The sequence below is a fragment of the Dipteris shenzhenensis genome, chromosome 14 (assembly GCF_047967505.1).
Source record: "Dipteris shenzhenensis isolate YYH24624 ecotype China chromosome 14, Dip_SZ_1.0, whole genome shotgun sequence".
In the NCBI taxonomy this organism is placed as follows: Eukaryota; Viridiplantae; Streptophyta; class Polypodiopsida; order Gleicheniales; family Dipteridaceae; genus Dipteris; species Dipteris shenzhenensis.
The window spans coordinates 19,603,504-19,747,682 of NC_141609.1; the positions used below are offsets into that span (position 1 = coordinate 19,603,504).

The 144,179-nt window shown below is 43.0% G+C and overlaps 2 protein-coding genes across 9 annotated transcripts; one reads left to right on the forward strand and one right to left on the reverse strand.

Annotated features, from left to right (window-relative positions):
* Positions 1-282: 282 nt before the first annotated feature.
* Positions 283-57,476, reverse strand: LOC147894309 (thiamine pyrophosphokinase 1-like). 8 transcript variants are annotated; one of them, XM_087384553.1, is made up of 7 exons: positions 57,122-57,476; positions 51,591-51,763; positions 51,135-51,231; positions 42,654-42,726; positions 33,820-33,921; positions 8,074-8,323; positions 283-750 (listed from the first exon to the last, which is right to left on the reverse strand). In XM_087384553.1, exons 2-7 carry the CDS (start codon positions 51,730-51,732, stop codon positions 563-565), a joined length of 852 nt encoding a protein of 283 aa, XP_087240679.1. In that variant the 5' UTR covers positions 51,733-51,763; positions 57,122-57,476; the 3' UTR covers positions 283-562. The 8 variants fall into 8 exon arrangements, with proteins under 8 accessions (XP_087240679.1, XP_087240674.1, XP_087240676.1 ...); XM_087384548.1 differs by having other exon boundaries at positions 51,591-51,772; XM_087384550.1 differs by having other exon boundaries at positions 51,591-51,772; positions 56,993-57,123.
* A 65,868-nt stretch (positions 57,477-123,344) lies between these two features.
* LOC147894310 (uncharacterized) lies at positions 123,345-125,556 on the forward strand. Its single transcript, XM_087385176.1, has one exon. The coding sequence runs from the start codon at positions 123,512-123,514 to the stop codon at positions 125,108-125,110; it is 1,599 nt and encodes a 532-aa protein (XP_087241302.1). The 5' UTR covers positions 123,345-123,511; the 3' UTR covers positions 125,111-125,556.
* The last annotated feature ends 18,623 nt before the right edge of the window (positions 125,557-144,179 follow it).

Here is a 144,179-nt window from a genome sequence, read left to right on the forward strand (position 1 = left end):
GGAAGTTTCATTTTTGTAGTTGCACCTTTGGTATATATATTAGAAATTACTTTGACACCACGACCTGCCTTGCCAAGTAACAGTGCTACGCAACATCTTGAAAAGTCAAAAGAGAAAAGGACAACAAGCAATCAGCTGAGCCCAGTAAAAGGTCAAACGGTGCACTATCTCCCATTTCACCTCCTCTTAAATCAATTGACATCCTCAACACAAGATCTAGAAAACTCAAGAGGAAAGGACAAGAACGAATGAAGGTGAGTACAATAAAAAGTAAAAGGGCACACTATCTCCAATTTCACCTCCTCTTTTCCAGCATCTTAGATAATCAATATCCTTGACTCAAAATTATTCAGAAATAACATTACAATATCATATATCTCACTAATATCCTTGAATCTTTCTTTCCCTCCATAAATCCTGTAAACTTATACAGCAACAATATTGCAGTAAATAAATAATTTCAAATTTTACCACTGAGATCACTCAATAGAGTCTCTGGTAGACATCAAATATTCATAGCACTTCATACAATTTCAAGATGCCCTTGTAAGAGAAATTATCTCTATACGTGGTCTGTTAATTCCCCATGACCTTGAGATTTCATAACAGCAACACGTTCTTGCAAATGTTCATTCAGCTTCTGGATTGAGATTGTCCAAACCAAGCTAGCATCTGAAGACACTGTCACTATATCATTCTCATATATGTTTGATGTACTGATAAGGCCACCAAACTGCATAGCAGTTTTATCTGCAAAGTAAGGATCACCATTATTGTGGGACAAACACCAAAACTAGTTTCCTTAATCAGCACAACAGAATTTAAGACAATGCCATTCCATGAGAAAGAACATTAAAACAAGAGTTTCACAAGAACTAAGCTGTGGACTTTTTTTCCTGTGAAATCCAAACACAATTGGAAAGAGAATAAGATTATAGCATAATGCTCTACGCCCGTGCCCCCTGCACTGTCCTGCCAACAACTCGAACAATCATGGCTAGTTTCTTTCAAGGATTTGATGTCTTTTCCTGTTCCTCCAAAGAGAAACTCTAAGCTGATGTACAGTTACAAACCCAGCATGCATCCAATAGTGGGCAATGACACACAAACTTTCCGTAACAGCCACATAAGATACATAACATAGTGACCAGTTATAGTACAATGATGATATGCTAGTGTTATAAGGTGGACTAGATTCCAATGTCTCAAGCAAGGGCTTTCAAAGGACTGCCTGAGAGTTATATATGAATGTCAAGTCAACTTCTAATGAGGATTTTGTAATAAAGTCAAGATTAAAGGTGTTGTGGAGTCTATGATTGTAGATCAATCTAAAAACACAATAGCTAATTCAGAGAGAAGGGTTTCCTACTCCATTTTACAAGGACATAAATATCTTCAGGATGGAAAGTTCCCTGGACTGCTAGTAGCTAGCCCTAGTATTAGAGGAGACCTTAGAGAATAGGCTTATTAGGCTAGGAAGAGAACTATCTAGAAAGAAGCTACAAGGTCAAAAGAATTCAAGCTATATTTAGCCATGGTCTAAGGCTATATGTTGGCATGAGGACTTGGGCCAGGGGCGTTCACTGATCAGTACCTGGATTAAGGGTCTTGTTCATACACATGCAAGCTGGCCACCTAGTACGATGCCTCTCTTGTGGGGCTTTGGCACGTAGGAGAAATCTATGGGGGCATGGAATCTCAACTTCTTCAAGATGTGGGCGATTAGCAACTTGAGTAACTTGTCACCAGCACCATTTGCGGTGGGCTAGAGCAACAGGTGGGTCGCTGCACTAACTCATGGCATTGTCACATACACGTCTACGTGCAGTGTGGAAATGCTGCCTACCTATTTGCACGTGTATAGTAGTCTAGGAAAGCATTATGGCAAGTGTTGTAAGATCTGTGTTATCCACAATGGAAGAGGCCTTGGCCTACAGCAAGTATAATACTATAACAGCTTTGACATCAAGGACGGCTATCAAGGTTACATTCCATTGAAGTGCATCTGTGGTTCTCACAGTCCCACCATACCAATCAGCATGTGGATAGCATACTAGGGCAAGGAGATTTTTTTATACTAATCTTATCAGGAGTCGTCCTACTCAAAACCCCTACATATGAAACATAGGACCCCATGCTGATGCTACTCTGTGTGTCACATATCTCAGCCCATTAGGTACCACTCCTAGAGGGCTTGGGGTTTATATAAAATTCCCTCTACCCCCCTCATTCATAGTTTGGTTGGCCACTCAGCTTAGCTTAGTAAAGAAAGGAGGCCCTAGCACATAGCTGCAGCAAGTTCCTTTGTCCTGCAGCTCTTGGGCTTCAGTGCATGCATTTTCAGCTTTGTGCTTTAGCAATACATAAATAATCTCTTTAAAGGGACAATTTTTTTTTTTAAAGGGGGGGGGGGCAACCCAATACTTGTTAATGTGCTATCTTTCTGTCCCCTGTTGCCAATGTTCTTTCTTTCAGCATATGCTTCTGCTTTGTTTATGCAACCCATCTATTGGCAACCATGGAACTGGGCTCCACACTTGTTAGACATAGAGATTTTGCAAACAAAAAGGGAAATGTGGATCCCCTTCTCTTTCCTTATTTTCTATGCATGCCCCTGGCAGAGTTGGTGAAGTATTCACACACCATGTGGATTATTTCATCAAGTGAAACCCCAATGAGAGGAAGGTGAAACACTTCATGAATTGTTATGGATCATGATACGGGCCATTTGGCCCTGATAAAGAGAGTGTTTTCCCATTTTACAAGGGGTGAAAGGTGATTAAACCAACACCTATGTGAAACATTCGGCTCCTAAATAGTACTACATATCATCCACCAATTAACGAATCAAGAAACCATGGTATCGTGTCCAGCATTTCACCCCTGATATGTTTTGTCCACAGAAATGCTACCTAACCATGTTATTGTGTCCAACATTTCACCCCTGATATGTTTTGTCCACAGAAATGCTACCTAGGATTCGCCACACTTATTTTACATAGCCACAAGTCTTCAACAAAATCATGACCATTTCACCCCTGCTATGCTCCACATAAACGCTCCCAAGGGTTTGCCACACTTATTCTGTATGGACACAAGTCTTCAAGAAAATTATGACCATATAGTTTTGATGCCAGCCCTTCTATTTTTATTAGTATAAAATGCACTGAAGAGAAAGAACCACTAAACAAACAAGACCAAGAAGGAAAGAAGCATGAGCATATTATGAACAGACCAAAATTTAGAGACATACGATAACTTGAAGGAGAATGAATTCTCACACTCATGACTCTTGTTAGAATTACAGAGAGTGAAAAAAAAATCATGGGGTGCCAAGGTGGTTGAGACTCCTCAACACTCGGTGCTCTTACATGCATGATTAAACGCGGTTATTTGAGGTGGCAGAATTGTGGTGGCTTTTCCTTTCTTCTGGATCTTTTGGCCATGAGAGTCGGAAGCTAGCAGGCAGTTCTTGGCTCATTGAGGTCTTCACCGATTGGTCTCTACTGCTAGTGACATCTCAGGATTGGCTGGAAGACAACATGCACTGCTGGTGTCGTCTACAACTTTCTAGCGGGCATATACCTAGATGAGTCCAAGAACATGCCCAAACTCACCCTCTAAAAAGACAACATAGTGCAGTTTCAATCTCATGATAGTCACTCATAAGGTTGAAAACCATAAACTCCATCACACATAGCATGGATTAGCTACTATGACATCCCCACTAATGTCATCAGCGCCCAACAGTGGGTGTAGACCATAGTATAAACATATGCTCTCACACATAGAAATCCACACACCCACACATACTTGAGCATCCATTTTCTGTCGGCCCTTTGGAGGTGAAGGGCAGACTCAGCCATGACGAAGGCTAGCACTAAAGGAGAAGGCTAATCATAAGGTAGTCCAAAATCTCTTCATTCAAGATGCAACTACTTGTGAAGACTAAATGATTTCATTTTAGTCTCTCCCAGACGAGCATCTAAATCTAGCTGATAGGGCAACGCATCACTCAAGATAGAAAGAATTATCGCAAAACTAGCAGGCCGCAACATGTACGAAGGTGAAATTTGCATGTCCGCTAATACGGCAGAGCATCTCTATCTAGCCCTATGCAACATGTGTCGCATCCACTTCCTGGAGTCTCTGTGACTTACCATGATAGTGCTCAGCCTGTGTGGCTCTTCTCTACAAGCTCTACATAATGCTAGTCTGTACCCGACTGTGTGTCGGTTCTTTATCATTTTAGGTTGCATACTCTGGGAGTCACAAGTCGACTGTGTGTTGAGTTTTTTGGTTGTCTTCAATAGTCGTTTATTGGTTGTTAGTAGCTTTTGTGGCTTTATCTTGTAAACCCCCACTACAGGCCCCGTAGGGATGCGTGGGGGTATATAAGTATGGCTCAATATATTGCATATTTTGGGTTGTCCGTGCAACTTCCTTTGATATTTTATGTGAGCATTTCTTCTAAGTTGGGACCTGAACAAATATTAAGGTCTCTGAATTTCAACAATTGGTATTAGAGCAGGTCATACTACTTGGGGTTGAGTTCGTATGCTGAGAAAGGCCATACGAAGAAAATCACTCTTGAGTCTTGGAATTGTAGACCCAAAGAAACCGAGGAGTCTTATTCGAAGAAGGATCAAGCTCCCTCTTGATACATTGGTTGAAGTCTGCTATCAAGCTCTCCTATCTTAGAGTCATGGACGCCTGGTCTAAGAGTTCAAAGTCTTGTCTACCTGAAACATCCATTGTCAAGTTTGGTTGGAGGAATTTCCAATCCTAGAAACTCTTTCTACGCTTACTTTTCATGGAAAAGGGCCTGCGGGGGGTTTGTTTCCTACTGCGAGAAGAAGACCGCCAACAACCAAGGCCCTGAGAAAATGCAAGCGTGGGACCTAAAGAACGAGAAGGCCCTGGGATTACTTGGTAGAGCTTTGGGCATAGAGTTTTTTGGATGTCTCAAACTCGGAGGCGCAAAACTGGAGTACGCTTGAGACATTGTTCGGGTCGAGGGTAAAAAATCTGGGGCTATTCGAACTCCAGATGGATGAAGGAGATTCTCTAGCAGTGCACCTCAACGAGATGCACTTGATCATGAAACAACTCCATGCCCTTGGAACTCGGGTTGATGACAACGACACCAAAGCCATCTTGCTCACAAGTCTTCCTACAAGGTACATTGGAATTAGCTCATTCTTGAGGTTGAATTCCAACACACTAACCTTCCATGATGTGGTCGCAATACTCCTAAGTGAGGAAAGGCGAGCTGAGATGAATACCTCTGCAAATAGTGAGCCCGCGTTTCTAGCCAAAGACAAAGACAAAAGAAAGGTTCGAGATGATGGGAAGAAGATTATGCCAGCTTGCAGCTATTGTGGACGTGAAGGGCATGAGGAGAAGAACTGCTACAAGAAAGCCTACGACAGTAAGAGTAAAGAAGCTAGTAGTTCAAAGGTTTGCTTGGTAAATGAAGAACTGGAAGATCAGTACGCAGACTTAGCTCAAGAGACACCTCCTGTGATCGACGTAGACGAAGATTATGCTTTTTGAAGTGTTACATTAGTTGCGATATTTTCTAGGTCAGATGACTGTAGAATTTTTTGTTTGTGAGTGTTGCATCTCCCTCAGTTTAAGGAAGGGTGTTAGAATTATAGGGTTTGAATATACATTCGTGGGATGCTAAGGTGGTTGAGACTCCTCGAGAATTGGCGTTTTGCATGCATGATTAAACGTGGTTATTTGAGGTGGTAGAATTGCGGTGGCTTTTCCTTTCCTCCGGATCTTTTGGCCATGAGAGTCGGAAGCTAGAAAGTGGTTCTTGGCTCATTGAGGTCATCACTGATTAGTCTATATTGCTGGTAACATCTCAACATTGGCTAGAAGATTCCATGCACTGATGGCGTCATCTGCAACGTTTTGGATGGCATCTCTATATAGCTCTATGCAGCATGTGTCGTATCAACTTCCTAAAGTCTTTGTGACTTATCGTGATAGTGCTTGGCCTATGTGGCTCTTCTCTACAAGCTCTATATACTGCCAGTCTTTGTGTGAGATCAATGCCCGACTATGTTTCTCTTTCATTTTATGTTGCATACTCTGGGAGTCACACGTCGATTGTGTGTCGAGTTTTTTGGTCGTCTTCAATAGTCGTTTTTTGGTTGTTAGTAGCCTTCGTGGCTTTACCTTGTAAACCCCCACTACAAGCCTCGTAGGGATGAGTGGGGATATAAAAGTTTGGCTCAATATATTGCGTGTTTTGGGTTGTTCATGAAAGCATCCTTTGATATTTTATGTGAGCATGTCTTCTAAGTTGTGAGCTCAACAAATATTGATGTCTCTAAATTCCAACTCTATCATTATTAATGTCATTAACTTTGTTTAAAAGAATATTCTACATATTTCAGACTATGCGCAATCATCATCAAGAACTATCAACTGATGCATTCCACACAGCATGGCACCAAACTAGGAAAAATACTGGTTGGGGACAGGAATCAAATGTCTTGAGGGAGGGGAGACTTTCACAAAATGACATGATAACAATTAGGGCATGCGACCCAATTGATCTATCTTGTGGAAAATACCAAAAAGTGAAATGATTTTTTTACCACGAGCCCATGAAACCCATAAATCTTTCAAGAAAGATAGTATATGCAGCAAGCCCCAACATAAAGAATGAAGATATAGTTAGCATAACCATGATGTCCACAGCTCTCTCTCTCTCTCTCTCTCTCTCTCTCATATTTTGCTACTCTACTATTTTGTTCACTAGCTTAGCACTTTAGCTTTCAGCAAGGGCCTTAGTGAGCCCTTTGCTTCAGCCCTTAGTGGCTTGTATGAGTTACCTTTCGGTTTTGCATTTGTCTCATAGGCCCGCGAGGCCTCGACGTTAATGCATCTCTCTCTCTCTCTCTCTCTCTCTCTCTCTCTCTCTCTCTCTCTCGCTTGTTAGACGTAGAGCTATGACCAGGAGACGTCACGGGAACGCACCCTCGAGTGGCCGACAGCACTCTATCACCGATTTCCTGCCTCCAATACCTCATCCACCTCTGATGTCCTAATGAGGATGGTGATGATGATATGACTGATTTGTAGTTCGATCATCGACATGACTATGTTGTACTTAGTACTTAGAACTATCATTCTGCATTATTTTTACATTGTGCATTGGTGTGGATGCTCGTTTAGTAGCTCCACCCTCACAGCTTGATTGTACCAGGGTTTCACAGTCTCATAGACCCATCGGTCTTCCGAAGACTTTAACAAACTCTCTCTCTCTCTCTCTCTCTCTATCTATCTCTCTCCCCCCCCAGTCAGCATTCCATGCTTCCGCACTCCATAGTTAGGATGGGCACAGTTAGTGAAAGAGTGTTTAGGGCCCCTTGCCTAAATAAATTTCCACAAAATGCAAGGGCTACGACCAAAGAAAGTATTTGTAGCCTTTGCCAGATGACTCAAAAAATAGTCTCAAAGCAGGTAAAGGGCATACTCTCCTTCACAAGGAACCTTTACATACAGCTAGATGCAAATCCTGCAATCTTCATCTAGCAAGGTATAGATGCTAGCTAGACTTTTCTTTTTCATGTGGTGTGCCATAGCACGAAACTTGCCAAGTGGAACCTTAGCAGATACAAGAGCTACAGTAAAAGCACAAGTTTGCATGTGACTTTTATAGTCTGTTTTTGGGTCTTGGGTAAATTTTGTCAGCTTTGATGTTGAAGTTGCATTTGTCTTGGCGGACAAAAAGGCCTCACATCTATTAATCCTTGCTACATAGCAAATTTGTCTCTGTAAATAATATTTGCTGATTCGGAATTCTTTATATATGGCCGATGAAATCTACTCTACCTCATTCGCTCTTGTTCTTGTGGGGTTCTTTTGCAATAAATTTGCAACCATGTCACTAGATGATATGTGATTTAAATCTTCATAATACGAATTGATGGAGACAAATTGTGCCACCCTTCTTGAAAGTCTTCTTTATGGTTTCCAATCTTCAATTCCTACTCAAACTTATCAACCCAAAAAAAAAAATTTGTTGCTAACCATACAAAAAGCTTGACATACCCAGATTCCACTTGAGACCAGTTGTAGTAGTGCTGAATGAAGGGCCTCCCAATGGCACCAGGCCACAATGTGGACCTTCAGTAGAAGGATTGATATGAATTTCATGAGTGAAGTCCCTTGAAAGAAGAAATGTCATACTTTCATCGCTCAAGAGAATGATCCGAATGTTTGGAAAAGAATAGAGGACATTCAAGTTTGCGAATTCATGATCAAGCCTTCCTCCCAAAGCACCAACCACAAGAACCTTTACCTGTATTGAATACAATTGGCAATTAGCATATCAACTCAACTATTTCAATGACCAAAATTTATGTATTTATGTGAAATGCCAAACTTAAGGGGAGTATAAAAACTCAAATCTTAACAAGCACTAGAATGATTTGGAACTCTCTTGTGCTCAGAATTCTGTATTTGTACCCTTGGAACTGCTTCCTGTAATATAAGGCTATATGGATTTCACCTAAAAGAGTGTGTGTGAAACTATCCTATGTAAATACATTGGAGTATAGAATACATTGTTAAACTATCCAATGCATAGTACGTACAATATAGTATTATAGTGATAAGATAGTTGAACCAGAATATAGAAATATAGCTCTCCACTGCATGCAGACCAGTCTCTAGTAACATAGCTGTCCACGCTTTGTGCCTCAATGGGCTGCTGACAGCTGTCCAGACTTAATGCTCTGCACACAGCACTGCTCATTGCAGCCGGCTCACATGTAGCCTAACGCTGCAGACGGCTCACTTATACAGGCTTGCACTGTCAATGTTTGCATGCATTGGAATTTCCAGGGCTGCAAGGACTTTCCAAGGCACAAGAGGGTTTTGTGGGCTGTGGTATGGCAGACACAGGCCGCCAACAAAAGCAAACAGGGTACAAAGGACAGGAGTAGACAATGACAGCAGGAGCAGATCCTTAGAACAGGCGCCATATGACGATTCCAGCCCCCCCCCCCTCCAGCCCCGAAAATAAAAAAATGCACCTATAGTATTAGACGTACCTAAAGACTAATCTTTAGGTACCTGACCCAAACCAACCATGTCCCCCCCCCCCCCCAACCCACACACACACTTTCTTTGATTTAGTCAAACCACTGATTTAATTAATTGAATGTGCAGAAATGCCGCCGACATGATCGGCACCATATATGGATGTATGCAAGGAATGCTTGAAAAATTTTCCTTCAAACCCATTGGGTTCCTTGTAATAGATAGCCAAGTCTTTCTTGACACTCACGGCTTGCATCTCAATTTTCTTGCACTTGTTAGATTTTACTAAAGCCTATGCTCTTCTGCCATACGCTCTCTTAGCCTCTCTTCATAAATTTCTTCAAAAGGATGGCAATAATATCAACATCTTTCTCCTCCTTTTTCAATCATGTGCTTTCATGAATTGGAACAGGGAGCAAGGAGGGCAACCCTTGGCAAAAAGCTCTACCCTGCCCAAAGTGGGGTCACGGGCAGTAGACCCTGCTCCATTACAAGTACAAAGCAGCTAATGGATCAGCTTGGCTCAGTGCCTAGCATGAAGGCAGGCCTGGGAGGGGTGGGGACTTCCTCCTTTTCCCCAATGGTTGTCTTGGACCTTTTGCCGGAGAGCCCAATGGCTTCATAGGACCCACCCTTCTTCCTTCTTCAATTTTGCTCATTTCTCAAGTTATCATTCACCCCCATCTCTTGACCCTTGGTTTGGTTTCAGCACTAGCTTCCTTTGTCATCCGTATCACGATGTCCTCACTTCCCCCTCCCCCCCCAGAGCCTCTACACCTAACAAAGTCTCTCACCCTCCCCTTCCCCTCCCCCATAGTGTCTCTTGGCTCCTCCCTCTCCTGTAGGCCGGCACTCGGGAACCTCCTTCCCTTCGACCCTCCTTCCTCTCCTCTAGCAACTGCAACAGGTTTGTTAGGTCCGCACATAATGCCATCTCAATAGACCAACAGGCATCTCCGGCATTAGGGAGTGCGCATCAAAAGCTGCGCTATTGGAGCTTATAGCCAAGTTTCCTTGGCAAGGAAAGCTTTTGAAACGAACACCTAAGGCGAGGGGTAGCTAAGCCAAGCCTAGGTGTAATCCTAGCCTATCGCCTGCAAAACCACCAAGGCTTAGTAAGACTGATTTGGAGGAGCTCGCAAGCTTATTGCTTGGCTGTGGATCAAGTATAAAGGATCGGCCTACAAGCCTGAGGTTAGGCAATAATCCCCAAGCATGTGTCATGATGGATTTAGCTGTTGAACCCCTACAAGTATTGATTCTCGAAGACGCGCGAGGTGGTAGATTTGTGCAGAAAATATTCTACAAAAATATTCCTAGCTCCTGCTTCATCTGCGGAGCGGGTGGTCATTTTATCCGGGATTGCCCCCAAAAGACATGAAAAGCCCCCCTCCTTTGTGAACCACAAAGAGAATGAAGATGAGGTCCCGCCCCCTACTCAACAAGATGCTGATGTACCTAAGGAAGTAGGAGGAATGAATAGGAAGCTCCGAAACTGACTGTGCACACCAAATCCTTGAACCAATTCTGGAAAAGCCTCCTGTCAGTCCCCTCAAGTCTTCTCCCAACTCTTGTGATGCTCTTACTAGGAAAGAAGATGTCAACTCTAACACTAATTTTGGTGACATAGTTTGTTAAACCCAAAGGTTTGAAGATGAGTTGTACAAAGATGACAAGGAGTTGACACTAGATAAGGAAGGAGTAATTCCCTCTGAACCTGAAGGTAGGGAGAACCTCGAAAAGGAAGGAAGAACCCTTTTGCAGGAGCTGTCTAATAATCGTGAGAAGAAGAAAGTTTGGAAAGGGTAATGGCTTAGCCCCCAAGGGGGCTGCCCCCTTCAAGAAGAAGACCAAAAATTTTAAGTAATGGATTTTACTGCTTTTTCATTTCTCAGTATCAATGTTCAAGGAATGTCTAATGATTTTAGACCACCCCTTTTAAGAAGATAGCTCAAAGAGGAGCAGTTAGAACCTGATTTTTTGGGTATTCAGGAGGTGAAGATTGGTGGCTCTCAACTTCACTGTGGCAGCTCAGCAATGTGGATAGAGAAAGGATTTGATTTATAAGTAATCACGCTGCAGGTAAGGGCCAGTTTGCCCTGGGTATAAAGAAGAAATTTGCAAAGTGGATAGGCATTGTTAACAACTCTTTTGGTTGTCACGGTGTGGGAGTAAACTTTGATCACTCCAATCTGAATTGTACGGCTTCTTCGATTTATGCACCTGATGTTATTGGAGAGAGAAATTTTTTATGGGATAGTTGCATTCTCTCTAAAGAATCTATCCTGATGGGGGATTTTAACATGGTAGAAAGTAGGCTTGATAGATGGAAGGGGCTGGGTAGGTCATAAGTGGCAGTGAATCAAGGGCAAGGATTGGTCTTAACGATCAGGTAGGCCTTATTCATGTCTCAGAGTTACCTGGCTTCACCTGGTGTGATAATCAGGTCGGTCTAAACCACAGGAAAGCCAGACTGGACAGATTCTATGTGAAGGATCAGTGATGATTCTCTTAATTTGTCTTGCAAGTCTTCCAAGTCTCTACCCTTTTCAAATCATAGCCCTATGGTTTTATTATTAGACAGAGGTGAGGCCAAGTTTAGGAGATCCTAGTTTAAAGCAAATCCCTTTTTTTTCAACTACCTTATGTTCAACAGAAGGTCAAGAGAATCTGGCACTGTGCCTTTGCATGCACAGATTCTTACTCATAAAAATGGGTAAGAGCCACTCTCAGAACTCAATACTTGCTCAAAAGTGTAAAAAGAAGAGCAGCAGCGGTCCGAGCTAAGAGGAGGGCTGATTTAGAAAATACTCTTGCCGAACTAGAAGGTGACAATTCAGAGGAGGTCCAAAAGAAGCTGATGGAAGTTAAAAGACTGCTAAGAGAGGAAGAACTATGCAAAAGTAAACATCAGCTCATCTATCAAAGGGATTGGTGGGCAGGCAAGGCTGACACACCAACAGAAGATAGTTTTAGGAGTTTGAGGAAGAAAGCAGCCCAAGAGAACATTCAAAAACTGGTTTGGCCAGACAGAGATGTTACCCAAGACAAAGACAGTGTAAAGAGATACATGGCCATTTTAGCAAAGTGTTGGGGGAGAACGAGACCGTAACTACAGAAAAAGGAATAGATTTTTGGACAAACCCCTCTCATTAGTGGAGCTCAAAGAAGCTTGGCTCTCAGAAAAACGCCGGGTGAAGATGGTTCACCAGTTGAGTTTTATTTAACTTTCTAGGACACAATTGGGCCCAAACTCTTGATGCTATGGGAAGAATCTCTTTCCCAAGGAATCCTAGATAAGAGAATCAGCTTAGGGATGATTAAGTTAATTCCCAAAGGAGGTCAGAAAGACCAGATCTCAAACTAGCGCCCCCTTACTGTGGTTAATACCAGCTACAAGATTATAGCAAAAGCCCTAGCTCTGAGATGGAAAAATAAGATGCAATTCTGGATTCAAGAAGAACAAAAGCGATTCATAAAAGGAAGAAACATTTTAGAGGACATCATAACTCTTTGGGAAGGTTTGGAACTCGCTGAGGAAGAGGGTCAAAACATCGGCTTCCTGAAAGTACATTTTGATAAGGCTTATGACTGTATGAAATGGGGGTTCATTATACAATCTTTGGAAGACATGGGTGCAGGTCCTAATTTCAGAGGCTTTATCAATACTCTCTGATCTAATTCGATGGCCAAAGTCAAAGTAAATGGCCTCACCTCTGACCCTTTGCTTTGAAGGTCTCCATCAGGCAAGGTTGTCCTCTTTCTCCTCTCCTATTTGTCATTGCTGCTGATGCCCTGGGTTGGCTCATCCAAGACAAAGTAGATAAGGAGGAGATCATTGGTATCCATTTTCCAGGTGAAAGACAGATAGTTTGCCAACAATTTGCTGACTAAGTGAATATCACTTCAGCTAATGATGAGTGGTCTGTGAAGGGGGTCTTGGACTGCCTTGACACTTTTTGTTTGGCATCAGGCTCAAAGATCAATCACAGCGAAACAGGAGTGTATGGAATGGGGGGGGGGGGGGCGGTATCCCAAATGCTGAAAAATCAGGGATTAAGGAAATTCCAGAAGTAGTCCGGTTTAGACTCCTTTTTATCCCCATGGGCTTCCATTGTTCCATGAAGGCACATTGGGAATGGGTGTTGGAAAAAAACAGAAAGAAGCTAACTAAATGCAAGGTCTCCAGCCTTCCCTCCCCCCAAGGAATCTTGTGTTGAACCACTTTTTGTACCCTTCAGTGATTTACTCCATTTCTTGCTGGGCACTCTTAAAATCCTGCCTCCTCAAATTCAGTTCTTTATTCAGGACTTTCTTGTGGGGAGGTGATGATAATTGCATAAAGATAGCCAAGATTGGATAGGACATTTGTACTCTTCCAGAGTCGTAGGGAGGTTTGTAAGAGGTTTAGGAGTGATTGATTTGAACTGGTCAGCAGTTGGTTTATTTTTTATTTTTTTCAAGGAAATTACTTCATTAAGTATGAACGAAAACCGCGAGAGCAAGCTCAAATGAGGGAATACATCATGCTATGCATGAGGGAAAAAACAGCTCAAAAGGAGCTAATAACAAACCAAGGCGGAGGCTGAAAATGCCACCTCAACCCTGAGGGAGACTCAAAGTGTAAAGTACTATTTCTACTTCCCCTCTTGAAGATCATGGGAGTAGCACCATTAATCACCTCCCAGCCAAATCTCACTTAGGCTAACAAGCAGACAGAGATCTACATTGCAAATTTTTCACATGAATCATCTTCTTCTCTTCTCTCACTAGCCTCAGCAAGCCCCCGATTCCCTAGATAGATCTAGATGCCACATGTCATCACTATAGGGCCTTCCTAATGCAACATTTCACCCCTCTCTTGGGATGCATTAAATTCCTTGCCCCTAGGCACATCTTTGCACTAGGCCCTTGGTCTTAGATCTACCTAGTCTGGTGCTATCAGCCCTCACCTAGGACCTTGACATTAAATCCCTCCCGATCATTTACATGAAGCGCAAACACATATATTACAGAGATAGATCCTTTAAGGAAAATGTCAACTGATTCTTCCGAGGTCATGCTACCTTGGCTAGAGCATAACATTCCTTCCCTCTTCAGACATCAGCGTCCTCGATGATAAAATCTGGGAACACTCTCCGCAACTGATATACAGATTCCCTGTAGCTTCAGATAGAGGCTGACCATGCCATGCAACCAACACCGTGTATTTGCATTGTTCCTCGGTCCAGGACTCTTGTTGGTTTGCGCCTTGCAATATCCTCTATCTCCTGAAACAAAACCACACCTACGATTAGTGAGTCACCTGTATGTAAAAATTTCTTTAAGCGCGAAACATGAAAAACTTGGTGCACTTTACACCCCTGTGGCAATTCTAATTTATAGGCTACACTACCTATTCTCTTTAGAATTAACCACGGCCCACAGTATCGAGGTGATAACTTAGCACACTCTCCTGAAGTCAACGACTTCGCGTGCGAAGGAACTCTGAGAAAACTTTTTCTCCTTCCTTAAATACTCTTATAGACCGATTTTCATCCGCATACACCTTGGCTCTATCCATAGCCTAGCGGATATTAGCTCTCGCAAGTGCTAGCATCTCCCGCATCTGAACTACAAAGTTTGCGGCACTAGGCACTTTCTGAGGTACTCCAACTATAGTTGGATTGGCTGGTCTATAACCATAGTTCAGTTCAAACGGACTGAACCCGGTAGATGAATGTTTCCTATCATTGTAGGCAAACTCCAACAATGGCAACCACTTGTCCCATGTATGTTGCCTCAATGACACATATGCTCTCAGCATGTCCTCTAAAGTCTAGTTGACTCTCTCCGTCTGACCATCCGTCTCAGGATGATCCCCACTACTCATTCCCAACTCAGTCCTTAGTGTCTCAAATACCGCTGTCCAAAAATGACCGGTAAATCTGACATCTCTGTCTGACACTATGGATCTAGGCAATCCATGTAGACGAAATATATGTCTAATGAACAGATCCGCCACTTGCGGGGCACTAACAGACTCTCTAGTCGGAATGAAGTGAGCCATCTTGGTTAGACGATCAACCACCACAAGGATAGAATCATACCCTCCTTGCGTCGTAGGCAGTCCTATAATAAAGTCCATGGAAATGCTCTCCCACTTACTTAGTGGTATTTCCAAGGGCTGTAAAAGTCCCGGTGGCTTCACCCGCTCGGCCTTGCTTACCTGACACGAGAAACACCGTGTCACATATTCATGAATATGCTTTTTCATCTTTGGCCAAAAGAAATCTCGCTTCACGAGATCATATGTCTTCTCGACACCTGGATGTCCCGCACACGGGCCATCATGGCACTGTCGAATGACTCTCTCTGCCTGAGATCATTCTGACCAGGTACTACAACCTTGCCATTTCTAACTAGCATACCATCCCTTATGGTATATCTTGCATAAGTTTGGCCTTTTCTAGATGCCAGGTCATCCTTTTCATTTTCCCCGGGTTTTAACACATGAGCTTTAGGCCACAAGCTCTGGACAAACTCGTCCACTTTTTGAGTTTCTCTTATCTCGGTCATTAGAGCACTCTCTAATACCGTGAAACTCAGGTTGTGCATAATGCGAGACAACGCATCAACAACCTTATTGTCTTTTCCTCTTCGGTACCGAATCGTTAGATTAAACTCCTGCATGAGCTCTGCCCACCTAGCTTGGCGGCCCCTCAAGTCAGGCTGTTTACAAAAATGTTTCAGAGTATCATGATCCACATCCACATAAAACTCTGAACCATACAAATAATGCCTCCATGTTTTCAAAGCATGGATAACAGCATACAACTCCAATTCATGAGTTGGCCAATTCCTTTGAGAGGGAGAAAGCTTCTTGCTTTCAAAGGCTACTGGCCTTCCCTCTTGAAGGAGGACTGCTCCTACCGCAATGCCACTTGCATCGGTTTCTAGGAACAACGGTTTCTGGGGATCAACTATTTTTAACACCGGTCCTGTGACCACAGCTTGCTTTATGGTGTTAAAACTTTCTTATTGATTCTGTCCCCAAATAAAAGGTACTTTATCTGAGGTCAGATCAGTCAATGGCGATACTATTCCGGAATATCCTTTAATATGTCTTCTATAAAACTAGACAAATCCCAAGAATGATCGCAACGCGGTCAGACTCTAAGGGATTGGCCAAGTTAGTATCGCAGCCACTTTCTTCGGATCCATTTCTACCCCCTGTGGAGTAATTATGAACCCTAAATATTCAAGCCTAACCATACATAGTATAGTTTTCTTCTTATTCACATAAAGACTGGCTTTCCTCAAAGTACTGAACACTATTCTTAAGTGTTCACGATGCTCAGTAACACTTTTACTGAATATCAAGATATCGTCAATAAAATGTACTACGAACTTTCCGATATACGGACGTAGTAAATCGTTCATAAGCATGACAAAAGTCGCTGGAGCATTGGTAAGTCCAAAGGGCATTACCAAAAACTCATAATGACCAAACCTACTCCTGAAAGCGGTTTTATGCACATCCTCGGCTCTAATCCGGATTTGATGGTAGCCGCACTTAAGATCTATCTTGCTGAAAATCACAGCTCCATGTAATGCATCTAGCAAATCATCAATCCGAGCCATCGGATACCTGTGCTTAACAGTGATATTATTCAATGCTCTGTAATCTATACAGAGGCAAAACGTATCATCCTTTTTCTTCTTTAATATCACTGGCGAAGCAAAAGGTGAGAAACTTGGTTGAATCTGCCCCAACTTGAGGTATTCTTTCAGTTGTCTACGCACCTCCGCTTCTTCAGCAAAACTCATTCTATAGGGAGGTCTATTTACAGGTTCTGCCCCCGGGATCAGTTCAATCTTATGCTGAACTTTCCGCTCTGGAGGTAACCCATAAGGTAGTTCATCCCTAAAACATTCAGAGAACTCCTCTGTTATAAGATTAGCCAGCTTGGCCATCTCACCACTTTGCGTAACATCAGTGCTAGCCGAAGAATCATCCATCGGCTCTACCGATGCTGTGCAAAGGAATAAAAACTCTACTTGAGCTTTTCTGATTTCCATCACGGAAGCCAACGGTCCCTGAGGTATATCTTTTTCACCTCGCAAGACATAAAGCACATCATTCATCTTGAATTGATATACGTGCTTTTTCTAATCAATGGTTGGATTCTTCCTAGAATGCCACGCCATACCCACGGCTATATCTGCATGAGCAAGCTTAGTCATTTCAAAATCAAGCTTCTCAGCATAGTCCTGAATCCGAAGCTCCAACTGGGTAACCCTTTGGTCCCATACTTCAGTTGAACTTCCATCTGCCATTCTGACTGTATACGCATAGTCAGATGGGCTTGTCTTTAATTTCAGCCTCTTCACGAGCTTGGAGTTAATCACATTGTGAGTTGACGCCGAGTCAAACAACACAATGACGTCATGACTGGCCACTTGCCCTTTCATTTTAATTAACTCCGTATCATTAAAGGCCGCATACCCCATTGCTGCGGGCTTAGATAGGATGTTATCAGGTGCACTCGTCACTAACTTAGCAACAGATACACATAACAGACAAGGTACTAACCTCTGAGAAGGTCCCGCCAGTTGCATCTGCATATGTTCCGCATTGGGACTCTTCTGCATTTCCACGTCGCATTCAGATATTATCATATTAGCCGTGCGACGGTCTTTATTCAGTGGACAATCCTTCCACTGATGTCGCTGAAGGTAGCCGAAGCACAATCCTTCTTTTCTAGCTTTCTCTTTTTGTTCAGGGGTCAACGAGGACTTTGACCAAGCCCAGGCTGCCATTGGAGTTATTTTTCTTTTCAGCCCAACGGTGGTACTTGTTTTTACTAGTCCCTCAACCGGCTTCACCTGCTTGGTTTGGCCACTTGGCTGCGAGACACTTGTCTTTGAAACCCATTTCCTTTGAAATCCCCCTTTTTTCGGGTACTCATACTGAGTCCCTGCCTGCACAAATCCACCAGATCTACCCCTGGCATCCTCATAGTTCAGGGCTACTGCAATAGATTCATATAATGTAGTCACATATTTAGCCCGAACTTCCATTTTGATTTTGTCGTTCAGTCCATAGATATAGTCTTTTAACTGAACCGACATAGGGAGAGGGCCTGTTATTTTCATGACACATTCCCTGAATTTGTCGGTGTACTCTGCCACCGACAGACTCCTCTGACGAAGATTTCTATAAGCATCCCAAGCTCGGGACTCTTCATCGGGTGGGAGAAAGTGTTTCTTAAATTCAGCTTTAAACCCTTCCCAGGTGGTAGGAGCAACTTGATCCTTCTGTTGCTTTATCCACCATCTATCCGCTGCCTCAATAAACAGGTGTGTGGCCTCACGGATTTTCTTTAGATCAGATCTAATTTCACAAATGGCGAAGGCTTCTTCCCACTTGTGTAACCAAACATCGATCACATCAGAGCTGCGCTCGGTCATCCGACTAGCGTACTTCTCCGGTCTATAATTAGCGATATTAGGCACTTTGACCCTTGCGCGCTCTAATGAATGGATACTGGGCTCTGGCTCTGCTGGAGCTTTGCTGCTGGTTCATAATCTGCTGTAAAGCATCTTCTAATATCGAAATCCTACCGATCAAAGTAGGTGCTACATGATGTGACATTTGTTGTGTAGACTGTACTCTAGACTCACTAGGATTCACCCTCGAATTCTGCCCTTCTGTCTCCATAGGTTCACAATGGAAAATGGTTTTTTTTTTTTCAGTCTTTTCTAGAACCCAAATAAAAGATATATATATATACTCTTCTTTTCTGTTCTGCTTTCCTGGTTTGTTTTCTTCTTTCTCCTGCACACTAAACTCCCAAAATATACAATACTTTGAACGTTCCTTTTCACAGTGTAGGAATAACAAGACTATATATATAAAACTGTATCGAAAAAAGGTGCTTCCTGATTTCTCCTCGTTAAAGATACCAAACGCCCGATGTAGCTCCGATGCAAACAGAGCGCTAGCTAGCGGGATCTGTATTAATCTGACGCAATCACGAGCTACTAAATGATAGGCATCCTTCTCTTATTTCGTCGGGTATTTCGGACCACATGGTCTCCCGCCCCCAAACTGTTGCTGTCCGTCGTCACGGCAACCCTCTAGTTCCAGCCACAATTCAGAAGCCCCCGTCTGGTTTTCTTCCCCGTCGACTGTCGAACCACCACGCTATCCCAGGCCCAACAGTTCGTTAATTTAAGTCCTTCGTAGACCACGGGTAGTCAACCTGCACTGCGTCACCTCTGACACCGTGACGAATTCCCGCTCTATCATTCTAGCTACGCTCCAGGCTCATTATCAATCACATAATTGATCGAATGCCTCGCCTTACGGGAGCGCCATCGATCACGGCATCGTCAGCCACTTTGGATCTCCCTCGACGCTGGTCTGTAATTGCGCAGCCTTTAGACTCGTCTACCCTTTTCAAGGCCCTACGCTCCTCTTGGCGTAGGCCAATTATCCGTCAGCGCCTCACGGGCTTCCTATCGATCTGGTCAACCACCAAGTACCGCTGTCGAAGGATCATCCAGGAACCTTCCGCTCCAACCCAGCTTCACCGCCTGCGCGCCCCGCTCTTGTGCTCTACGACCTGCTGGTGTAGGCCCGCGCCAATCAGTTTGACGCTCACGTCCCTTGATCTCTCCACAAGCTGTCCGTCACAACCCAACGAGCCCTACCCTTACCTTACGCTCTGATACCAAATGTAAAGTACTATTTCTACTTCCCCTCTTGAAGATCACGGGAGTAGCACCATTAATCACCTCCCAGCCAAATCTCACTTAGGCTAACAAGCAGACAGAGATCTACATTGCAAATTTTTCACATGAATCATCTTCTTCTCTTCTCTCACTAGCCTCAGCAAGCCCCCAATTCCCTAGATAGATCTAGATGCCACATGTCATCACTATAGGGCCTTCCTAATGCAACATTTCACCCCTCTCTTGGGATGCATTAAATTCCTTGCCCCTAGGCACATCTTTGCACTAGGCCCTTGGTCTTAGATCTACCTAGTCTGGTGCTATCAGCCCTCACCTAGGACCTTGACATTAAATCCCTCCCGATCATTTACATGAAGCGCAAACACATATATTACAGACTTAGATCCTTTAAGGGAAATGTCAACTGATTCTTCCGAGGTCATGCTACCTCGGCTAGAGCATAACACAAAGAAGAAAGGAGATCCTCTCTAAACTCTGAAAAACGTAACTCTCCTAGCAGTGGCTGCTCTGGAGGATCCCTGCATGCTTGCCTAGATGGCCATCAGAGTGTGTACAGTGTCGGTCTAAATACTGGCCATAGCCTGGCAAGGGTGAACCTGGGTACCCTCAATCGCCTCAGTACACCTGGCTCTCCAAATATGCCAAGCTGCAATGCTAGGCAAAATCTCCCACGATGTGTCTACTAGGTCTGAAAGGAGTGAAGGGAACATCCTGGAGGGAACAAGACTCCACTAAGTGTCATGTCCCTTGAAGAACACCTGAGGGCCAGTAAGAGATAACCATGCTACTAAACCCCAAGTCATATAGAAAGGTGCTGTATGAAAGATACTAAAAATCCTAGCAACATCTTTCAAGATCCTCCTCGCCTGTCTGCACTCCCAAAGGCAATGCTGTACTAACTCAACTGCACTGTGGCAACGAGGACAAGTAGAGTCAGCCCCGAACCTGGATCTCCACATGTTCACTGCAATCCCTCCATGAATAGAAAGCCAAAAGAAAAGAGTGATCTTTCTATTCCTGAGGGATTTCCAGAGCCTACGCCACAAGTTTTTCTGCACAACTGCGGAAGTCTGAAAACTATCGCAATGAGGGGCTCTGGAGGGCCTCCAACCTCTACTACTGAGCTAAAATCTCCGGGCATTTCTGACTGTATAACAAAAGAAGGGGATGCTCTTCTCTCGGTGCCCTCATCAATCCATTCCCACTCCCATGGGTCCAACTACAAGATCCTAATAGGGGAACCACCATATAACCAGAGTCTCCAAGACCCTAGCGCAAGGAGAACCGGATCAAGGTCAAGATGCCACTGTGAATCCTTGCCTCACTCCATAAAACCTGCAATCCTGACAGGCTGAAAGTCAACCTCCAAAAGAATATCATCGGAAGATCTGGTAAGTCTGCCTCCCGATTGAACATCAAAGACTAGGGTATCCTCATGTGCATCCTGTAGGGCAATAATCTGTAAAGGAATGCCCTTCCTTGAGAACACTCCCCACCAACTGGATTCTGTGATCGACATGTCATCTGTGTCTATCCACTTTGCCGGAATGGCTGCCTCTATCTACTATATCTTGACTGCACTCCCTCTGAGGTGGCCAACTGCTAAAAGTCTATGATCTTCTGGAAGTCTCCTAAAGACCTGCCATGCGCCTACTGTAGAAGCAAATCCCCTATCCCATCTAGACCACTACGTATAGTGTGACACTCCAAGTGGCCTGCCATGGTCATCCAATATCGAGTCATTCCACATGACTGGCTCCCTGTGAATTTCTTCACAAGAGGTGGGTGGAACTCTGCGAAGAGTTTTTTTGAAGCTGCCCCAAGCTTTCGGAATAGCAGCCATGAGAGGGAAAGGGGGAGATTTAAGATGGGCTGAAGTAAATATCTATCTGATACTACCCATCCAATCTCCCCCATGAGATGGAGTACAAGATTGAATGCTGCGTGAGAAGAAATCTTTCCAGGGCTCCTGTCCAGGCATCAATCCACGTACTACGAACTTACAGAGCAAGACTAGGGTATCCTCATGTGCATCTTGCAGTGCAATAATCTATAACGGAATGCCCGTCCTTGAAAACGCTCCCCACAAGGTGGACTCTGTGATCGGCATGTCATCTGTGTCAATCCAAACTGGTAGAATGGATGCCTGTATCTGCTGTATCCTGAGTGCACTCCCTCTGAGGTGGCCAACTGCTAGAAGTCTCTGATCCTCTGGAAGTCTCATAAAGGCCTGCCGAGCGCCTACTGTAGAAGCAGGTCCCCTCTCCCATCTAGACCATTGCATATAATGTGACACTCCGAGTGGCCTGCCATGGTCATCCAAAATCGAGTCATTCCACATAGCTGGCTGCCAAGGTGGTGGAACTCTGCGAAGTGTGTTTCTGAAGCAGCCCCAAGCTTTCAGAATAGCAGCCATGAGAGGAGAAGGGGGATATTTGAGATGGCCTGAAGTAAAGATCAATCTGCTGCTGTCCAACCAATCTCCCCCATGAGAAAGGATATAAGACTAAATGTTGCGTGAGAAAAAATCTTTCCAGGGCTCCTATCCAGGCATCAATCCACGTACTACGAACTTGCAGAGCAAGGCCATACACTGCAAGTTCGGGTCAATAATACTGAGACCTCCTTCTCATGTGGGGAGAATGAGGGTCTCCCAAGCCACCCTGGCTACAGCATCTGAGGTGCCATCTAAACCGCTCCATAGGAGGTTCCTGATAGGTCTCAGGAGCTGAGCAACCTCGAGACCTACACCAACAAGAGTAAACGAACCATGCAGTGGCCAATAATACCTGGTTCACAACCACAACTCTGGATGCAAGGTCAAGTCTCGAAGAACTCTAAAAGATGAGTTTCCTCATGAAACTCTCCAACACTGGAGCAAACTGTTGTGCTGGAGAGATGCCCACCCCAACCTGGAATCCTAGATATCTGAAGGAAACACCCCTCTGAATCCAAGTGAACCCTATGTCATTCCCCCAGTCTGAAGTGTCCTCATCACTGACCCAAAAGCTCTTGCTCTGCGTCTTTTTAAAGCTGTTGCAACTCGTCTTTTGAAAAAATCATTGTTTTCGCGGTGGCCGGTGGGAGTGGATGGAGATTGGCTGAAGGCCAAGCCATCGCCAATCGAGGTGGGTAAGGCCGACTCAAACACTTGGAAAAGTTCCTTCTGCACTAAGCTGCCCAGGAAAGGAGGAGGAGGATGAGAGGGAAGGCTGCCAAGGAGGAGGAGGCAGCCGGGGCACGAAACAAAGAGGAGGGAGAAGGTGGCAGAGGGGCTGCCAGGGAGGAGAAGGTAGCCGGGAGGAGGAGACCGAGAAAGAGGAGGGAGGAGGCGGAAAAGGTGGAGAGGGTGGAGGGGGAGAGGAGGTGAGAGGAGGGAGACGGGAGGGGAGGAGACGGGGAGGGAGGAGGTGGGTAGAGGGGGAGAGGAGGGAGGAGGTGGAGAGGATAGACGGGGAGAGGAGGCCGGGAGGGGGAGGCGGGGAAGGGGGAGGCGGGGAGGGGAAAGGAAGGAGGCGGGTAGAAGGGGAAAGGAGGCGAGCGGGAGACAGGGAAGGGGGAGGCAGGTAGAGAGGGAGAGGAGGCGGGAGTAGAGAGGGGGAGGCGGGGAGGGGGGAGGTGGGGAGGGAGAGGCTGGGAGGGGGAGTGGGGGAGGGGGAGGCGGGGAGGGAGAGGCAGGGAGGGGGAGGCGGGGGAGGGAGGGAAGGGAGGCAGTGAGGGGGGCTGAGGGGGAGGGCTGAAGGGGAGGGGCTGTACATTCTGATTGGGCCTTGACCTGATCTTTAGAAGCAAGTGCCACTACCCATATACTGTCAGCAGCTTGGTTTATGGGAAAATGGATCATTAAATCTCTTCCTTGTAAACAGGAAAGTTGGGCCATCCTTCTAAGAAGACATATGGAACAAACAAGGCAGGGAAAAAATCAGAGGTTTTAGTAGATGGAGAGTCTTTTCTAGTAAAACATGTACTTTTACTACCAAAAACTCGATTTGATTCTCGGTCATCTGGAAAAATAACAGTCTTCATGACGGGCAATTGAAGCATGTGCTCAGACTAAATAAAAAGGGCATTAGACTATGGAAAGACGTTTGGAATAGGGAGGATCAATGCTGGTTATCAGAAGGTGAGCTTAAAACAGAAATTCAGAATCAATCATTTTGACTGTGCTCTCATCAAATCTGGCATGCAGATATGGGATAGAGATTCCCTTGCCTGGATGGGTGGTAAGCAAAGTGGAGGCCCTGCAGGAGTTTCATTGGGGAGGTCAAAAAAACCTTGTGCATGTACCTATCTTCCACAATCAGGTGGGAGTTGTTGCAATGCTTAATGTCAAGTGGTTTAGGAGTATCTTCCACAATCAGGTGGGAGTTGCTGCAATGCTTAATGTCAAGCGGTTTAGGAGAGACAGTATCTCAGATTGGAAGGACAAATCTGGGACAAAGTGATTCCAGAGAAACGGGCCTGCCTCCTCTGGCTGATCATGGCTAAGGCAGCTTGGACGGGTTGTAGATCAGCTGCAATTGGTAAAGCTTTTAAAAAGAGCCTTCGACCGCACAGAGCCCCCAAAGACGTGCCTCACCTTTTTCTAAATTGCTCCTTTTCTGCTTGCATCTGGGACAAATAGTGGTTGTTCACCCTTGTCCTATCAGATAGTGTTATTGGGAGATAAACCATTTAGATGGAAGTCAAGGAAATGGTCAGCTACAAGAAGTCAATATTGGTTCATCTGGCTCGAGCGGAATGCTATGGTCCTACTAATGTTTTCTCGATGTCATTCCTCTGATACTGTCATGGGAGATGACTACAGGAACGTCAGAAGATTATCAAGGATTTTGATGATTGTATAGGTAAAACCATTGAGAAACTCAAGCTTGACGTTGCATTGGCAGGGCTCATATCTTGGTTACCAAAGATACATGGAATCACGGTACCTTCCAGAAGCAGCAAAAGCACCTGCAGACGACCCTCCAGTCCCTCCTGAATCAGGAGGGTTAAGATGTGTCCTGTTTGCTTGTATATTGGATTGTGGATGGACCTTCAGCCCAGGTGGCTTATTGCAGTTCTTCTTGTCACTGGTTTACTAGGTCTTCTCTTCTCGATTGGTGTTCTGGGTACTGTGTACTGTCTTTTGGTAATAGCCTTTAATGGGCTTTTGATGATCTTATGTATTGAGATCTTTTGCGGATTTTTAGGAATGAGAGCCTATGTACTGACCTTCGGGTCTTGTTCATAAATTATAAATAAAAATACCCTCTTTCCAAAAAACAAAAAAAGTCATTGGCCAACTAATTATCCTCTCTCTAGCCCTATTTATTTTTCTTAAGTTGTATGACTTATGTGTATACCAAGCAAAGGCATCAGAGAGAGAAAGAAAGAAATATTAACATCCTTTGGAGGCCTCACGGGCCTATGGGACAACTAGAGAGAGAGAGAGAGAGAGAGAGAGATTAACGTCCGCAGGAGGCCTCACGGGCCTATGAGACAAAGTGCGGAATACACCAGAAGGGAAAAACTCATACAAGCCACAAAGGGCTGGAGCAAAGGGCACGCTAACGCCCCTACTGAGTACTATGATGAAATAAAGAGCTCAACAGCTCAAGCAAAAATCAAATACAAATCATGTCATATCATATCATATCATGAACAATCTGAAGTAGGGTGAGAGCTGGAACTCAAACTCGAACTCAGAATCCAAAACCTGGCACTGTGGTGGCTCGTCTATGAACGGCAAAAATGTCTCGGATCTGTATTGTCTAGCTGTATCCTACTATGGTGGCGGAGGGGGATGTGTTCGATCTCTAAACCTGCTTAGCTATGTTCAGAGTGACCCCCTCGTCTCGGGCGGTCTCCTCTGAGGAAAGCTATGATAGGTCAGACCTCAATCAAGTGTGCTCTCCTCGCTCTCCGTGTCACGGGTGGCCTTCACGATCCTCTCTCGGCAATCCATACTCCCCCCGATCCCGTAGTAGGCTGGCAGGTGCAGAGAAAGTGCTCCTCTATCTCAGTCACTCCTAGTGTGCATAGCATGCAGATTCATTGCTCTCTGGCTATACATGCTACTCTCCCTATCTCAATCCTCGACCGATGGGATGAAACCCGCATCTGCCCAATGGTGATCCTCAGTGCGTGTGAGACTGCTCTGTCCCCGAGTTACTAGGCTCTGATGATGAATCCCTCATCCAAAACTCTCAGGAAGTGGTCGCGGTAGAGCTAGGTCTTGGTGTGGAGCTCCTGATCTCCCCCCAAATCGAAGATGTGTGGAGCTGGAGGAGGTCTAACCGTATGATACGGTTAATCTCATCTTGCGGGATTGACTCAGGGGGTGCATCCGTACTATACTGAATCCCGTGTCTGGCAAACCATGTGGATATACGTGCATACCATGTGTCTGCCCCGCTCTCAGCTAGTCGTCTGGATGACTCCAAAGCCAGCCTCGGTAGTCTCCACGGGGGTAAGTCCCAGACCCTGAATGAATGTCACTATCTTTAAGATGGCATCAATCTGTAGTGGTGTCATGACGAACTCTGCCTATGCTGTCTTATGCGGGACTAAGGGCTTGCTCCGAATCATCCTAGATCACATAGTCACATGTAACTGCTCAAATCTCCTCCACTCTACTATCGGTAGGTCACACCCCAAAAAGGGTGCTGCATACATGGCAGTCGGTCACAATCAAAGAGCTAGCACTTCGTCGGTGGGTTGTAAAAGTGTCCTTGGAAGCACTATCTCTCCAATGGTGCCAAAGCACCCCATCCCTGTGTGAGTCATATATGGGCTGCATGTGTCATAGTGAAAAGGGGTCCTATGAAGACTGCTCCCAAATATGTGTAGGACTGCGCTATCTCCACTGGCTCATCTTGATAAGTGAAGTTGAGTCGACGAAGCATTGCATGTGAGGTGTTAAAGACCAGAACCTTGCTCTTCCCAAGGTTGATTGTTAGGTCTCTCTCTTTGCAAAACACCCCTAGGGGCTGCAGAGACTCCAGATGTCTCTGCAGCCCCTCCACTGAGGATGATATAATGACTATGTCATCAGCGTATAGTAATACATGTATCATGAGATCGGGCAGTAGTGATCCTTCGCCTCCTAGGCTGTCTATGAAGGAACTAGGAGAAAGGGTGGGAGGGCCCTAAGCAGGCGCGGAAGCCCAGAACAGGCCGACGGGGGTAGAGGCTCCCCTGAGTAGACGGGGTGGTGCAGGAGCCCTACGCAGGGCTAGAGGAGTGGCAAGGGCGGGGGGGGGGGGGGGGGGGGGCGAGGGGTGGCGAGGGTGGAAAGAGAGAGAGAGAGAGAGAGAGAGAGAGAGAGAGAGAGAGCTAGGGGTCCCATGGACATTCTAATGATTCAAGAACACAAATTGGATGTCAGGGATTGTGCCAAGCCAAGTAAGCTTCTTTCACGCCATACTTTTTGGTCACCCGCCTTGGGCACCAGGGGAGGTACTTGCATCTCTGTTTCTTCTTCTATACTCCCCTTGGTGATTGGACATGGGATCAAAGTCCCTTCCAGAGCTCAGTGGATTATACTTTTAATTGGTGGGCATAAGGTTGGTCTTTTAAACCTCTATGCACCCAATTCTAGAGGGGATCGTGTTCTTTTTTGGAAGGAACTGTTCTCTTGGTCACATATTGCAGATGCTTGGATTATAGGGGGTGATTTCAACATAGTTAATGCCCTCAGACAAAAGGGGTGGTAGGGAAGGAGGCATTCACTCCCTAGAGAGAGCAGCGTGGGATGCCTTCCTGTTTCAGTACAATGATAGGGATACTTGGCACGATGATGCTATTCACACTCAACCACATTCTCTCTTGTTTTCTTGGTCAAATAGGAGATTGCAGATGCCTATACATGCACGGATTGACAAAATTTATGTGGATGATTAGGCTCTTGACAAAGGTGGTACTGTTTGCATTGCAGCTGGGGTGTCCACTTCGGATCATTTTCCCGTGGTTCTGATGGTCTCAGATCCTCATGTGAGGGGCCGCTCTGCCAGTGTTAGGATTCTAGATTCCTTTTATGTAGAGGAGGGCCTTACAGAGACAGTGTTGAGGACCTGGGTATCTCATTTGCAGGACGGGCAGCTTTCTCCTTCAGACTTAGCTGCAGCCCTCTCTGATATTAGCGACTTTTATCTTTCAATTGCTCGTATCAAGAGGGGTGAGATCCTCAAGCATGAGATAGGTATCCGCCAGCAGTGAGCTAACCTCAAGAGGGAGGAGGAGAAGAGGCCTACAGATGCTTGGATTCAAGAGCACCTTGCTGCAGCAACAAGGGCTCAGCAACAATCACTTTTAGATCAAAGAGCAGAGTATACCTTTCATGCCAGAGAGTCATTTTGGACTCAGACGGGAGGTAGGGTCAACAAGTAGTTCTTCTCTACTCTTGGCCCCAGACATAGTAGGGAGAGCATCTCACAGCTTGTTGATTCAGGCGGAGTTCTTCAAACACATCCAGATGCCATCTTGCAGGTTGCCACCGATTTCTATGCCTCCCTTCTTACAACAAATCCTCACACTTACGCCACAGATGATGCTAGAGTGGTTATTTGGCGACACTTACCTGGATTGGTGGCAAGGGATATGATTGTCTCACTAGATGCCCCCTTCACCAACGTAGAGTTCAAGACTGCTCTCTCTGCCCTTCACAAGGGCAAGTGTCCTGGTTCAGATGGACTTAACCCCTTATTTTTTATTACTTTTTGGAAGGATCAAATTGGGGATCACATTACCTCAGCCCTACAGGGTGTATGGGACTCGGGTGAAATGCCAAACTCAATTACAGAGGGCCTCATCCATTTGATCCCGAAAGGGGGTTGCAGGAATTTAGTGTCTCAGTGGAGACCAATTATCTTGCTGGATACTTTGTATAAAATCCTAGCTAAAGCTATCAGCCTTCGTCGGCAGCCCTTTCTCCCAGATCTTATCCATGATACACAGACGGGTTTTGTGCATGGCAGGAGCATCTATGATAACATCTTCTCATTTTGGGAGGCTTCGGATTAGGCCATGCATAATGGCCACAGCTGGCCATTCTACTCTTAGACTTTGAGAAAGCTTATGACAGGGTAGACTAGGGCTTTCTGGAGGGCACACTTACTCGCTTTGGTTTCTTAGATGCATGGATCAGAGGGGTGTCAGCCCTCTACAGATCAGCCCACAGCCAGGTTCTTATTGGTGGAGTCAGGGGGGACAGGTTTGAGATTCTCAGATCACTCCGTCAGGGATGCCCCTTAGTCCCCTTTTTATTCCTTTTTGTGGCTGAAGCTATGAGCTATTACATTAGAGCTCAAGCTGGGATTGTAGGGCTCAGGCTTCCTCTGAGGCAGCAAGATGAGCTCTTAGACAGTGAGTTGGCAGATGATACGGCTGTTTTTTTGGATGCCACTCCACAAACACTGACTTCATTCAGGACGGCATTGGATATGTTTTGCATTACGGCAGGTACACACATTAATTGGAACAAATCCAATGGCTTTTGGATCAATGATAAGGACACTCCAGTCTGGGGGAATGACATAGGGTTCACTTGGATTCAGAGCAGAGTCTCCGTCAGGTCTCTGGGATGCCAGGTTGGGATGGGCATCTCTCCAGCACAGTAGTTCGCTCCCGTGTTGGAGAGTATCAGGAGGAAGCTCATCTTTTGGAGTTCATTCAGACTTGACCTTGCATCCAGAGTTGTGGTTGTGAACCAAGTACTATTGGCCACTGCCTGGTTTGTGTTGGTGCACATATAGAGCTTGCATCGCTCAGCTCACAACACCTATCAGGAACTTCCTTTGGAGCGGTTTAGATGGCACCTCAGATGTTATAGCCAGGGTGGCTTGGGAGACCCTCATTCTCCCCACAAGAGAAGGAGGTCTCAATATTATTGACCCGAACTTGCAATGTATGTATGGCCTTGCTCTGCAAGTTCGAGGTTGTATCACTCAGCTCACGACACCTATCAGGAACTTCCTTTGGAGCGGTTTAGATGACACCTCAGATGTTATAGCCAGGGTGGCTTGGGAGACCCGCATTCTCCCCATGGGGAGGTCTCAATATTATTGACCCGAACTTGCAGTGTATGGCCTTGCTATGGCCTTGCACTGCAAGTTCGTAGTACATGGATTGATGCCTGAACAAGAGCCCTGGAAAGATTTTCTCTCACGCAGCATTCAGTCTTGTACCCCTTCTCATGGGGGAGATTGGTTGGACAGCAGCAGATGGTTACTTCAGCCCATCTCAAATATCCCCCTTCCCCTCTCATGGCTGCTAGCCTGAAAGCTTGGGTCTGCCTCAGAAACACACTTCGCAGAGTTCCACCCACCTCTCGTGAAGAAATTCACAGGCAGCCAGCCATGTGGAATGACTCGATTTTGGATGACCATGGCAGGCCACTTGGAGTGTCACATTATATGCAGTGGTCTAGATGGGAGAGGGGACCTGCTTCTACACTAGGCGCTTGGCAGGCCTTTCTGAGACTTCCAGAGGATCAAAGACTTTTAGCAATTGGCCACCTCAGAGGGAGTGCACTCAGGATATAGCAAATACTGGCATCCATTCCGCCAAAGTGGATTGACACAGATGTGGATTGACACAGATGACATGCCGATCACAGAGTCCACTTGGTGGGGAGCGTTTTCAGGGACGGGCATTCCGTTACAGATTATTGCACTGCAAGATGCACAGGAGGATACCCCAGTCTTTGATGTTCAGTCGGAAGGCTGACTTGTCAGGTCTTCGGATGATATTATTTTGGAGGTTGCATCTCAGCCTATCGGGATTGCAGGTTTCATGGAGTGGGGTAGGGACTCACAGTGGTATCTTGACCTTGATCCTATTCTCCTTGCGCTAGGGTCTTGGAGACTCTAGCTGTATAGTGGTTCCCCTATTAGGTTCTTGCAGTGGCACCCAGGGGCGTGGGAATGGATTGATGAGGGATACTGAGAGAAGAGCTTCCCCTTCTTTCGCTACACAGTTAGAAATGCCCGGAGGTTTCAACTCCACAGTAGAGGTTGGAAGTCCTCCAGAGCGCCCCATTGGGATAGTTTTCAGATTTTCGCAATTGTGCGGAAAAACTTCTGGCACAGTTTCTAGAAATCCTTTAGGAATAGAAAGATCACTCTTTTCTTTTGGCTTTCTATTCATGGAGGGATTGCAGTGAACCTATGAAGATCCAAGTTCAAGGCGGACCCTACTTGTCCTCGTTGTCACATTGCAGTTGAATCAGTACAGCATTGCCTTTGGGAGTGCAGACAGGCAAGGACGATCTTGGAAAGGTGTTGCTAGGATTTTCAGCATCTTTCATACAGCACCTTTCTATATGACCTGGGGTTCAGTGGCTTGGTTATCTCTTACTGGCCCTCATGTGTTTTTCGAGGGACATGATCCATATCCAGCTCTCATTGTACGGCAACACTCAGTGGAGTCTTGTTCCCTCCAGGATGTTCCCTTCACTCCTTTCAGAGCTGCTCATGCCTGAGTAGACACGTCTTGGGAGATTTTGGCTAGCATTGTAGCTTGGCATATTTGGAGAGCCAGGTGTACAAAGGCGATGGAGGGTATCCAGGTTCATCCTTCCCAGGTTATGGCCAGTATTTGGGCTAACACAGTACACACTCTGATGGCCATATGGGTGAGCATGCAGGGATCCTCCAAAGCAGCCACTCCCAGGAGAGTTACTTTTTTCAAAGTTTGGAGAGGATCTTCTTTCTCTCCCTCAGGGTTGAGATGGCATTTTTAGCCTCCGCCTTGGTTTTTTATTAGCTCATTTTTAGCTGTTTTTTTTCCTCATGCATTGCATGATGTACTCCTACATTTGAGCTTGCTCTCGCGGTTTTCATTCATACTTAATGAAGTATTTTTTTTGAAAAAAAAAAAGAATATGTCCAATCATACAAATTTAGATTTTTTTTTTTAAATAATTATATGCAATCATAAAACTCTCATCGAGCAATCATAATAATTATATGCAATCATAATACTCTCATCGAGCAGCTCAAGGCTGCACTTTGCACACTTAATTTGGAGTTTGCAATATTTCGCAGGCATAGAAGTATGGCAGCAGAAGGATGGTATCATTGTGAGAACAGTCTTTATAGGCAGCTAGTGGGGCAGCCTAATTTATTTCATGACCAGTTGGCCAATATTTCTTATCCTGTCAATCGTGTCTGTCGATACATGGAAAATCCGATAGCCATCAATTGGAAGGCAGCAAAAAGGATGCAAGGCATTTTTTATGGCAGATCCAAAACCCTACAGCTGCCAGGGTTTTGGGCAGGTAACAAGGATAGGAAGCCCACAACTGGATACACTTTTTCACTTGGAAATGGTAGTCTATCATGGGTGAGCAAAAAGGAGAACACTATTGCTCCCTACCAGCAGTGTAAAGAAATCTGGCTTCAAAGGTTGCTTGGTCTTTCTTCCGTAGAAACTGGATATATGGTCCACTACCAGCAGAATGTGAGGAATAAACCTTCATAAGACTAGAATAAATCCAATCTTACAAATTAAATTTTTTTATAGAACAAGCAGTTAAAGTAGCTGCTGGGGCAAACGCACCCTCAAAAGATAAATCATTGAAGCACAAAAATTCTTATAGAACTTGCACGTCTGCTAAGGTGACAGAAAAATATACCTTCATAAGACAAGAATATATCCAATCTTACAAATTAATTCTTTTATAGAACAAGCAGATAAAGGTTGCTTGATGATCTTGGCATAGCAGAGCAAGATTCAGTTACCATTGGTTGTAATAATCAGTATTGCGTTGCTTTGGCCAAGGATCCTGTGGATCATGCTAGAACCAAACACATTGACATCACTTTATCAAAGAGAAGCTGCAGGTTGGAAAGGTTCAGATGACATATTGTCCTACAAAGGACACTTCGGCAGATATCTTCACCAAGCTGCTACTAAAGGAGTTGTTCTTTGTTTGTAGACACCTCCTTGGTATCTATGACAACTTAGTCTTAAAAGGGGGATTGATGATACATATGATGCCAAGAAGAAATAAGTAGTTTCAGTCTAGCTGCCATGACAACCATTTTGCAATATGAGGCCAAGCGTTGAGAAATACCCTCATTGGTATAATCACTTTCATTATAATTGGTTCTCGAACACTATGTTACGTTGGTCACTATGACTGAAAGTTGTGTAACCAGTGTTCACAGTCTTGTAGCTCTAGATAAAGGTGCAGACCTTTTAAGAAATGGACTTCTATTAAGTATGAAACATCCTCACTGAGAAAACTCAAGGGAGAAAAGCATCATGCAGTACATGAAATACAACCTAGAGAGACAAAAAATAAACTCCTAAAAGGAGCAATGAAACAATCAGATTTAGAATTTGACATCAGTTACGCTGAGAGATCTAGGTCTTCTAGTCTATGGATCAACAAAATTTTAGGACCATACATGTGGCACAAAGCATGTCACGCTAGGGTTTCATCTTGGTTAGAGTTTACGGTTTCTTACAAAACCCTAACTTTCTTTGTCTTTTCAAATGTGTGCATTCAGTTCAACTTTGCTCTTTAACCGTGTGCTCTCTCCTCTCAATGTCTCTTAGAAACTTACATAATTTTACCTTTTTTTCATGAAAAAGACTTCTATTAAGTATGAATAAAACCCGCAAGAGCAAGCTCACACCGGAAATACAACATGCAGAGTATAAAATAAAATGTCAAAAAAACTCCCCCTCAAATGAGGCAGGAAAAATCCAAGGCTGAGGCTGAAAATGCCACCAAACCCTGTAGAGGACTCCGAGAAGGAAGGGAGCCTCTACATTCCCTAAGGAACGAAGCCCTCCTAGCGAAGGTCGCAAAACTTACATAATTAATCTAAGCTTAGAAATTTAGTATGCAAGTTTCCTCTAAAAACACTAAATCTTAACACTTTTAATTCACACCCATGATATTACCTGTTTTTCCTAAACTGTTACGGTACATCATCTTACAACATGCAAGACTCTTGTTGTAAACAAAGTATATAATGATATGTTCCTTCGAACCGCAAGACGTTTGCATAGAAATCTTACATTGCCATTTTTCATATTTGACATCTTATCCGTGATATAAGCTATACACTTATGAAGATCAGTGGTATCTTGATCATGCGACTCATCCAGTATTGTTGTGCCCTGGCTCAAAAAAAAGCTTTGCCATTAGTAATGCCAATCAACCTGTTAACATCATGTTGCAGTAAGATATATTCTACAGTAATTTCAGATACACCTTGTTCATTCGTGCATTTACTTTCCGATGTCTAGCCAAGTGTTGTAAACATATATACCTAGATGAGTCCAGGAACATGCCCAAACTCATCCTCTAAAAACACAACATAGTGCAGTTTCAATCTCATGATAGTCACTCATAAGATTGAAAACCATAAACTCCATCACGCATGACATCCCCACTGACGTCATCAGCGCCCCCAACAGTGGGTGTAGACCATAGTATAAACATATGCTCTCACACATACAAATCCACACACACCCACATACTTGAGCATCCATTTATACAAAGTCTTCGTACTGAGTTTCTGTCGGCACTCTGGAGGTGAAGGGAAAACTCAGCCATGACGAAGGCTAGCACTAAAGGAGAAGGCTAATCAAAAGGTAGTCCAAAATCTCTTCATTCGAGCTACAACTGCTTGTGAAGACTAAATGATTTCATTTTAGTCTCTCCCAGACAAGCATCTAAATCTAGCTGATAGGGCAACGCACCACTTAAGATTAGAAAGAATTATCGCAACACCAGCAGGCCACAACATGAGATAATATATTTTCACCAAAACATTCCTCCAACCACATGAGATACCGATGTACAATAATATTCATGCCTCGTTTCTCCAAAATCCAAACATGTTCTCACAACATCATTTGATTCAATTTCCAAATCCCTCTTGCTCCACTCCCACCTGCTCACCTTCCCAACTCCTGATCGTTGTCTCCTTCCCTTTTCTTTCAGCCTTGTGTGCATGCTGTGGTAGATCTCTCTTTTTCTCCCAGCTGCATGTGCATGCAACTATAGGGACAGCCATATGAATCTCCATATGCACGTCAAACTATGCAAACCAGAGACAGACCCAAAAATCAAGAGTGCAATCTCAGCATGCACCTCGACGCCGCACAGTTTCCAGCAAATATGTGTGCACATTTCTGTTAGAAATCAGACAATCGTAACTCTCAGTTTTGCCCCGACTTGGGCGGTTGACACATTCCATGTGGTGATTCACCGTAACCTCCTGTAGCAAGCACCATCATAATACTACTCTAACTTTACTGTATTTTGAAATTCCATCGTCATTCATATTTACCAAATACTTCAATATCTGCTTCTATTCCTGCTGTTTAAATTCTATCATTTATTACTTGATGCGTTGGAAGTGGAGAGTAAATTGTCTGTAGGTACACCTTTCATCCAGACACCATGTCAAAAGATATGAATGACGCTTCTATCGTGGCCAATAAAGATAACTAATCACCATCTACAGCACATCGGAGTAAATCTTTGTGGGCACTGATTCCTGTGTCATCGTGTGAAGCAAAAGGAAGACCCACCACTCAAGATTAAGAGTAAACACAACTGAAAACCAAGTTATTAACCGGGCTCTCTCATTCACCTCACTCTCTATGAAGAGGAGTCTCATTCCCCATATTGGATGTTCCAAGCCAGCAACTCAGGCTTGGTGAGTCCTTGTCAAACCCTTTCAGGTCAACTATCAAAGATTGAAACCCTACCTACAAAATCAGCTTCTCTCAAGATGGAGAAGTTCAGCATACCTGAGCATGTAATCAAGAATGAAGACTCGAAGAAGCTTACAGACATCAGGGAGGATGTCAAGGACAAGGAATATGCATTAATGACATTCAACAGCTTGCCCAGGTCTTACTAGTATTCTATAAGCATCTTCATCAAGGGGTGATATAGCAATTCCAGAGCTGACTGATTATTGATTCTCAAGGAGCAATGAGGCAAGAATTTGGCTAGAGACTTACCCCCTTTCCCTTGAGGTATCAGTTACCATTCTTCGGCCGCTGAAAGGCCTCACCATAGGGGCAACTAGGACCCCAACCTGTCCCTTTTGGCTGCTAGGATACTGGCTTGGCGAGCAAGGCGGAGTTATGGATCGCACATGGAAAGAGGGTAGTTTATCACATCGCCTTCCCCAAGAACAAACCAAGGCTCAGGAGTTTAGTGGCAATCATTCGACTAGAGGTGGATGTCACTCAAAGACTCTTCACCACATCACTGAACCTGTGTTCTAGCACATTGGAACGATGGCTTTGCTTTTGTAATCTCGGTCCACAAGGTGGGTTTGGAGCTAGTGATACTTTAGCATTGTCCCACTGACATGGACTTTTCACCCTCTGAACTCCTATCAAAATCCATCATTCTGAAGTTTCACATAGAGTTCCAGTCACGGAAATGCCTTATTCACCAAACCCACATCTTCCCATGACCTGAAACAGTGTGTGCTGGAATGTGTATGCTATTCGTGACCAGGCCAGGCAACGACCACCACACTTGATTCTTCAATAGTAGTTACAAAGGTCCCTAGGTAGGAGATCGGTGAATATTCTCATGGGAGCATATGTTCTCTCAGACAGACATTCATAAATGAATGTGCCTTCTTCCTAGGAGAGACCCAGGAATGTGGTCCTTGGCTGTGGGCCGGGTGGGGGCATTTGAATCTCACTTAGCACAACCTTGGCACGAGACATATTTGACCAGGGTGAGCTTAATGGGGGCTGAGCAGTTCAGATGGAGCTGACCATAGGGATCTTAGTATGCCCCACCAAGCAGATGACAAAAAGGCCCTTTTTGGCATCAGCTGCTTGCAGCACATGACTCTTGGGTGGTTGAAGGAGACATCAACAACCTAGAGTTTAAAGAGGAGAAGCTAGGAGATGCTTCTCTCTCAGAGATCCCAGGGAAGAGCATGGTTCCTAGGAGTAGTTTATCTTCCCAATCAAAGGCCGAGACCCGTGGCGGAAGCAAAGTTCACCAAACTACATGGAAGTCTCAGATATTTCTTTGATCAGTGCTGTCGTGATGGATTGCTCAGGTAGTGAGCCACTTTTATGTCAGTGTCTAGATCATGCAGACCAAAGGCATCACAGGCCTTATGCACAATCGGCCTGTCACTCGCACACCCCCTCACTTGACATATTCATGAATGTGCATCTCCACTGCTGATCCATATACCTTGGCAATCAGGTGGCCTACCATGACAGTACGATAGTTACCCCTATCCATGGGGTCTCTTGATTTGTGGATTGGGATGATGAAACTAATAGTCTTTATGGATTGGGATGATGAAACTAATAGTCCAAGACACAAGAAAGCCTTTGCAAAAGACTTCAATCCATTGGCAAGGATTAGGATCTAGAGTCCAAAGCACCTGCAGAGGGTGAGCAACTGCTTTCCCATGACAGTGGCTTCTCTTGCATCTCCTCATATTCGTTTCCAGCCTCTTCTTTCTTCACTATCCTCTTCCATTTTCTCCATCCACAAAGGGTCTTCTGTTTCTACTATTATAATGGCCTGCCTTGATCCTGTTCACTGAAACAAACAATCTGTGGTCATCTTAAGAATCTCTTAGGGGTCCGAGTACACATCACTTCCGCATCTCTCAGTCTCTGCAGTTGTGTCCCCGCTGATCTAGGTCCCGTGGCCTGAAAGAACTGTATGGTCATCCTATCACCTTGTTGTACCGACTGGGCTTTGGATGCATGGTAGGAGACCGTGTCCTAGAGGTCAATCCGCACGCACTTGTGTCTGTCTACAAGCCACAGCAAACCTGGGTCCTGCTCCCTGAGACACTCAATGCAGGCCAGGTCCCGTCTCAAAGCTCTCTCACACGCCAGAAGGAGGTGGAGGTGGTGTAGATCCTGGGACTACAGCTCCTAACTACTCCTCTGGATCGCAGTTGCTGCCCACAGGGCCCAACCCCCCTTTGGGCGGCTGACACTATATCTTATGATCACCTCCTATACCTCTTGATCCTGTAAGCAGGGAATCCGAAATGTGTATCCCCCTCTAGGGAAGCCCACAACAGGGCTGTTGTAGGTGCAGAATGATCGGGAAATGGTCGAGGATCATCGTGCCGAGCCCCCTGTGCATCACCCAATCCCCAACATAAAACCTGTCCAACCTGTCGGCGCTGTCCAAAAGAGAAACAGAGGCTGTTTGGAAGTCTGGAAAACTCCGCCTCGCGCCAAGGATCACTGCCACAAATCGTGAAGATAAACCACTCCCACGTGCTCCTCTGAGCTGCCGGCATCTCCGAGAAAGACACTCCACCCTGCTTGTCCTCCCCAAACTCTAAAGTTATTGAAGTTGCCTTACACCAGGGAGACTCTCTGTTAACAGCCTCCAAGAAGCACGTTACTATTGCCTGCAAGCAGGGGCGTAGACATTCAAAATGCCAGTCCTAGAGTTGCCGGAACAAATACCCATCCAAACAGACCTGCTTGTAATTGGCCTCCCCTGATCATAATCATCCGCTGCTACTACCTATGAAACTGAGATGCAACCCCCCCCCCACTCTTTCCCGCTACTACAGGGGACCACACCTCCGGACCTCTCCCTAGCAAGAGGTGGTGCCGGCATCTGACATATACTGCTGAAAACATATGCTTCTGAATCAAAAGAAAATCCACTATCAGTCCCACCACAGCCCTCTGCAACTCCCGGCGGAGTATAAGGTGGTGACGTTGCTAACGCACCCAGTCGTGGAGCCCGTGCACGTTCCAGATCACTAAGATCTAGCTCATCGGGAAGAGGCTTGGGAGAACAGGGTTGCATATCAGTAGAAGCCTGCACCACCACATCGGACTTCCACATTTTTGAAGGGGGATTGGAGGAGGAATAGTCCGCATCTGTGCATCATTGTACTAAGGGCATGACAGGTTCCACACCTACCTTAGGACCCACTGCATTATGAAAGAGACCTCTACCCCCAACTTGGATGCATACTGGTGAAGTGACCAATGCATAACTTGTGTGAACTGCACCTCTAGTCTCAAGCAGATTACACCCATTGCAACGCCTAGGCCCGGCCATGAGGTCCCATCCAATGTGAGTCACCATGGTTGAGCGAAATATCAATCCCTTGAGGTCCCATCCACCTACCATCATATGGAACATATGCTCCTTTATCATACAATCGAATAAAGTGGACGTCAACTTCTCCTCACCTATGGAGGTAAAGTTGAAACCCTAGAAAAGGCGAGTGCGAGAACCAACCACTCCTATTGGCTCCCTTTGTGGGGCTGCAATATCACGACTGTCATCTCCAAGGCGAGGGGATACTCATCTGGTGTCTCCAAGTAGTTCCATGGTCCGATCCTCCAGAATTCCCTCAGCAAGGGTTGCCCAGGGCAGGGCTTCGAACCTAGAAGTTGCGGGAACAAGTTTCGTGAGGATGACTTCTTGAGGAGGCGGAGTCCCAAAGATGAGAGGGGGAGGCCTATGGCTGAGAGGATAAGGCCGCAGCCTAAGGGAAAGGGGGAAACTCCGCAACACTCTTGCCCAGGGGCTTTAGGTCAGGGCCGGGATTACGGGAGGGACAAGAGGACAAAGAAGAAGTGGCCGACGTTGTAGCACAAGAAAGAGGAGAAGAGAGAGGTGGAGTTGGCAAAAGGGGGTGGCTAGTGAGAGTGATTGCTGATCAGGGGCAAGTAGAGGGGGGGGAGGGAGAATGGGCCGGGAAGAGGGGGTGGGGGGGGAGGCGGGGAGGGGATAGCTAAAACAGTTGCTGCATAAGCTAAGGCCCCCCCCAATCCTATTGTTGTGCCGGCTCCTGGGTGCATTGTCCCCCTGCTGCGAGGGCTCTGCCTGAACATGAAAAAAAATCTAATCCTACAGGGTATGGGGGCAGTTTGCTGAGGCATCCTTTGACTGCTTCCCCTTGGACTGGAAGACTACCTCACGCTCTACCCTCGCCCGCGCATGGAGTCTAGCCTCACACTCTACCCTCGCCCACTCATGGAGTCTGGCGCATTGCCTGCGGTTCTTCAGAGCCTGCTTGCTAGGCATCTTGCACTTCACCCTAGTCCAGGCCCCTTCGAAAGGCTCTACTGAAAGTGTCAAGGACTCCATCCGCTGTCCCGGCCCACACTGCGCTCTCTATGGGCAAGCAACCCTCTGCTCCTGGCGAGACAGTGGGGGATCCCTGTTCCCTCCTATAGTCACGAGCCAATTGTCCTGTATGTGTGCATCGTAAGCATTGACTTTGCAGCCCTATGATTTCAATGTGCTGGCCGAACTCGCCGCCATCAACAGTCTCTAGAAAGATCTCCTTTGGAAGAGTCTCTGGGCATTCAACTATTAGCTTGAGTCAAGGGACTCTATCATCTGCTACCACTGTCGTTGCTATCTAAGGCGGCGACTCCACTGTGCCAAAGGCTCTCCCAATGAAGTGAAGGATGGGCCGACACTCCTTCGAGAGCCAAGCAAAGAGTCACCAAGAAGTGAGGCACATCGTGTGTCCAACCCATGTCATCGATTGTGAACCCGTGGTACTAGGGAATGAAATTAACAAGATGTGGGCCCAAGAGGAGAGGGCTCCACTCCACAATGACAAGGTGTTATCGGGGGAGCTCAAATGGAGAAGGAAGATTCCCATAGATGGTAACCTCATCAATGTAGTCACCCTCTAGTGCTAAGCTCGCCTGAATCCAATTATACACCTGGCTCCTTGTTGGCATGAGGCCAACTATCCTGCCCACCACTACTCTGTCCTAAAGTAATTAGACTGCTTTCTTCACCTAGTGCTTGTCTTCTAAAGACAGAAGAACCTTAACGGCTTGGGGAGTCCAGGGTGGCGCCATGTGAGCCCTCTGGGCAAACCAAGGGTCACCACCAAGATTCGTTCTTTAAAAGAAAGCATTGATGCTGTGCTGTCAAAAGGAGAAGGAAAAACCAAAAAGGGGCTAAAAGAGGAATGAGGCCCTCTCAACAGCCCCCTTAGGTTGCTGAAAAAAACCAGCACGAAAGGAGCTCTCAACAAAGGTATGAAGGCTCGGGCTCTTGGAAACTACTGCCAAAAAGCTCCAAAAAGAGCCCACAACCAGCCAAGAAGAAAGCTAACTTTGGGGCTGCTCCCAGTTGCCAGGTACACAACCAAGAAACAGCTCGAAAAAAGCACCTTGAACTCCTCAAACACCTCCAAAAAAGAGTGCAAAGCAGAGGGCTGAAGGGTGCCTTTTACAACAGGCCCCCTCAAGAAAGGGACTTATGGCAAAGGCACCAGCCACCCTTGGCTGACAAAACGGCCAGCTACCAAGGTGGCGGGCCGACTAAACGAGCCACCTTGCTATAGAAGCTCACAGCCGAGAGCGGCTTGGCTGGAGCGTGCCACAACCAGAGAGGCCTGGGCTGCACCTCTGTGGGCAGCCACGACCAAAGCGGCGGCTGCACAGCTACTCCAAAGAGCCCGGGAGGCAGCTAAATCCCTCCCAACCACCTAGAATGAGGCGGAGGGCCTGCGGGTATCAGCAAGGACTGTCGAAGGGGGAAGGCACACAAGGAGTGGGAGCAATGAATTATGGCACACCAAAAGCAAGGGGAGAGTTCACTAAAGGCGAAGAAAAAGAAGGGAGCAAGGAGGGTGAACCAGGGGAGAGGAGAGGCAGAAGAAGAGGGGCTGAGGCGAAGCGGGGAGGGGCAGCGAGCAGGAAGCAGGAGAGAAGGTGCGAGGCTCAGAACTCGTTCTTCGTTGTTTGGGGTTTGGGCACTCGAAGGTTGGTGAATGTGAAGAACCAGCCTTCTCAAGAATGCAAATGTGTGCAATGCATGCAGAATTTGAATGCCAATTGGCCCTCCAATGGGGAAAAACGCCCTCGTGAGAGTACTTGTCTCTATTTTGACCTACATGCAAGGTGTGTGAGAGATGGCGCATGAATGCAAGGTGAATGAAGAATGCTACGTGAGATTCACAATGAAAGGGTGATACCCTTTCATTAATGTCCCTTGAGATCACTCAAGTTCCATCTTCCCATTTACACCTACCCTTAGCCTATGACCCATGCATCTACCATTCAATGCACCTTAATGCACCCTTCCCTTCCTATTGCCCCTAGGACCTAGACACGTGTGTGCACATTTTTATTAATAGAATAAGTATCACATGTCCAAATTCGATGCCGTCTAACGCAGTGGCACCAGCTCGACTAGTCCTATCTATTGAGATGATCCACCGCCATAACAAATCGGTCGGTGTCCATCATAATAACATATACATGTTACACCATTGGCGTATAATATATAATAATGTTTCAATGTCTACTAATCACGGATTAGTGATTTCTCTTGTCATGACAATGAATTGGAACTGCAGCAAGTTCTCCCATTCTTTGCTAATGTAGCATGCTATCCCCTCAAAACCTCGTCCTCCTATGTATTTTTTTTGTGTACCATACTGACCTTTTAGGTACCTTCATCTTCGAGATCTCATTGCCCTTGTGCTCCCATGTTCCAATACTATGAACATATGTTTTTCTGATACCTCCTCTTGCAGTGCTATTGCCTTGTATAGTGACCAGCCACCTACATTCATACTTTGACCCTCAGGGTCTCGAGTCCCTATGCATCGTTACGCCCTTTCCCTTTTTTGTAATGCTACCTTTCCAAAGAGAGAGGAAAAGAGAGAGAGAGAGAGAGGTCCTTTAGAAAGAGACACAAAAAAACTACATAAGAAAGAAATGTACTTACTAAGAAAAAGTCTGCATCAACTTTTAACTTCACCAAACCATAGGATGATATTAAGTAAACATTCATTCCTGTCTCTTCAAATATGAATGATCAAGCTCTAAGGAGACCTTCAAGACTGAAGGTAAGTATGTTAGGCATCACAAATACTTACAAGCCTTGCATAAAAGTCCCTTACTTCAGGACGAATTGAGTCCAAATCTCCTTCTATCACGTCTGGTTTGTATCTGCAATCAATGTCATTAGATTTCACTACTTCAGAAGACTCCATAAGAGTACAATGATTTCAAAAGTTTCTTGCCATTTAATAAATGAGGGAATAATTAAAGATTTACCCACAATGAAATGCAGAAATCAACGGAAGTGTCATACGCTCAACAACAGCACTGAATTAAGACTCTCTCTCTCTCTCTCACTCTCTCTCTCTCTCTCTCTCTCTCTCTCTCTCTCTTTCTCTCTCTCTCGCTCTCTCTCTCTCAGTACGCCCTTTGCTCCAACCACTGGGGCTTGTATGAGATCATCCTTTGGTGTACTTTATACCTTGTCCCATAGAGCCGTGAGGTCTTCCATGGACGTTAATACATCTTACTTTCTTTCTATCGGCCAGTTTTGGGTCTCATCACATCGATTCCGTATCAAGAGCGGTTGGGCCGAGGGGATACCTAGGGAGAGCAGCATATGCACACTGTGTGATCGACAGGAGGTCGAGTCTGAGGAGCACTTCGCGTTTAGCTGCCCACTGTACTACGAGATTCGCGACTGCTACCACTCTCTCTTTAGGCACAGCTCCAAACTTTTCTCATACCCAGATTAGAGGTGTCTAGCCGCCTACAATCATGAGATGGTCCAACATAGGGAGCACCTACTCAGGACGAGGAGATGGGCCTCAGGCACACAACCCGATTCATCTCAAAGCAAGATCGCGGAGTTCTTCCAATCAGACCATGGGGACCACCCAATGGATAGCAGACGCAGCAGAGATCCAGAGCCATAGGTTCGCCACACTAGACGGATGACGGATAGGCAGACCACATTAGGGGACCTCCCTTCCACGTTTAGGACTGGAACACGTTCCGCAAGGGTCACAATGGTCCTTGTCCCGAGCAGTGCCAGCATCAGGCGACCGAGACGGACAGCACCTACAGATAGTAGCCAGCGCTCCATTACTGGTTACGTCTCAGCACAGCCTCACCTATACCCGAGTCTCCCATGACACCCTCATTGTACTTTACCCTAGTCGGATGATGAGGATCATGTTGGTCTCCCCCCACGAAGATGACACCACATCACTAATGATGATGATATGACTATGTACTTCCTAGGACTTAGCTTTCAGCATGGGTGATGATGCTCATTTAGTAGCTCCACCCTTTCTACTCATTGTATCAAGTTTCTATCAGTCTCATAGACTGATAGAACCTTTATGCTCATTGTATCAAGTTTCTATCAGCCTCATAGACCCATCGCTCTTTGTAGACTTCAATAAACTTTATTTCTTTCTTTCCTTCTCTCCATAGGGCCCCCCTATGAGACGAAGGATAACGAGACCCTCGCTTGCACCATTTGGAACTATAATGGTACCCTTTGGCCAGATACTGGGAATTTATCGGAGTCCTACATAGGACAAGACATAGTCTTTTACACAGAGACATATCAGAGCCCAGAGCGCCCCTTACCGATGGTTAGTGGATACACTTGGGAGTCAATCTACAAGGAGGAGACAAGGGAGACATGAGGAGTACGTGGTTCAGGGGGAGTGGCAGTCCTATATAGATAATCTCTCATTGAGGCGATCTTAGGGAAGATGAGAGACCCAAACACTAGGTTCCTTTGGATCCGATTATGACGCACAAATAGCCGAGATCTCTTCATAGCAATCTCCTACTTCCGACCAAAGACATCACACTTCAAGAGCAGGTTGAGATGTCACCATACACACCTCTCCACCAGGATATCATGGATTTTTCGAGCCACGGAGATGTTCTCCTAGTTGGGGATTCAACGCGAGGATGGAGCACGTCAAGTGCCACTGCTAGATTTTCGAGAGGAAGCTATTTTACTTCCCGACATAGATACCGCTGACGCTGGCATATCACAAGTGTCCGCTGATAGATTGACCCCTATTACCTCCTATGGGCATGCACTCCTTGATCTAGGTACGGCGCATGATCTCATTCTCTATAATGGTCTTGAGCAATGGCCCTACTCCAATGGCTTCACTTGCTTTCCAAATGGAGGGGGGTCTAGCATGGTTGATTATATCTTGGGATCCCCTACCTTCACATCACACATCACGGACTTCTCTGTTTCACCACCTCCACCTTAGGCTGACTCTTCTTTAGTATCACCACTCCTCGCCTTGCTACTTCACCCACTTACACTACCTATCACGACATACATTTCGATCACAACCTCTCACTAAGATATTCTGCACTCTACTCACCTATATTGACCACATACCTCTCCTAGAGGACCGGGCTGCTTTGATTAGCCGATCATTGCACGAGGTTGCCCTTCACGCCTTCCCATACACCACACGCTCTAACCGTCCACCGCCTCTAGGTCTGTGCCATGTATAGCTAGTATGATGACGAGTGTAAGGCTCTTCGCCGACAACTCCGATTCGAATCCCCGCTGCCTCATTAAGCATGTGGGTGGCCTCAAGGATTTTCTTCATATCAATCCTGATTTCACAAATGGCGAAACAAAGAGGAATTATTGAACATCCTATTTAGTAATAACTCCAAAGACTCATCGAGACACATGAGAGCCCAGAGAGAGGGCTACCCACAGTGACAAGATACACATGGGAGTCTGCCCACGGAAAGGAACTGAGGAGGGATAGTGGGGTAGGAGGATCCAGAGGTGTGGCTGTTCTCTTCAGATCACATCTGAGACCACTCCTCTCTATGATACGAAAGGAGGAGCATGCACGACACATGTGGATTCTGGTCAAGTTACCAGACACACACCCGGACCTTCATTGCAATATGTTACTTTTCCCCCAGAAACATCATCCTATGCACGAGAGGCCACCACTGACAGGCACAACCCATATGAGACTATTCAGGATGATATCACGGAGTTCTCCAGACACGGGGACACTCTCCTCCTTGGTGACTTTCATTCACGTACTGGGAACAGACAGGTGGGCCTGTTAGATTTTGATGAGGATTCCCTCGTAGTACCAGAGATGGATGTAGCAGAGCTGGGGATCGTGAGGCACTTGGCAGATGCAGATGCACCAGTGACAGCATATGGGAGACATTTACTTGAGCTGGGTGCTATACATGATCTGATCATATAGAGCGGTCTCCGAAGATGGCCATCATCTAGCAAACTCACCTGTTTCCCACATGCCCCACAGGTACATGGTTTTATTGTGCCACCCCCTCCACTCGGAGCCGACCACTCGTATCTCACTTTCTATATATCGGTCGCCACACCAGCCATGAGGAGGGTCCCCCCACCACCCACTCGTGTTCAGATCCATTTTGACCGTGCTCTTGACCTGGTGTATGTGAACCACCTGGCTTCTTAGCTTCTAGTTCTACTTGTGATGGGATGGACCTCACATAGGCATCAGACACTCTTATATCGGTGATACAGGATGTTGCCGCCAGATCCTTTCCCACGACACGATCTGCACGTGCTCCAAATGGGAAGATGCCCCAAAATCCATGGTTTGATGATGAGTGCAGAGAGATAAGAGCCCACCTTACACATGAGATAGCACTAGGACATTTGACTCCACTAGAGGTACACCGGATCTCACGCCGAGTGACACGGCATAAGAAGTGGGCTTTCCTCATGCAGAGGATGGATGAGGTGATTAGTTCCTTTCGCGAAGGAGATCCTACCACGGGATGGGGACTCTTATCAGAAGGGAAGTCACCCATTCCCATCACAGATCCCGCAATCTAGCACACATATGGTTGCTCTCTATATGATGTCCAAGGTCAGGCACCATCTGATATGTCCTCTATGCCCAGACCCACCACATGTCATTTGTTTACTTTGCAGAATGTACAAGCTGCCCTTCTTCGGCTTCATAACCAACGATCACCAGATCATGAGGGATTACGCAATGAGCATTTTGCGCATGGGCAAGAGATCCTGACCCCGATATTAGCACAGTTGGTCAATCATGCCGTATGCCATGGCTTCCCACCTACCTAGAGCACCACCACCATACTACCGATACACAAGGCAGGTGATCCCATGGACACTAGGAACTATCGTACTCTTATGATTGGCCACACTTTGGCTAAGATATATGGGTCGATCCTAGAGAGGGAGATTAGCAACCACATAGAGGGTCACGAACAATGGGCACTTGGGCAGGCAGGATTTCGGAGACAGCACTCCACCCTGGATCACATTTTCACCTTGAGGGCTATTATCGAGGAGGCGAAGTCGAGGCGTCAGCATGTCTACACTTGCTTCGTAGATTTTCATAAGGCATTTGACATTGTCCCACGCTCTCACCTGATCAGAGTTACAGCTCCCGGATGTCATGATTTGGGGGGTCATGAGTCTATATCATGAGTCTATATGAGTCTGTCAGAGGGAGGATACGTGCCCCAGGAGGCTTATCAGACTGGATTGAGAGCACCATCGGAGTTAAGCAAGGCTGTCCCCTATCACCAACTCTCTTCGGGCTCTATATTGACGAGATCACTTCTTTTGTCGATCGACTAGGTGGAGAGGGTTCGCACCTGGCTGACTTGATGGTGCAAATACTGTTGTATGCCGATGACATAGTCCTCATATCATCCTCAGGAGGGGGACTGCAAAAACATCTAGAGGCTCTGGAGATGTTCTGCAGGGAGAGAGACTTGACCACAACATGCTATAAAGGCTTAAACTTCAAGTACATACAAGACCGTCGTACTGCAGGTGTGCTTACTCTAAAAGCAAACCATGCACCTCATCGAGACACATACCAAAAACATGTGCAATCATGTATTGTCCTCTTCTAAATTACAGTAACCATCTGAACATGAAACCCTAGGACACTCTATGGAATCCGCCCTCATGTAAGCATCAACAACCACGGACCTGGAAAATTCCAAGCACTCCATGTTGTCCTTCACCTTCAAAAAGGATTCTGACTCCCCGTTGGCCCACATCTCAATGTTAGACATCATCACTGCGGTTTCTAGGGTGACATATCTAAATCTGAGTCAGAGTCCTTTTTGTTTTTATGATCCGCCTTCTTATTTCTGCAATCCTTCGCAAAATGGGCTGGCGTGTCACAATAGAAGCACTTCTTCTTCTGCTTCATTTTCTTGGAAGTGTCCTCGTCATCAAAGTCATCCTTCTTGGGCTTGCCACCGTTAGGCTTGCCCTTTCCTTCACCAGCGTAATCCTTTCCATGCAACACCTTGTCATAGTTGTCATTGTTGTAGAGCTTCTCCCTAGCTTCTTCCTGGAGCAGTAATGGACCCAACTCCTCAAAAGTCAGAGGTTTGGTCATTTGTCCTGCTGTCACAGTCGTAACGAAGCTTTTGAAACTCCGAGGTAGCCTCCTTAGTACCACCATGGCCAACTGGCACAAGTCCACCTTCTGACCAACCGAAGCTAGTTGATCCCTCATCACCTTGACCTTTGTCAAGTGGTCATGTACCGAATCTCCTTCATCCATATCCAAGTTGTAGAGCTGATGCTGAAGAAGCGAGATCCATGATGTGTTATGTGTTTCGTACAGATCCTTTAGAATGGCCCATGCCTCTACTAACCTGTCGGTCATCTGGATGTGAGGAAGCACACAGTCCGCCGTAGACCCTATGATCAATGCCAGGGCGTGGGCATCTCTATCTTCCCAAGCTTCGAGTTCCTCTCCATCTACTGGCATGAGTATCCTCCCATTGTAGTCCATCACATCCTCCGGCTTCGCGTTAGCTCCCATTGTCAGCTTCCACAATTTTCGAGACACTAAATGACTCCGAATCTTCACCTTCAAGATAGGATAACTTGTCCCATCCAATTTCCCAAACTCTCCTAAGTTAGGGATGGTGAAAGAAAAAAATATGGGGGAGGAGGAAGGCATAGAAGGGGCAAGAGGCTTCTAGCATCAACATCTCTGCTACTAAACCACACAGCAAAATCGAACAAACTCAACCTTCTGTAGACCAGAACTCCGTACACACCTGACTGAACCTGAGTCACCCTCCTTCTCGCAAGGGCACTGTCCTCCAGTCGTGGAAGTCAATTCCCAAGAGCTTCTGAATCAGGGTCGTCCTTCAGCAAATGGACCAACAAAGGATACACACAGCGGAAGACTGATAGAATAGCTCAGGAGCTCACACAATGTCTGTGGGGAGTGGAATCACAAACTTCTTAAACTTATGTTCATCAAATAGATGTGCAAACTCATCAATAGACAATGAACCAGCCAGATATAGAAGCTACCAAAAGAATATATATTTCCGTCCAAAGCTATGGACACAACACAAAAGAGAGATAGGTCCAAAGTCCCGCCATAGCGTGGTCCTTTGATCTTACCACCAAGTACTTCTACTATCTGCCGGATATCTCTAGACTTGACCCCGCGTGCTCCACCTCGAGCGTATGTAGACTCTTGTTCCAGATCTCAGCTTCTTGCTGTCCTGACAGACAGTCTAAGGTTCGGCACTGTGAACTCAGTCTGCAGCACACCTCTGGCTCACCTTCACCTCCAGTGTTGAGGCACAAGGGAGAGACTTGCTGGCTGTTCCTGTCTGCTCACTCTTGCTGATCTGCTGAATACAAAATGAAGCCCAGGGCCTCTCCTTTTATAGGCCCCAAGGGCCCTCTGAAATACCAACTCAGTCTGTAAATGGCTGACTGGAACAGCCTCAAAAACCGCCCTGGTTGGCTGCCCCTACCAGCCCAACCAGGGCCCTACATAAGGGTCTTTACTTGCCCTTTCCATGCCTTTGTTCCAGGGCATAAAGCCCTCCATTTTACTGCAGGGTCCAGCCCCTCCTGTCATGCCTTGGTTCAGGCCTGGTAGGCTGGCTCTGACCAGCCCTATCAGCCCTTTCTGTGGCCGACCAGGCTTGCTGGCTCCCCCTCCATCAGCCATATGCAGGCGCCTGTGCTGCCCTGCTTGTTCTGCCTCTTGCAAGGCTCCTTCCAGCCCCGTACAGCCACGTGGCATCCCCCGTACTGTTGCTGATGTCATCGCCATATCAGTGGCTCCTTTCTCTCTCTGATCTCTGCCCCCATGGCAGCCATAGTGCTGCCCATGTGGCCTTCTCTCAGAATCTAGGTTCCCCCCCCCCCCCCACATGCTCTCCTCATATGGGGGCTTACAGATGGGAGGTGACCTTTCCAACAAGTCATCTATTGAAAATAAACACATTCTCACAGCCAATGAGGTGGAAGAACGATTTAAGAAATTCTCTTCCAAAAGGTGATAGGCAGATGCAATCTTGTGTGAACTTTACAGATTGAAACGTAGTTTCTAGGAGGTAATATAGAGCAACACATTAAGTGAAAGAGGAGGTGGGAGCAAGAAAAGTTTGGGACCTTGCATGTAGCACGAGTAGGAAGCTTCAACAAATGTAGGGCATGCACAAGAGGCAAGATGGCAAGCAGAGAAAGCTCAAGATGAAATCAGAAATCAGTCGAGTGGAAGTCAACCTGGAAGAGATGGCTGTCCAAGGTGTCCAAAACGCTTGGAAAGCATGCTTTTGCCTAGACTAGAATTAAAGTTGCAAGTTAGGATTTTGGAGACCTTTTAAAGTGCTACAAATCTGATTCAATTCTATGTGAAAAGTGGGACTTTATTCAATGTATTTTAGTGAAAGTTATCTCAAAGGGTCTTCAAACATTTAATATTCCTTGGAAACTAGGATTTTTTTGTTTATAGGTATCAGAATCAAATACCAAATTGACTATTGTGTACATCTAGACAGAGTCTATGACTTGACAATAAGATCTCTAGGGTTGGGATTTGTAAAACCGAACCAACCCTAACCTATGGATCCATCTAGATTGTTGTATTATCCTTTGTGTTTTCCAAATCTAAATCCCCATTAGCTCACACCCAATGCATATTTGGGCTATCTGCCAAGTTTGTAGAATCGGTGTACGATCATGGAAGAACACAATCCAAAGGATTTAAACAGTCAGGAGAGAGTGCGATTATGGTTTACTTTTCACTTGCATTGCCACAGGACCCACTTCCATTCTCCAGATTGGTTACAACAGTCTCACCTTTTTTCTACTTGATTTATTACAGGGTTTTTTCATAGGATTGTTCTTTTTTCCATTTATTTTGGTCGTACTTAAAAAGAAGTACACTTTTTGCCAATACAAAAAAGATTGAAACTATAGCAAAAAGCCTCCAAATTGCAATCATTCGCTTCATCAAGCAAGGGTGGAATTTTGGGAAGGAGCTACGTTTTTTAGTTTAAGTATTCATGCTTCCACTTAGACGTCAGCAGCACCCAAAAAAGTAGACAGTTGACATATATGCCTCTAAAAAACTTTGAAGATCTATACACTACTCTCATAAAGAAGCAAACCATGACACAAGAAATTCTACGACATGGCATTCTATCTTTTAGCATACACAGTGAAACCCTAAAGATAACAATCAATTCAGAGATTTGGATAACATTAATGGTCAACGTTTCAAACTTACAGTTCACGCACTTTCATGGGATCCTGACTAGAAAGTAGATTAGGGAGACAATCATATAATTGGTTTGCTCCCCCATCAGCACATATGCGGCAGCAGGCTGCAATATGAAAAAGGCTGGGATAAGTCCTAGAATGCCCAATTCTCCGTATATTTTATTCCAAAATAGTTGAGGCATAAGTATACACCTAGTCATTCTCTTAGGTGCTTCTCTTAATGCCTTTATGCAACGTCTCAAAAGAACCACAAGTTCAACAGACATCACACAACTCATGCAAACCCGTGGCTAATACATATCTCCATATTCTTCAAACAACAGACCCAGCAAATATCAAGTCGCACATCACAAAAGCCAATTTCCAATACATACATAGCATTGAAACAAGCAAATATCAAGTTGTGCCTCACACCCACCAATTTCCAAGTAATCCACACATATATAATTGACACAAGATATACCTTTGCTCCATAAAAACAGTGTAAGCAATGGCATGTGATGGTTTAACACCACAAGCACGTATGCCTTTTCCTCGGATTCTTCTTCTTGACCCAACTTATCAAACTGAAGAAACTTGGAGTTATGGTACATAAGTGGAAGCATAATCCCTCACACGCTCGACTAGCAATCTTACCTGCAGCAACTGAAGTACTCAAAACGTGAAAATATTACGAAGACTTCAATATGATGAAGATACTTGCAGATAAGATGATGCACATTAAGGCAAATTGCATATTCACATTAACACCAAGCGTACCCCCTTTTGGGGTTTGAGCTGCAAATGGCTCAACATCAACCACAATCTAAATCCCTATTCGCAAGCCAAGAAGTATATGATGGATAAGGTTTGAAGCAGTGGAAATTGCACCAGCCAATACTTCAAGAAGCGCAATTAGAAGGACTTCACACATTCATCATAAGACTCCCAGCTAGCAGCACATCCAAGTCTATCAACATAGCCCCTCAACCAGCTCTTCCCCTTCCAATCTTTCTTCAACTTCCTCCCCCCTGACCCACTCTTTCTCCCTCCCCCTTCCTGCGCTCAACCTATTACCTCCCCTCCGCTCCTCTCCCTCTATAGACTCTCCTTCTTGCCTTGCTCCTTCTACCAGCCTGATCCCCTTCTTTCCACTCCTCTCCCTCCTCTTGCTTCCTTCCTGATTTGCAAACTGGAGTCCTGTACCCCCGCTCCACCTGCTGTCCTCGTCCTTTGCCCATCTACTCATCCTCTCCATTGCTGCCTCCCCCAGCAGCAGGACTTTCACCGCTGCTGCTGCCTTTCTCCTCGCCTTCTGCCGTCTTCCCCCTCACAGCAGCCCCTTGACTCTGGATACTGTTAGGATATCAGCCTCCCTGCAGGACAAGTAACTGTACTGCAGATGCCTTGCTGTTAGAATACCACTCTCCCTACAGGACAACCAACATGTCGAGCTTGGTATAAAAACTCTAGGACAGAGCAGTAGTAGGGCATATTGTTGGCCTTACTCCCACCTGCAAGCAAGGGCAGGATCGGCTTTATGCAAGTATCTCCCTTTAGGACAGCCAAATCCCCCAAACACTGCTTCAATGGAGCCATGTATCCTGGGAGAGCTCCTGATGGGTGCTTTACAAAGGCCCCCCAATGTCCATTCTATATAGAAGAGGGCTGCTGCCCTCTCCACCACCTTGGATCGGTCGACTGGCTGGGTCAACCCCACACACAAAGCCGATCCTGTCTACTGCGGACCATAATCTTGGCCCATCCTGGCCCTATATTGTACCCTATACAGATATATGTACATGCATACACATACACATATATACATACATACATACATACATACATATGTATAGAGAGAGCATCGCCATTCCAGTCCTTACGCATACATGTATGTATGTATGTATGTATGTATGTAGAGAGACAACATCGCAATTCCAGTCCTTACGCTGACCAATCCAGCACAAATGGTCGGCCTATGAAGCTGCTCATGTGCAGCCCTTCATACTGCATATGTGGCAGCCAGCCTGCTGCCCAGATAGCAACCCCCGTGCTCTCAGATCTGCCCATGTGGCACCTGGCAGCCCTCTTTAGCTCACCCTCTTGCAGGTGTCTCTCCCGATGTCCTCTTCATTTAGGCTCACATGTGGGGAGATGACCCACACATTCCAACACAAGAAATGCAGGAATTAAAAACAGCACAGGAGCAAAGCTTAGGCATTGAAATCTTTAGACTAAAGGACTCAGTTCCAGAATACTATTTGAGAAAGAGCTTCAAGTCAAGAAAGACAAAAACCTCCAACATAAAGATATATTAAAGTTCTCTAAAGGACAGCAATCAAAGAGATCGTTTGACCACATGTACAACTAAGTTCAGAAGCACAGCAAGACTTTCAAGGTCATCTGCTTATAGCATGATCCAAAGCAGGTAACAATCTCTTGCATATGGACGTCTAGAAGCAATGACTAAGGCTAGTAAGTCCACATTTCATGGACACAAATTGGACACTTTACCGACTCCAACAGCCAGTAAATTCACCCACCTTGAGGTAGAGGTGTAGGTGATGAGAAGATAGCTTCATCTACCAAGGCTACTCCGCTCGATGTTCTTCGAAGTGTTATGCTGGAAAGCAAACGAGGGAGAAGCTGAAAAGGACACTGAAGAGCCACACGAAGAGTACTGTACAAGGTACCCTATGCATTATCATTCATGGATAAATGTACACAGGCACAAATGGACCCTCAAGACTAATCCAAGGTCAATTTATAATCTTGGAGGTTTTTAACCTCAGGCTGGGTATGGGCCTCCTAAATCCACTATTCTTCCACATGTTTAGTGGACATGCCACCCTTAAATATATATATGTATGTGTGTGCGCACGCGCATGCACAAGCGGATTTTTTGCACCTCTTTGACCTAAAGTGTTGCTAGGGAACTGTGCCCTGAAACCTGCTGTGATGGTAAGTGTTGTTTGCCTTTTATACACACACCAATTACACCTGCCATTAATCTACAACCTTAACTTCCTTCAGATGCTACTCAACCACTCACCGTTTGTTTGCATCCTTCAGCGCCTTCCAAGCTTGGTGATGTGTATTTTCAACGATCATTCATGCACCCACATCCTTTTCTACCCATTTCCTCCTGCTCATCAGGATTAGAAGGAATGAAGTCTTTCCCTTCAGCAATCCTCCAGAGCTTGGGATCAACATGTTCGCTTCTAGCATCAATGTTTTAAACGCTGCAGTTCCCACCATTAGGCATCCCTGCCCATTTGATAGGTGTTACATTGGTATCGACACCCCAAATAGGATCCATGACACCATCAGCTTTAAGATGCGGTGAGAATTTAAAGAAGAGGTCTTCAAGACAGCATGATGAGACAAGCCCGTAAAACTGCTTGAAGACTTAGAATCTTTCATGCAGTGCTTTACGTGTCAGTACCAAGAAGGCATATTGAACACAAGGCACAGGGTGCCCAGAGCACTGCCTTTTTTGAAGGGACTCGAAGATGGGAGGAAAGCAATACAAGCGTCAGGGGCCACAATCAAGCATTTGAACAAAGGATGGGACTCAGTGAGCACAAGCCAACAGAGGAGCCCTTCCCAGACGAATGCATACTCCAACCTTTTAGCAGAAAATACAGGAAGAGGAGCGGGCAAAATTTTACCAAGCTTCCCCCAACCCGAACCTGCCAGCTACAACTCAGGAGGGAGCTACACCACCACCAGCAAAACGACCATGCCACCAACTAGAAAAGCAAAATGATTCGAATCTGTAGACGTGCAATTTGCAACCTTACGTTGACCATACAAACTCACGTCCCTGTCAGCCTCGGAAGTCGAATTCACAACAAAGCTTAGCCACACACACAGCCTCGGATGATCACAAGCAGATAAAATTCACTCAAAACAGCACGATCAGAAAAAGAACAAAGTGCTGATGAGAGAGGTTGAGCATATCTAGCCCCTTCTTGCACGTGCTTGTAAGCTCAGTTTGATCAATTACAAGCTCATGCTATAAAGCGCATGTTACGCATAGAAAGCATTGCAATAAATTTTCAAACCCGCACATACGAAGCACTTAATGCTGCACTAAAAGTGCAAGAAGAGTAGAAGAATGAACTCCGGAAGCTGAGGGGAGAAACAAATACCACCTCTATCCAACTGGAGGTTCTGAAGGTAGAAGTGGGTGGCCACAGCCCAAAGGGAACTACAGGATAAGGAAGCAGAAAGAGCTGCTTTAGCCACAAATGTGGAGAATCTGACGGCAGAGCTCAAGGCTATGGAAGTCCTGGCAATGACATGCACACAGCTGGAGAATACGGACAGCAAGTTTGGAAAGTCTCGAGCGACAAGTGTGGCATCAGCCACAGCAGCAACCTCTTCTGTACCCGACGCCACAACAAAGAAGTTGCTAACACAGGGTGGAGGAGAAGTGGCAAGGCAAGCAGCCTCTTGAGGCACAACCACTGCCAATGCCAGCACTATCAAGCTCCCCAACTGAGATGGGACAACAGCAGAAGCCACATAAAGAGCCAACAAAAAGCTATACCACGCAAGAAACGGCTCGCTCTATGGCCTCTTGGTACCAAGATGAAATCGAGGAGTTGAATGCCAAGCAAAATCAGGAATTCTGTAGAAAGGAGAAATAGGCTTTTATGATTGCAAGAACCCTGAGGCCGATAGTGGACTTCAAAGTAGATAGAGAGCTCCCAGGGTACACGATCAAAGCACAGCTCAGATATGAAACCAGCCGGTTCTTCAAGGGCCGCAAGTATGAGACCACTCTTGGTGGATACCAGGAAGTGAATATGGACAGATGCCAAGACTCCATGAAGATTCAGCTCGAATGGAGGAGAAATTTATTGCAAGTATAAGACAATCCAGGGGGGAACTTCGCTTTGACCCGTGCTTTAGCCGAGTGCCAAGACACTACTCTTGGCCAGAATATGAAGCAAAGAGCTGCCATACACAAAACCTTCGTTTCTGCTCATGCAATAAAATAAACAGTGTCACCTTCCTTGGGATTTCTCAAACGCTGCACATATTGCATCCTTCTTCGATTACTACATACAGCGCATCTTCTCACTGGACTCGTTCTGCTCTTCTTTTGTTATTAGCTTCGTGTCTGCTTGACGGAAATCAGCCAGAATTTGTGCTCCACGAAAAAGAATCGAGCAGCCAATCAGAGAAACGCAAAGCTGAGAATGAGGCGACTACGAAAACAACAGCTGAGAGCGTACCCGAACAAGACACGACCTGCAGGTTTGAACTTCAAAACCAGATTGATCATCACATGGAGTTGTGGATGGTGGCACTTCTCAAGGAGAGACTCACGAGGAAGAGAAACACACAAATCACGAAAACGCAGCAAAAGAAGTCTGGATTTTGCATATGCTCAAATAGGAAGAGAGAAGACGCAAATAGTCTAGCGGGGCAGTGCTAACAACAAATGCGGAAGCATGAAGGGCCTTTGTTATTAAGAAAATCTGCCACTCGAAAAAAATTAGACAACACATTTACCCTCTTAGCGATACTCCTGCGTTAGCGTCTGGCACGTCAATTTTCCTGACGTGCATCAAAGCAGGAATTATTTCGCGACTTACAAAACTGAGCTTTAGCTGCAAAATTTCCAAACAATGAGTAGCCTGCGAGACAAATATTCTACTCCTGGCAAAGATTCTTGCCACCGGACCTAGATTTCTAGCACTGGTTTCTAACATTATTTCCATACGTTGCGCAACAGCGACGATGTTTGGAACGGAACAATTTGAATCCCACGAATATAGACTCTGCCTCTTGCGATCCGAAAAATGCCCGAGAGCGTCACCTGCGAGTAAATAAGTCTCCTCCACCAATGGGTTTTGCAAGGCAGTAAGTAACCTTGATGCCCCTCCGCCAATGGGTTTTTGCAAGGAAGGCACTTCTAGCAGCTCGGGCAAGGGAGAGAGGAAGGCGCGTCATCAAAACATAAAACCGCCCTTTAAGCAAGGAGAGAGTAAAACGACTTACTGTAAAGCCGAATCGGGTGGCTGCGAGTGCGGTGCGCATTTAGGCGAGGCGAGAGCCTGGACTCCATGAAAAGGTGGTCAACGCCGCTGCAGTCGGTGCTAGGTGATGGTGATGGTGATGGTGATGATGAGATCGTAGAGATGGTTGATCAGTCTGGACTCTGTCTGTCTTCCTTCAATCAGCACCTTCTTCACCACCTTCTCAGCACAGCACTGCAGCCATATCACCAAAGGGGAAGTTCGTCGTCTTGTTCATGACAGGGGAACGGGGTCGAAACAGAGATTAGAGCTTCAGGCTCTTCTGCAGCCTTTGGTGAGATCGTGGTGCTGCTTCAGGGTCGCTACGCAGGCCTCAAGGCTGTGCCCTTCATGAAAACCATTAACTCTTGAACAGCAGTGAGCATTCCTCATCGACCTGCTTCATCAATCGATCCTCTCTCAAAGCCTCGTTCGATTGCGCTCAGCTGGATGAAGCTTCTGAGGGGTTGATACTGATGAACCTGCTGTGATGGAGGAGGAGGAGGAGGAGGAGCAACGAAGTTCTGTGAGTGGGCTGAAGCGTTGTTGGGAAGGTTTGTAATTTTGTGCATGGTGATAGCTTATGGAAAGTGCTACCTGAACTGGCTGTGGTATATATGAATTTGTTAAGCTGGTGGTGAGCTTTTGAGCATCGGAAGAGGAGACAACATTTTGTTGTTAATATGTGCTCTACGTGACATCATTTTTGTTTCGGAACCCAATTTTGTGTAGGCTCTCTCCTTGAAGAATATCCTTACCTCTCATAGAGGGTACATACAAGTGAGTACAAGTACTCTTGGGCACTCCCTTAGTTTGTGCCAAACTCAAGCAATTGTCAAGATGAATGGATGATTAATTTGCAGCCCCTATGATGGAAGCTCGCAAGTAGAACCATTGGAAAGTTTGAATGTTGTAATACAAATGCAAAGCCATTTGCAAACTCTGTGTGTGTGTGTGACAGAGAGAGAGAGAGAGAGATTGATTTAACCAAAATAGAAGGGGGCCACTTGGCAAGAAATGGTGTGGAACGCTTTTTTTACAAAAATGTTGGTACGGCACTTCTTGGAAGGAAGTGCTAACAAAGGTTATTTTTTACGAGAGATTCAAGATTGGGAAGAACTGTGATTTCAAGCGTGGTTTTTAGGTCCTTGTTTTGTTGGTTAGTGTTGTTGGGTATCACTCGAAGTTATATCGCTATAGTTGTTTGTGCAATGCTCAAGTGCGTGCTATGACTGGTGAAAGGTTAAGAGATTTTCCTCAAGGTGTTGAGGATGGCATTGACGTTTGATGGGCCTTTTTTGGGACAATAGACCTAGAATTTTAATTGGCATCATCAAGCAATATCAAGTGGTCTTGTTTTGCAAAACCAAAAACCAAAAGAGTTGTTGAGATTCTGCATCATCAGCTACTCCACCCATCAACATATAGAAGTGCATGCGTTTAGGAAGCATACAAGCAATACTGCAAATGTGGCTTCCTAAGACAAGAAGGGTGATATAGAATCCTAGAGAAATGGTGCCCTTATGATCCTGCCATAGTATGGGATGCCTTGACGTTGGGCAATTCGATGATAAAGCTACTATGCACAGATTTCAAAGCTAGGATTGATTAGGTCGAAGCAGTGAGAATGGATCTCCATGAATGGAGATTCTTTATGAGAGTTCTTTGTATGGATATCTACAATGGCACTTCAAATTAGTGTTATGAGGGGTGAGGTTAAGCAACATTTGATAGCAGCCTTTGGCAAATGAGTACTCACAAAGTGTATGTGTGTGCCTGTGTGTTTCAGCTTTCTAGTTTGGATATCCCATTTTGGGATAGTTACTTTGTAAAAGGTTTTCACCAAAAAGAGTGTGTGTGTGTGTGTGTTTCAACTTTCTAGTTTGGATATCCCATTTTGGGATAGTTACTTTGTAATATATCCAAAAAAGGTTTTCACCAAAAAGTGTGTGTGTGTGTGTGAGAGAGAGAAGAGAGAGAGAGAGTTTGTACTGGGACTTCAAAACACATTGTTGGCACTTTTATTTCGAATCTATGGTGTGTGTAGAAGACTTGACAACATCCCTTTGCATAGTGAAAAGACAAAAGAGCGAAGCTAGACAATGGAATAGGACTAATTGCATTAACGAAAAAGTTTGTACAACTCGGTGAATCCCTATTTATAAAGGAAACCAGCAATGGGCCATTTTGTAGAAATGATTTTGTGGAAACTATGTAGAAGTTAAGCTTGGATAAGTCCAGGCAAGCATCACTTTTATTGAAGAGGGGAGTTTGCCTACCGGCCACCATCCAACAAGCAAAACAATAAGAACCAGTTTTAACTTTAGTTGGGAGATAGGTGTCATAAACACCCCTCCCTTGTTATCGAAGTCACAATAAAATTAACACTTGGCCATAAACTTATCAAGCTTAATGTAAAAACAAATTTGTTTGGGTAGAGGAATGAGTTTGGAGGTTACAGAGAAGAAAATATTGAAACTTATTAAAAGGGTGGGTAATTGAGAAGAGTATGGAAGGGAGGGGTGTATGAAAAAAGTGTGGAAGAGGAACAATGATGCTAGCAGGTGTAGTTTTAAACAACCAAGCCAAATTGAGTTAAAAATAGAGGGGGAAATAATACAAATTATTAGAAAGAAAAAGGGAAAAAAGGGTGGGGATTAATGTAAAAATAATGGGGGGGAAGGGGGTAATTAATGTAAAAAGATGTGGAGGGGAATTGAACTAATGAAGATGGAACTGTAATTGTATGGGTAATTGAGAAGAAAATAATTTAAATAAAAGGGGGGATTAGAAGAGGATAATATAAAAATAAATAATCTAAATAAAGGTAAGCCAAAAATAATGTTTTAAAGAGAGGGGGTTAAATATAAATAATTAAGGGGGTTTTTTAGGGAAAGGGGAGGGGGGGAAGGAATTAGATATAAGTATATTGAGAGGGGGGAATTTAGACATAAAATTAGAGAAGGAAGAGGGAGAGGGTGGGTGAAAGGGAATAATATGTTGAGATATCGAGCTCCACTCGTGATATGCCAGGGTGATCGTTGTGCATTTATGTCATCGACTTATTAGTTGCAGATGCGGTTAGTACACCGCCCATGAATAATAGCTGGATGACATCTATCTTTATGTACTCTAGTTAGTGGCTCAGTTAATATGCCATCTTAGTTAGCTGAGTTTGGTTTGAGAGCCACATATAGGGTTCACCTATTCTTTTGTACTAAGAGAGAGTTCTTTTGGCTTTCACAACTAAGAAGAAGAAAATTGTTTTCAACCTCCACCTTTGTGTATATTCCCCCATTGTGTATGTGAAAAAGCTGCAAGTGAGACTCTTTCATTCTCTCCCACTCTCTTCACATGGTATCAGAGCCAGGTTCGTGGTAAGAAGCTCAAGAAAACAAACCAAGTTTGCGGTGTCCTAGTAAGAGGATCAGTGTTGCTTTCCTTTTTTTTCGAGTTTGGGAGCAAATCTCTATAGGTGGCACAACCCGAAAGTGCAAGAGTGCAATGTCTCATATTGGGACACCCTTCGCAATGTGGCGAGATGGCAGTATATGTTACGGGATAGGATGAAGCCCTGGGTGAAATTATTTTTTTGATTCGAGGCCATTTCGGGGCCCGTTGGTGGCGGAAGTTTTCTACAAGCACTCAGGAAAGTGCCATGTTTTTGCTATGCGACCACTATTCTATAGGTTGGTGAAAAGTTATCGCAGAAATTACATCATATGCCTGTGCGCACAGATATTGGGAGTGATAGAATTATTCTTATTGCCTATTGATGTATAATCGTCACTAGGAAGTGATTGTGTGGTCAAATACCACTCTCATCAGTTTTGCAGATTTGCCCTTGTGAGGCAAAAGTTGTGTTCTTTTGCAGTGACAGAATATTTTGCAGTGTTTTGTAATGGTGTCTGATGCTCTTTCACAAATTGTCACTGAAAAGCTTGACAAGAACAACTTCCAAGCATGGAAGTTTAGAATGACGAATTTCCTTAAGGGAAAGGCTATTGGGAGTTCATTACTGGAGCTGAACAAGAACTAATTATTCCTAATGTTCCCAATCAACAGGAGTTGCAAGTATTCAAAGGCTGGCATGAAAGAGCCAGAAAAGTTATGTATTGGCTGTCTATCAGTATTTTAGATTCTATGATTGTGCATATTCAGGATGCAAGCACGCCGAAGGAGACATGGGGTACTTTGACAAAAATGTATAGCACAAACACGCAAGCCAAGAAAATGCAGCTCAAGTAGGAGTTGCATAATGTGCAGAGAAAATACGAGCATCAATGACTACCACATGAAAATGAAGAAGATTGCAGATGCACTTGCTTCTATTGGGTCACCAGTGGAAGATGATGATTTAGTTTCTGTGACCTTGAATGGTCTAGAAAAGGATTATGGACAACTTTGGACATCCATTGCCATCCGTGAGAATTTTCCTGATTCTGCTCTTCTAATTTTTGAAGAGCAGAGAAATGGTGGTGCATCTTCTTCAGGAGGAACTTCAAAAGAAGTTGTCTTCTGCTCAAATGTTGGAAGAGGTAGAGGTAGATCAGGCCAATTTGGAGGCTGTGGCAGAAATCAAAATATGCAGCAAATTCAAGAAAACCAGTCCTATGGAGGAGGACATGGTAACTTTAGAGGCAAGGGGAGCCAAAGAGGTCGTGGTAGATGGCAAAGAGGCCAAAATGCAAACAACAATGTTGAATGCTACTACTATGGTAAAATGGGTCATATGGTTAAAGACTACTATAAAAAGCAGAATGACATCATGACTGGAAAATTGCAGCAAGGCAATTATGCATCCTCTAGTAGACAGGGTAATGACAGAAATGAGCATCTATTTATGGTGCAGCACATGACCAATTCTGTGACAAGTGTAGAAGAAAGCAATGATGTGTGGTATGTTGACTCAGGTGCGTCAAACTACATGACAGGTCATGTAGAATGGATGCAGGATGCAAGGAAAATGGAAAGACTAGGATTTGTGGAGACTGGTGATGATACTGCACATCCTATTGTGCAGATTGGCAAAATCCCTTTGTCTATGTAGGATGGAAAAAAGAAATACCTATCTGATGTATTTCATGTCCCGAATATCACAAAAAACCTGGTTTCTATTGGTTAAATGGTTGAGTAGGGCTTGTAGGTCAGATTTAATCCTCATGGATGCTTTGTTGAGGATATGAAAAATAAAGGTCGCTTGATAGCAAAAGGGAAAAAGAAGGGCAAGATGTTTACGTTGGATGCTGACATGCCTGAATTGAGTGCAGCAATGTTTGCACATGGGACCGGTGTAGTTGTAGATATTGATATCTGGCATAAACGCATTGGTCATGTTAATGTACAATGACTTAAATTAGTGCAAGCCCAAAATATTATTGCAGAATTGCCTAAGTTCAATGTTACAGAAATGCATAAGGTATGTGAAGCATGTCAATTTGGAAAACAGGCAAGGAAACCATTTCCTGGACATGTTCAAGAGAGTAAGAGGCCATTGGAATTAATCCACTCTGATGTGTGGACTACTAAAGCTGCATCTATTGGAGGCTATCATTATTTTATCACTTTTATTAATGACTACATCAGAAAAGTTTGGGTGTATTTTATGAAAAAGAAAAGTGAAGTGTTTGGGCATTTCAAAGCTTTTAAAGCTATGGTTGAAAAAGAAACAGGCCTGCAAATAAAATGCCTAAGGTCAGATGGAGGGGGAGAGTACCTCTCAAATGAGTTTGCAAGTTTCTCGCAGGAGCATGGCGTAAAGCAACAATATTCATGCAGTCATACCATACCCCACAGCAAAATGGACTTGGAGAAAGGAAAAACGGGCATATTGGAGAGGTATCTCGTGCCATGCTTAACGAAAAAGACCTGCCAGATTATTATTGGGCTGAAGCAGTTGCTACAGTAGTCTACAGAATGAACAGGACTCCCACTACAGCAATACATGGCATGACACCAGAGGAGAGGTATACTGGTAGGAAACCAGATATTTCTCATTTGAAAGTTTTTGGTTACATTGCCTATGTTCATGTGCCAGATGAGTTGAGATCCAAGTTGGATCCAAAAGCTAAGAAGTGCCTCTTTATTGGTTATACTCTACAGCCAAAAGGGTATAGATGCTATAACGCTTTTACTTGTAAGTTTACAGTGAGCAGAGATGTTTTTGATGAGATGAGTAGCTGGTAAAGACCAGTAAATGTGATTGATGATGTAAATGCACAAAATGGTAATGCTGCATAGAATTCACAATAGAAATCACAAAATATTAGTGGACCTGTAGTGTCCTCTAGCAATGGTCCACATACTTCCTCATGGACAGGCAGATTGAGATCAGGAGGATCTCCTCAAAGCAATGCAAATGTGGTATGCAAGTATCATGAAAAGGAAAAGAGAAAGTAGATCAGCCCATGGTTGATGTGAATGTAGGTCACTCTTATGTGGATGGTGAATCCAGTTACACCTGGAGTAAGGAAGACAAGGGATGTTTTGAGAGCACCTAGTAGTGAGCCTATTTTACGTAGGTCTACCAGAGCTAGGTAGACGATCTATAAGTGAATATATGTTCTCTTTTGGGAGGGTTGCAATCACTTGAAGCAGGAAGAAATAGCCTATAGTTGCCTTGTCGAGCACAGAGGTTGAGGCAATGGTTGCATGTGAGGCAGCTTGGTTGCATAAGCTACTTTATGATATGCATCAGGACCAGTTGTCATTTATTGTGACAACATGAGCAGTATACACTTGACAAATAACCCAGTCTATCATGCTAGAACAAAGCACATTGAGGTGCATTATCACTATGTGCGGGAGAAGGTTCTAGTAGGTTTTATTGATCTAGTTTATGTTAGCACAGAGGATCAAGTAGCTGACATATTCACGAAGGCATTGGGTGTAGAGAAGCTGTTCAAGTTCAGAGACCTGCTTGGTGTGTAGGAATTGGGATTGAGCTCGAGGGGGACTGTTGAGATATTGAGCTCCACTTGTGATATGCCAGGGTGACCGTTGTGCATTTATGTCACCAACTTGTTAGCTGCAAATGCGGTTGGTACACTGCCCATGAATAATAGCTAGATGATAGCAATCTTTATGTACTCTAGTTAGTGGCTCAGTTAGTATGCCACCTTAGTTAGCTGAGTTTGGTTTGAGACCCACATATAGGGTTCACCTATTCTTTTGTACTAAGAGAGAGTTCTTTTGGCTTTTACAACTAAGAAGAGGAAAACTGTTTTCAGCCTCCACCTTTGTGTATATTTCCCCATTGTGTATGTGAGAAAGCTGCAAGTGAGACTCCTTCCTTCTCTCCCACTCTCGTCACATAATAGAGGAAAAAATTAAGAGGTAAAGACCAAAGAGGGGCGGGATGTGGATTAAGAAGAGGAGGGGGTGGGGGGTTTGCAATTAAAAAAAGACAAAGAACCTGTATGGTGTGGAGGGGCTCTAGGAGTTTGTGGAGCAGCGCAATCGAGGAGGCAAAAAATCATTTGCAGGTGAAGCATGTAGAAGGACAAGTGCGCCGCTAGTGCATCCAGCGTAAGTAGAGGGCTAGAGAGACAGGTGAGGTAGTACAAGGAGGAGGGGGCTATATAAATAGCCAGAGTGTGAGTAGTCAGGGTCCCGAGGGTCAGGCATTGGAAACCAAGAATGCAAAAGTCAAGGAACTAGCGCACACATGGCAGTGAAATTTTAACGGGGGGTTGAGTAACCAGCAAGTTAGAAAAAGGGGTTTGAGTAACCAAGCAAGGTTAAATAAAAAGAGGGAAAGAAATACTGTCTTATTAGGAAAAAATTAGAGAAAAAAATATAGATTAAGAAAAGCCAGACAAATAAGAGCGTGAAAATTTTTTCTTTTTTATGAGAACTTAAAAAGAATTTAAAAGTAACATTTTGGTGAGGTAATAATAGTAGAATAAAAAAATTTTAGTGAGATAATAGTAAGAGGTAAAAGTAAATAAAGGAAATAATAATAATAAATAAGGAGGAAGTTTTACATTAGAACTAGGAAAAAAGTGAGTATAAATTAGGTTAGGGAGATAAGTGAAAAGAAGACCAACAAATAGGGAAAATTAGGAAATAATTAGGGGAAATAGGAAATTATGAAAAAATAAGGAAAATTATAAACATATAAAAGAAACTTATGAAAAAATAGGGGAGAATAGAAAAAATTAGAAGAAAGTTATAAAAAATTAAGGAAAATTAAGAAGAATGTAAGGAGCTAGAGTAGGGAAAAGAGAGGGGATAGGTTGGGAAAGGGAGGGGAAATTAGGAAAAAGAGGAGGAAGAAGAGTAGAGAGAGAGTGTGGGGGGGGGAAGAACATTTATTTGAGAGAGGGAGGGGGGAAGGTAAAAAAAGTTTTTTCAAAGGAAAGAAAAGTAATTTGCAAGGGCAAAAGAGAAAATGAGAATATTTAGTGGAAAGCAAAGGGGAAAATGAGGAAAAATTAGGTGTAGTAGGGATAAATTAGGAAATTAAGAAACAAAAATGGAAAATTTTTGGCAAATAAATAAAAAATAAGAGAAAATATAATAAACATTTTTTATGAAATTTGAGAAAAAATAAGGAAAACTAAGGTACAAGAAGGGGGGTAAATAATTAAAATTTTATTTGACGAATTTAGAAAAGTAGAGAGAGAGAGAGAGAGTAGGGAAAAGATAGGCAAAAATTAAGAAAATTTTAGAAAAAAAGTTAAAAAGTAAAGAAATTTAGAAATAATGGAGATTAAAGAGAGAATTAGGAAATAATTAGCGGAATTAGGAAAAAATATAGGAAGAACTAGGGAAAAATAGGGGAGAATATAAAAAATTAGGAGAAAACTATGAAAATTAAAAAAGGTGCTAGAGTGGGGTAAACTGAGAGGTTTTAGGGGAGTTTAGGAGAAAGAGAGGGGAGAAAAGAGTAGAGAGAGAGTGAGGGGAAAATCTAGAGAGAGGGAGAAAGGGAAAAAGGCACAATAAAAGGGTTTTCAAGGGATTATAAGGGGAGAAATGTAATTAGTATGTTCAAGAGGAAAAAAGAGGATAGTAAGTGTGTGTGTGTGTGTGTGTGTGTGTATGTGTGTGTGAGAGAGAGAGAGAGAGAGAGAGAGAGAAAGAGAGAGAGAGAGAGAGAGAGAGAGAGAGAGAGAGAGAGAGAAAGAGAGAGAGAGAGAGAGAGAGAGAGAGAGAGAGAGAGAAGCTTCAATTAGATATGTTTCTATTTGTTTATAGATAGTTATGCCTCCCTGACAAAGGCCCCTATTTCATTTGGCAATGTTCACCCAACAAGCACCACCCCCAAAGCGTTCAAAGAAGAGGCAAAGTTCAAAAGATGCATCCTCCAAACGGAGGTGAGGGAGGAGATATCTCAAAATATACAGAGCCAAATGTAGTTGGTCGGACAAGCATGGAATGAAGGTTGGACAACAACATTTGAATGGGCTTATTTTGACAAGTCGGTCTCGGTAGGATTTTTTGCAAGTATTGCAAGAATGTCATACGCTCCAAAAGTGAGTTTGGGAAATGTAGCTCTATTAATATCCAACACAATGCTCTTACAGAGTATGCAAAATCTAGGGCACATGCTGAGGCAAAATATGTACATGGATTGAAGGAAGTGTGCAATGAAGATGGGATGAATAGATCCAAGGATGATGCCAATCAAGCCATTGAGAATCTATTTACATCATTATATTTTGTTGCAAATGAGGATCTATCTTTCACCTCATATTCGAAACAACTGAAGCCTTTAATCCGATGCAAATGCCCATACATCACAATTGATTTGTACCACAATGACAAGGCATGTAGTAAGCAAGGTGCTTTTGTCATCACAAATCTTGCAAAGAATGAAAGCATCTACATTTTACAACCTCATGATGGACGAATCGACAAATATTAGTCATATTCAACATCTGATTTTCTATGCCTCATTCATAGAGGATTGTGAACCCTTTACAATCTTTCTAGGCCTCTTGGAAATACAAGGTGGAAGCTCAAGCCATTTATATGATTCTTGTAGGTTCTTCTTGTCACAACTACAGCTTGATGTTAGCAACATAGTTTGCTTAGATACAGATGGTGCTTCATCTATGATAGCTCATGTTAATGGGCCAGCAACATGCATGAAACGAGTTAGTCCTTATATGACTTCAATACATTGTATTGCTTATAGAACCAGCCTATGCCTATGTGATGCACTTAAGAGGTTGTAATTGCCCAACAAATTGACCAGATTGTGAATGAGATAGTAGCAACTTTTCCCAAAAGTGCCTTAAAAATTGCAACTCTAAAGTCTTTAGAAGCTGGGTTTGGGTGTCTTGAGCTTAGATGGGTTGAATTCACAAAATTTATTTATTGGTTGAATTTTTCAAATACTGGCTAATCTAGAAAGCTACCCTTATTTTGTCTGGTTGAAAATAATGTTTTGTGATTAGCTGCTTCTTCACCACCTTCTTCTCAGCACCTCTAGCGGTTATCTTCTTCTCACAACTGTTCATTCGACAAAATGAACATATGTACTAGTTCCACTATTCGTATAGGGAAATGGGCCGAGAGAGCCCAAGAAAGTGCTCCTCAATCTTACCAGTGGCTAGTGGTTGCCAAGCAGATCTTGCATCACTTCTCGATCAGAAAGTGTAACCCCAATTCACATTGAGGGCTTGCAAAAACGGCCCCCAACTGCTGCTCTGACACTGCGTCATCATCACCATGTCGCCACATTGTCATTGCGTAAGCTCCACAACTAGCCTTTTGCATTGCCACATCATCATCATACCACCACATCATCCCCGTGCCATTGCCAAGAACTAGCATGTTGCGCCATCATCGTCTTTTAATGGCCAAGCCACTCTGAAAGTGGCCCGAATGGACAATGGAGATTCAATACATACTGAGCACAAGTAGGGGTCAATACACAAACCCAACACAGAGGCTTCTACTTACATGTCTAATGATCATTAAGACAATGCTTGCCCAAGTGCTTGGGCAAGAGGTCTAGTGCCCATGTTTGTCCAAGCACTGTGAATGGCAGACCCAATGATTTTTTGCATGTGGGACAACTCACCTGTTAGAAGAGGCTAGGCGAGTAGGGGAACAATTGGTCTATAGAGGCCCTAGTCTAGCCTTTCTTGGCCTTCTCAACTTTTGTAGTCTTTTGTATAAGGGTGTGGCCATGCATCAGCCATTCTACCCATGAATGACCCCCCCCTTTTTTTTCACACAAAAAGTAGAGTATATATATTTAAGATTTTAAAAATTACAACATTGAGCTAAACACAAATGAGAGCCATATAGGTCACATGAAAACCTGGAAACTATGATCTATAGTGAAACAAAACTTTGAGGATCTCCTACTGCAAATCTAAACAAAATAAACCCGAAAAGGGGACTCGGTGAAACACCACGGCATTCCTACTCATTCAGACTTTGTTGATGAGAATAGCCCAAATCAAATTCCATAAGTGCGTCTGAGGTTTTGTCAAATGCCCACAATCACCAAGTAAGGCCACTTTCCAGTGGCAGTGAATGACCTCCTTTGCTAGCTCCACTTTTCAAAGTGCTAATGGCCAACTCCCCCACCATTCCTTGATGTGGAGGACCATTGGAACTTTCTCCAACACTACAACTTCATTTTTCTATGCTAACCATATCGTCATCATCGTGGAGTGTGGCTTCATTTTCAAAATCAAACAATCCAAAATTTCCAAAGGATGAATAGTCAAACAATGGAAAAATGGTGGCTACAATTAAGAGTGTGGCTACAATTGAGTGGTAAGCAAATTTCCATGACATAACTATCAGTGTCCTTCATGTGTGTTATCCAATCTTATTTGTTATGGTTTGCATGTGTTTCCTTCTATGCTTAGACCAAGTTCCTTTCATGTTTGGCATTTATTGTGCATGAGCTCCTTGCTCTAGTTGTGGAAGATCTTTACTCCTATATCTCAACTTCCATCAAATTCAAAAAATATTTTGATGTTTTGCATTATCTAAGTAAGAAACATTGAAAATTAATGTCGAAATTGACAGTGTTTTGCAATATTACCGACCATGCAAATGATAACCGACCCATATCAAACTTTGTGAGCACATGAATCTTACTCACATCAAGGCCTCTACAAAATTATAGACACATACACACACATACAGTAGAAGCATCCCCTTTTTATGTGGCATTTAACTAACCTTATTGGGATCAAAGTAATTATATGTACATGGAGGTCTAACTATGGATGCTCCTATGATTGAAAATGGCGATGACGAGAAAAACCCTACTAAACATATTAGTAGCATTATTCCAAATCAAGATCTTGCATAAAATGACCCAAGAAAGAATAGGAATACTTATAATTTAATGCATCGTATGAACTCATGTCATAGCATGCTAGTCTCACTTTTAAGTCTTACGTAATAACTACATGTAGCATGACATATTTGTGAGACGACGAAATGTTAACTATCCCTGCATACATGTATTTTTCCAACTATTGTAATCTACTTGTGTGTGCGACTCTCTCTCTCTCTCTCTCTCTCTCTCTCTCTCTCTCCTGTGTGCACATAGCACGCATGCATGTATGTATTTATGTATATTGTCACAATCATGGGTCCCAAGTAGAAGAATTAACTCCCAGAAGACTAAACTATTGCAACCTACGTATCTACATATTTTGTCTTTATGTGCATGCGCCCTTTGTGTGCGTGCGTGTGCACATGCACCCACAAACATAAATAATTCTAGCTTACAAGCTTAATGTATGCAACAGGTGGGCGACACTGAACAAGGTCGACCAGATCCTAGATGCCCGCCGACACACCTAAGGAAGACCAGAGTCTAATAGAACCTACATGTAGATGACCTGACTGACACGTATGGCTGACCAGGTCGGCGGTCGGCCTGCTCAAGCCCCCTTGTTAGCCCTCATACTGGACCTATAAAAAGGCCCTGTGCTGGCCCAAGCCAGAATGACCAGATCTGAGGCCTTATGTACACATCTACTGCCCCCTCCCTCTTTTTCATGCCTGTGCTCTACCCATATCTACTTGTATGGGGGTTTCACATGTGGGGCCGTGACCTCTAACACATCTTTCTTCATACAAACACCAGAATTGAATAATTGAACATAGATAGCAACTGTGAACATCAACATGACAATCCCTTTCAACGTTAAGTGGTAAACACAAAGGCATAAATAATGGCTTTGGTAGATGTTCCATTAACGAAGGCTTAACATAAATATGTATCTAAGATGTCCAGGCCTTAAATCTTGGTTCAAATGTACAAAAAACTTGCTAATTTATTAGCTCCATTAGCTCCTCTCCTATAGTGTTGCATACTACTCGATCCTGTGAATATTTATTTCCCTTGTAGGATGACTGTATCCTAAATGAAGAAAACCTAGTGCTATCCCTTAAGATCATTTCCAAACTCAAACAAACCTGAAATAAAAGCTTGCTGTGGTGATAATTGAGAACTTAATCATACAATGGAAACGTGAGCACGGGTGTGTGAGAAAAACGATGACCCCTGCTTTGAGTTTACAAAGGCCTGTCCGTACCTTTCACAGGATGATTTTGTGACCATATTACAGTTTAAGGCAAAGAAGAAGTGGCACAACAGAAGATGAATGCTGCATAGGAGGTCACAATAGCAAAAGCAGGAGATTGAGGCTTGTGTGAGGGCACACATCTTGAAGGAGCTGAAAGAGAAGGGCCTGTTGTAGCAAACATAAGTAGAGAGTGTAGCACACCTCCAGTAGAGAGTGTAGCACACCTCTAGCAAGTGTACCCTCAAAGGGGGCTCTATCCATATGGAAGAGACAATACCTACTCTGTCTCTCACAACACTTATGTATGCTGGATGGAGTGCCCGCATCCTTCCTTGTGTAACCCTCACCATTCTAGAACAATGGAATGAGTTGATGCAGTAGAATTTCATGAAGGAATTAATGATCCCTTGCAACACGTTGGTGCTAGCATGAAGCATATGGACATGGGAATGGGCACAAAGGACTTGGAATGTAATGCTATTCTACGTTGTTGACACAGTGTGTAAGTGATGATGACAGTGAACGTGATGTTCATTGAGTGCTCCCGCTGGCCGGCATCCCTTCTGGGCAGGCATTGCGATACCACCTAGCACCAAGGTGGACTCTTTATGATTGCAATGCTCGCCACATATTTTCATGCGTTGCACTGCCATAGATTGTCATGATCTTGTAGAATCCTCCAGTTCTTATAGAATCCTACAACTCTAGATGAATAGCCTGATTCCCCTCCACTAGACATTTATAAAGAGTCCTTGACGATATCTTCCTCAGATTGGTACGATTGAGTGACCATTGATTTACTAGCTAACTGTCTGAGAAGATAGTATTACCTTAAAATTTTCTGTGGACTTCTAATCAGCCTTGGCATGATCCCAAATATCCAACCACCTTCTAATTCCTTTTCTTCTAAATCATAGGCACAGGTCACATTCATTAGACGAAGACATTACAAAGATATGGTATTGTAGGCATAAAGTCAACCTTATGGTTGACCAGTACTATATATACCAAATACTTGTATTGTTTCATTTGAACATTTTTATTGGAGCTTTCTTGTGTATACACTCTTGTTCACTTGTGTTCACAACCTGTCTCCACTTTGTTCCTAGAGTGCTTTCATCTCTAGAGCCCATTCCTGTGCTTGCTTCCAGACTCTCGCAAGCTTGGTGCTCCAGTGCGTGTTCCTGGTTCTCACATTCAGCTCTCTAGCTTTTGTTTGAGGTAGCTCCAAAATTCCAATGCGAGTTCCTGGTTCTCACATTCAGCTCTTTAGCTTTTGTTTGAGGTAGCTCCAAAATTCTAACGGCTGTTTTTTGACCTTTTGAGGTTTAATTTTGACATTTTTTAAGGCAATTTTTTTTTGCTTTTTTGCCCATATAGACGTCCAAATGAATCCATCCATACAGTTGCACGATTGTGCTGGAGTCTGTATGACTTGTCAGAGGGTGATTTCGAGTAGTTTTTGGCTGTTTTTTGGCATTTTCGCTTAGATTTGGACTCTTTTGAGCTCTAGCCTCTCCTGGGTGTGTTTCAGCAGCTCCAAGCAACTAGCTCCTTTGTCATCTCCAGCTTGCCCACACAGTCAGTGGACTGTTTTATAGGTGGTTCCGGCAAGGTGCGCTTTCAGTAAGTGTTTTGAGCTGTGTATTTTGCTTCGGGACTATTTTTGCAACCCATACTCTTGCACTCTTAGGTGCATTTGCAGATACTCTGTGTTGGGTGCATTTGCAGTTACTTTATAGTTGTGGATGTCTTTGAGCTTTATTGGATGCATTTGAGCACTTGTGGGTGCACTATTTCAGATTTGGGTTGTGCATTTTCAGTTTGGGATTGCACTTCAGATTGTAGCAGAGTGCAGTGATTGGTTTATGCCATTTTTGCAACGATTGCATTGTGCAGTCAGTGGCATTTCAGAGCAGCCAGTCATACTTTCCATTTGCAACAAGCATTTGTTTGGGATTTGCAGGCACATTTGTAGCCAATTGCACATTTGCAGCCAATTGTAGTTCTTTTTGCAGGTACATTTGCAGCTTGTGGGTATCCCATTTTGCATCATGTCGACTCTTTTCAACAGTTTTGGCAATTTGTTCAAGGGTGACAAGCTGGATGGACCAAACTATGTCTTGTGGTCATTCGTGCTTAAGAACATCTTGGTTGGTAAGGGCTTGTGGGATATTGTTAGTGGGGATGAGGTGAGGCCAGCAGGCTCATCTACATCCAACACAGTTTCTTTGGCTCAGACTACAAGCAGACACAGCAAACTGCTACAGCCCCTCCTGCTAGTCCCATAGCATCGACAGAGGAGCAAAAGAAGTTTGACCACCGCAGTGCCCAAGCGATGTTTTTGATTGCCACAAATGTGAAGAGGCACATTATGATGACTATCAAGTCGTGCAAGGATGCAAAGACAGCATGGGAAAGATTGGCAATGTCATGCTCTGCAATGCAGAAATGCACGTGTAGATGATGCATAAATTGAGAAGTATTGGCGCTCCAAATGGGGTGGAAGGAGTGCCCACATGAGTGTATTTTTGCTAGACTCTTCTCTCCATGCTCCACATGAGCCACAAACCATATGCATGCAAATGTCCATACACACACACCATGAATGACACGAGAGGGTGCAACCCTCATGCCTCTTGGGATCACATCCCTTGGGCATACCCCATTATTTTACCCTTAGCCTATGGCTCTTTATGCCTACCATTGATTAATGCAATAGCCATGCACAATGCTACCCTTTCCTAACCATCCTAGGACCTAATGCATACGTGCATATTTTATTATATTCAATTGGCCAATTTACAATGTTACAACCATAGGGTAATCGCCAGATTCCTTAGAATGATCCACAAGGATCCAATACAAATAATCATGTCGTGACATGCCCTCTTGCTTAGAGAAGCAGATGTCCTCATCTGTGTGCCTCCAAATAATCTTCAACAAGTGCGGGGTAATCCTTCAAGTGGTCTTCATCAAACCATTGACCATCTTCCATAGGATGTCCTTTAAACTTTACCAAATATCGAGATCTCTGTCTATTCTTGGTACTCCTGACCTCATGGAATAGTATTCGTTCCCGAACAAGTAATTCTACCCCGTCTTTAAGTTCTGGTTCTTCTTCTTCAATAGGCCTCACCGGTGGTTCTCCCTTCAATGACTTCAAGATACTAACATGGAAACCATTCTTCATCCTCCAGCTGGCAGGCAATGTCAACCTGTATGATGTTGGAGTTCCTTCTGGATGTATAACCTCTGAGACTTGGAAAGGTCCATAATCTTTTACTGCTAGCTTTACAAACTTGGTATTCCCTCAGATTGTCTTTATACGCCTTTTGTCAATCTTTAAAAGAACCCAATCTCTTTTTTCATAATGTACATCCTTTCACTTCCTATTCGCAGACTTCTTGTACACTTCTTGAGCTCATGGAATATGTGATTTAACCTATGTAAGTACTTCCTACACATCTTCAGCAAACTGATCAGTAGCCAAAATCCTATCTCCTAAATGTGCAATGGGTGTGGAAAGGACTTGGCCATAGATGATCTCAAATGGTGCCTTGCGGGTAGTAGAATGGGTTGAGTTGTTATATGCAAACTCCAATAGAGGTAAATATAATTGCCATAAGGTAGGATTGTCATGGACATAGCTACGTAACAATTGAATAATAGCTTGGTTAGCTATTTCACTTTGTCCATCAATCAATGGGTGATATGTAGTGGAGAATTGTAATTTAGTGCCTAAGTCCTCAAAAAGAGCTTGCCAGAATTGGCTTTGGAACTTGGGATGATTATAAGATGTAATGGATTTAGGTAATCCATGTAATCTAAAAATTTCTTTAATAAATAACTTAGCGGTTTTCATGGTAGTGATGTTCTCATTACATGGAATGAGATGGGCTTGTTTACTAAGTCTATCTATAACACTAAGGGTTTTCTCATTTTGTGTCCTTGTCTTTGGAAATCCTGACACAAAATCCATAGTAATATGCTCCCATCTTTCACTAGGTATAGGTGATGGTGGCTGAAGTAATCCTGGTGTTTTACCATGATCACTCTTAACTTTTTGACAAGTTAAGCATTGTTGGACTAAAGTAGTTATGTCCTTTCTCAATCCTGGCCAATAGAAATATCTTTCAATTCTATCAATGGTTCCTCCAATAACTCTATGTCGAGAATAGGGACTACTATGCATCTCTTCAAAAACTAGGGATCTAAAAGTGGAGGGTACACAAATAATATGTCCTCTAAGAAGATACCCATCATGAATTGCATATCCCTCTAAGGAATCACCTTGTCCTTGAAGTAACGCATCATAAATAGTCCCAAACTCTTTATCACCCTTGTAGGCATCCTTCATTGCACTAAAGATTCTTCTCTCACCATGGAGACATAGTTTACACTAGGTCTACGACTTAGTGCATTTGCAACTACGTTCTCCTTACCAGGTTGATATTCTAACTTAGGTTGTCCAAACCCTTGGAGATATTCTGCCCACTTGATTTGCTGAGGTGAAACTATTGGTTGAGAAAACAAATGTTTAATACTCTGATGATCTGTCTTAACTTTGAAGTCGGACCCATAAAGATAATGTCTTCATAACTTCAAAGCATGAACTATGGCTAATAGTTCCTTCTCATATGTGCTATACTTTAGTTCAGCACTTTGAAGTTTTCGACTTTCAAAGGCTATGGGATGTCCCTCTTGCATTAACACAGTTCCAATGGATGTGGCTTATCCGGCAAAACTAACATAGGGCTAGCCATTAAAGCAACCTTCAAATTCTCAAAGGCACTCGAATGTCTATCACTCTAGTGATACATTGATTGCTTCTTAAGTAAATCAGTAAGTGGTGATGCAACCTTAGAGAAATTCAAAATGAATCTCCTATAATAGCTACATAAACCAAGAAAAGATCTTAGCTCATGTACATTCGTAGGGACAGGCCATTCCTTTCTAGCTTTCACCTTGGTTGGATCAACCTGAATCCCATGTTCATTGATGACATTGCCTAAATATTCTATTTCCCTCTTAAAGAACTCACTCTTTTTAATATTTAGGAAGAGTTGGTTCTCTCAAAGTAATTCCATCACTTGTGCAAGATGTTGCTTGTGTTCTTCTTCATTTTGGCTAAAAATTAGAATATCATCAAAGAACACAACTACAAATTTGCCTATGGTCGAAGAACTCTTCTCATTAGCCCACAAAAGGTAGTAGGCACATTAGTCAACCCAAAGGACATAACTACAAATTCATAATGTCCTGTTTGTGTTCTAAAGGCAGTCTTATGTACATCTTCTTCCCTCATCCTAACTTGATGATATCTCGACTTTAAATCCAATTTGCTAAATACCCTGGCACCTTTCAAGGAGTCTAACAAGTTGTCAACTCTAGGTATAGGAAACCTATTCTTAATTGTCAACTTGTTAAGGTCTCTATAATCAATACACATCCTAAAGGTTCCATCCTTCTTTATCACTAGAAGAACTGGAGCCCCAAAAGGCGAACTACTTAGCCTGATTAGACCTTTCTCTAGCAAGTCCGCAACTTGTTTTTCCACCTCCTCTAGCTCTACCTTATTCATTCAATAGGGAGCTCTACATGGAGGAGAGGACCCTGGGGTCAACTCAATAGTATGATCTTTAGGTCTAGAGATAGGCAACTCATGCCGATTATCACCAGAGCAAATCGATCATCGAATTGCTTAAGGAACTATAAATATTGACGTTCCTGATTACTATGTTCAAGCTTTATTGCCCTAACATATATCACACTGCAACTCACTCCCTTATGTAATTCTCTTTTAGCTCTAGTATGATATATGAGTGGAATATGGGAAATATCTCGCTCACCTTTTAAAGTGATCCTCATACCTTGATGCTCAAAGGTACAAGTATGTTTCCTTACATCCATAGATGGTTGGAAATCATACCTCCAAGACTTGCCTAGGATCATGTCGACTTCTTGCAGAGGAGCAACAAGAAAGTCTCTACGATCTTCATACTTTTGGATCTTGAAGGGCAAGTTCTTGACTTTAGAAGTACATTGCTCTTCATTACCTCTAAATGCACCACTAATACTCATATCCCACAATGGCCATTTCTTAGCTTTGATTATATTAACCAACCTATCTGAGATAATATCATAGTTACTACCATCATCCATGAGGACGATGATACATTGACCCCCAACATATCCATGTAACTTAAATAAATTGTGTCGACCAAAGGTGTAATGCAAACTAGCATTATTGCTCTTTTTATTATTTTCAATATTTTTACAAGAAGGCTCACCCTCTTGCTTAGGGTGAGAAGTCCTAGTTACATTGGTATTACCCATCTTCTTCTTTAACTCTGGACAATCATAGAATCTATGATCTGTCGCCTTTTTGCACCCAAAACATTTTCTTTCCTTAAATAATCTATCCCTTTCTTGAGGAGACATGAATGGAAGTTTCACACATCCTCCTAGAGTAGATTTCCCTATTGGTTTGCTATTAATTGTTCGTACTCCCACTCGCTTAGGAAAACGTCATCCATTTTGTTTAGAGTTAGCTGGTCAAACAAAGGGTCCACTTTGTGAAGTTGACGCCTCATATGTTACTTCTCTCCTTCCAGGATTGACTTTCCTTTCCGCTGCCTCGGCCAATCCAATGGTGTCCTTTAATTTAGTCGGACTTAGGAGTTCCAATTCATGTCGGATGTTGGGTCTAAGACCCGAGAGATACTTATATAATTTATCCTCTTCCGTGTTCGTTGTGAATTCTAGAGATAAATGCCAAAATTTTGTAGTGTATTCGCTCACTATCTCCCTATCAAATTGTCATAGTTTCTCCCATTTAAACATTTGGTCCTCCTTATACTTAAGCGGGAGAAACGTCGTCTTTAATTCTTCCAAGAATTTAGACCACTCCTTGATTGGATTACTTTCCGATTGGCATACGGACCACCAAAGTAATGCATCCTTGTCCAAATGTAGAGTAGCTAGTGCTAACTTCTCATCTTATATATGATCAAATTGTACAAAGTACAATTGGAAATGTCTAATCCAATTGAGGAGTTTCTCCAGATTCCTAGCCCCATCATACTTTGGAAACTCAAGCCGCTCCTTAAAATCAAACCTTCTTTTCTTAGTCTTTTTTGAAGGGTCTGCTTGATCCTCAAACAATTTCCTTTTCAAGGGCATTTCCCTTTGGATTGTATCACTTATGACTATTGACAATCCTTGAAGAAATTCTTGGATTGCATTGTCTGGGTAGTGTGGTGGTGATGGTGTCCTTGGTGGAGGTTTGGTAGGTGACTAAGGGTTATTGGATGATGGATTAAATAAATTTTGGTAGATAGGGGTGTAAGGTGTTGTCCCCATGAGGTTTAATGTGAGTTCAGGAATGTTGCCAAGTGTGAAATCTTGATTATCTTCCATGTTTGGAAATATAAAGTGGAATTAATTAAGTTTTCAATTAAGCTTCGTGATGAGCTAAGAGTGTGTGAAATGAATTTAAGTGTGATAGAAAGAGGAAGTTCAAAATTAGAGGTACTTCCCCTCGCCCGTTTGATGAAGCACCCATTCTATGATCTTGTCGCGACTCTTTGGTATCTCCACAACCCTCAAAATGTACTAGGGTCCCTTCTCCTTCTCTCTCTCTTTTTTTTTCCCTTTTTTTTGATTTTTTTGATTTTTTTTCAAAATATCAATATAAGTGGGGGGGGGGGAGGAACAAGGGAAGATGACACGTGGACGGGAAATGATTTTTCGAATACACATGGATGCCATTTGGATTAACAAATGCTCTAGCAAATTTCATGACACTTATGAATAGTGTCTTAAAGCCATATCTGGGGAAATTTGCTATAGTATTTCTAGACGATATCCTTATTTATAGTAAAACCAGGAAAAAGCATTTGGAACATTTGGAAAAGTGTTCCAACTACTTAGGGATAATTCACTCTTTGCTAGAGAATCCAATGTGACTCCTTTGTATGGCTTTAAGCCAAAGATTAGTCATTTCAGAGTTTTTGGCTCAGTGGCATATGCTTTGGTTCCAGATGCACATCGGACAAAGCTTGATGACAAGAGTGTCAAATGCATTTTCTTGGGGTATAGCACTAAAAGCAGGGAATTTAGGCTTTACAAACCCACTACCAGGAAGGTAATAATTAGTAGAGATGTTCTCTTTACTGAGAATGAGTGCATGCAGCCCACTAGTGCAGACTTGCCAACATATGATGACACCCCTTTGGACATCATCCAGTTTGAGGATGACAAGATAGAGTCTCTTGATGCTTCCCCTTCTACTTCTCATAGTTCAAATGGCTTGCCACATGTTGAGGATGGCTCTCCCTCAAATGTTTCAGATTTGCAGCCAATTATTGAGTATAGACAGCCTCATGTTTGGAAACATTATCAATGTCATGAGGCTAGTAAAGATGTTGATGCAGCCTTGAGTGGTACAACAGAGAAATCTATTCCACTTTGGGCAAGGTTGACCATTCAAGATGCTAAGGATCAGCCTACTTTGGGGAAAACCAGGGCCAACACTCAGAAAAAGCAAAAAAAGGTCAATTTTTCTTTGATGACCTTAGTGAGATGGAAGCTGAAAATGAGCCTCAAAGCTTCAAGGATGCTCAGCATAATTCGGCATGGCAGAAAGCTATGGAAGCTGAGATTAAATCCATTGAGAAAAATGCCACGTGGGACTTGGTTGATGCACCCTGCACCCATTAGAAAAAATGTGGTTGGCACGAAATGAATTTATAAAGTGAAATTAGGCACAGTTGAGAAATACAAAGCCTGTTTGGTTGCCAAGGGGTATGCACAAGAGGAGGGGATAGATTATAAGGGGACTTTTGCTCCAATGACCAAATGACCACCATTCATTCTGTTATCTTTCTTGCTGCATTTTATGGTTGGTTAGTGTACCAGATGGATGCCAAGATTGCTTTCCTCAATGGAGATCTTAAAGAGGAGGTCTATGTACATGAGCCCCAAGGTTTTGAGGTGAAAGGACAAGAGCACAAGGTATGCAAGCTCAGGAAGGCTCTATATGGGCTGAAGCAAGCACCTCGTGCATGGTATCAGAAGATACATCAGTTTTTGATGTCCCAGGGCTTAGTAAACACTCATACAGAGCCAAATCTATATGTTCTGCAACAACAATAAGAATTGGTCATGTTGGTACTATATGTGGATGACATCATACTCACTGGCAGTGATTTGTAGCAAATTACAACTATACAGTCCGCTTTATGTCACAACTTTGACATGATAGATTTGGGCCCATTGCATTATATTCTTGGCATTGAGTTTTGATAGACCTATAATGGGATTTCTATGTCACAGACAAAGTATTCGAAGGGGTTGTTGCAAAAATTTAAAATGGAGAATTGTAAGCCTGTGGCTACTCCATTGGAAAAGGGACTCAAGCTGAGTAAGCATGATGCTGCTGAAAAGTTTGATGGCACTTTGTACAAGCAGTTGGTTGGTAGTTTGATATATCTATGCTCCAGATAGCCTGATATTGCCTATGCCACAGGGCTTTTGAGCCAGTTCATGCATTGTCCCATGATCACACATTGGAATGCAGCAAAGAGGGTTCTCAGATATGTCCATGACATTGTCTCTCTTGGCTTGCATTATGCTTCAGATTGTGATCTAGAGTTGAGTGGTTTCACTGACTCAGATTGGTCAGGGGACATTGACGATAGACGGTTCACTACTAGCTATTGCTTCTCATTGGGTTCAGCCTATATCTCATGGCTCAGTAAGAAGCAAGAGCGAGTCTCTCTTTCCTCCAGTCAAGTAGAGTACAAAGCTAAAAATTCAGCCACTACGAAGTTAATGTGGTTAAGGAAGCTTTTTCATGACTTGCATCATGCACATGATGGCGAAGAAAACTCTATCTTCTGTGATAGCCAGAGTTGCATTGCCATAGCCAACAATCCTCTCTTTCATGCTCGCATGAAACACATTGAAAATCATTATCATTATGTATGGGATTGTATTTCTGATGGCTTCATTGATCTCATTTATTGTCCATTTGAGGAAATGTGGCAGATATCTTTACCAAAGCTCTGTCAATAGATCTTTTCTTACTTTTCGACATGGCTTGGGGATCAGAGACATTCTCATAATGTCAAGAGGGGTTGTGAAGTGTTTCACAATGGCATTGTTTTCATGTACTCCCATAGGTTGCATATCCATCTGGATGAATTTGTGCAACCATGGTACTTTAGGTACTGCAAGGTAAACGACGTTTCCAGGGTACTTTCAGCCATATCTTTGAGGAGGAGCTTCTCACAACCAAATTTCCAAGCCTTTACTAAGCCTGAGATTAGATCAGATCCCTTCACATTGGCTGGGAAACTAGAGCATAGCTTCTCATACCAAGATAATCCCTTTCAATTCCCCACAACCTTGCCTTTTGCTTGCTCCAAAAAACATTTGACAATCTGTATCCATGGCAAATTGTATTCGAATAGCTTAGGGATCAGTTTACAAATTAATGCATGATTCATCAGTCAGCCCCAACCTGCCTTTACTTTAGGGGATGTTAAGTCAGCCCATAATCCCAGAATCCTCTGTTCTGGTTATGGTGAAGTGGGAAACCAGAGGGCTCGATAGTGCTTGCATTAATACGGAGTGCATAAGTAAGGCCTAAATGGGCATAGAGGCTCTAAGGTCCAAATGGACACATGGCACTCAAGAGAACACCATGTGGCAGGCACTGGGCTAGGAGGGAGGATTCCAGAAGGAACTTGAAGAAAAGCAAGTTCATGTGACCAAGTAAGGAATCCGTGGCAGGGTGGATCATTGAGAGCTGAGCCCTTCTTTTAGGTGTCATAACATTGGTATCATACCGGGTTGTGATCACACTTCTGTTGATACAGTTGTGAGTTACAATCAAACTTTGGAGCAAAGGAGAAGGAATATGCAAAGGTTTTTGTGTTGCAAGTGTGGGCAGCATTTGTTGATGGTTGCCAATTGTTTACCACTCTTCATTATGAGGAAAGGCGATGTGCTTGTAGATATGTTTCAAGGCATATAACACCTTGAAAAGCTGCAAAGTATGCACAGCCACCTCACCAAGGATGGGTTCTACTATATCACCAAGAATGGGCTCTACTATATCTGCAGTGAATAGGCTGTCCCATTTTTCACTGACCACTACAAGAGCCTACCAATCGGCAGAGTTCCCTTGGTTATAATAATTCGGTGTTCTTGGAAAAGGAACCAGAGTGTCTTCACACACCACTAGAGGTGACTACTGGACCTACGCTTCTGAGTTTGTCGTGTGCATTTATTTTGATCGGATGGGGAAGGAGACTATATTGAATGCAAACTAAGAGCAACGAAGGAGCTGCAAGTGGCAATGATTCCCTCGACCTGCACAAATAAAGAAGGAGCTGCAAGTGACAACGATTCCCTCGACCTGCATAGAGAATTATAGAGAATTGAAGGAGAGCTTGCGCACCATTTTGTTGAGTTGCCATTTTGCCTTTTATCTCCAAAGCTCTCATAACCTTTATAAAGCATAGAGCCATGTCATACAAAGGTTGAAAAACGTTTACAAAAAGCCACATCAGCACCCTCTTTTTACCCCTCTCATCACTAATGTTCTTGTTTCCACCATCGACTTTAAAAGCCATCTCATCTTTCTTAAAGGCCCCTAACTCTTCCAACCTCCTTAGCCTCGCCATAACTAAGGAAAGGGAGGAAAATGGGTGGGAGTGGGAAGCGAGTTCAAGATCGAGGGAAGCAAAAGAACGAGATCATGTATTAAAAGAGTGCAAGGACGCATCAATTTCACAAATAAATCCAATGCCTCGATCAAATACCAGGGAAGTGGGCATTACATTTTTCTCTCTGACATAAAGCATTTTGCTTTATAATTTATGGAAAATATACGTCTTTGAAATGACAACTCCAGAAAGGGATGATATGATTAGGGAGGCCGAGGAAAGGCTAGAAATGGAAAAGCAATAGTTGGAGAGGAAATACATGAGGAGGTACAAAGTGAAACTCAAGAGGATAATGTGGAAATGGAGGATATTGATTACGGTGATTATAAAATTTCGTATACGGAATTCACTAAACTTGAAACTCGAATGCAAAATATAGAAACACAGCTAGGGGTTATCAGTGATACATTAAAAACACTAGTTGAAGCTATAACTAAGATAGTTTATTCTCAATCGGTATCTATTACTGAAAAATCACTGATTCCTCCTAATCAAGTTGAGAGGTCCACCTCTCGACTTAGAGAAACCTCAAACATCCTTAAGGACTTAAAACCACCAATTTTCAACGGGGAAGAAAAGGAGCGTAATAAAGATACGATTAATACGTTCTTGCAAAAGTGGCCAGACTTCCATCGACTCAAGAATACTCCTCCTGAAAATCAAGTTGTGGAAGCAAGGAAATAAAGCCTATAGATGGTGGATGAGCCTCAGGGAGAGTGATAGAATTCCTAGGTATTGGATTGAGTTTGAACAAGCCTTCCTAAAAGAGTTTTTACTGAAAAATGAATTAGAAAGAGTGTGGAAGGCTTGGGACAATTGCACTATGGGTAAAAACACTCTAGTCCACTACATAACAAACTATAGGGAGGCAGTCCTTAAGTTGAAGGGAATTGATGAATTCCAAAAGATAAGGGGTTTTGTGAGAGATCTCAAAGAAACTTATAAGGTTGAGGTGAAAAGAAATTCTCCTAAAACCTTCGAGGAAGCCATTAAGCATGCCCAAATATACGATGATACAATGGGGAAATTTAGAGTTGGAACTTCAGAGAAGGAGGTTCCTCAGGCACCACCTAAGAAACCTCAAACACAAAATTATCCTCTCTTGAAGAAAGAGGATTATGAAAGGGCCAGGCAAGAAAATCTTTGCTTCAAATTTTTGGGCAAAGACCATGCTGCTTGGAACTGCCCTAAAAATAAACGAGCGGGAGCTAAAGCCCCAAATAGACCTCCACAAAGACAAGTGCATGAGGTGCAAGTGTTGGCGATTTTGAGCACAGCGGCCTACTCAATGGTCTGGATGGAACCTTTTCGATTGAGAGCATTGGCAATGGGGTTATTTTTACTGGGGACGACGACCTTGTCATAATAGGGAACCATGAAGAGAAGATCTCGCAGACAAAGCATTTGCTAGGAAGAGAGTTTGAAATGACAGACCTTGGACTGATGCATTTTTGTTTGGGGATTGAAGTTTGGCAAGAGCCAAAATAGAAGGCATTTGGCATGGCTAAGTGCAAAACAATTGGCACCCCTATGGAGGTTGACGTGAAGCTCTCAAATGAGGACTCATCACCACTAGTGGACGAAGCAAAGTACAGAAGGCTTGTGGGCAGCTTGATTTACTTGTGCAACACATGGCCGGGACATCAGCTTTGCGACTGGTGTACTAAGCAAGTTTTCCAATAAGCCCCGGGAGAACCATTGGAGGGCAGGTATGTGGGTGCTAAAATACATCAAAGGCATACTTGATTATGGCATCACCTATACCAAGGGCAACATTTGACCAGATTCTGTGACTCGGATCTCTTTGGCAAAGGGCAATGATAAAAAAGTTTGGGACACCATGATATATGGTGTAGAGGTGGATATTCAAGGCTATCAGGATGCCTTGGATTTCCAAATCATGCAGCTCGACCGAATAGATGTAGTGCTCGGTCGAGAATGGTTATATAGACTTGGGCATAGCTTACAGAGGAGTTATCTTAATAACTCCATTATGTTTGAAAAAGAGGCTAGAGTCTTCTAGATTCAAGGAGAACATAATGTGCCTAACTGTCCTCTTATTTGTTCGATGGAATTGGAACGACTATTATACCAAGAAGAATGCGAGGTATATCTTTCTTATGCATCGGAAAGAAGTAATGTTGTTTTTGATAATGTTAAAAAGTATAAATCTTCTTTCAATGATTTAATGTTTGAATTTAAAGATGTTTTTCCGTCTGACTTACCTGATGGTTACCTCTTGAGAGAGAAGTAGATCATAAAATAGATTTAATTCATAGATCTACCCCTGTTTGTAAACCCCCATATAGGCTTAGTCAAAGAGAGGAACATGAGGTCGAAAGACAGTTAACAGAATATCTTAGGAAGGGCCAAATCCAAACAAGTAGCTCACCTTGGTCTGCACCAGTTTTACTAGTAAAGAAAAGGGATGGTACTATGCGTTTATGTATAGACTACCAAGCACTAAATAAAATCACCATAAAAAATAAGTATCCTATGCCTCGCATTGATGAGCTCTTTGATCAATGACAAGGGGTAAAATACTTTACTAAAATTGATTTAAGGTCAGGATATCACCAAGTACGAATTAGGGAAGAGGATGTGACTAAGACATCATTTCATACTAGGTATGGGCATTATCAATTTAAAGTAATGCCATTTGGATTAACAAATGCTCTAGCAACTTTCATGATACTTATGAATAGTGTCTTAAGGCCATATCTAAGGAAATTTGCTGTAGTATTTCTAGACGATATCCTTATTTATAGTAAAACCAAGAAAAAGCATTTGGAACATTTGCGAAAAGTGTTCCAACTGCTTAGGGATAATTCACTCTTTGCTAAAGAATCCAAATGTGACTCCTTTGTATGGCTTTAAGCCAAAGGTTAGTCATTTTAGAGTCTTTGGCTCAGTGGCATATGCTTTGGTTCTAGATGCACATCGGACAAAGCTTGATGACAAGAGTGTCAAATGCATTTTCGTGGTGTATAGCACTGAAAGCAGGGAATTTAGGCTTTATAAACCCACTACCATGAAGGTAATAATCAGCAGAGATGTTCTCTTTGCTGAGAATGAGTGCATGCAGCCCACTAGTGTAGACTTGCCAACATACGATGACACCCCTTTGGACATCATCTAGTTTGAGGATGATGAGATGGAGTCTCTTGATGCTTCCCCTTCTACTTCTCATAGTTCAGATGGCTTGCCACATGTTGAGGATGGCTCTCCCTCAAATGTTTCAGATTTGCAGCCAATTATTGAGTATAGATAGCCTCATGTTTAGAAACATTATCAATGTCATGAGGCTAGTAAAGATGTTGATGTAGCCCTGAGTGGTACAGTAGAGAAATCTATTCCACGTTGGGCAAGGTTGACCATTCAAGATGCTAAGGATCAGCCTACTTTGGGGAAAACCAGGGCCAACACTTAGAAAAAGCAAAAAAAGGTCAATTTTGCTTTGATGACCTTAGTGAGATGGAAGCTGAAAATGAGCCTCAGAGCTTCAAGGATGCTCAGCATAATTCGGCATGGTAGAAAGCTATGGAAGCTGAGATTAAATCCATTGAGAAGAATGCCACGTGGGACTTGGTTGATGCGCCCATTGGAAACAATGTGGTTGGCACGAAATGGATTTATAAAGTGAAATTAGGCATGGTTGAGAAATACAAAGCCTGTTTGGTTGCCAAGGGGTATGCACAAGAGGAGGAGATAGATTATGAGGAGACTTTTGCTCCAGTGGCCAAGATGACCACCATTCATTCTGTCATCTTTCTTGCTTCATTTCATGGTTGGTTAGTGTACCAGATGGATGTCAAGACTGCTTTCCTCAATGGAGATCTTAAAGAGGAGGTCTATGTACATCAGCCCCAAGGTTTTGAGCTTAGGAAGGCTCTATATGGGCTGAAGCAAGCACCTTGTGTGTGGTATCAGAAGATACATCAGTTTTTGATGTCCCAGGGCTTAGTAAACACTCATACAGAGCCAAATCTATATGTTCTGCAACAACAATCAGAATTGGTCATGTTGGTACATGTGGATGACATCATACTCACTGGCAGTGATCTGTAGCAAATTACAGCAGTGCAGTCCACTTTATGTCACAACTTTGACATGATAGACTTGGCCCATTGCATTAATGTCTTAGCATTGAGCTATGATAGACCCATGATGGGATTTCTATGTCACAGACAAAGTATTCGAAGGGGTTGCTGCAAAAATTTAAAATGGAGAATTGTAAGCCTGTGGCTACTCCATTGGAAAAGGGACTCAAGCTGAGTAAGCACGATGCTACTAAAAAGTTTGATGGCACTTTGTATAGGTAGTTGGTTGGTAGTTTGATATATCTATGCTCGAGACAGCCTGATATTGCCTATGCCACAGGGCTTTTGAGCCAGTTCATGCATTGTCCCATGATCACACATTGGAATACATCAAAGAGGGTTCTCAGATATGTCCATGACACTCTCTCTCTTGGCTTGCATTATGCTTCAGATTGTGATCTAGAGTTGAGTGGTTTCACTGACTCAGATTGGTCAGGGGACATTGACGATAAACGGTTCACTACTAGCTATTGCTTCTCATTGGGTTCAACCTATATCTCATGGCTCAATAAGAAGCAAGAGCGAGTCTCTCTTTCCTCCAGTGAAGTAGAGTACAAAGCTAAAAATTCAGCCACTACGGAGTTAATGTGGTTAAGGAAGCTTTTGCATGACTTGCATCATGCACATGATGGCGAAGAAAACTCTATCTTCTATGATAGCCAGAGTTGCATTGCCATAGCCAACAATCCTCTCTTTCATGCTCGCATGGGAAACACATTGAAAATCATTATCATTATGTACGGGATTGTATTTTTGATGGCTTCATTGATCTCATCTATTGTCCAGTTGAGGAAATGTGGTGGATATCCTCACCAAAGCTCTGTCAATATTTCTTCTCTTATGACATCGACATGGCTTGGGGATCAGAGACATTCTCACAATGTCAAGGGGGGTTATGAAGTGTTTCACAATGGCATTGTTTTCATGTACTCCCATAGGTTGCATATCCATCTGGATGCAAGGTACACGACGTTTCTAGGGTACTTTCAGCCATATCTTTGAGGGGGAGCTTCTTACAACCAAATTTCAAAGCCTTTACTAAGCCTGAGATTAGATCAGATCCCTTCACATTGGCTGGGAAACTAGAGCATAGCTTCTCATACCAAGATAATCCCTTTCAATTCCCCACAACCTTGCCTTTTGCTTGCTCCAAAAACCATTTGACAATCTGTATCCATGGCAAATTGTATTCGAATAGCTTAGGGATTAGTTTACAAATTAATGCATGATTCATCAGTCAGCCCCAACCCACCTTTAGTTTAGGAGATGTTATGTCAGCCCATAATCCCAGCATCATCTATTCTGGTTATGGTGAAGTGGGGAACCAGAGGGCTCGACAGTGCTTGCATCAATACGGAGTGCATAAGTAAGGCCTAAATGGGCATAGAGGCTCTAAGGTCCAAATGGACACACGGCACTCAAGAGAACACCATGTGGCAGGCACTGGGCTAGGAGGGAGGATTCCAGCAGGAACTTGAAGAAAAGCAAGTTCATGTGACCAAGTAAGGAATCCGTGGCAGGGTGGATCATTGAGAGCTGAGCCCTTCTTTTAGGTGTCATAACATTGGTATCATAGTGGGTTGTGATCACACTTCTGTTGATACAGTTGTGAGTTGCAATCAAACTTTGGAGCAAAGGAGAAGGAATATGCAAAGGTTTTGGTGTTGCAAGTGTGGGCAACATTTGTTGATGGTTGCCAATTGTTTACCACTCTCCATTATGAGGAAAGGCGATGTGCTTTTAGATACATTCCAAGCCATATAACACCTTGAGAAGATGCCACCTCACCAAGGATGGGCTCTGCTATAACTGTAGTGAATAGGCGGTCCCATTTTTCACTGACCACTACAAGAGCCTGCGAATTGGCAGAGCTCCCTTGGCTGTAATAATTAGGTGTTCTTGGAAAAGGAACCAGAGTGTCTTCACACACCACTAGAGGTGACGACTGGACCTCAGCCCACAAAAGAGCTCTAAAGAGCCCTTCTTTTAGGTGTCGCAATATGAGACTTTATTAAATCCCAGCAATATAATGCAGTCTCGTCTTACTATTATCCTCAGCCCACAAAAAAGCTCTAAAGTGCCTCTCCACTTCAATAGATTCTAACTTTTATTATCCATATATAACCATCCCTTTGAGTCGGGTAATAGTAACTGAGAATTGCCACTAGAATAATAAAGCTATCATGGGATATTATGGTTCAAGGTCATGTAAAAAACTCTCAGCTGCTAAACAACTACAAACGCTTCACATGTTTGATTTCAAGCTCAGATGTGCTGCGATTTTCTGGCCCAATGATTTATCGGCTCGTACATGAAACCAAGTTTTGGCTTCCATCAACTAGTGGAAATGAGGTTTGAAAGCAATATGACTACCAAATGTTACAAAGTTCATGAGTCACCCTTGGGTCAGACAGGTCATCTATCCATAGATTGGCAAATCGCTCCTGCCTGCATATTGAAACCCACTTGTTGAGAAAATTGTAATCGACCACTTTGAAGGCATGCATTACAGATGGCTGATGTCACTTGCAACAAAAAATGAGAGAAGGAAAAAAGGTAGGGTCCATGATCGTACTTGTATTCATCAGCAGGGAACATGGTCTATATGTACAGCTTCCACTCAGAATAATCCTTGTAGCAATGGAGCCATAGAGATCCTAGGTTGCATGGCTATGATGTGAACCTTTGACAATCAGAGCCTCTTCTCCAATTAGACATTTGACACATCACACCACATGTTGGTTCCCTTGGAACTTCATATAGGTTGCCTTCGTAGCTTTGTCGATAATAGTGAAAGTGTGTACCCCAAAACGATCCATGTGCCCGTAGTTCAAAGGTATTGTGTGAGAAGAAGTACATCATTGGGGTTGCGCTTCAAGGCATGCACCATATCAAGAAACTTCATTCCATCACATACAAAGAAAACTAGAAAGTTGCTTCAACCATCCCTGCACAGGCAAGTATCCTTTAGTACATTGTAGAGCCCAGTTACGCAGGTTAAACATGTATATGCAATAGTATTTGGCACATACCATATTACCTCTCTGGTCTAAAAACTTCACAGTGAAGCCACTAGGATCCCTCAATGTCTCAAGGCTACCTCGCTTGTGAACGAGTCACAATCAAGGGAGTTTGGTACTCCAAGAGCCCGTCAGTTATAGGCTTCAATGTATAGAATGGCCTTGCATTTGCACACAATATTTGCACCTTTTGGAATGATTTTGTTTGAAGAGTTGGTTGTGAATTTATTGCTTGTGTTTGATGTCTCTTTCTATATCTGAGTTGGAAGGTATCTTTACTAATGAGATGTTCATTTTTGCAAATATTTTGCATCAAATTGTTGTTTTTAGACTTAGGTAGAGTAGGTGTCTAGTGCCCCTTTCATTAGATGGGCAATCCTTTGCTTTGTGAGGCAACATGGGATCAATATATAGCTTAAGGGGGGTTTGTTGCATCAGAAAATTTATAGCTATTTTGATTCGGCTAAGTTATGTGGTGTAGAGATATGATAAACCCCATGTACAGCTATTTCTACGCCACACAACTAGCCGAATTAGAATAGCTATAAACTGTCTGATATGACAAACCCCCCTTAAGCTATATATTGATATCATGTCACCTAACGGAGCAAAGGATTTCCCATCCAATGAAGGGGGGGGACTAGACACTTACTCTACTTAAGTCTAAAAACAACACAAAGACACCATTTATTTGATGCAAGACATCTACAAAAATGAACATCTCATTAGTAAAGATACCTTCCAACTCAGATATAGAATGAGACATCTAACACAAGCAATATATTTGCAACCAACTGTCCAAAAAAAATCATTCCAGAAGGTGCAAATACTGTGTGCAAATGCAAGGCCATTCTAAAAACATGAATTTGTGATGTAGTTGTATTTTGATACTTAAAAAGACAAGAAGCTAATTGCTCCCACATCAAGAATGTTGTATATGATGGAATTTACAAAAGCTCAAATTTTACATGTGAGCCCATGCTCCCCTAAAATTGTGAACTCTTAAAAAACTCAAGCAAATAATAGCCTTAATTAGTAGAAAACTGAGCCGCAAGAAACAAGGGAAAGAATACTCAAGCTACCAAATGAGCTAGGAGAATTTGCTAGTAGGATAATTTATATACACAAGAATTAGTGCCCATCTGATGTATACTTGGCTCTTTTAGATGCAAGATGGATCAAGTTGGCTCTATTTGAAGATGAGTTAGCTGAAGAAGAACCTCTCTTCATTTGTGATCCCATGAATTGCCATACAACTTGTAGGCAGGAGATAAGAACCATCGATCAACTTTGTGAGCACTGGCAACTCCTTCCCATTCACCTAGCATCCTTTCGCTTTTGCAAATGAACCTCCTATAAAATATCCTATATAGAAGCCATCACTACATCATAACAAAACCACAAAAATATTGTCACATGGAAAGGAGTCCACGGTGATAGAACTGAGGTTCCTAGTTCCACTAAAGATGACCATGATACATTGAATCCACCATTATAGGCTATAAATGTCCCACAGACTTTGAAGGATACTCTCACCAGACTAGAGGCTAAGAAAATTGTTCCTTTGATATTTCTAGCCTCAAAAAGCCTTGGAACCTCCATTGCCTTCAGTACACTTATTGAAAGGAGTTGGCTTTCAAAGTGCAAAGCACTAAGCCTTCAAAATAGCTACATATAGCTCATTGTTGTTCCATGCAAGGCAGGTCGTCATGGATAAGGAAGGAGTATGCACCATCCCCAGAGCATAGGCAAGTTCCTACAACCAACCAGCAAGCTCGCAAGCTACGATACAAAGAAGGGGGTAGACATGGATGGACTCGACAGAGACGCAAGCTCGCAAGCTACGATACAGAGAAGGGGGTAGACATGGATGGACTCGACAGAGACACAGATGTGATGAAGGTCAAGAGTGAGTCGATGGCATTCGATTTGAGGGGAGTGGAGTTGGAGGTGTTACTACTTGGTGAGGGGTAGACAATGGAGGGGAAGCCAAGGAAATGGCATCGAGAACCTATGAGAGAGGGAGGGGGGGAGAGGAGGAGATGGCTACCAGAGCTCAGCTAGGTAACCCTAGTTGGCTATGGTGCAAACCAAATTTTGTGTAGGTTGAGGGGAGTGCATCTATAGAAATGCTAAATAGGGGCCAAGGGTCATCAGTTTGCACATTATATTTTTGGCCAAAATGGACGTTTGCATCCCTTGGTAGATCACTCCACTTGTGTTCCTTTGCTTCTCTGCATGTAATTCTCTCCTTACACTTTTGACATGAAAAGTTGAAAAATAACTTTACTCTTCTCAGAGCAATAGTCCCTTGCAAAGTTTTATAGGCAATAGCTTTTTCTTTTTTCTCTAGGAGGCAACAACTTTTTTTGGGAGGCAAAAAGCTCATTTTGGCAAGTAGAAACCCTTTTTATAGTATAATAACTTAAAAAAAAAAATCAAGCAATAGTTTTGATTGCAAAATAGCTCTTTGGATAATTTAAAGTTTTATTTTGCACATAATAGCTTTCTTAGTTTTTGTTTTTCAAAAGTAGCTTTCTTGGTTTTTATTCTTGGAAATAGCTTCTTGGAAAATAGCTCGGATAGCAGGTCTTCATGCAATAGCTTCAGTAGTAGTAAATTCTTCCTCGGCCTCAGGATTTTACAAGGCACCTTCGCATTCAAGATCTATTATTGTTGTGAATGAAATCGGTACATTCCCAAATGTTAGATCAAATTCTCCATCAACCCGTATTGGATGAATTTTTTGTCAAAAAACTCTCTCATTCTTCTTGAGGTATTGATCAATAGCAATAGTTATCACAAGAAGTGGTAGTTATACCAAGTAGGGGTGCTATCCAAGAGTCTTTAGCATTCGATCACACTCGATTACCAGTCATTGTTTTGATTGTTGCAATCATATGATTGACAATTCCAGGCTCAACATGACATAATTGTAAGTATTCCTTCCTTATTTTTGCAAATTGGTTTACATCTCGCAATGTGAACAAGCCGTGTAGAATGGCCAAGCAGTTTGGATGAATGTTAGTTTGCCACAAATCTGCACAAGAAATTTCATAGTAAATAAAACTTTTCTCGATAATAACCTCCAAAAATAGAAACTATAAGCATTGTATTTTGTTGTCACTTACCAACTCAATATTGCTCTTCTGGGTTTTGTGTGGAATGCCATGTAATGTTTTGGGATAACCATCAACTTTGTCTGCTGGCTAATTGCATAATCAAGGGCACAATCATAGGCAAGATCTGGGAAGAGAATTTGGCGCTGTGGCCTCTTTTCCTATGCTTTGGAGTTGCCCATCTATATTGCTCTTCGTGGGTCATCCTACAAGTTATCTATCCATCTCTCCTAATGAGAGTCTTGCTCTATCTATTCGTGGTTCTCTATGCAAACAATGTTCAGCTTTTACTTCTACTATGTGAGCCCCAACAAGGCTGTATAGCATGAGGGGACATTTACTTGGTGGTAGCTATTTAGATGTTTTGTATCAGGTTCATGATATGTAATACATGTAGCACTACTTTCAAGTTCTATTTCGCATACTTCATTACGTAGTCTCTATTTTGATATTTTCCCTTCATCTCTTGCTATCTTAATTCGACCCTACATGTCAGAGCATGGAGACAAGCAAGGAAGACTTCAACAAGTTGGAGAGGTTCAATGATTTGAACTTCCCGGCATGGTAGCTTGCAGTCCGACTCTATTTCATGGAGAAGGGCTTGTGGCAAGTGGTTGCAAGCACAGAGAAGAAGCCTAGAAACAACCAAGGGAGCGAGAAGATCCATCTATGGGAAGCAAAGAATGACAAGGCTCTTGGCATCCTTGGAAGAGCGTTGGGAAGCATATATAACCACCATCTTGATCTAACAAAGTTGGCAAGCGAGAATTGGATAGCCTTGGAGACCCTCTTTGGTTCAAGACTGACGAATTCGAAGGTAATGCTCAAGCAAGAGTTTTTTGGCTTGAAGATAAACAAAGACATCAAGCTAGGAGAGCATCTCAAAAAGCTTTGTTCTATCACCAAGCAACTGACAGATATTAGAGTTCAGGTAGATGATGATGATTCAAAAGCTGTACTTCTTTCTAGTCTTTACCCTGCTTATGATGAGATAGTGAAAATACTTCGCATTAGCAATGATATGAGCCTCAATGAGATGATATCCACTCTACTAGATGAAGAAAGGATACAAGAAACTCAACCTTATAAGAGGGCCTATCTGACTAAGGGCAAGTTTCGACAGTTTCATTGTGCTTATTGTGGCAAGCCTGGTCACAAGGAGGAATTCTGCCATAAGAAGAAGAAGGATGCTGAGAAGGGTGATGAAGCCAAGAAGAAGCACATGGTCAGTAAAGACTTAGCTGGGATTTTCCTTGAGAAGTGTGCTCCATACATGGAGGAGAAGGAGCATAATTATGTTTTTTGAGCATCTATCATATTTTAGTTTGCAATTTGTTTCTAGGAGTTGCTTTTAGTTTTGTTTGGCAAGAGGATGCAGTCTTGAGTTTGAATTATCAGTATACACTTAGCAATCAAGTCTACTAAGTTCCTATCAACTTGAAACACCAAAAAGCATCCAAAACAAGATTCCAAGCTCATGAATAGCCTTCCTACATGAAAAAATAGATTTTCATCCTCTCTCTCTCTCTCTCTCTCCACCTCTCTTCTCTCCTACAACTCCACTAACAAGCTCCAAGTTAAGCTTAAAAACTTGTGCAATGGGAATATAACGAAGGGAGACAAGTGCAAATGCAAAAGCATACCTTTTCTCCCTGGCAACAGTGCCAAAAATGTGGTGGGTCTCAGCAGTGACTCATGTGTCGTGGGGTAGTTGAAGATATGCCAATGGAGCTTCCACTCTCGAATACTCCTTGTGGGAGCAATGCATAGCACGAGCCATCCGCAAATGTCACTCAGGCGGCCTTTGGATTGTTACAATGTGGTTTCACACGAGAAAGAGGGAAGGGGAAGAGGGGAGGGGAGAGGGAGAGGGAGAAGGGGGAGAACACCCAAAACACTCTCTTGGAAGAGAAGCGAGAGCTTGTATTCAAATTTGTGCAAACAATAATGGAGACCAAAGTAAAACTTTTGGCCTTTTATACAAGTAACCTTTTGAAGGGAGGCCAACCCTTTTCCTTTTTAGCACTCTTTGTCACTTTACAACCATGGGCTCTTGGGCTCGTAGGGCGCCAAGGCATACTGCTATACTTACCGACTCTCCCTACTAGCAGAAAGAGCGCTTGTGTTAACCATATTAAAGCGCTTGGGACAAACCTGGAGTTAGGAGGTGGTCCTAACTAGTTAGCACTTGTGTTAGCCTCGCCACTCCTAGGCTCGGGTGATTTGGGGCTCAAACTCCCTAAGTGCCCTCACACCTTCACTTGTTTGGTGGGTTGGAGCTTCTCTGTGATAGTCTATTCCCCTTTATCTATGAGAAAGACATCCTTTGCTGTAGCTTCAACTGATTGGAAGTTGTTTGGCTTTTGTTGGTGAGGTTCTTTGACTTGATTTCTCACAGGTTTTGTTAGACAGGTTCTTTGGATAATTTGAGTATTTGGTCTCCCATCCTTTGGATTGAGAGGGGGACTATTGGAATTGCAATCGAAAGCCTATTATTTGTGTGGAATGCCATGTAATGTTTTGGATAACCATCAACTTTGTGTGCTGGCTAATTGCATAATCAAGGGTGCAATCATAGGCGAGATCTTGGAGGAGAATTTGGTGCTAGTGGCCTCTTTTCCTATGCTTTGGAGTCACCCATTTATATTGCTCTTTGTGGGTCTTCCTGCTAGTTATCTATCCATCTCTCCTAATGAGAGTCTTTCTCTATCTATTCATGGTTCTCTATGCAGACAATGTTCAGCTTTTACTTCTACTGTGTGAGCCCCAACAAGGTTGTATAACATGAGGGGACATTTTCTTGGCGGTAGCTATTTAGATGTTTTGTATCAGGTTCATGATATGCAATACATGTAGCACTGCTTTCAAGTTCTATTTTGCCTACTTCATTACATAGTCTCTATTTTGATTTTTTCCCTTCATCTCTTGCTATCTTAACTCGATCCTAAAACCATTTAGTAAGGTGGAATGAATCCAATACTAAATGTATGTGGCATCTCCACCAAAAGATATGACATGAAGTTGGGGGTAATAAACTTGAGGCACCCCTTATGTTGGCTCTTTCCCATGGCTTCTATAGGAAGAGCAGGGTATTCTCAGTATGCAGGGTTCCGAGGCTTTTTGTCACCTATAGATATATTGGGGTTATCATTTGTAGTATACGTGTAGCTTAGGACCTCGAGTCGTATTTCAGTGAGAGACATAGGCTTAAGTATGGTAAGCAAACATAGTGTATGCATGTGTAAAAGGAACGTGCATCATCATGGTTAAGGTAATGAAGGCTTTCGCCTTCATTGGAGGTTGCAGGGTTTAGGAGGAGTTCAAGGATTAGAGGGAGGTTCAGGGTTTAGAAGGAGGTTTCAAGATTTAGAAGGAGGTTCTAGAGTTTAGAGGGAGGTTCCAGAGTTTAGAAGAGGTTCGAGTTCTAGGAGGATCCAAGGTTCAGGGTAGAGTACATGGTGGAGAACTCATCTCTCTCGTACATCATGGAGGTTAAGGGTTGAGGAACTAAGCGTTTAGGGGGAGCATAGGAGTGGGAGAGGAAGAAGGTGTAAGAGCATGGGGGAAAGAAGAGAGAGGAGGGAGGAGGAGGAGGGAGGAGGAGTTCCAAGGTTAGGACATGCTTTTGGACATGGAATGCAAGGAAGCATGGACACTTGAGACAATTGCTTGGAATACCAAAGTAGAACTCAACACAATGCCCCAAATAGTGTGGGCTTCATTCCATTATGGGGTATTTATACAAGTTGGAGAGCTTCTCTCTCTGCATGTAGGAATTGTAAGATATTCTCTCTCTACATGTAGAACTTGCATATAGAAGTTGCATGTAGGAGTTGCATGTAGAACTCGCATGTAGAACATGCATGTAGGACTTGCATGTAGGAGTTGCAAGTAAAAGTTGCAAGTAGAACATGCATGTAGGAATTGCATATAGGACTTGCATGTAGAACCGCATGTAGGAATCGCAACAAGTAGAACTTGCATGTTGAGGATTCCTAAGAGAGATTATATTCCTAGCCTTATGCAAGTACAAGCGGAGCTTTGCTGCTACTCTACACACACATTTTGTACTACCTAAATCCATGTTGGCACAGAGACAACATACTCCTGGATCCATTAAATTACCCATCCTCAGGTTATGGCTTATTGTGAGCACATAGTTGGGTTACTTTTGCTCAGTTTCCAGGTAGCTTGTATCCACCATTTGTTTGAACAAAGATATGTGGCATGCTTTTAAGAAGATCACTCTTTGATAGATTCAGCTTGTAATCTAAGCATCGACCCATTCATTAGGATTGAAACTAAGTGGAGGCAAAATGGCCATTGAGGTAACATGGGACCTCCAGAATGTATTCCAATGTTTTGCAAAAGATAGCACTTAGGCGAAGGAAGCGATCAATGTTGCCACGCATTATTTGCTCATGTTGCTGAAGTGCTTGGATCATTGTGCCTTGGATATTCCATTCTACACCAAAGTATGGTTCGATCATTGGCCAATTAATGGTGTGACCTTCATCCAAAGTGTGTATGTTGGCTTCCCATTTTTTACATCATAGAACTGCATAGAACTTGGGATGGGTTCTGAGACATGGAGGTGCACGTAGGTACTATTTCAAGAAGATCACATCAAAGAGCTTGGGACGGCGCCAATCTGATTGTGTATCCAACTTGCTTATCCAATCTTCACACTAATTTGACATTGAAGAAGGTTGGTAGGGAAGTTGTCCAAGGTCCATCCACCTCGAGTTTTCATATCAAGATATTTGCTTCAAAACTCCTTAATGGGGTTAATGGAAAGTTGGAACTTGGCATGGGAGTATGAATTGGATTATCCAGATCCTGATATTCAAAATCAAATACTATGTTATTTTCTGCTGATGGAGCACAAGTAGTGTTGGATGTGATGATGGGGCAGGGAGAGAATCTGGGGACATGGGGGAGAAATATGGAAGAGTATTAGTTGTGGAAGGGGGAGTAGAGGGAAGGGGGGGAAGAACTGGGCAAATGGTTTGAGTAGCTTGGTAATCCTCAAGGGTAGGATTAGCAAGGGAAGGGAAGAAGCTAGGTGTGAGAGGCTCATAGAATCTAGACGTGGATGTATGTGGAAATTCTGTGCTGGCTATTTTTTAGGTGATCCCTACCAAGCCAGATGCATGTGCCTATCCATTGATTTTGGGAAGGCCTTAGCTACGCAACTTGAAGGCTGTTCAAAAGTGGGATATTGGAGAATTGATTTTGTAGGGAAATGATAAGAAGGTATGCTACAACATTAGAAGCTGAAAAAAGGAAGTTGACAAAGGAGGAGTCTTCAACATTAAAGAGTTTGAGCTTTGACTTAACCGATGAAGAAGAAGAAATAAGGTATAGCTCCGAGGAGTTCAACTCAGAGGGTGAGGTGATGGTGCTAACACAATGAAAAGCTTCTTGGTGATTCTCTATCAGGTAGTGAGAAGCTCCAGTACTTCAATATGGTAGATGATTTCCCATATCTCTTTACAACAAGCTATTCATAGGTTCAACTAGTCTCTCATGTAGAGCATAAGATTGAGTTGAAGCGAGAATGTAAGCCAGCTGTGTAATGCTTAAGGTGATTGGGGATGATCCAGGTTGAGGCATTGAAGAAAGAGGTAACACAACTACATGAGGCTGGATTCATCTTTTCTATTAATGATTCAGAATAGATATCCCAACTAGACCAAGTAGTAGGGTGTGAGATGAAATACTAGACCAAGTAGCACGGCATGAGATGTATTCTATATGTGATGGGTATTCTGGGTGCTTTCAAAATTGCATTTGGGAGGAAGATCAAAAGAAGACATCATTTGTCACACCTTGTGCTTATAGAGTGATGCCTTTTGGGTTGACCAATGCATTAGCTACATTTCAAAGGTTCATGAGTCATGTGCTTAAGCCTTACTTGGGAAAGTTCAAAAGGGCATTTTTGGAGTATTTTTGCATTTATTCTCGGTGCATAAATCATATGGAGAAGTTAAAGATGGCCTTAGCCATGATTGATGAAGCAAAAGGGTGTCTAAATCCTAGCAAGTGTCATTTGGCTCAAGCAAGAGAAGTTTTGTTGGGTCATGTTGTGTCTAAAAAAGGCTTGCAACTGGATCCTGACAAGGTTCAAGCAATCATGTCATTGCCAATGACAGTGTGACTAGAGTTCACAGAATTCTAGGAAAGAGTAAGTATAATCAATGCTTTTGTGATGATTTCATAGAGATAGTAAATCCAATGAAATTATTGACAAGAAAAGGAGTTTCTTTCCAATGGGGCATGGAGCAATAGGAGTCTTTTTAGCAACTTAAGGAGTCCATGAGTAAGGGCCCAATATTGAAGCCCCTTGATTGGTCCCAAGACTTTTATGTAAATCCAAGTGTATCTTTGCATTCAGTTGGTGATGTATTGCTACAAAAAGGAGAGGCAGGTAGAATGCAAATGCCAACCAACTACTTATAGAGGTGGAAATAATACATGAAGAAATGGAGCAACAAGCTCTCTCTTTGGTGTTTTTAGTCAGAAAGTTTCACTCCTATTTATTGCCTTGACCCTTTTTCTTTCTTACCTCTTAGTTTGCATTAACATATCTATTCACAAGCCTAATCCTAGGGGGAGATTTACAAAATGGTTGTCAAATCTTCAAGAGTTCTCTCTCTTTTTTGTCTCACTAAAAATACCACTAGGTCCACTATGGCAGATTTGCTCACAAGACGAGAGTATCTAGGAGAAGAAAAGAAATGTAAGGAGGATATTAAGGATGAAAGGGAGACACCACTAATAGCTTATGTTCTATATTTTGATGGGTCTTTTAGTCCTTCATGCCAACAAGGAGGTGAAGGGATGGTCTTGATGAATTCTAAAGGTCAAGAGGTGTGGGCAAGAGAATAAGAGCTTCCAAGTATCACAACTAATCATGTAGCTAAGTATAATGCTTTGATTCTTGGTTTGGAGGGGTGCGAAGATTGGTAAGGAAGACTTGCCCCTATACTGTTGTTGATGACATTCTTTCTAAATTGGGAAAAGATAAGGTGCTTCGTCGGGTGGTCCATCCCATGGAAACTAGGAGAATCCTAGAAATGTGTCATGAATGCTCCGGTCATTTTTCTTTAATGAGCACAACTAAGAGAATTCTTAATGCAGGTTACTTTTGGCCATGCCTCCATAAGGATGTATATGAGAGGTGTCAAAGTTGTGCAGTATGCCAAAAGTTTGGAAGGCAATAGTTGATCCCTGGGCCCTTGAAGCCTATTCCAGCATAACCTTTTGATAGGTGGGGCTTGGACTTTATGGGACCACTCCCTTGCTCATGTCATGGCAAGCATTATTTATTGGTTGCCACAGATTATTGGTGGGCAGAGGCCAAGGCCATAATCAATAGCAAGGCAAGCATAGTTGCAAAATTTCTCTTTGACCAAATTTGTTCACGCTTTGGTTGTCCTTTAGAAATTCTCACTGATAGAGGAACCTCTTTTAAAAATGAACTAAGTGAAGATGTGGTGCATAATCTAAAGATAAATCATAGCTCCACGACATATTTTTGGCATTGGGATAAACAATTAATAGAAGTTGTATGGGCTTATAGAACCACATAAAAGCTAGCTATTGGGTTTACACCATTCCAACTAGTGTATGGGATAGAAGCCATTTTGCCCATTGAATTGGAGATACATAATCTTCGCACTGTTATTGCAAGAATAGAAGGATAGGAAGATGCCTATGCTCAATGCTTGGTACAATTAGAAGCCTTGGATGAATGCAAATTAAAGGCTTTACAAAACTTAGAATCTTCTCAAAAAAGGTGCAAGGCCCGTTTTGACACCAAATTACACAAGAAGGATATTGTAGAAGGAGATGTGGTCATGAGTTTTTATAGCCATTTGGACAAGTGGCTAGACAAAAAGTTTATAGGCCGATGGGAGGGACCATATTGAGTCAAGAAGAAGTTCACCAATGGAACCTATCAGCTTGAGGATTTTGATGGCATGGTGATACCCGAATGCACCAATGAGTATCACTTAAATTCTATGCTCAACCACCTTAAGGGCCAATAGACCCTCTTTGTTACTAGAGAGGCTCTACAAGGGGGAAAGATGTGATGCCAAAAATTGATATCTTTTATTTGGCATTTGTATTGCTTTTCTCTATGTTTGATAAGAGTGTGAGCATCAAGTGATAGCCTAGTGGTTCTTATTTATTTCCATTTTCTAAGATATTGTATGGGATTGAGAGGATGAGTGGAATGGATCATTGTAAATACCATGTGTATGAATGACAAATACCTTGGTATGGGGTGAGAGTTATTTGTGTATGGGATATTATGGGGTTTTCAAAAAATAGGGGATTGAGTCATATAAAAAGTGGGTCTCATGTCCATGTTTTCCAATGATGTAAGAGAGATCACATGCTAACTATGTGGAAGGCATGTGGGGGAGTGTGGAAGAGTGTGGAGTCGAGATGAATCCTTCTAGAAATCCTATGTGGAATAACTAGAATGTGAACATTTGGAAAAGAGAGGGTCCCAATGGGCTCCATATAAGGAGACTCTTGACTTTCTCAATATTTTAAGAATCTTGAGCATCTTTTGATGGGACACATGTCAAGAGTAGCCAAAAAGGACATGAATGGTGACATACATGCTTATGTGATTGATGGGGAAAGGAATCTACAAGCAACAATTGTAAATGGGTGAAGAAGGGAGAAAAAATCTCTATAAAAGGGGCCTGCCTCTCCCTTGTTCAACATCTCTTCCACCATTGAGCCACATGATGATGTAGCTGTAGTCTCTTCAAGCCTCTTCCATGAGCCCTCTCTCCCCTCTTGTAGATATCCTCTCCCTCTTGTGGATATCTTGTCATGTAGACTCTTGAGTCCATATCTCTCTAGTTCATTCTCTTCCTACGAGTAGTCTTGAAGTCTCGCTCCCTCTTATATGTATGAAACCTCTTCTTCTTTCTCATGCATGTCCAGCCCATATTGTCTCGGGAACAGGCTCATGCATTGGAGCAGCCTTTTATGCTTAGTGAACTCGATCCCTTGTGTTTGTAGTATTTTAAGTTGCATTTGAGTGGAGTCTCACTCTATTGGTAATGAAGGTCACTTTAGGCTCTCTCTCTCTTGAGTGTCTCTCCCGTTTTTCCATTGCTCTCTCTTCCAAAGTCTTCACAAGTGTTGTCTATTCGGCCACTCATCTGCACATACATAGTTTATCCATTTACCAAGCCACAAAGCAAACTCTTCCTTTCCTCTTAGGCAGCCTCTACGGGACTTGGATCATTGATGAAGTTTGAGCATGGAGGGAGTATTCTCCCATGTCAAGAACAATAGAAAGAGTAGGTGTCTTTTCATGACGGTTTGATCCCTTGTCAGTATTTTGCTCATAATTATAAGATCATCTTCCTCAATGCTCAATGCATTTTGTTTGTTGCAAAGCCATTGTTAAAGAACTTCCTTTTTTGCTTTTTGATCTTGAAGTTGTTCTTTCATTTTTGCTAGATTGTGCTTGGTTCTCATTCATTCTAGTGTCTTGAAGCTGCTAATGTAGATGCTTGACCTACCTCTCTGCAAATTCCCTTCTATCCCTTTCCTTCTCGGCCATTTTTAAAGCTTCTCTTGCTTGGTCCTCAATGGCCTCAGCTTGCTGTTGTTCCTGCATGGCCTTTTCTTTTGCCTCCTTTAGTAGGTCTTGTACAAGATCTAACTTGGCCTCTGCATCCTCCTTTCCTATTGCATTATTGATGTTGCATGGTGGCTTCCATCTGTAACTACCTTATCTCCCTCTTGTATTGGTGAAAGACTCTTTTGAGACATGTGTCCATCAAGTGCACTCCAACTCTAGTGGTCTCAGACATTAATTTCAAGGATTTTCCATCCTTTACATTCTTCAATTTGTTTAGCATGCTCTTATAGGTTGCTATAGAAAAAGAGATTGGATGTCCGTTCAGTTGCTCTATTGTTGCTTGAACCAACCAAAACTTCACCATTCCTATCATGTTAGGAAGGAAATGCCTTGTCTCCTTCAAAGCAACTTGAACATTTGCTGGCAAGCTCAAGGCCTTGACTCCATTAATCATGGAGGTTAAGGGTTGAGGAACTAAGGGTTTAAGAGGAGCATAGGAGTGGGAGAGGAAGAAGGTGTAAGAGCATGGGGGAAAGAAGAGGGACGAGGGAGGAAGAGGAGGGAGGAGGAGGAGGAGGAGGGAGGAGGAGAAGGGAGGAGGAGGGAGGAGGAGGAGGAGAAGGGAGAAGGAGAGGGAGAGGATGGGTTGCAAGGTTGGAGGAGAGGGGAGGAGGAAATGCAAGGTTAGGACATACTTTTGGATGTGGAGTGCAAGGAAGCATGGAAACTTTAGACAATTGCTTGGAATACTAAAGTAGAACTCAACACAATGCCCCAAAGAGTGTGGGCTTCATTCCATTATGGGGTATTTATACAAGTTGGAGAGCTTCTCTCTCTGCATGTAGGAATTGTAAGACATTCTCTTTCTACATGTAGAACTTGCATGTAGGAGTTGCATGTAGAACTCGCATGTTGCATGTTGCATGTAGGAGCTACATGTAGAACTCGCATGTAGAACATGCATGTAGGACTTGCATGTAGGAGTTGCATGTAGGAGTTGCAAGTAGAACATGCATGTAGGAATCGCATGTAGGACTTGCATGTAGGAGTTGCATGTAGAACTCGCATGTAGGAGTTGCATGTAGGAGTTGCATGTAGAACTTGCATGTAGGAATTGCATGTAGGAGTTGCATGTAGAACTTGCATGTAGAACTTGCATGTAGGAGTTGCATGTAGAACTCGCATGTAGGAATCGCAAGTAGAACTTGCATGTTGACGATTCCTAAGAGAGACTTTTCCTGGAGATATATTGGTTGCAGTTGTGCACTGAGCTGTAGCATCTCGTGGGGCAATTCCTCAATTTCGACCTCCAAAATAGGCATTTCTTCTTAGGTATTTGCATTTGCCAATGTGATAGTAGGAGAAGTTGGTGATGGCTCCCATACTAGTGAGAAGGGAATGTCCAACTCCTCAATTGGTTTTGGTGACTGGGGTAGAGTCATTTCTATTCTTGTAGCTCTTTTTCGATGATTATAGCCAATAAGTGTGGAATTTTACATTTTTGAACCATCTAGTTTTTTTGTGAAGAAGATGACTAAGTGCTGGATCCAGTCTTGCTTTAGTTTCCTACTCAACAAAATAAATGTGTGGAGTGGGAGGGATCTATTCTTGCTGCACTGAACCCCCAGGATTGTAGATAGGAATTGTGCTGCTTCCTTGAGGCGAGGGTTAAGGATGGTGTGAACTAATATATCATCCCTATGGATCAGTGTGCCCTTGGTGAGGAGAGGCTGTACTTCGAGAAATTTAGCATCGACAGGATGTGTAGGGTATTTGGCACATTGTGTTGGGAGTGAGAAAGCCCTTTGAATGACTGTACTATCGAGGATAATAGTACTTGCCAACCTCTTGTGCATTGTTGGAGTGATAAGAATGGAGAAAGTCCCTGATGTATGTGATCATTGTAGGACTATCCTCCGAGGATTTTAGGCTCTCATACAAACTGCCTGGACCCGTTTGCTCTAAGTAATATGTTGTTTCCTTGGAAAGAGCATAAGTTGATGTAGGTGGCCACACAAGTTCCAATGATTGGGCCCCATCAATGATTGTGTAGGTCGGTGGTGACTAGGGTGGCATTTGTTCTTCTTGGTCATGCAGTGAATCCTCCTCAAAGCTATCACTCTAGACCACAAATTCTTGTGGTTTCCGTGGTTGAGAGGATGTAGATGGCTGCGAACTCTGGAGGGGGTCTCGTCATTGAGGTGGTGGGCTCTTTCTGCTCGTCCTCCTTAGTGGCGCCGTTTTTTTTGAACCTGCATCCATGTGCATGTGGTGTACCATTGATCATTAGATTAGTTGGCATGCAGGTATGACCTTTGTGTGTGTTTGTGAGAGATATTATTTTTATACATGCTTTGAGAGTGTGGAATGAAAGTGTGGCATAATTATTCATGCAATCATCTATGGGTCTAAGCAAAAGCGTGTGAGTGCACATGACCTAGTAGCTAGGTAGGGACTAACTAAATGCTTTTTGTTGTTGTTGGGATTTCATAGGGCAACTAGAACTCCGGCATCCCTTCTGAGCCCTAGGTTAAAATCGATTGATGATGCTACCTATATGTGTGAAGATGTACATATGCAAGTGAGTGCTTGTGATACAATCTAATCCTAACTAAGGAAGACTTGGGTTTCCTAAATCTTTGTTTTTGTCGAGGATGGCTTGCGTGTTGAAGTAGTAGCACTTTAGTCGGCTCCGATTTATTGTTGTGTTGAATTGGAATCCATCCAATGTTTCTAGCAGCACAGCTCTGATGGGATTTATCTTTCTTACTCGGTAGGGTCCTTGACTTAGATACTTCAGTTTCCCCTTGTATACTTTGGCATTATATAACAAGACCAAGTCACCTTCCTTGATGTCTTTAGCTTTAAGATTTCTGTTAAATCATGCCTTTCTTTTGCGTTTTTCTATTGTCATGGCATGGTAGGCAACTAGTCTTGTCTCTATATGCTTTTCCAATTGATAGAGTCTTTGTTTCAAGGATTCATGATCTCCCATACATTCCTGTACTACTATGCGTAGGCTTGGTATTACAAATTCTAGTGGGACCACATCTTTAAGGCCATACACCAATTGAAAAGGTGTATTCCCTGTACTGATCTTGAGTGTGGTTCAGTATGCCCATAAGGCTGTATTTAGTTTTTCTGCCCAATCAGAATGCCCAATCAGAATGTTGTGGTTCTACTACCTTGGTGAGGATAATGCATACTATTTTGTTGGTGGATTCGGCCTATCCATTCCCTTGGGGGTAGTAGGGTGTGCTTTTTGTATGGATTACCATAAAGCCAGACAAGAATTCTTGGATTACCTCATTGACAAAATGTGTGCCTCTATCCAACACAATTTCAATGGGGCATTTGAATCGGGTGATCACATTCAAGTATAAGAATCTTTCTGTGCTTTTGGCATCTGCCTTTCTGACTGCTTTAGCTTCATCCCATCTTGTAAAGTAGTCAATGGGAACAATGATGTAGCATGCTTGTGTTCCCTTTGCTACTGGATGGATGGGACCCACATAGTCAATCCCCCATTTTTCAAATGGTTTTTGTGCAACAACTATTGTTAGTCTTTGTGTTGGGGTTTAGTGGTCTGTTGGCATACATCACAACCTTTGATATATTCATAGGCATCTGCCCACAGTGTTGGCGCGAGGAGGACTTTTCTTACTATGGCTTCCCATTGGAAGTGTCCTCCTGCAATGTCTTCATGGACTTCACTCAGGATTGGCATGATCTCATGAGGCATTACACATCTTCTTAATAGCTAGTCCTTGCCCATCTTGTACAGTTGTCCTACAATGACTTGATAGGGTGCAGTTTTTAAAATTAGGTTTTTGGCATCCACTGCTTTCACTTTAGGGGGTGGTCTTCCGGCCATTAAGTACCCAATGATATCTCCACACCAATCTGGAATAGCATCTATCTGAAATAGTGTGGCATCTGGCAAGTCATCTTCTACTCCAATGGTTGCTTCTCTCAACTTGACACGAGACATGTGATCAGCAATGTAGTGTTGGGCACCTTTGCGGACCACTATTTTGAAGTTGAATTCTTGAAGCAAGAGGAGCTAGCTGGTTATTCTTCCTATTGTACATGGACGGTTCAGAAGATAAAGCAATTCTTGATGGTCGGTGTAGAAGACAATCATTTGCTAGTAGATAGTGCCAAAATTTCTTAACACTATACACCATTGCTAGGGCTTCTCTTTCTGTGGTGGTAAGTTGATCTTTGCATCATTGAGTTGTCAGATGTGTTCGAACCTCATGAATGTGGCTCAAAACCTGGAGTGACAAGGCTAGGCTTCCGTGAGACACTCAAAGGTAATCCTGAATGTTGCTAGGAAGCCTTTTCTTTGGAATATTTGGGGAACAAACTCCTTGAGTTCGAGCTGTATCTCTTCCAGGGCTATTTTTATTGGCATCACTATTTCTTGTGGATGTGGAGCTAAAAAGTGCTGGGTGCATGCACTCTTTGTGGCTCAGAAGTGCGCATCTCCTTGTTCCAACACCTCCTTGTTCCAGGTAGGGGCAGCTGGAATGCACAACCTGTGCACGTTGCCTGGAATCTTTGGATTTTTGGGCAGGCTTAGGGTATTTGGGGATCAAACTCCCTGAGTTTGAGCTATACTCCTTCCATGTGTACATTGCTTGTAATCATTAACCTTGGTGTATTTGGGTATCAAACTCCCTTGAGCTTGTCCTGTTGAAGTAGATCATTCAGCTTAGTCACCTTTACTCATTCATTACCCTACATTTGGTGGTTGTACTCTGTGGATGTTAACATGTGAAGTCTATTTTTGGAACAAAGGCTCGAGTACAGTATCAATACTCTATGGGGCCAAGTCATGAAGTCATGGATTGGATCTGGTGCTTGCTTCTTAGCCTCAAATTGAGTTTGTTTCTCAGCCTCAAATTGAGCTTGTTTCTTTTTTACCCATTGTTGAAGTGCCTGAAAATGAGCCTTCTCCACCTTTGCATTTGGGTATAGAGCTTCTGTTATTTGAGGCTTCATACTCGAATGGCAAGTCTACTTCCTCGACTTGCAGTTGATGTATTGGAACTACATAAGGAGCTGGATTTGGTGCTCTTGGATATGGTTTTGGATTCGGATTCTTGGAGTAGTTGCGGGACTTGTGTCCGAACAGGAACAAGATTCACAGCCTCGAAGTTGGGGGCACTTGTGCACGTGCTAGTTGCCTATGCACTGGCATGGGTGCCGGTTGGTATTGTTGAGGTCGAGGCGGGTTGTTGCACATATTGAAAATGCACCTATTTTCATCATGGCCACCGACGACGCAGATATGGCATCACAACCTTGGCAATGGATTTGCTTGTGCAGTGATCCTGGCTCTTAGGACCGGGCACTCATTTGCTGTATGATTGGCCATGCGGTGTGGACACTAGACATTTTCTCACCGTGGATAAGTCTGAGGTGGCGGCTGAGACAAGTGAAGCTTTTGTTCCATGGCGTGCACCATTTCGTCTTTTAGCTTCATGGCCTCTAGGCGATCCTCATTTGACGTTTCAACAGTGGACTTGGATTTGCCCTTTTTAGAGCACTTATCCCATGCACTAGATCTTCCATCATCACTACTGATGTCAGAGTCGGTCCTGCCATCCTCGATGTCAATGGCTGTCGCATGAGCAGCACTGAATGTTTCATAGCTCTGCTAATCTTTTTCATATCCTTGCAGATTTTCTTCCTTAGTCCTGCAATGAATGAGGCTATGAGGTACTTTGCATTGGGGCATGGGTCACATTTGGCAATTAATCTTTTCATCTTGCTCAGATACATGTGTACATCTTCTCGATGACCTTGTTTGATCTTGCTTAGTTGGAGAGTCATCTTGTAGTCTCTCTATTTTAAAGCACCTTTTGAATTCTATTTGAAGCAGGTCCCATGTGGCTCACTCTTCCACTAGGAGGTCTAGGTACCATTCAGATGCTTCATCGGTTAAGGCCATGGGAAACCAAGCCACCTTGGTTTCATTAGATTGATCTCCACCTGCTCAGCATGTGCAACAAAATGCTCGAGCTTGATCTCCCCTACCATTATATTTGGTAAGTCCCATTTTCCTAGGGGGTGCCTGCCTTGATTGTTATTATTTTTGCAATTAAAGAAATTGTTAGCCTTTGCATCAAGGTTAATATCATCGCGACGGCATCCAGCCATGTTGTAGCATGGAGGAGCCAAAGGGATTTCTTGAATTTTAGGGGGGGAATAGGGGTAGAGGATTGTCTGAGGCAATGGTCGTAGTAGAGTTGTATGTGGATTTGGTGAGCATTGGAGTCAGAGGCATTGGTCGGATTGTAGCTGCATGCAGATTAGGCAAGAGTTGCAAAGGGTGTCTCTGCCCCGCAAGTGCGGGTGTTGATGTAGTTGTGTTAGGACGGTTAGTGATGTGTTAGTGTTGTAGGGACCATCATGTTAATAATGTTCCTAGGATTGTCCCACGTGTGTAGGGAAACGTGTCGATGCAGATGGATCATCAATCGAAGGTCACGGCATAAAGATATGAGCGAAATAGTGCAAAACGAGGCCCACACAGGGGTGCAAATGAGCGAGTGCTAAGGATGCCAAAATGGTGTAAAATGGGTTGGAAAAATGCCCCATAGCATGGTGTTTCCATGTGTGAAATCTTGGTTCAAACTGTGTCTAGTTTGGGTCCCAAACGGGCGAGATATGAAGGTTTGAAGTGAGGGTGAAATGGGGTCTTTTTTTGGGAGGGGGGTTCCCTTGTCTTAAGGTTTGTGTGAATTGACTTTAAGTCCAACTGAGGGGTTTGAACTACGTTAATCCCAATTAGTCTAACTAACCTATTACCCTAACTATCGATTACTATAATTGCATAGTTACTTTAACTAACCTAACTAGAGTTAGTCTACTACCTGAATGTCAGTTAAGCTAACCTAACCAATTGTAACTAGTGTACCCTCAGTTACACTAACCTAACTGTAAGTCTAACTAACTGAAGTTAGTTAAACTAACTAGGGACGGTTAATGCTAACTAAACCTAGTTCACTAACATAGCCTAAGGTACAAACCTAACCTAGGTTACAACTAACTAAACTAAGGTCAAACTAGCCTAACTAGGGTTAGATTAGGGTTTTTAAAATATTTAATAAATTAATAGCTTTCAAAAAGAATTTTTTTGGGGGGGGGGCATCGCGCGGCGGCTTCAGAGGGGGGGGGGGCAATCGCAGTCGAGGGGGAGGGTAGTGTGGAGAGGAAGGGAGGGTTGGAGGGTGGAGGGAGGATGGAGGGAGGAGTAGGAGGAGGCAGTGTGTAGGAGGCGACAGTGGAGCGGGATGGAGGGCGCCACGGGCACGTAGGAGGAAGTGGGGCAGGCGTCGCTTTCGTGGTGGTGAGCACCATTGTCAAGTAGTGTTGGAGAACAGGCTGCACCGCTGGCGTGCCCTCGAGTAATGCCTTGCCCTAAGGCAAGGGTTTACAAGCCCTTAGACTTTGTTAGGGGCTTTAGGCCCGTAGGATAGGGAGTGGAGCGGTCGGTGAGGGGGGGTAGAGAGAGATAGAGAGAGAGGAGAAAAGAGAGAGAAAGAGAGGGAGGAAGAGAGAGAGAGAGAGAGAGAGGGGGGGGGGGGGTTTGGAATGGAGGGGGGTGGTGGGGGGGGGATGGAGTGGGGGGGGGGGATGGAGGGGGTGGGGTGGAGGGGTGGGGGACGGAAGGGGGGTGGGGGGAATGGAGGGGGGCAGGGGGGTGGAGGGGATGGAGGGGGGGTGGGAGGTGGAGGGGGGGGGGGGTAGAGGGGATGCGGGGGGGTGGGTGTGGGTATGGGGGTGGAGGGGATGGAGGGGGGGGGTGGAGGTGGAGAAGGGGGGGGGTGGAGGGGTGGAGGTGGCGGGAATGGAGGGGGAGGGATGGAGGGGGTGGGGTAGGGTGGAGGGGTAGGGGGTGGGGGAAGGTGGAGGGGTGGATGTGGAGGGGGAGAGGGAGGGGGATGGAGGAAACTTGATGGACGGAAAACTTTGACGGAAATCCAAAGGGAGGAAGAGATGGTCACCTAAACGCTCTCCAAGTCTTTCTCGATGTAACGGGATTGTTGAGGACGAATGGACGGTGGGTGGATGGCTAGGTTGAGATAGGCTCAATGGAACTCATTGTGTGAGGATAAGAGTGGGTGGTGGTTGATGAAGAGGGAGGAGTGTCTTGCGTAGGGCTCAGAATGGAGAAGAGGATGGAGGCTAGATGTGAAAGAAGAAGAATGAGGGGGTGGAGTTGGTTTTTATAAGAAATAGGTGTAGGTTTAGGGTTAAACCCTAAACTCTTCCCGAGCCTTAACTTTTCTTGGTTAGCTCGGATCGCTCTTTTGTAAAAGGGTGAAATGATCGAAATTGCAAGCTCTATGCATTCATGTCCACTGTCTAGCCTGTTTTGTTTATCAAGTGGCTTACTTTTAAGAAATAAAGAAAATTTCTTAAGGTAGTAACCCAAGGTTGATGCTTGGGGTTGACATGTTTGGCTAGAGTTGGAAAAAAAATAAATTTACTGTCCTTGCCCTTGAGTGTTATGTTCGTGAAAGTTTGTAGTAGTTTGTTTTTTTACACATACCTACGTATGTTTACTCATTACTTGAGATGCTAGTCTCCTCGGCAGTGGTGCCAAATGTTGGCTCTTTCCCACGGCTTCCACAGGAAGAGCAGGGTCTTCTCAGTATGCAAGGTTCCGAGGCTTTTGTCACCTATAGATATATTGGGGTTATCATTTATTACTAGTATACGTGTAGCTTAGGACCTCGAGTTGTATTTTGGTGAGAGACGTAGGCTTAAGTGTGGTAAGCAAACATAGTGTATGCATGCGTGAAAGGAATATGCATCATCATGGTTGCTTTTGCCTTCAGATGAATGGTTTAGGATGAGTTTAAGGGTTAGAGGGAGGTTCAAGGTTTAGAAGGAGGTTCCAAGGTTTAGAGAGAGGTTCCAGAGTTTAGAAGAGGTTCCAAAGTTTAAAAGAGGTTCAAGGGTTAGAAGGAGGATCCAAGCTTCATGGTAGAGTATATGGTGGAGAACTCGTCTCCCTCATAGATCATGGAGGTTAAGGGTTGAGGAAATAAGGGTTTAGGGGGAACATAGGAGTGAGAGAGGAAGGTGTAAGAGCATGGGGGAAAGAAGAGAGAGGAGGGAGGAAGACGAGGGAGGAGGAGGAGGAGGAGAAGGGAGGAGGAGGAGGGAGGGGGAGAGGGAGAGGATGGGTTGCAAGGTTGGAGGAGAGGGGAGGAGGAGTTGCAAGGTTAGGACATGCTTTTGGACATAGAGTGCAAGGAAGCATGGACACTTGAGACAATTGCTTGGAATACCAAAGTAGAACTCAACACAATGCCCCAAAGAGTGGGCTTCATTCCATTATGGGGTATTTATACAAGTTGGGGAGCTTCTCTCTCTGCATATAGGAATTGTAAGACATTCTCTCTCTACATGTAGAACTTGCATATAGAAGTTGCATGTAGGAGTTACATGTAGAACTTGCATGTTGCATGTTGCATGTAGGAGTTACATATAGAACTCGCATGTAGACATGCATGTAGGAGTTGCAAGTAGAACATGCATGTAGGAATCGCATGTAGGACTTGCATGTAGGAGTTGCATGTAGAACTCGCATGTAGGAGTTGCATGTAGAACTCGCATGTAGGAAGTCGAACTTGCATGTTGAGGATTCCTAAGAGAGATTATTCGTAGCCTTATGCAAGTACAAGCGGAGCTTTGCCGCTACTCTACACACACATTCTGTACTACCTAAGTCCATGTTGGTACAGAGATAACACACTGTGTGAAACTGATTTCTTGTTCACAGTTGGAGGTTGGATCTGCTTAAGAAAACAAGTAAATTCAATAGGGATTTCAAAGGGGGTAGTGTTGTTTATCCCAAAGCATCTTTGTACATGGTCTTGAAGATCAGCATTAAACAGGTCAGCATCAGATCTGAATTGAGTTATCATCTCTGCAATTTTCTTTTGGTCCTGTGCATCCAATTGAGAAAAAGTATATCAGCATGCAACTCAAGTTGGTTAAACTGAAAATTATTTCTAGCTATCCAAATAAACCACAGTGCATGTGCTCTAATGCGTGCCCATATCTCCTGCTTTGTCTTTGAAGAGTCCCCTATCAGAATAGCCTTCCAATTAATGGACTCTCCTGTTTGATATTGTACTATTTTCCAAACCTTTCTAGTAGTAGGACAGGCAACAAAGAGGTCGAAGGCATCTTCCTCTAAAGAGGGACATCTCATGCACTTGCCATTTCCCTTTCCAATTCTCAGTCCTCTACTGTTGGTCCAAATAGCTTTATGCATTATTAGCCAAAGCAAGGCAGACACTTTATCAGGGATTTGAGCTTCACCAAATGCAACAGAATTTGAATTTCCATTTGCCCCTAGAATCCTGCAATTTCCATATATTATTAAGGATAATGAAAAGATCCTCTATATCCATGGCTATGGTAGGAATAGGCAAGAAGGAAGTACTCTCAACCCAATTGAACTCTCTACTGTAGACCAAAAAGACCCACCTTTCCATTGTTGATTACCCTCCCAGAGGTGAATTTTGTTCATGATCAAAGTCCAGTTTTGATTATTTAATCTGAACTCCCTCCTAATCTCCATCCACGTTTTTCACATGAAGTCAACTCTACTCCATAGCTAACCCCAACACTGTAGTCCTTTCTTGAAGAGCTCAGAAGCCATATCAAACTCTTCATCAGAGAGAATGGCCTCCTTAAATATAACAGAGACCCAGATTGAATCTAGTGACATAAAATCCCCTTTACCAGAGAATACAATTTGGCTTTTAATTCCTTCAAAGGCTGTCCATAAAGAATGCCAAAGCTAACTACCTTTGGCTTTGCAAGATTCAGGGTTACATATGGCTGACAGCATGGGGTAGTTTTTCCACTTGGGAGTTCTCAAGGGTCTTAAAGAGCTTACATTCCTTAGTAGGAGTTGAGCCCAGTCCTCTTGAGGATGGAGAATTGCTTTAATTATCCACTCTTGAGGATGGAGAATTGCTTTAATTATCCAAATTGAGGATAACTTCAAAGAAGCCTATTCTATATCAACCACCCCTAGGGCCTCCTTCCTGCTTGGGTTTGATGCAAAAATCCCATCTGACCTTGGCTATCTTGCCCCCCCAAAGGAAGGACCTGCAATTGATGAACTTGTCAATTCTTGTTCTAGAAGGGGACTAAGAGGTAAGGTAGAAAATGAGAATTGGGTATATGCAATAATGTGAACACAGTACCATGTTTGATTCTCTGGCATCCCATTTCCTCAAGATAGCCTACTCATCACCTTTGAGGTTTGCATACCCAATTTTGGAATGATTGATTATGGATCCAGAAGCTTTACAAAAAATATCTAAACATTTCATAGTTTTTTTAATATCCCGAGCCTTGTTCCTGAGGGTTAAATTTGTGTCATCAGTAAACTGTTGGCATATAAGGTGTTTGCCAGAGGGTAACTCAATGCCTTTCACATTTCCATCTTGGCTTTGATGTTGAAAAATCCAACCTAGAGAGTCTACAACAATTGCAAAGAGTAAGGGAGCAATAGCACAACCCTCTCTTATAGATCTTTTAAGGAAAAAGGGTTGACTCATGGCACCATTGACACAGAGCTTGGCTGAGGCATTGGCGAGAAGAAGTTTGATATATGAGATGAACAAGGGGCCAAGGCCCATATCAAAAAGAGTATGAATGATGAAGTCCCACTCCAATCTATCATATGCTTTATCAAAGTCAACCTTCAGAAATCGGATATCCTGATTTGTTTCCGTAGCATATTCACAGCCCTCGCAAATATTAATGATGGCTTCCAATAAATGTCTGCCCTTTATGAATCCCTTCTGTTTTGGTAGTCTCCACTTAGCCATTCTATTTTTGACCTTCAAAGGGCTTTGGCAAAAATCATGTAACTACACTTAAACATGGTGAGTGGCCTTTGAAATCCTCCTTAGGAATTAGTTTGATAACTCCCCCATTGATATGAGTAGGCAGATTCCCATTGCTAACACTCTCTTGCCATAAAAGAAGGAGATAAGGACCAATAGTGGACCAAAATCTTTTGTAGAATTCAATAGGTAGCCCATCTTCTCTTGGTGTTTTGCCATTTGCCATTACCTTGACAGCCTCATAAAGTTCATCAACTAAAAGAGGTTATTCAAGGTACTTGTTATCAAAGCTAAGTACAGTGTTCTTTCTAGCAAGCTTATAGAGTTCCCTGGCATTACTCACATCAACATCAACTTGTATAGTGGAGGATAAAAAGTTCTGAAAGTGGTGATGAATGAGATCAATATTTTCCTCAGGAGAGGAGGCAAGAGTATTATAAGCTTTTCTAAGGAGGGGAATCTCTTCATTAGATCATTTTCTTCTAATAAGGTTGAAGTATTCCTTGGTAGGTCTCTTAGCTTTGCTAGCCCACCAATCTCTAAAGTATATTTTAGTATCATTAAGCAAAATCTGTTCTTGTATCCTGAGTTCATTCCTTTTCCCAACCAAATCAGCCTGGGCATGTATGTCCCCTTGTCTGGCTAAGCTTTCCAAAGAAAATATATTGTCTTGAATAATGTCCATTCTCTTGGCCCTTATTTTTGCTCTGTCTTTTATTGCTTTTCTAAGTAGTCTTTGGGTCTATTCAACGACTATACACCAAGACTCACTGGCAAAGATAGTCTCAGAGAAAGCCATCAGCCAAGGTGCTTTTATCCCTTTCTAGACACTTTTAAGGTCAAAGAGTTTAGGGTTAGCCTTAAACCAGGAAGTGGTCTTTTGTCCTAGGCCAAAGTCACATTTGAGGAGCATTGGCTTGTGGTCAAAGGAAAGAGAGAAGGAAGGCCTAAGTTTGAAGAAAACTAGCCTAACTTACTATCTCTTGAGAAGCATAGACCCTATCCAATCTAGCCTCTCTTCTGTTGACTCCAACTTAACTATTGGACCAAGTAAAAGAACCTTTCATCCCCATGTCCACAAAGCTTAGGTCTTCTTTCATGTTCTCCCATATAGTGACTTCACTACCTCTAATTATAGTACCTTTTCCAAGCCATCTAACAATGAAGTTCTCCACCATGTTGAAGTCCCCCACCACAAAACACTTGTTGCCTGCATGAAGTAAAGATTCCCTCTCAAAATATGGATTTGGATGCTCAATTAAAGACTTTGAAGAGGACATCAATAGAGATGATGAGATGACCTCTTCCAGAATCAGTGAGGAAGACTTAGAAGTGACCAAGACATTGTCACTTCTATTGACAAGGATATTCTAGGACAAGGAAAGACCTTTACCCAAGTGCAAAGCAATAGAAAGCTCTCCTAAGGTGCTTCCCCCAAGTCAATAACCCCACTCCTAGGGCCAAAAAGGGGACTAAAAAGAATGTTAAATAAATCAATAGCCATTCTCTCCCTCAATGTCACTGACTCTGGTAGAGGAGAAGTTACAGGAGGGGATGGAAGTTTCAAGATGGCTGAATACAAGGGAGTATAACTACAAGGGAGTGTGCTAGGGAGTAAGATGGCTGAGTGCAAGGGGTTATGCAAGGGTGGCACTGATTTAACAATATTAAATGCACCATAGACCTTACATGTAGAGTAAGTAGCTGGTTGGCATGCATTGGATGCAAATATATGGCTCAAATTTTGATTGATTGGATGAGTACAATGAGTGTGCAAGGGGGGTATTGAATTGCAGCACAATGACAACCACTAGGCAAATTACCAAGCTCATAGAGTAAGTGGCTACCATGCAATGGATGGAAGGGGGAGTGTACAAGGCATCAATTTAAGAATGTAACAAATCACAACTAAGAATATAATGATGATTCAAACTGAAGTCACGATGATAACCACCGGGCTTGCATTCAGAGCCTATTCAGATTAAGTAGAGTGAGCAACTAATTACTAGTCACAAAGCCTTGATTTGGTGACCTAGCCATCGGGAATGGAGCCATCTAGTTGGCATGCACTAGATATAAGTATACAGCTTGAATTAAGTGGCATCAATCTAAAATGTGCTGATGATTCATCAAACTATAGCCACAATGACAACCACTGGGCTTGCATGCACCACGAGACTTGCATATAGAGTAAGTAGGGTGAGCATTTAATTGCTAGTCATCGAGACTTAATTTGGCATTGTGAATGAATCCACCTAGCTATCATGCATTGGGTGCATGATTGATTGATTTATTGATTAAAGGCAACTCATGACTAATTGGACATGCCAATGGGCTTGCATGTTATTAATTCAAAGGCCACTTTGATTCTTTGAAGGCAATTGATGATTTTTTGGACATGCCAATTGATCAAATGTGACATGTTCCCTACTGGATGGTAATACTTAGACATAAGCATAAAAGAGCACCCTCATCTTCATCATCTAATACTTAAGTACAAGCATAAAAGAGCACCCTCGTAAATGCTAACTCCTTGGTTGACATCTAATGGAGTCCATAGAAAATAACTAAATGCAAGCCGTCTGCATTCATCCATGTCAACTCCTCGATCTTGAGACCAATTGAGAACTGCTACTCAACACAGAGCCTAAACACAACACAATGCAATGCAACCACTTTAAAGAAAGAAGTAGGATAGAATAGGGATGATGTTGGTATAAGGAATGTTGGTAACAACAAGTATCACCGTAAGAGTAGACATGGCAAAGAGGGGAGCAGTGGAGAAATAGAGTTCTTAATGGCAACCAAGGGAGTCGATGAGAAGTGGAAAATGGTCGATGGAGAAATAACGTTAGTGGAGAAATAGAGTTCTAGATGGCAAATAGGGGAACCGATGAGAAGTATAGAAATAGCACTTGATGCCAAAGTGGTGAAATATTCTTTTAGAGCTTCCCATGTACAAAGTTTTAATTTGTTGTCAACTCTATAGAAACTAGAGGTCAGAATTTTTTTGGGGTTAGATTCTTTTTTATAATGATATACAAAGAAGATAAAATTTAAATTGCAAGCCAACCACAATAAAATTCCAAACTTCATACTAGAAAAGACATCTATCATACAAATTTTTTGTCTATACTCTAGAATTCTCTTACTTCTATGCTAATGCTGCCTTTCACAAGTGAAGATTTAATGGTTGCTACACTTCAAATTTTGTTTTTGTCATAAGGTGATTTAAATATAGGATTCTAGACTTGACTATATTAGCTTGGTATTGTATATAAAACCTAATGGTCTCATACCCCCCTAATGGCTCTCATCTAATTCCTCCATTAGTTTGTTGATCTATATTTCCCATCTTTATTATGCATTACTCTCTACTAATTGCTCCACACACATAACATGATCCAAGGAGAAACCTGATTGAATCGGCTTTCTAAAACAAAATGGAGAAATTCAATGGATTTCTTAGGTAAAAAGATGGAGATAACCCAACTAATCTAAGGTCAAAGGGATAACTTAGAATTTTATGCAAAGTAGGAATTTGAAATCAAGTCATATATTATCCCCTCAAAGGGTCTTTCCACTAAGCTACATGAGATGTCACGCACAAAATTTGTAAAAAAGTTTTATATTTGTACCCTCATAAATAAGAGGGCAAGGGGACCATTCCCTCATAAATAGAGCGATATCCTCCTTATTCACTCTCCTCTTTACAATCCCCCCATCCCGTCCCCTTGCTTCTACTAAACCTCTCCTTCCCACCTTTCCATTCATTAATAGATTTTTGAATTCTTTTATTTGGGGGATCTATTCTATTTAGCATGGTATTAGATATAAATTGAAAACTTAATGAATTGATGTTTTCTTATGAACTTAGTAAAATTATGCTTCCACAAGTTTAAAGGACATTTTAAATGCATTTCTTCATGTCCAAGAGTAAAGTGCAGTGTTGATGATTAAGAGAAACTGATGAATGAAAGCCATATAGCACAATATTATGAGACATTACAAAGTACTTAGAATTTGGGATAATGGTTGTAGTAATAATAGGAAAATTGATGTATGATATCTCACTACACGAATCCCTTCTTGTTATTGACCACTTGGATAGAAAGTACCATTTGAGGTTTGATATCTCCATCATGTATGATTTTCTTTATGTTGAGATACCATGGAAGTTAGTACATTTTGGGTACATCTGCATCTAGGTACATTTTCATGAGGAAAGTAGTCCAAGAGCCACAATAAAAGCACAATATCATTGCTAATTGAATGCCATTCAATAGAGATCATGTCGTTATGAAATATATGAATGGTGGCTTGAAAAATATATAAGCCCTACGGATTGTTAGGTTAACTATGTCAACATCCATATCTTGTAAAATAAATTGCATCATCTATCATGCAGAGGAATCGGCAACACCCTTTTAGCATAACCTATAATGTGAAATCAAGATATAGGCTGACTTTTCCTTGGAAAAAGGCTATTGTTACCGAATGGATTTCTCTTTTACCTTGATGAGATGGACTACAAGGAGAAAGCCACACGTGTTAACTTGATTAAGAAACATGCATTAAAAATACTTGATCATTTGGGCAAGAAGCTAGACTAATCTTGGTGACGATTGCTAATTAAAAAAGCTAGGCTTAAAAAGACAAGATTTTTAAAAGGCAAGTAAGTATTCCATGAACTTTTGACTCAAATCATGTAACATTTTGTCACGAATGGGATGGACAAAAACTCTAGGAAATCACATCATCCTATTAGTGTTTCTTACATGATATATAATAAAGTCAAAGTGCCATGATTTGTAGATCTAAAACCTAATTAAGACATATCAAAGAAGAAGAATGTCAATATTCAGCTAATGATTTCCAACTATGTAAAATTGTACCTAAGAAAGAATGCTTGAACCCACAAATTTTGATTAAAATTTAACAAATGGAAGCTTCCCTAATAGAGTAGTGGCATAAAAGGCACTTTTTCTCAAGTCACTTGTACTATTGCAACAGTAGATCCACATTGGAACTTCAACCCTTGGTTTTCTGTGTGGCTTTATATTATTCGAAAAGGAATTTTAGAGAGTTTACAAAAGTGGAACTTGTCCTATATAAAGGCTTTATGTGGTAGATTATGTTGTCCTTACAAATTCTCTTGCCATCATGAGTCACACTTTGCATTATAATTATTTTCCTTAAAGCTTTCACACAAAGAAAAGATTCAATTTCAAAGAGGCAACATTGGATAGAATGATTGCTTGTGTAAGGTGAAGATGATGATAGTGGCTAGGTGTTTGGAATCATGATGGTTACAGAAAGTAAAAGTGGGATATCACTAGGGAAAGGGTAATACAATTTGTATAGGAAGGCTTTTGCGTATTTTTTGCAATATACTATAACTTTCTAAGGAAGGGGGGTGACAACAAACAACATATATATAACAGAGATGGACATATCAAGGTTGGTGAAGATGAGGCTTGAATAGATGAAAGATGTGATGTTGAGATCAGACTTAAATTATTTTAATGCTTTGGCATTGACTTACAAAAAAGTAGAAAAGAAGACTCTTTCACACCATACTCCTTACTTCCTCTTGCTTCAAGTGATGTCCTTTCCTTAGGATCGTTAGGGTCCATGCTAAGGATCATGAGACTTCATTGGTCCCATGCCAAGTAGCTTTCACGTAAAGTGAATGCTTTTCTTAGATGTTTATGGTTTCGTTTGGACGATCAAATTTCTTACAAGACAAACTACACATCATATGCCAATTTCTTACAAGGTAGGCTACACATCATATGCAAAATAAAGTGCACTCTCCTACATATGAGATTGTGGAATTTTGAAAAAAATTCATACTAGGTGAGAGTTAATACTTTGTGATTGAAAAAAAAGGCATATTTGATTTTTTAGCTGCTCCGTATTAGTTGCAAAACTTCGTATTAGCTCTTCACCTTGATGTTCCATCCAGACATCTTTTTCTTACAGCTTGATTGGATTCTTCTCCCTCATAAAGTAATGTTCAGTACTCCTCTTATAAGGCATGGTAAAGTGTTTAGAAAGGATTATATGAAAGTGTTCATATGGGGTAGTAAGTTTGGTAATCCACATCTGGGGCGGTAATTTTATCAACATATAAGCTCATTAATGGAAGACAAAATTTGATTTGGGGGACTTGCGGGCCATTTACGAACAGGAGGGATTTTAACAGCAGTTACATATATATTATGCTATGTTGTGTGGTACGAGGGGACTTTTAAATTCAAAATTACTACCTGTGTATGTCCGGACGTGACGTAAACAATTATGCCAATGTCAAATATAGGAGTATTTTAAATGTGTGCTTGCTCACATGTGTTATATGCTTTTTTACAAAGTGACCACAATGGGATCACTGTCTATAATGGATAGTAAGTCATGGTGATCGCCCCGAGATCAATGTTTATATGGGATAGTTAGTCATGGTGATCACCCTGGGATCAATGTTTTTATAGAGTTTATATAGATAGTTAGTCATTGGTGATCAAGCTGGGATCGCCTCGAGATCAATGTTTATATGGGATAGCTAGTCATGCTGATCAGCCTGGGATCAATGTTTTAATAGAGTGATCGCCCTCAAATCAATGTTTATAAGGGATAGTAAGTCATCGTTATGAAAAAATGCATTTATCATGAAGAATGTGCTTTGGATTGCCAAATTATTTGATGTTGGTCATTGAGTGCCTATAAGGCTATGTATGTGTCTTTGATTACTATACTAGCTACACTTGGGAGAGCAATTTTTTTAAAATATGAATGTACAAATGAGAAAGGGCATCTCAAGCCTTGAATGTATGGGAGAAAAGCAAACATGCAAAGTGGCAAATGTAGTCTCTTCTACTGAGAAAGTCCTTATGCTAAAACATAATTGAGGAACCATAACTAACTCATAAGATGCGGTGTGGATTAATAATTGGTCTTCTTATGTTCCTTTCTTGTCTCTTCATACTTGTCAATACGGCTTATTCCAACCAACCATATAAGTGGCTCCCAACAAAGGGAACAATCCAACTTCTTTTGCAAAGCGAGGGCCGTTCACCACTTACCCCCCATATGGAAGATTTTTGGGATTGTTTGACAATGAGCCCCATATGGGAAGTGCGACCTTACTCATGGGCTTTTAGTGATTCTCATAAGGTCCAAGTGTAGTTCGTTTTGCAAACACCGTAACACAAAATCAAGTTTCCATGCATGTGACATATAATGCACTCTACATCTAGAGAGGTAAGATTGAAACACCCTAGCCATACGAAACTTTCCTCCTCTTTTAGGCAAACTAGTGGCATACTAGAGTAAGCATGGGGAGGAGTCTATCTCAAATAATTGGCACCGACATTTCGAGTGTGCATCTTGGCCTACTCAAACCTAAACGCATCCATGGACGTGATTGAGTAACGTGTGCTCGTACTTATAGCTTTGCCTAAACCCACCCATGGACGTACACTTATAGCTTTGCTTTTGCTAAGATTGTGAAGCCTATCACTTATATATTGAATATAGATATGGAGAAATTTTCTACGGTTGTGAACCTCGAGGGCTGCTTAGCAGAGTCTGTGCACGTGCGTATACAGGATAGTGTGATGACAGTGTGTGTGCACTTTGGAGTCGTGTACCGAGTACTCTGACTCGTTCTGTATTTTTGAGACACATGCTCACTGCCAATGTTGAACACACAATATGTGTCTGTGTAGTAGTATACACAGTGTGTGCAGTGTGCACTGTGTGTGTATATGTTGGGCGGTGTTGTCTCGATTGTAGAGCGTATCTAAGGGACCTTTTGGGGGGATGCAACCACGTTGGCTTTGAACGAATCTGCAGTGTTGGACTCTTGGAGCAAGCACCATTATCTTTGTCTTCTTTGTCTCCATCTTGCTGCACCTTCCCCCCCATCTTCCTCCCTCTTCTTCTACTGTCAGATCTCACAGGCCCACTTCTACTGTCATCGCCATTTCCACAAATACCCATCAGTGATCACCTTACTATTTCTCTAAAATTCCCTCACTCTCACCCTTTCCACAAACACCCATCACCTTGTAGACTGGAGTATTCTCTATTACTCAGTCTCTCACAGGTAGTAGCTTGCTAGTATCATCAATGCCTCCATTTCTACCTCCATTTCTGAGAACACCCATCACCTTAGTCATGGCTACCTCCATTCTATAAACACCCATCACCTTAGTATCCTTCACAGGATCTTCTACTGGTTCTCTGTTGAAGTTAAAAGAGCTCTGTGTGTGTGTGTGTGATCTTATCCCCAATTGCACAACACTCACCCATCCCAATCCCCCAACAGCCACCCACGTTCATACATGCTTTTCACTCTCCTTCACACACACACACACACACTCTCTCTTTCCTTTTCATAACATGTGAGCCACCCCATCAGTTTCAGCAACAACCAATCACTTCCCACCCCAATTCACGCAACATCCCTCATTATTCTGTAACCTTGTACTCCTCCGACTTTCGTATTTACTTTCCAACTCAGCTCAGTGTTCGTGCACTTCTCAGCTACTCTTCTTCACCCTTCCGGAATATATTCCTTCTCTCTTACACGTTCACATCTCTGTAAGCATTCAAAAAAGCAACCATCAGCTCCATGTTCTTGAGTGACTCCTGGCTCCATTTTAAATTGCCCAAGACTCACAGAGCTTCAGAATTGATACTGCCACTCCTTCTCAATCCCCTCCTCAGCAGGTGAGTGAAGTACCATCACTTCCATATTTTCCACCCATCTAATCATCCTTCATAGCTTGAAGACCAGCATTCACACCCACACCCTCTCTGTTCAGAATATCAGCGTTCAGGAACAGCCATCAGCTCACACACCTGCTCCCGCACACTCTCAATGCCCCCAGATTCAGGCAATGCAGTAAAAACAAGACTCAGCTTGGAGGTCTGCTCGGAGATACGATCCTCATAGTCTCAATTCCCTGACCAATTAAGCACCAATTACCTCCACGTTCTTCATCAGGTCTCATCCAGCTTGTCACTCTACAAGATATTGATATTCATAATGCAACGTGCTGCCCTTTCACTTTTGCACAAACCTTTGACTTTTCACCACCACTGTTTCACCTTCCACAAAGACAATGACCCTGTTCTATCACTAGCCCACGAGACAATGACGCTTGTCTTGCAGAATCACCGCTGTGCAGCACCAGCACTAGCCAGCCACTGCCATGATCCATCCCCTCTCTGTCTCTCTCCCCCCCTCTCTGTCTCTCTCCCCCACTCTCTTTTCATTTTTTCTAGGTTGCGTCTCCCCATTGCCTTCCTCTTGCCACCCCATTGCTTGCATCACTGCCTCTCCTTTGATTCCCTCCTCCCATGGCCACCCACGCTCGGAATTCTGGACTCTTGTCTAGCCTCTTCCCCGAGTCCCCCTCCATTTCAACCGACTTCCAGAAGGATAAGCCCGAGTCTCGAGCTGACTTATCTTATACTGATGGCGAGATCTCTAGTTTCGTCGGTCGAGCAGCAGACAGAAGTCCCATTTTTCGGGATTGTGTCTCCAATGGTTTCTCTTCAGATGCCCAGCTAAAATACCTGCATTCGGATAAGGGCATGCTCCTGGATACATCCGCAAGCAGGAGCTGTGGAGAAATTATCGTGGGCTCAATGACTGAAAGCATCGACGGTGTGCTTGATATCACCATTCATCATGCAAGGGACATTCACAATATCTGCATTTACGGTAATCAGGACGTGTACGCCAAGTTCTCTATCACGCACACTCAAGACACGGTGTATCCTACACAGCCTGTTAGAGGGGGAGGGAAGAATCCCGTCTTCAATCAAAGCTTGCAAATTCTTATATCTCGGCCAGATGCTGTGCTGAAGTGTGAAATTTGGATGATGAGCTGTGCTCGAACGTATCTCGAGGATCAGCTGCTGGGGTTTGTCCTTGTGCCGCTTGCCGATCTAGTTGGGAAGGGGAAACATACTCAAGATTATACATTGAGCTCTACCGACCTTTTCCACTCACCTGCTGGAACAGTGTGCCTCTCCCTCGTGTTCTACAGTCATCACGCTGCAGTGGAAGCACCGCTCTCTACTTCTCACAGATCTCCGGACCTGATGGACAGTGGACACCAAAGCGTGGCTCCTATGGATTATAACAACGTAGAATTTCCCGATTTGCAAGTGGCATCCGAAAACCAACAATTGGTTTCGGTGTACCTCAAAATGGTTTCAGGCGACATAGAATGTCCTCGGAGAAATCTGGGACATGATGGTACAAGAATGGCTGATCAGCAGAAAGAGTTTTCAGGGGGTTCCTTTCTACATCTGGGTTCCTCTCCCATGGGGGAAGTTGACTGCGAGATGGCGCTGAATACTGGAGAAGAAAGGTCGGAAGAAGGCACCCCATTTTCCAGTAACGCCCTGGCATCTTCATCTGATGACACGAACCTGTCAGTCGTCGAAGCTCCATCTTCAAGCCCTTCTGTAAACACGGTGACTATCTCAACAACTACCGACGAGGGAAGCTCGGTAGTGGGTCTAGAACCCAACTCTGCAAGATCTGTGGAACTGCCCACATCTGGTGCACATTTTTTTGGGACTAATTCTCAAGCCACACCAAGTCCTGGGAGTGTGTGTTCAGGTGCTGGCCATTCTTCCTCTGATGATAAGGTCAATGGTAATTCAGATGGTCAAGAAAGCAGTGGCTCTTTCACTACTCCTCTTGTGAGCATTTCGATGGAACCAGAAGAACCTGTGGTACAACAGCAAATTGTTGACATGTATATGAAAAGCATGCAGCAATTTACAGAATCCTTGGCTAAGATGAAGCTACCGTTGGATTTAGATGGAGGACAGGGTCGTGTAGAGCTCAAGAATAGCGCTCCAGCAGAGAAAAAAGATACAACAGAGCCAGGGAAAAAGGATGGTCACAGGGTCTTTTATGGCAGCAGAGCATTCTTTTGAGCTTGTTGGTGCTAGTTTTAGAGAGAGGTCACTCTTTTAAAGCGTATAGTATCCATAGACAGAGCTTCCTCGAGAATCTTTAGAGTGGTGAGGATTCTTTTAAGCTGGAAGATTGCCAAAGAGGGTGGTCTAACGGTCCAAGGAAAGAAGAAACCATGATAAAAACATGTATACCTCTTGCCACTTGGCAAGTGTAGGTTCTTATTGGTTGTGTTTTAATCGAACAAGTTGATTATCTTTTATGGTGCTTAAAGGATTATCTTTTGAGGTGCCTAAGGTGTTTTGCTGCAGTGATGCTGAGAAAGCAACTTTTTCTTTTGGCAAACTCCATCAGAAAGGGTGAATGCACCATGCCAGTCATGGAGTGTTTCTTTCCATGCGTCAAGGCTCATGCTAGCAACGTCTGTGAATAGTCTAAAGATCTTTTGCACACCAAAATGTGCAAGTACTTCAAACTTTATCCAAATGCTATTAGCAGTGGCTAAACTGCTTCTTTTAGATTTAGAAATTTCACCGTTAATTTATCCTGATTCAGTGTCTAGTGTCTTTAGAAGGTTGTGATAGGCCCATTGAGTTTATCGTTATCTTCTGTGAGGCGTTTGAAACAGCTTTGTTCACATGTGCTGGTGGTAGGATTTATCACGTTAAGAAGCATTCATACAACATATGAAATCAGGAGGCAGTAAAACGCAGGTTGAGGAGGTAGTGATGGCATACAGGACATAAATGGAGATCACATCAGCCACAACATATCACCCATGCCAGTGTTCATCCACCCATAAGGATATATCAAGATGGAAAACATAAATATGAAATTTATGAATGTCCTTGACAAATACAATATCTCTGTTTGGTCTCCTTGTTTTTGAACTCCTGAAATGTTCTGAGGCATTTGTATGCTTAAAACATTCAATACCTTGTCGAATAGAATTTCAAGCAAGTTGCTCAGTTTGGAACTCTATCATAGACAAGATAGTTTGTGAAGTGTGATAAAGTTTGAACATGGTCCATGCATGATATATGTTGCACAAGCTCATGTGAGGAAAGCCATGACCTGAATGTTTCCCCTATATACAAAGTTAATGTTTCTAATGTGCTTTGAAGCTTTTGAGCTGATGGGCTTAGCTGTTGGACTGATTTGCTGACGTGGGGCAGGCCTTCCCTGTGCCCTTGTTAGAAAGGTGACTTGCAGCAGGATCTGCCAGGCCATTGAGCTAAAGGCTGCATTTTCCTGAGAGACACAAGGAGGAAATCTGATTAAAATCAAGCCAGTGGACTTGGGTTCACTGATTTGCTAAAAACAAAGTCGAATGTCACCTATGTTATTGTATGGGACCCAGCCTGGTTAAAACTTTCTTATGCTTGTAGACAGTGATGAGACACAAAAGATGACCTGCACGTTGCATGATTGAAAGAGAGGGCAGCATCCTTCAAGACCTGTAAGATATGGGAGGTCCAAAACTCCTGAAAATACTCCACTTGTGAGAGTGGTGCACGTGCGGAAGCGTGAGAGAGAGAGAGAGAGAGAGAGAGAGAGAGAGAGAGAGAGAATAGGCAATAGCAACTGTATTATCCAGATCAGGGATGCAACCCCAAGCCAAGGGTTGAACAAAGTGAGAGAGGAAATGCGCTGTATGAGACTACAATGAGTGGTGGAGGAGGGGGGCTTATCTCCAGCCTGGTAGTCTGGCCAAAGGGACCGACCAGCTGGTTGGCCCTAACCTGACCCAAAGGTCGGCTGAGCCCGACCCGAGCAGGGTCGGTTTTGGTCAGGTTAACCCAACCAGTCAGGTTGGGTAACCTGACCAGGTGGGGAGCCCAAGCTGGGCCCCTACCCGGCCCTGCCAGCTTGCCTTGTCCAGGCCCTAACCTAAACTATTCCTACGCCTTACTCCGGGCGGGCACACCCACAAAGAAGCCCTTGCTCACTATGAGATGCCATACTCCAATACCCTCTTTGCAGCTCATGGTGAGCACAATAATCTGAAGAAGCAAGCCGATGAAGATGCAACCATGGACCCTCTAGCAGTGCACCTACTGGATTCACCTCGGAGAGAGCACCAAATAGACTAGATCCTCCAACCATAATGGCACCTTAAACAGCAGATGAGATGTCCTGAGCTTAGATTTCCCATGCCAGTCTGCACTGAGTTCCCAGTGGGATGTAATGATCTGTGGTACCCACCATGACCTGTATCCTCCAGTGAACACATCACAAACGGGAACCTCAAACAACAAACACCAGTACACACGATATTCATTGTCTCTGCGACCTCAAGCATTTAACCTGGAACTCATCTGGTCCATAGCTCCACAGACCTGCTTTGCCTGTCAGACTTTCAAATGATTGGGGCCGCTGTCGAGCCACATGCCCTCTCTGGCTGTGACCCATGTGCGGACCTGGAACTAGTGTTAGAAGGCTGGGTAGTCTCGAGACCCTGGGCAAGAACTACCTTGGAACCACTAGACTGAGTGGAAGATGTATCTTACGCGAATCCTAGTCCTTAGATTTCTTCTTGGACCAACAATCCTTGGCCGGATGCCCTCTCTTTCCGGAAGCATAGCACTTGCTTCGCTTTTTCTTATGCACTGTTGCAAGTGCTTCACCTCTACCTGGAATGATCCTGAGCTTCCTGGGAGACAAGAACTGATTCCTCATCAAGGAGAGAAAGCTTAGATCATCACAAGTCCAGCTGACGTGATGTGACCTAGCACCTTGGGCAACCAACCATGTGGTAATCCAGAGGAAGCTTGGTGAGTATGAGTGACGCCAACTGACTCGTAGTGAGGGCAACACCCATGGCTTGCAACTGATCAGGGAGAATCATGGCCTACATCAAGAATGGTTGCATGGAACTCCTATGGGGAACTCCAGATTGTACAACTGTCCCTACAAGGTGACAGCACACATCACCGAATCTCTGGCATAGAGGTCCTCTAGTGTAGACCGTATCTCAGATGCACTCTTAGCCGGAGAAATATGCTTTGTGATGGTCGTGACCAAAGCTGAATGTGCCTTTGGATCCCGATCCTCCCAATCCTTGAGCTCCTCCTGAAAATCATCCTCCCAGGCAGCATCCCAGTTGATGGAGCTCTTAGGCTTTTGTTCATAGCCCTGAACAAGCTCCCGCAAACCCTTATGGATGAACCATATCTTCCTATTGAGCTTCCAAAGGGCATAATTTGTGCCGTCAAGCTCGTACTCCTTGTACATGGGGTTCCATGCAGCTATTCCAAAACCTCGTACTCCTGTTGATCCTAGCAACTAAAAGCAGCTCACTTGGATCTATATGATCTTGGACAAGGCATAGGTGATGGTTTTATCCATGTGTGATGCAATAAGGGTGGGTGGGACATGAGCTGAAACAATACCCCGCACCTCCGTGCTGCAGACCCCTTTCCTGTCTAGACTGTGTGCTGGCTGCTCAGGCCACCTGAAGGACTTTTGGCCGGCCACGGACTGCCCTGAACTCCTGCTGCAAGTTGCCATGGACAAACAGCCCCGAAATGCTGCCTCAAGACACTGGTGCTGGCTGCGTCTAACAGCGTCATACAGACAGGCCGCCTCAGGGACAAGTGGCCGACCCTTTATGTGCTGTCTACTGCACAGACTGATCACACTTAAACAGCTGCCTCAGGTCGTCCACTGTGTGCAGCATTAGTGAACGAGCAGCCTCAGATCTATGTGGCAATGCCTTAGATTTGCATCAACTCAGCCCTCTCTTGGTCCCTCATCACCAATGGCGAATGCTACCATGTGAGAGTGGTGCACATGCGGAAGCATGAAAGAGAGAGAGAAGACAAACACAGAGAATAGGCAATAGCAACTGTATTATCCAGATCAGGGATGCAACCCCAAGCCAAGGAGCTGAACAAAGTGAGAAGAGGAATGCTCCAAAGAGTGCCCTTGAGACCACAATAAGTGGTGGAGAAGGGGGCCTTATATAACCCCTAGCCAGCCTGGTGGGCTGCCAAAGAGTGGTCGGCCCTAACCTGACCCAAGCAGGGTTGGGGTTGGTCAAGTTAACCCGACCAGTCATGTCAGGTAACCCGACCAGATGGGGAGCCCAAACTAGGCTCCTATCCATCACCTTCTATATAAAATGTTACACCCTTCTCTTGGTTCGTTCCTAATCACAAGTAATCACGGGCGTTGGCAACTAGTTTATCCACCCAGCCAAACTCTCAAGGAAGGATTCGTCTCGTTACGTATCTATTTTTTCGTTATTCTTTTCTCATCCTTATCCTTGAGACCCCAATCTCCCTAGATAGTTCTTGGCCACATGTCACATTTTAGGCCCTTACTTAGATGCATCCTTTTTCACCCCTCTCTTGGAGTTCCCTTTTAAAACAATTGCCCCTTGGCAATTTACACATTAGATGCACCTAGGCCCTAGCCCTATTAGAACTATCTAGTCAATGCCATTCCGCCCTCACCTAGGACCTTGGCAGTTACTTCTCTTGACCATTTAATTACGCACATTAATTATTACAAAAGTTGGTCATCTAAGAGAAAATGCCCACCGATCTATCCGAGGTCATGCTATCTCGGCTAGAGCATAACATTCCTTCCCTCTTCAAGCATCAGCGTCCTCGATGATGAAATCTGGGAATGCTCTCCGCAACTGGTATACGGATTCCCAGGTAGCTTCCGATAGAGGCTGACCATGCCATGCAACCAACACCGTGGGTATCTTCCGATTTCGTATTTGCATTGTTCCTCGGTCCAGGATTCTTGTTGGTTTGCGCCTTGCAATATCCTCTATCTCCTGAAACAAAACCACACCTTCGATTAGTGAGTCACCTGTATGCAAAAATTTCTTTAAGCGTGAAACATGAAAAACCGGGTGCACCTTACACCCCTGTGGCAATTCTAATTTATAGGCTACACTGCCTATTCTTTTCAGAATTAACCACGGCCCACAGTATCGAGGTGATAACTTAGCACACTCTCCTGAAGTCAACGACTTCGAGTGCGAAGGAATTCTGAGAAAAACTTTTTCTCCTTCTTCAAATACTCTTATAGACCGATTTTCATCCGCATACACCTTGGCTCTATCCATAGCCTGGCGGATGTTAGCTCTCGCAAGTGCTAGCATCTCCCGCATCTGAACTACAAAGTTCGCGGCACTAGGCACTTTCTGAGGTACTCCAACTATAGTCGGATTGGCTGGCCTATAACCATAGTTCAGTTCAAACGGACTGAACCCAGTAGATGAATGTTTTCTATCATTGTAGGCAAACTCCAACAATGGTAACCACTTGTCCCATGTATGTTGCCTCAATGACACATATGCTCTCAGCATATCCTCTAAAGTCTGGTTGACTCTCTCCGTCTGACCATCCATCTCAGGATGATCCCCACTACTCATTCCTAACTCAGTCCTCAGTGTCTCGAATACCGCTGTCCAAAAGTGACCGGTAAACCTGACATCTCTGTCTGACACTATGGATCTAGGCAATCCATGCAGACGAAATATATGTCTAATAAATAAATCCGCTACTTGCGGGGCACTAATAGACTCTCTAGTCGGAATGAAGTGAGCCATCTTGGTTAGACGATCAACCACCACAAGGATAGAATTATACCCACCTTGTGTTGCAGGTAACCCTACAATGAAGTCCATGGAAATGCTCTCCCACTTACTTAGTGGTATTTCCAAGGGCTGTAAAAGTCCGGGTGGCTTCACCCGCTCGGCCTTACTTACCTGACACGAGAAACACCGTGTCACATATTCATGAATATGCTTTTTCATCTTTGGCCAAAAGAAATCTCGCTTCACGAGATCATATGTCTTCTCGACACCTGGATGTCCCGCACACGGGCTATCATGGCATTGTCGAATGACTCTCTGCCTGAGATCATTCTGACCAGGTACTACAACCTTGCCATTTCTAACTAGCATACCATCCCTTATGGTATATCTTGCATAAGTTTGGCCTTTTCTGGATGCCAGGTCATCCATTTCATTTTCCCCGGGTTTTAACACATGAGCCTTAAGCCATAAGCTCTGGACAAACTCGTCCACCTTCTGAGTTTCTCTGATCTCGGTCATTAGAGCACTCTCTAATACCGTGAAACTCAGATTGTGCATAATGCGAGACAACGCATCAGCTACCTTATTATCTTTTCCTCTTCGGTACCGAATCGTTAAATTAAACTCCAGCATGAGCTCTGCCCACCTAGCTTGGCGGCCCCTCAAGTCAGGCTGTTTACAAAAATGTTTCAGAGTATCATGATCTACATCCACATAAAACTCTGAACCATACAGGTAATGCCTCCATGTTTTCAAAGCATGGATAACAGCATACAACTCCAATTCATGAGTTGGCCAATTCCTTTGAGAGGGAGAAAGCTTCTTGCTTTCAAAGGCTACTGGCCTTCCCTCTTGAAGGAGGACTGCTCCTACCGCAATGCCACTTGCATCGGTTTCTAGGAACAACGGTTTCTGGGGATCAACTATTTTTAACACCGGTCCTGAGACCACAGCTTGTTGATTCTGTCCCCAAATAAAAGGTACTTTATCTGAGGTCAGATCAGTCAATGGCGATACTATTTCGGAATATCCTTTGATATGCCTTCTATAAAACTGGACAAATCCCAAGAATGATCGCAACGCGGTCAGACTCTGAGGGATTGGCCAAGTTAGTATCGCAGCCACTTTCTTCGGATCCATTTCTACCCCCTGTGGAGTAATTATGAACCCTAAATACTCAAGCCTAACCATACACAGTATAGTTTTCTTTTTATTCACGTAAAGACTGGCTTTCCTCAAAGTACTGAACACTATTCTTAAGTGTTCACAATGCTCAGTAACACTTTTACTGAATATCAAGATATCGTCAATAAAGTGTACTACGAACTTTCCGATATACGGACGTAGTAAATCGTTCATAAGCATGACGAAGGTCGCTGGAGCATTGGTAAGTCCGAAGGGCATTACCAAAAACTCATAATGACCAAACCTGCTTCTAAAAGCGGTTTTATGCACATCCTCGGCTCTAATCCGGATCTGATGATAGCCGCACTTAAGATCTATCTTGCTGAAAATCACGGCTCCATGTAATGCATCTAGCAAATCATCAATCCGAGCCATCGGATACCTGTGCTTAACAGTGATATTATTTAATGCTCTGTAATCTATACAGAGGCGAAACGTATCATCCTTTTTCCTCTTCAATATCACTGGTGAAGCAAAAGGTGAGAAACTTGGTTGAATCTGCCCCAACTTGAGGTATTCTTCCAGTTGCCTACACACCTCCGCTTCTTCAGTAAAGCTCATTCTATAGGGAGGTCTATTTACAGGTTCTGCCCCCGGGATCAGTTCAATCTTATGCTGAACATTCCGCTCTGGAGGTAACCCATAGGGTAGTTCATCCCTAAAGCATTCAGAGAACTCCTCTGTTATAAGATTAGCCAGCTTGGCCATCTCACCACTTTGCGTAACATCAGTGCTAGTCGAAGAATCATCCACCGACTCTACCGATGCTGTGCAAAGGTATAAAAACTCTACTTGAGCCTTTCTGATTTCCATCACGGAAACCAACGGTCCCTGAGGTATATCTTTTTCACCTCGCAAGACATAAAGCACATCATTCATCTTGAATTGATATACGTGCTTTTTCCAATCAATGGCTGGATTCTTACTAGAATGCCACGCCATTCCCAGGGCTATATCCGCATGAGCAAGCTTGGTCATTTCAAAATCAAGCTTCTCAGTATAGTCCTGAATCCGAAGCTCCAACTGGGTAACCCTTTGGTCCCATACTTCAGTTGAACTTCCGTCTGCCATCCTGACTGTGTACGCATAGTCAGATGGACTTGTCTTTAATTTCAGCCTCTTCACGAGCTTGGAGTTAATCACATTGTGAGTTGACGCTGAGTCAAACAACACAATGACATCATGATTGGCCACTAGCCCTTTCATTTTGATTAGCTCCGTATCATTGAAGGCTGTATACCCCGTTGCTGCGGGCTTAGATAGGATGTTATCAGGTGCACTCGTCACTAACTTAGCAACAGATACACATAACAAACAAGGTACTAACCTCTGAGAAGGTCCCGCCAGTTGCATCTGCATATGTTCCGCACTGGGACTCTCCTGCATTTCTACGTCGCATTCAGATATTATCATGTTAGCCGTGCGACGATCTTTGTTCAGTGGACAATCCTTCCACTGATGTCGCTGAAGGCAGCCGAAGCACAATCCTTCTTTCCTAGCTTTCTCTTTTTGTTCAGGGGTCAATGAGGACTTTGACCAAGCCTGGGCTGCCATTGGAGTTATTTTCCTTTTCACTCCAACGGTGGTACTTGTTTTTGCTGGTCCCTCAACCGGCTTCGCCTGCTTGGTTTGGCCACTTGGCTGCGAGACACTTGTCTTTGAAACCCATTTCCTCTGAAATCCCCCTTTCCTCGGGTGCTCATACTGAGTCCCTGCCTGCACAAATTCACCAGACCTACCTCTGGCATCCTCATAGTTCAGGGCTACTGCTATAGATTCATCTAATGTAGTCACATATTTAGCCCGAACTTCCATTTTTATCTTGTCGTTCAGTCCATAAATATAGTCTTTTAACTGAACCGACATAGGGAGAGGGTCTGTTATTTTCATAACACATTCCCTAAATTTGTCAGTGTACTCTGCCACTGACAAGCTCCTCTGACGAAGATTTCTATAAGCATCCCAAGCTCGGGATTCTTCATCAGGTGGGAGAAAGTGTTTCTTAAATTCAGCTTTGAACCCTTCCCAGGTGGTTGGAGCAACTTGATCCTTCTGTTGCTTCATCCACCATCTATCCGCTGCCTCAATAAACAGATGTGTGGCCTCGCGGATCTTCTTTAGATCGGATCTAATCTCACAAATGGCGAAGGCTTCTTCCCACTTGTGCAACCAAACCTCGATCACATCAGAGCTGCGCTCGGTCATCCGACCAGCGTACTTCTCCGGTCTATAATTAGCAATATTGGGCACTTTGACCCTAGCGCGCTCTAAGGAATGTACACTGGGCTCTGGCTCTGCTGGAGCTTTGCCCTTGTCAATCCTAGACGGTCTAGCCAACAAGGCTTGCACCATCTCCCTAATCTCATTTTGACCAGCATTCACCTGAAGCTGCTGGTTCATAATCTGCTGTAAAGCATCCTCTAATATTGAGATCCTACCAATCAATGTAGGTGCTGCGTGATGTGACATCTGTTGTGTAGATTGAGCTCTAGACTCACTAGGATTCACCCTTGAACTCTGCCCTTCTGGTTCCATTTTGTTGGAAGGGATTTTTTTTTTTAAAAAATTTTCACTGTGCGAAAAACGATAAACTGAAGCGAACGGAAAAAATGCTCCCTGGGCTTTTCGTCAGTTCCGATGCTTTTCGTCAAATGTAAACTGAAGCTGCGCCTGATTATTCCCCATCGCTACAGTCTCAACGACTTCCTCTCCCGCACAGCCTTGGTCTAGATGAGGATGAGCCCGTCAGTTCTTTTCGTTGATCAATAACCATCTTATCAACTATTCCTACGCTAGTTCCGTCACGTCGCCATTTGCGCCATCTCTTATTGTCGATCTCCCCTTTGCTGCGCGTTTTTCGTCGATCAAATTTTCTCTGCCCGTCGACTCTCTTACTGACGTTAGTCACGGACCATCCTCGTCGAAGGTCTCCCTCCGTAATCCACGAGTAGCGCCAACATAAATTCCGTCTGTCCCTCGAACCCTCTCTAAATTCCTGCGCTCTGATACCAAGTGTTACACCCTTCTCTTGGTTCGTTCCTAATCACAAGTAATCACGGGCGTTGGCAACTAGTTTATCCACCCAGCCAAACTCTCAAGGAAGGATTCGTCTCGTTACGTATCTATTTTTTCGTTATTCTTTTCTCATCCTTATCCTTGAGACCCCAATCTCCCTAGATAGTTCTTGGCCACATGTCACATTTTAGGCCCTTACTTAGATGCATCCTTTTTCACCCCTCTCTTGGAGTTCCCTTTTAAAACAATTGCCCCTTGGCAATTTACACATTAGATGCACCTAGGCCCTAGCCCTATTAGAACTATCTAGTCAATGCCATTCCGCCCTCACCTAGGACCTTGGTAGTTACTTCTCTTGACCATTTAATTACGCACATTAATTATTACAAAAGTTGGTCATCTAAGAGAAAATGCCCACCGATCTATCCGAGGTCATGCTATCTCAGCTAGAGCATAACATAAAAATTCGTTGCTTCATGGCAAATCATCCTAACTTGAGCTTCCACAATCTGAGATGATTACCAGTTGGACAATAATGGGCATGCATTACATGAGGGGTAGGTGTAAATATACCTCCTTCCTTGCCTTTCCACACATACATTGTTGGGTGATGCGGCCATGCTAAAGCCACAAGAGAACTCTCTCAAAGGGACCCTCATCTCAGCATCATGGGGCATTTGTGCACTGACCTTCTTATTAAGCTACATATTAATGTGTTGTGGTTTTTTTGATCATCGTGGTTGACATTCTAGTCACTGTCATTTTGCAAATGAACATGGGAATATGTTTCTTACAAACGAGGAAATGCAGCAAACTGATAGAGTGTACCTAGACTCTGATTTCAATCCAAAAGAGGATTTCAGCTATCAAGTTGACCAAGCAGAATAGGATCCTTGGTATATCGACAGTGGTGCAGCATCTCACATGACAAATCATCAGGAATGGTTCATAGAGATGAAACCATTAGAAGGTCAAAAGAATGTCATCTACACATCAGATAATACACGGAATCTAGTTCAAGGGACGTGTGTTATCCCTATGAACAATTTCACTGGTACGAAAGGATTGGTGAAAGATGTACTCTATGTTTCGAAGCTCAGCAAGAACCTCTTATCAGTAGGTCAAATGATGGAACACAATTATCGAGTCATCTTTGACGGAAATGAATGCACTATCAAAGATAAATTCAGAAGATGTCAGTTACTAGTAGCAAAAGGTGTCAAGAAGGACGCTTGTACATAATGCTAGCTATAGTACCAGAAAAGCATGCCATGTCAGCTCAATCGCAACAGATGCCACTATCTGCAAAATGGCACAAGAGATATGGTTCTGTTAACTTCAAGTACTTGTTAGATCTCAGGATTCAGAATATGGCAATCGGGATTCCAAAGCTACAGTTTCTTGGAAAAGTTTACGAAGCATGCTGTTTCGGCAAACAAAAGTGAACCAACTTTGGCAGAAGTACCTCTCGAGCATGAGGTATTCTTGATTTGATACATACAGCTATATGGGGTTATGCCGTTTTGTTGCATTTGGAAGTTTCAGCTCGTGGAAGTCACACCTTACCATCACGGCCTTTACTACAAAGTTGAAGATTCATCCTGCTCATACAATGGATTTTTCAAGCCCCTCTAGGATAGGCCTTGCAACTTATTGGCCATGTATAGCATCTATTAATCAAGCATATACATTGATTGAAGAAGAGTGATGGACAATTCATTACTAAGACCCACAGCATCAATGGTTCACTTTACTACTTGACTTTCATCGATGACTATAGTAGATATTGTTGGGTCTACTTTCTGAAAGAGAAATTTAAAGTCTTTTTCAGATTTTAAGAATTCAAAGCCATGGTAGAAAACCAGATAGGTAGAAAGATCAAAGTCATGAGATCACACAGAGGAGGTGAAAACATGTCTTCAAGTTCATGAACTTTTGCAGAAGTCACGGCATTTAAAGACAATTCACTTGTGCAGATACTCCTCGGCAAAATGCAAGAGCTGAAAGGAAGAATGGTACTTTAGCAGACAATGCTAGAGCAATGCTTAGTGAGAAGCATCTTCCGAATCAGTATTGGGTAGAAGCAATAGCCACAGCAAACTATTTGCTTTATCGGCTTCCTACCAAACCGATACAAGGTATGACACCTTATGAAGCATTCACTAGACATAAGCCACACATTGGGCATCTCCGCATATTTGGTTGCATAGCATATGCTCACATACATGATGATCATCGTAGAAAATTTGATGTGAAGTCATGCAAATGCATCATGGTTGGCTATAGTGAAGAAAGCAAGCATATATGATCCTATCAACCGAAAGGTCATTATCTCCAGAGATGTAATCTTTGATGAGGAATCAGAATGGAAAACCTCAAACACACAGGAGATAGACACACTGATTATTCAGTCATCTACAAAAATGGTTGATGAAGAAGAGCAAGAATTGCCATAAACACCCCAAGCAGAGCCACAGCATCTCAAACGGTCTACTAGGGAAAGCAAACCACCAGCCAGATTGACATATGCTCAAAAAGGCAAAGCAATTCAGGTTGAAACCACCAACTATGCTCTTATGACTACCATCATGGCTACAGAAGAGCCAATGTACTTTGAAGACGCAGTAGACAAGCCAGAATGGCAAACTGCTATGAATGAAGAAATGGATGCTTTGTACAAGAATGATACTTGGGAATTATGCGACCTTCCACCAGGAAAGAAGGCCATAGCAAACAAATGGGCATACAAATTGAAGTACAATCCAGATGGAAGTATTCAAAGATACAAAGCCAGACTAGTTGCAAAAGGATTTGCACAGCAATATGGTCAGGATTATGATGAGACTTATGCTCCAATATAGCAAAGATAGATTCCATACGGTTCTTGATATCACTAGCGACACTCAGCAGATGGAATGTGTACCAGCTCGATGTCAAGAATGAATTTCTCAATGGTTATTTAGATGAGGAAGTCTACATGCAACAACTAGCAAAGCACATTGATGTTAGAGAGCACTTCCTCAGAGAAAGAGTGTTACTTGGTGACATCACACTACATCATTATGATAGCAAAGAGAATGTTGCAGACATCTTTACCAAACCACTTGGTAAAGGGCTTTTCAAGAAACACCTACTAGCTCTTGGTTTGACGTAGAGAAAGGACATTCCCATTAAAGGGGTGCGATGGAATGTAATGTTCAATCCTTCTTCGATTCCCCAGAATCATCATCTTGAGGGAAGGTCTACTTCATGATGTTGATCTTGAGGAAAGGTGTTGAGAGTTGATGCTCAACATCATGTGATCATGTGTGCATAGCACCATCATGTGATCATATGTGCATAGCACTAACCCAATAGAGTACTATAAAGGAAAGGGTTAGATGCCCTAACCCTAACCCTAAATGGGTTTGTATATATTCTACATTTTCAACTAAATCTAGTGTACAGTTAGTCATATGTGGTGTGCTCTCTAACTATGCCCTCTCTCCTCATCTCCACTCTTCTCCTCTCCCCTCTTCATATTTTGTCAATATTATATATTGTCCTTCACAAATAATGTCCATTTGTGAAAATGTAATATGCGTTTTTTAACCAATAAATTACTATGGAGGTGGAAACTTTTGCATATCTTTTGCATATCACTGTGTCATGGAGAAGAAAAAGGAGGGAAATAAGGATGGCTATTTTGGATGTTTTTCCCTTGGAGGATCCTAGTTTGGACTTTTTTCCCTTGATGCATAACATAATGATCCAAGGGAAATGGAGGGAAAATGAGAAAGGGCTATAAGGAAATGTCACATCAATGGTTCTCAAGGGTAGGGAAAATAACACCATGAGGTTTAGAGCATGGAGTGCTATTTCCTCTGGTCCCACTCTATTTTCTCTCATTTCCCTCCTATTTCCCCTAGTGCATTTGCATGGCATAACAAAAATAGCTATTTTCCCTCTTTTTCCCCTCCATGGCATAAGGCCCTTAGAGTATGCCAATTGCTGCAAGCCATTTTAAAGGTAAATTAAAAAACTTCACCATTATTTTCATTCATGATAATCTCAAAAGCCATGGCCTAAACACCATTCACCTAGAAAACCAAGAAACACAAGGAGGGCATTGTTTCCACATCTTGTAATTGATGGAGAGGAAGTGTCCAATTGGTAGCTTGTAGTAACACGAGAAACAATGAAACGTGTAAAAACGTTACATGTAATTCTCAATGGTTTGCGTATCCATCCTGTAACATCCACCAACATTTGAAGAATTATATTTAATTTTGTGAAAAAATAAAAAATCAAATAATTAAAGCAAGAGAATGTTCAAGTAAACAAGCTCTTTCATATTCAATGAGGCATACAATATCTACATCAAAATAGAAATCAAGGCAATCATTGGCATTAGCATTCACAAAGGCAATCATCAAAAGAGAGGAGGCTAGTTCAATAGATATTCATTTCAATGAAGAGGAAATTCAGGCATGTTTAATTATCGTCATAAATTTGGGCATTTCAAAAGTGAAAGTAGTTTGATCAAGGAAACCAACACAAAATGGCAAACAAATGGAATATATATCAAGTGAAGATTATTACACGTATCAACCACAAGGATATGTTGAAAAATGCAAGGAAAAACAAATGTGTAAATTGAAGAAAGGTTATGGGGATTGAAAAAACCATCCAAATAGAGAGTTGGCCAATATTTTGATCATTTGCACATTATACTCTCTATTATTAAGGGAAAAAGGAAACCATTGCTATCACAATTCTATAAGTAAATGATATAGTGATAAGCATCAAATCATAAAATAAAAGAATTATTTGTTTGTAAGGTTTGATGTGCTCTTAGAGGTGGGAGAGAGTGAGAGGAGAAGAGTGCACACACATACTAACTTTACACTGCATTATTTCTATGTATTGAAAAATCTAGATAGTATTTTTATACGATAAACTATCCAAATATGTTGTTATGGGTCACCCTAGAAGCACAAAATTGGGTCCCTTAAGACAACATCCTGAAAAAATAAGATATTGAATTTATTTAGTTTACTTCTACTTTGCATTTTCCTTTAGTGCCCCCTATTAAAAGTTGGTTTCTTATTGATAATGACCAATCATGTACTCTGCGGGAACCCATTTGTGGAAATGAAATGTGTTCTTTTTATTATTCATAACCTATAATTGTTTGTGTCTAGTGCATTGTTTACTTTGAGGATAACGCTTGGATTTTGATAATGCTCATTTCCTCTTTTAAAGTCAGGTGGAAGCATGAATAGGTGTCACAAAAGCACTGTTTGGGACATGTTGATTGAAACACTTGTCTAGAAGAAGAACACCGAGGAAGAAGATGAATATATACAACTTCTCCCCTTAGGGTTAGGGTTAGGCTGTATCCCTATGCCCTTTATAGTCCTCAATAGGATAGTGCAATTTACACTATTCCTAACACCCTCTCTCAAATTGTATTGGATAAGTAGAAGGTCCATGTACAAGATATATTTTTGGTGCATATGATAGCAACCAAGATTAAAAAAGAAAAAATTAATATCAAAGTAGTAGGTGCCTGAGCACAATGGCTATACATTGAAAGGTTGAACATTGAATACATCTTATACAGCTTCACCTTCTCTTAATCTGTAGTAGCAGGTGAAGACCAAGCTACTATCAAAAGTATGAGAACTTAGTGACAGAAACTAGCTTTGTGAAGATATCTGCATTGGATTTACTAGGTTCTTTGTCAATTGAGAATGCCGCTTATATTTTCAAAATAGAGCATTGTAGGTTTAGGAATTACAATCTTTGCTAAAATTCTTTACAACTACTTCAACATGTAGCAAACTACACATGTAAAATTGGTTGATCTTTTATATTCTACTTTTGCCATTATGCTATGCTAAGACAAAGATACTTATCCAAAATTGAAGTTATACACAATGGTGGATCTTCTATAATTTGCCCCTCCTATCCAATTAACATCACTGTATCCCTGAAAGTATAAGCCTTATACTTGTCTTAAAGGATTCCATAATCCCATATACCTTTCAAGTATTAGAGGACTCTTTTAGCTACAAGGAGATGAGGTTTTTTGGGATTTTGCATGAATTGACTGAGAACACTAATTGAGTACGAGATGTTTGGACTTGTTGTTAGAAAAAGTGATGAACCCTGAAGATAACTTCTAAGTACCCTTGGGATAATTTTGGGTGATTAACTATGAAGTTAGTTTCTAAATTACCCTTGGGATAATTTTGGGTGATTAACTATGAAGTTAGTTTCTAAATTACCCTTGGGATAATTAAAGGTAAAATAGAGTTGTAGGTAGACCTTAGATCCTAGGTCAAGACAACATCCATGATGTATATCATCGATAGGAGTTAGAGGATTTTAAGGGGAAACATGATGTGGCAAGCCCCTGCATACATCCATCATAGATGAAGGATGGTTGCCACATTGTACCAATACATTGGTCTATCTCATGTGGCCATGTGTCATGTGTCACACAGGCATGAACTCTCCAATCCACATGGATGAAGGGATGGTTATCACATGAATGAAGGGATGGTTACCATGTGTCAATCATACATGAAAGTGTGGTTGTCTCATGGTATCAATCCACTGGTCTATCTCATGTGGCCTTGCCATGTGTGTCACACAGGCATGAACTCTCCATATAACGCAGTCTAGGACAGCCAATCAGATGTAGGTATTGCATCTATGGCATGTGTTTGATGCATTTTGAATAGGGATACTATATTAGTGTGCTACACAAGATGGGCTTGAAGCCTTGGCTTCATGAGAAGCCACCAAGAAGCTTCTTCTCCTCTCCTCCTTACCTCTTTAGCTAGGGTTTTTTATATGTCAGGCTCATTGTGTTAGCTACCACACATTCATTTGTATGCTTTCATTCTAGCGAGTATTGGCATTTCCATTTAATGGTAATTCATGTGTCTGTGCATTTTTATCCTATCTATGTTTGTGGGTGGAAGATAGTTCAATCTAGAAAGCCTATTCCGCCTTTTTCTCTATAACAAATTGCAAAGAACAAGACCTACAAATAGAAGCTTGTGGGCATCAAAGTTGTTAATGAGTCATCAACTAATGAGGAAGGAATTAGAAGATCTACAAGGGTCTAAAGGGCCCCTCACAGGCTCAATGTGGGTCATGAGCTTTATACTTTTCCTTAGGTCCACAACTCTTCATTTTAATATCGTTCACCCAATTGTTACTTACGAAAGTCTTTACTAGTATTAAACCTATTCACTCCAAAGTTGTATTTTATATGGTACTATCATACTCCTCTTTCATGGTCTCATGCCACTTGGAATTATCCTTGGTATCCTCTTCCCCATTTCTCGCTGGGGTTTCCCCGGGGGAAACCGTCATATCTTTCAAGCTTGGCTATTCTTTCATAGTGGTCATTAATGGCTAGTTGCAAAAGGTTATGGCTACAAAGAAGGGATTGATTATGATGAGAGATTTGTGCCAGTAGTACCCAAAAATAATACTATCAAATTGATAGTAGCTCTTTCCATTCATGATGGTTGGCCCCCTTCTTAGATGGATGTTTAAACCCTATTCTAAATAGTGATCTAGAATAGGAGGTTTATATGGACTAGCTACATGGGTTTGAAATTGAAGGCAAGAAGGAAAATGAGGATGCCTATAAGGAGCCACCACATGGGTTTGAGATTAAAGGCAAAGAGTAAAAAGGTTAACAAACTATGAAAAGCTTTGTATGGTTTGAAATAAGCGCTTGGGGGGTTCTCTCTTCATAAACCCCATATAGAAGGTTCGAGCAAGAATTTAGTAATAATAGCCCTAGTCTTGCATTTTTACATTTTCTCATGTAATTAGTAAACCCCCTCTTGTATGTATGCATTTTTCCACCTTGAAATTTCCTCCATAAATCTACATATAGAAATTAAATTAAGTTGCTATTTTATAAATCCCCTTGTGCATGTGAATGGCATTAAGTCTCCCTATTAAAAAAATGCCCCTCTGTGCATTAACATGCTATGTTACATGTTTTCTAAGTGATCCCCCAAGAGCAAGCACTATGCTTAGTATTCAAAAATTGATGAGCATTTCAATGAAAGGGCTTCAAGACAAAGCATGATGACAAAACGAAATAGAGTTCTCATTTTTATATATGTTCATGACATTGCCCTTATTGGCGATTCAGTTCTTATTATCTTATATGTTGATGACATTTGAAATAGGCCAAAGAGAGCCCAAACAAAGCCTTTGATATGAAAGACCTTAGCTTTATGCATTATTGTTTGAAAATTGAAGTCTAGAGAGACCAAGATAGAATGTTCATATCCTGGAGCAAGTATGCAATGAAGCCCTCAAATGGTTCTCAATGGAGATTGCAAATAGATCAATACACAGATGTGCACACTTTCCGAGCAAAAACCTACGAGCAGAAAAGTCCAAGCAATAATTTTGACACCAACCATGCTTGTATATTTCTCAAAGGAATATACAATTCTTTCTTAATTTCTCATTTATGGAAGCATATACGTACTTATTTTTCATTATAACCCTCCTTTTAGAGAACATCATCTATATATGAACAAATAGTGAACACTTTAGAAACCTTCCTACCATACTCTCTTTTGAGGATTATGGTAATTAAATCAATTTAAAAGAGTTTCCCTAATCTTTAGCAATCCCATATTTGAAGCTCTCATATAACAATGTATACCATATTCCTTGGATGAATGGGAAAAAGATATTGGAAACCTCATACTTGAGGCCATTATAATCGATCATAAATTAATCTCTAATACATTATCAAATATGGGAAGGCAAGGAACGGATTTTCAAAATATTCCCAATTCTCCAAACCTAAGTACCTTTAAAGAAATGTGGTCTCTACTGAACTCCTTCCTACCATAATATGAATTAGGGAGAAGTTGTAACTCTCATATACATCTTGAAATTTTCACTTTTTCTCTTTTATAACTATAAAAAGTATAATTTTAAGCCTACCTTTACATAGATCATGAGATTTTGAACATTTTTCCTTTTTACAGCTCCTCAATCTGAGATAAGGAGCAAAAGTTATGACCCCTTCTGCATAGGCTCTCCAAGGGTATTCCACCGGTAGAATAGGGTTGGGGCAAGCTCTTCAAACCATATTCCTCTGGAAAAATACACTTAGAGGGTCTATTAAAAAAGTATTATGTTATTTTCTTAGGTCGTCTTGAGGAACTGTAAAGAGGATATTTGCTCAAAATTTCATGATCCAACCAAAGGTGAGAGGAAAAGAAAGGACTTTTGAAAGTGATAAAATAAGTCACCACGTGGACATTATATATGTATATTATATAAAGGTATAT

Coding starts and splice junctions, on each gene's coding strand:
- LOC147894309 (XM_087384553.1), bottom strand. CDS start 51,732: ATGCTTCCACTTATGTACCATAACTCCAAGTTTCTTCAGTTTGATAAG. Junction 33,922..42,653: donor GGGACTTTTATGCAAGGCTT/GTAAGTATTTGT, acceptor TTTTTGAGCCAG/GGCACAACAATACTGGATGA. Junction 8,324..33,819: donor CAAATATGAAAAATGGCAAT/GTAAGATTTCTA, acceptor TATTCAATACAG/GTAAAGGTTCTTGTGGTTGG.
- LOC147894310 (XM_087385176.1), top strand. CDS start 123,512: ATGGCCACCCACGCTCGGAATTCTGGACTCTTGTCTAGCCTCTTCCCC.